This window comes from Microcaecilia unicolor, chromosome 7, assembly GCF_901765095.1.
Source record: "Microcaecilia unicolor chromosome 7, aMicUni1.1, whole genome shotgun sequence".
Classification (NCBI taxonomy): domain Eukaryota; kingdom Metazoa; phylum Chordata; class Amphibia; order Gymnophiona; family Siphonopidae; genus Microcaecilia; species Microcaecilia unicolor.
Window position 1 is genome coordinate 67,049,581 of NC_044037.1, and position 121,896 is coordinate 67,171,476.

At 44.1% G+C, this 121,896-nt stretch overlaps 1 protein-coding gene and 1 pseudogene across 2 annotated transcripts; both read right to left on the bottom strand.

Moving 5' to 3' along the window:
* Positions 1-5,832: 5,832 nt before the first annotated feature.
* MPP1 (membrane palmitoylated protein 1) lies at positions 5,833-115,900 on the bottom strand. Of its 2 annotated transcripts, XR_003942758.1 has the most exons (13): positions 115,500-115,900; positions 60,873-61,016; positions 56,031-56,109; positions 55,442-55,527; positions 50,988-51,056; positions 46,966-47,162; positions 37,421-37,527; positions 28,855-28,935; positions 23,660-23,740; positions 21,680-21,882; positions 18,551-18,625; positions 6,610-7,071; positions 5,833-6,196 (listed from the first exon to the last, which is right to left on the bottom strand). XR_003942758.1 is itself a non-coding variant. In XM_030208939.1 (12 exons), the coding sequence occupies exons 1-12, from the start codon at positions 115,617-115,619 to the stop codon at positions 6,895-6,897; spliced, it is 1,419 nt and encodes a 472-aa protein (XP_030064799.1). In that variant the 5' UTR covers positions 115,620-115,900; the 3' UTR covers positions 5,833-6,894. The 2 variants fall into 2 exon arrangements, 1 of the variants encoding a protein (XP_030064799.1); XM_030208939.1 differs by having other exon boundaries at positions 5,833-7,071.
* Positions 91,965-92,286, bottom strand: LOC115473790 (annotated as a pseudogene).
* Positions 115,901-121,896: the final 5,996 nt, after the last annotated feature.

The following is a 121,896-nucleotide window of genomic DNA, read 5'->3' on the forward strand; positions in this document are numbered from 1 at the left end:
AATAGATCAATTTTGTTATTTCAGCCACAAGATTTTGTAAATGCATTCAATGATAAGGTTTCTAATATTGTTAATTTTTTTTGTATTCCTTTACTTGAATAGAACAATTTTATTGGTACTGAATTTTCAGAGGAATTTGCCCTGGTTATCCTGAAACAAATATTAACTATGAGTAATCTGATTTTGAGTCCTTGCCCTCTAGTTTTCTCACCTTCACTGATAAAGATACTGAAACCAGAAATAATTGATGTCATCATTCTGGTTAATAAGTCTGTGACTGAAGCTTCAATTCTAACTAATTTAAAAAGGCAGCAGTACGGTCACTGCTAAAAATGAGTCTGGCCCCATCATCCGATATCACTTTGATTTCTCGCTAAAATCTTGGGAGAGGGTTGTCTTATCTCAAGTTCAAGGTTTCTTAGATCTATATAATGTGGTAGATAATTCTCAATTTTGGCTTTAGGCCAAAATGCTCAACTGCGACCCTTCTGATATCTGTTCTGGACTCTTATTAAAGCTGGTTTTCATAGAGAAACTGAGTATCTCGTGGCGACACTTGATATTTCTGCAGCATTCAATATGGTACACCATCAGATACTCTTGAATTGCCTAGAAGAAAGTTTCTTCAATGGTTTAAATCATTTCTATCACAGAGGCTGTTTTGTGTACAAGGTCATAGGTAATCAGAGTGGATACAGTTATCTTCAGATGTTCCTCAGGGCTTGGCCTTATCAGCCATCATGCTTAATATTTACATGAGACCTATTTGACTAGGTTTTCTGATGTCTAGATGTTCAAATCGGACTTTATGTAGATGTTCTGTAGTTCTTTTTTCCTGTCACTGATTCTGTTGAGAAGTTTGCAATTTTTGACTTCAATCAGGACTTGGATGAGTGCCAATCGTTTAAAAATGAATCCTCCCGATATTCAGCATTAACTAGTCAGAACGACTGCTGACCGGTTAAATAGCTCTTAACCGGCTATCTGACGATATTCAGTGGGGGATAGCTGGTTTTCCCCGCTGAATATCCCTGGTTAGCGGCTAGCTGGTTATATCTGATGATATAGTTCAGTACTATTCACCTCTAATGCTGGCATTAGGTTTCAAGCATCGGGAGCCTCAGTGCTGAACGATTCTTGTGGAGTAGCCTAGTGGTTAGTGCAGTGGACTTTGCTCCTGGGGAACTGAGTTCGATTCCCACTGCAGCTCCTTGTGACTCTGGGCAAGTCACGTAACCCTCCATTACCCCTGGTACAAAATAAGTACCTGACTATATGTAAACCACTTTGAATGTAGTTGCAAAAAATCTCAGAAAGCTGGTATATTAAGTCCCATTTCCCTTTCCATCACTGTTGGTACTATCAGATGATGGCTGATTTCATTGTGTTTGTTGACCGAGAATGACAGGTGCATAATATTGACCTGAAAGTGCCTCTCTCACCTTAACCACTGTTTCTGGCATAGCTTTGGCTGGCTGGGCTTGGGGCTGCTGCTCCTTCTGCTGACAGCTCTGTTGGTTGGCTACTGCTGGTGCCCCTCCCCCCACCAGGGATATCGTTTTGTCTGCCTGTCCACTGCTACTTCCTACCTGTGATGTCAGTGTTCCAGACAAACCAACCAAGAACATAAGACTTTTTATTATTATTTTATAAAATGCACTACAAATAACTGGATGTTGAGGCCTTCTCACAGTCTAAAGAGGATGGTTATGGTGGGGAACAGGTTTTCAGAATGAAAGGAATAAAAAAGAAAAATGTCACGCAAGTCTGCTTCAGATAGCAGCTTTCACACTGTTCATTCTCTTTTATACTTCCCATAGTGTTGGTGTTAGCAATAAAAATGTTACATAACAACCATTCCCTGCAGAAGGCTCAAAGGAAAAATTACACATACATGTTTTTGACATTCTTCAGCTTGAACAATTGTTCAGGAAAACAGCAGCTTGAAAAAAAAAAAAAGTCAGAACAAAATTGCCCCAGCAAACCCGATGTAATAATTGAGGAGGACCTTTTATTTTTCATGGTTGGGTACCTGTGTCTGTGCTGGATTGGCACTGGTAAATATGTCAGTCATCCTTATAGCCCCATCATGCTGGGGCTGGTAAGGGCACAAAAATTACGCTCTACTACATGTCCACAATATGATTGGGAGACTAAAGGCTACCTAGCAAACGAAAAAAGCAATATAAACACCATCCAAAGGCACATTTATTGTGCATGGCCTATTTTGTTAAATGCTGAACATAATGCTTTGCTTGGCATGCACATACTCCTGACTGAATGTGGGGGATACTACTAAAGTATGCAGTATGGATTGCTCTTTATTATATGTGTCATATTTCTTTTTTTATGTATGTTTCTCGCCCTGGATAACGGCGAGTTATAAATGAATAAACCTAAATCCTTTTCAAGAAAAAAAAAAAAACACCTAATCAAAATGCCTGATTGTCTGATCATGTCTTTCCCCCTGTGTGAATCCCTTTAGTGTGTTGAATAGAGAGGTACTGTGGTAACTTGCTGGATAAATGTGACCATCTGATCTGGGAGACCATCTGTACAGGGGTACTCTGGAGAGGCAGAAAACAGACTGCTGCTGTGGACTGCATGCATTAATACAGTATTTCCCAAGTCGGTCCTGGAGTACCCCCTTGCCAGTCAGGTTTTCAGCATATCCACAATGAATATGCATGAAAGAGATTTGCATACAATGGAGGCACTGTATACAAATTAATTTCATGCATATTTATTGTGGATATCCTGAAAACCTGACTGGCAAGGGGGTACTCCAGGACCGACCTGGGAAATACTGTTAGTAGAGACCGACTCCTACGGAAGGCGATAGATAATATGTACACATCTGCTATTGACTTACGGATAGGCATGGGGTAATGCATGCAATACTTGACTGGCATTCAATACGAAAGCGAGGACTGTAGAGGAGAGAAGGTGATCCACTCTCTCTCTCTACAGCCCCTGGGCATTTAGCTTTCCTATTTGCTTACAAGTTTTATATAAGAGAGAAAAGAAAGGAGGCGTTAATTTGAGCTGAAGAATATGACTTGTTCTGCCTGTGTCAGGCTCAGGCATATTGTGTAAAGGTTCAGAATGGATCTGACTTTTTATTTATTAGTTCTTCTAGAGTTTTTATACAAATCCAAGATCGATAACAGTGGTGCATCCTTGAAAGAAAATAAAACCTCACTGCTGTCCCTACCTCATATTACATCCTACTTGTTGTGATCTGATTACCCTGTTGGAATGATTCACTATTGCATCAGTGCTTACTCGTGACTTATGGTTTGACACAACGGTCTTTTTTAAGACCAACTTTATGTTGCTATTTCAAGCCTTCTGTTTTTCAACCTAAATGTAAAATTAGACCATCAGTCTTTCCTTAAGGCATAAGACTCCTGATGCAGGCCGCCAGACCGAAACACAACGTTGTGTCGAGTCATTTCTAAGGAAACATTACTAAACTGTGTTGATTTTATTATTATTTGTTTGGTCCCAGTTCTTTGGACAAGCCTGGTTTACTTTTCCTACTTTTATCTTGGAATGATTAAAGACAGCAGAGGGATGTTGGTGCATGACATGTTAGCCTGCTATAATCGCTAAAGAGTCTAGATTTTATTAGGACTATAAAACCTTGGAGAGTAGTTCTCACACTGGTGCTCCACTATCTCCCAGATTCTATATATTGTAACTTGAGTTGCGTGCTCAAATCCAGTCGTATTCTGGATTTCTGTATGCAACTTAATTAGCTTAACAAGCCAATCAGCACATAATTGACCTTAAGCAATTATTGATGCTAATTGGCATTAATTAGAATTTACAAACACAAATGTTTAAGCACATGCTATAAAGTGATGCGCTTAAATTCTAAGATGTAGATCTGAAAAGGTGATGTGGCCATGTGCAGGTCAGGGGCATTCTTAGAATTTACGCTCACTATTATAGAATATGCATGTTCCGTGCATAATTTAGGCATCGGCATTTACACCAGGCTTTCATTGGCATAAGTGGCCGTGACTAAATATAGCTGCAGAAAACAGGTGTTGGGCATTATGACTAGATTTAGGTGTATTTTTTTCAGCACCAATTTTTTAGCTGTTCTATATAGAATCTAGCCCTATACTTTAGCACGAATTAGGATGGGGATTTCCCTTTCATGCTATTGGGTAGAGTATGATATGGTTCTTTTTAACATGTTCCTTGATGTGGGGGGGGGGGGGCGTAGCCAGACTTCAGCGGGAGGGGGGGTCCAGAGCCCGAGGTGAGGGGGCACATTTTAGCCCCCCCCCCCGCTGCCACCACCACCAACTTTGACCCCCCTGCCGACGACCCTGCAGAGTCTCAACCCCCCCCCCCGCCAATGACCCTCCCCTGCCTACCTTTGCTGGTGGGGGACCCCAACCCCCGCCAGCCGAGGCCCTCTTCTTCCGGCGCAAGGCTTCATTCTGTTGTATACATGCAGGACGTCAGACTCACAGAAACAGTACGAAGCCTTGCGCCAGAAGAAGAGGACCTCAGCTGGCTCGTTGTGGTCCCCCGCCAGCAAAGGTAGCCAACGGCAATGGCAGGTTGGTGGCGGGAGGGGGGATCGAGAGGGTCATCGGCAGGGGGGTCCAGGGACAAATCTATGGGGGCCCAGGCCCTGTGGCCCCACGTAGCTACGCCACTGCTTGATGTTAAGCCAATTACTTGCACTACGCCTATACTGCAGGTGCTGCTCTCCATGTTACCATGTGTTCTCTGATGCTAGTGTGTCTAAGATTTAGAACAGGCATTTTAGAAAAGACATCCAACTCACAATATGGACGTCCATTTCTCTTGTATTTTAGAAGTGGATCTGCTGCCAATCTAGCATGAACATCCTATTTTGCAAACTGGAACATCCAAATTCTAAACAGTGTAAAACAAAGGACATGGCTGTCATTGTGGCAGCCTAATGGTTAGAGCAGTGGGCTGAGAACCAGGGGATTCAGATTCAAATCCTAGTTCAGCTATTTCTGATTTTTTTTTTTTTTTTGTGAGCCCTCCAAGGACAGAAAATACCTACTGTACCTGAATGTGAATGCTTCAATAGCCTTCAGGCTTGCAAGTTTCTTATATAACAACAAGGCTAACAATCTGCAAAATCCAATATGGAAAAAGAAGCCAGCAGATCTGCTGGCTTCTTTTTCCAGGTTTCTTATATAGTCAGTTATATTAGGTATTTTTCTGTCCCTGGAGAGCTCACAATTAAACAAACAAAAATTTATAGAGAGCTGAAGTGGGATTTGAATGTGGGTCCCTTGATTCACAGCCCACTGCACTAATCGTTAGGCTACTCTTCAACTCTGCAATGGAGGTCCATTAAGAAATGTAACTTTAAAAAATGATTTTAGTACCATGACCATTGATAGGTCCTGAAGCTGTCATAGAGCCCAGAATCCCTTGCTAGTTTCACATTCAAGGGAGGAAGGGGCACAGCAACCACTGGGAGATTAAAGAAGTGACTTACCTTAATCCCTCCTGTGGCAAGCTCCTCCATTAGAGCACCTTTCTGTAATCTGGATATGCTAAGTTACAAGTCTAAATACCATCCATCTTTTTGGACACAGACATCCCTTCCCCTTCTGAAATCGGAGTTGGCAGTCCATATTTTGGCCCCGCCCTAGTCCCACACAAAACATGCCCAGGCCACACCCCCTTGCCATATGGACATACTGCAGTTTTAGATGGCCATAGCCTGGCTTTACAAAATCAGGATTTGGATGTCCATGAAAAATGGATATCTAAATGCTAATTTTCAGACACCCAAAACATGAATAGTGATTCTCAAATAAGGGCCATAGTTAATGTACAACATGACTGTTGCCAAGTTGCAACTGCTTCCACCAATATACATTTATTGTTGAGTTGCCAAGCTCATGACTCCAACACCATCATATTACATACATTAACGGCCAGTTCTGGTTTATTTACCTTCATGTTTTTATTGTGGCTCCTAACCACAACAATGTAATACGATTAATTTGGATTTTCTAATGCTTTTCACTACATAGTCCTCAGATAACCAGGGGTCAAGAAAATTATGACAATGTAAGCTGAAAAACCTGGTCTATATCTCAAAATGTGAAGTAAGGTTGGTGTCTCTCATAAGGTATCACAATCTCCCAATTCTATGTATGAGTTCCATGGCTCATATATAAAACTTACAAACTAAAAAAGCAACACTGGGCCTTCAAGACTGAGACAACAGGAGTATTTTATTAACAGATGACCTGACACGTTTTATAAGTTGTTTTAATAAAAAAAGGATTTTATACGTTGTTTTCATAAAAGGAACGGCTAACACAGGAGTTTATTTCCTATATCGCGGCTGTCTTTTTCGACAGGAACGCTTGTCTTAAAAGGGTTTCTCCATTCATTTTCAGAGGCATTGGACATTTATACATCTTGCACACTTTACAACCAAACCCTGACCTCTGAGGCAGGCATTGTCTAACGCCGAAACACAGCCCGTGTTGGGTCATCTGTTAATAAAATACTCCCAGTGTTGCTTTTTTTGTTTGTATACTTTCTACGTATGCTGTATACCCTCTCTGTTTGTTTCATATATAAAACTTTACATCTCATTGTAGTAGGTCATAAGAATAGGTAACTTCTACCTTTCTTGGACTAGTTTACATTTGGAATTATACAGTCTTTTCTTCATATGTCTATCATGATATTTGCATTTGGCAAAACAAAAAACAACAAAAAGATTTCATTCACATAACCCTAGTAGAACATTTGAAATAGTATTTAGAAAAAACGCAGTGAGGTCTATCTAGTCAGGGGACTGTGTGTGCCAGGAACAGCAGCCATTTTCCCCCTGTTGCAGATGGGAGGTTCTTGAGAGTAAGAAATTTAGTAAACCCAGGAGACAGGAACCCACTGAGGGGTAGAGCATGCTCGATCAAAAGCTTCCTGGAGTACTCTGATACTCTCCTCCACGTCATTGTTCACCAGAGACAGGTCAAAGTACTGTGCATATCTGCTGCAGATAGCCTCGGACTCCTTCTGCAGCTGCTTTAAGGATTCAGACTGTAGGGAGAAATGACACATCATGAAATGCTTTGAACCATAGTGAATACAGTGTTCTGTAAATAAATTAGCAACTCTGCACACTGAATTATGACTGTTGAAGACAACTTTGTGCTCTATATGAGTTCAGAGAGGAGGTAAGAGTTCATCTGGCTTGGTTATTTATAGCTCAGGGAGCAACTGATTTCAGCCCACAGAATGTCACCAGCCAATATTCAGCAGTCACACATTCCCCATTCTTTCACACATCTGCTGATCGCAGCTTAATAAAAGGGCCCCTTAATTTGCTACAGCCCTAGAAAAATAAGGCAGGTGTTAAATAAATTGGTTAAAAAGCTTAAGATCCAATTGCCTAGCTTTCTTCAGTCTTTTTCCCACCAACCCTAGGCACATTCCTTAATTCATATAAAGTTATCTAAGGGGCCCTTTTACAAAGGCGCACTGAAAAATGGCCTACAGTAGTGTAGACGCATGTTTTCGGCATGCGAAGAATCATTTTTCAGCGCACCTGTAAAAAATGCCTTTTTAAAAATTTTTGCCAAAAATTGCCGTGTGTCCATTTTGGGTCTGAGACCTTATCGTCAGCCATTGACCTAGCAGTAAGGTCTCACGTGTTAACCGGGCGGTAATGGTCTACATGCGTAAAATACCAATTACTGCCCGATTACCACCTACGCACCAGAAGATAAAAATATTTTACGTGTCAAAAATTAAATAACCGCAAGGGCCACACGGTAGCCGGGCAGCTTAGTAAAAGGGCCCCTCAATCAAGAAGACAAGAAGAATACCTTGTAGTAACAAATTTACCTCATCACCACATAATTAACCCAAAACATCAGATTATCTGCAGTTTATTGAAAAACAAATGTAAAATCAAACATATAAACGGCGAGTGACCGAACTCACTCACAAATGCGCAGTAAAGACCCTCTCTGTCCCGCCCCTGCATCAATACATGATGACGGGGGCGGGACAGAGAGGGTCTCTACTGTGCAAGGGGAGGGACGAAATCGCCGTCGCTACCGCTTCCCTCCCCCCCCCCCAAGGTCGCCGCCGCCACCCACTCTTCACCCGGGGCCGGGCCGGGCATTTGCTCCGCTATAGAAAGAGCGCTGGAACAGAGCACACAGCTCAGCTGAGCTGCTGTCGGCCTTCCTTCACTGCCTGTGTCCCGCCCTCGCCCACGAGGGCGGGACACAGGCAGAGAAGAAGGACGGCAGCTCATCTGAGCTGTGTGCTGCTTCCCGCGCTGTTTCAATAGCGAAGCGAGGGCCCGGCCCGGGTGGAGGGGTGGCGGCGACTCCGGGGGGGGGGGGGCGTTGCTGTGACCTCGGAGGCGTTGCGGTGACCTCGGAGGGGCAGCGGCGAGCTCGGCAGGGTTGAAAGGCCCCCCCGTCCTATACTAGCCCGTTTTTACGGGCTCAACGGCTAGTAATATCATAAAATATACCAAATAATCTTAAGGGTCATTATAATAGTTTAGGTATCCCTATTCCCTTAGCAACTTTGTAGAGAACAGATAATCAAGAGACTTCAGACCGCCCAGAACACAGCAGCGAGGCTGATTTTTGGTAAATCAAAATTTGAATCTGCCATACCCCTTCATGAAAAACTACATTAGCTCCCCATTAAGGAATGTATTGCCTTCAAGGTCTGCACCTTGATTCACACGATTATTTATGGAGACGTTCCTGGATACATGCTAAATCTAATTGACTTACCACCCAGAAACAGTTTCAGTTTTTCCCAATCCTTCCTAAATTTACATTATCCAGACTGCAAAGGCCTCAAATACAAGTCTACGTACGCATCCAGCTTCTCCTTCATAGGAACGCAGCTATGGAATGCAGTACCCAAAATATTAAAATCAACTCAGAACCATCTAAATTTCAGGAAATTACTGAAGACTACCCTGTTCAAGAAGGCCTACCTTCCTGACTCAACCTAATTTACCTCTTCTTTGTCCTAGCAAAATCCATGGACCTTATCATTTTTTTTATTCCCTCTTATTATCTCTGTTTTTCTACAAGTTACCTATATGTTTACTATTTTACTATTACACTGTTTAATTGTATTTTACTGAACGGTAGTTTGCCCCACGGTCTTGTGTAAGCCACATTGAGCCTACTACTAGTGGGAAAATGTGGGGTATAAATGTGTTAAAAATAAAAATAATTAATTAAACAACTCTAATTCTAAGATTCAGAGTGGAGTAGCTTAATGGTTAAAGCAGCAGGCTGAGAACCAGGGAAGCCTGGTTCAAATCCCACTGCAGCTCCTTGTGATCTGGAGCAAGTCACCTTAGCCCTCAAGTGCAAACTTAGGGCCCTGTTTACTAAGGCGCGTTACCATTTTTAACGCGCCTACAATTAGAGCGCAAGCTGTGTAGACGCCTATACAGATATTGTAGGTGTGTACATGGTTAATGTGTGTACATGGTTAACGTGCGATAAAAATGGTAACACGCCTATAACGTAGCTTAGTAATCAGGTCCCTTAGATTGTGAGCCCTTCAGAAACAGAAACATACCTACTGTACCCGAATGTACACTGCTCCAATAGCTTTCGGGCTTGCTGCTGGTATATAAGGAAATACAATTAATAAATAAGATGCATCCAGCAACAAGATGGGTACCCAGGTCTTTTTCATTGAGTGCCACATCTATCTTCCATTTGCTGAGAGGTCATATGTGTGCACTCGGTGCAAAGAACTCCTGATTCTCAGAGAATGAGTCAAATCTCTGAAGGCTAGAATAGCAGACTTGGAGTAGCTGAGAAAGAGAGGTATAGAGGAGACCTACAGTGACATAGTCAAGAAATCCCAGCTTGACAGTTTCTGTGCCACCTTGGAAGAGAGGGTTCACCTACAAGGACAGCATCACCCTGGGGTGGAAGGAAGTGATCTTGTAGCCAGGACTTGCCTTCCAGGGGATACTATATCCTCTTGCATTGAGAATGTGTCTCCAGGGGCTTCTGCTCAGGAGGGAAGGATTACAGGATGGCCATTTTAGTTCATGACTCAATCACTAGATATGTAGATAGCTGGGTCGCTATTGGTAACTTGACTGCTTGGTGTGAAGGTGGTGTACCTCAAATGTCACCTATATAAAATTTCGATAGTACTGAGGAGCTGCCCCTACGTTGAGCAGCAGTGACAGTAATGCCTCACACTGCACAGGAGAAGGCAAAGGCAAACCAGTCCTATATCATGTAAAAAAAAAACTAAACAAACAAAACCATGAGGAAGGGGTTCTTCATTGTGTGGTCACCAAGGGTACAGCTGAATCTTGCATATGGATATCAAAGACATTAGCAAGTGTGTGGAGGTGCTTCTGGAAATCAAATTTAGGTACTTAGGTAGAAAGCTGAAAATCCAAAACCTCCAGTGTAGCATTCTCAGAAACTCCCTGTTCCACACACAGGTCCTAAGAGCCAGGCAGAGCTTTGGAGTTGCAATGCATAGAGGGAGGAGGGATTTAGATTTTTTTTAGGAACTGGGCAACATTCTGGGAAAAGATAGGTTCCACCTTAACTGAGGGGAACCAGGTTGCTGGTGCTAAACATTTAAAAGGGAAATACAGCAGCTTTTAAAATAGAACCAGTGGTGATGGTAGTGGGTGTGGAGGAGCTGATAGTCACTCAGGAGTGCATGGTTCGGAGAAAGGTCAAAACAGGGATGTTAGGGCATCCCAATAGAGAGGTTGTAATAAAGGTACAAGAGCTATTTTTAATGTAAGTGAAGAACAGACAAAAAGTTTAAAGACAGAAAATTATCCCAGTCAACTGATAAGCAGGCTGTATATACAAACAAAAAACACACTCTGAAATGTCTATATACAAATGCTAGAAGCCTAAAAAAAATAAGCTGAGATAGTTTGAGTATATAGCACAGAATGAAGAAGTAGATGCCATAGGTATCTTAAGATCTGGTGGAAGGAGGCTAACCAAACGGACACTGTGATACCAAGGTAAAAATTATATTGCAATGACTGAATGAATCAAATTGGTTGAGGGGTGGTTCTGTAGGAAGGGAGCATTGAGACAAACAGAATACAAGTTCTGCAGCAAACAGGATGCACTGCTGAATCTTTATGGCTAGAAGTATACTACCACCAACCTGGCCTGAATGAACACACCAATGATGAAATGTTAACAGAAATTAGAAAAGCTAACACATTTGGCAACTCATAGTAACATAGTAACATAGTAGATGACGGCAGAAAAAGACCTGCACGGTCCATCTAGTCTGCCCACGATAAACTCATGTGTATACCTTACCTTGATTTGTACCTGTCTTTTTCAGGGCACAGACCATATAAGTCTGTGCAGCAGTATTTCCTGCCTCCCAACCACCAGTCCCGCCTCTCATCACCGGCTCCGGCACAGACCCTGTATAAGTCTGCCCTCCCCCATCCTAGCCTCTCAACCACCAACCCCTCTTCCCCCCGCCACCCAATTTCAGCTAAGCTTCTGTGGATCCATTCCTTCTGCACAGGATTCCTTTATGCCTGTCCCACGCATGCTTGAATTCCGTTACCGTTTTCATCTCCACCACCTCCCGCGGGAGGGCATTCCAAGCGTTCACCACCCTCTCCGTGAAGAAATACTTCCTGACATCTTTCCTGAGTCTGCCCCCCTTCAATCTCATTTCATGTCCTCTCGTTCTACCGCCTTCCCCTCTCCGGAAAAGATTCGTTTGCGGATTAATACCTTTCAAATATTTGAACGTCTGTATCATATCACCCCTGTTCCTCCTTTCCTCCAGAGTATACATGTTCAGGTCAGCAAGTCTCTCTTCATATGTCTTGGAACGCAACTCCCATACCATCCTCGTAGCTTTTCTTTGTACCGCTTCCATTTTTTTAACATCCTTCGCAAGGTATGGCCTCCAAAACTGAACACAATACTCCAGGTGGGGCCTCACCAACGTCTTATACAGGGGCATTAAAACCTCCTTTTTTCTGCTGGTCACACCTCTCTCTATACAGCCTAGCAACCTTCTCGCTACGGCCACCGCCTTGTCGCACTGTTTCATAGCCTTTAGGTCCTCAGATACTATAACCCCAAGATCCCTCTCCCCGTCCGTGACTATCAGGCTCTCCCCACCTAACACATACGCCTCCCTTGGATTTCTACTCCCTAAGTGCATCACTTTGCATTTCTTTGCATTGAATTTTAATTGCCAAACGTTAGACCATTTTTCCAGCTTCTTCAGATCTTTTTTCATGTTTTCCACTCCCTCCGGGGTGTCCACTCTGTTGGAAATCTTGGTGTCATCCGCAAAAAGGCAAACTTTACCTTGTAACCCTTCGGCAATGTCACTCACAAATATATTGAACAGAATGGGCCCCAGCACCGATCCCTGAGGCACTCCACTACTCACCTTTCCCTCCTCCGAGCGAACTCCATTCACTACCACCCTCTGGCATCTGCCCGTCAACCAGTTCCTAATCCAGTTCACCACTTCGGGTCCTATCTTCAGCCCTTCTAGTTTATTCAAGAGCCTCCTGTGGGGAACCGTGTCAAAAGCCTTGCTGAAATCTAAGTAGATGACGTCCATAGCACGTCCTTGATTTAATTCTCCCGTCACCCAGTCAAAGAATTCAATGAGATTCGTTTGGCACGACTTCCCTTTGGTGAAACCATGTTGTCTCGGATCTTGCAACTTATTGGCTTCCAGGAAATTCACTATCCTTTCCTTCAGCATGGCTTCCATTACTTTTCCAATAACCGAAGTGAGGCTTACCGGCCTGTAGTTTCCAGCTTCTTCCCTATCCCCACTTTTGTGAAGAGGGACCACCTTCGCCATTCTCTAATCCCTCGGAACCTCTCCTGTCTCCAAGGATTTATTAAACAAATCTTTAAGAGGACCCGCCAGAACCTCTCTGAGCTCCCTCAGTATTCTGGGGTGGATCCCGTCCGGCCCCATGGCTTTGTCCACCTTTAGCTTTCCAAGTTGTTCATATACACTCTCTTCCGTGAACGGTGCTCTATCCACTTCGTTTTCAGGTGTACTTTTGCCAGTCCCTCTCGGTCCTTCCCCAGGATTTTCTTCAGTAAAAACAGAACAAAAGTATCTATTTAGCAAATTGGCTTTTTCTTCATCATTTTCTACATAGCGTTTTGCTGTATCTTTTAGTCTCACAATCCCCTTTTTAGTCTTTCTCCTTTCACTAATATACCTGAAGAAGTTTTTGTCTCCCCTCCGTACATTTCTAGCCATTTGTTCTTCCGCTTGCGCCTTCGCCAGACGTACCTCTCTCTTGGCTTCTTTCAGTTTCATCCGGTATTCCTCCCCGTGTTCCTCTACTTTAGATTTTTTGTATTTCTGGAACGCTAACTCTTTAGCCTTTATTTTCTCAGCCACTTGCTTTGAAAACCATATCGGTTTCCTTTTTCTCTTGCTTTTATTTACCCTCCTTACATAAAGGTCTGTGGCCCTGTTTATTACTTCTTTTAGCCTGGACCACTGTCCTTCCACTTCTCGTATGTCCTCCCAGCCCATCAGCTCCTTCCTCAGGTATTCTTCCATTTTGTTAAAGTCAGCTCGCTTGAAATCCAGGACTTTGAGTTTGGAGTGGCTGCCATCCACATGAGCTGTTACATCAAAACAAACCGTTTGATGGTCACTGTTTCCCAGGTGTGCAGCCACTCGGACATTTGACACACTATCCCCATTCGTGAGCACCAGATCCAACGTGGCTCCCTCCCTCGTGGGTTCGTTCACCATTTGTCTGAGCAGAGCACTTTGGAAAGCATCCACAATCTCTCTACTTCTTTCCGATTTTGCAGACGGAACCTTCCAATCTACATCCGGCAGATTAAAATCTCCCAACAGCAGCACCTCTCTTTTCTTCCCCAACTTTTGAATATCAGTGATCAGATCTTTATCTAGTTCTTCCAATTGTGTCGGGGGTCTATAGACAACACCCACGTGGACCAAGGTTCTATCCTCTCTTTTTAAGGTGATCCATATTGCTTCTTCCTTTCCCCACTTCCCTGTCATTTCAGTTGCTGCGATATCATCTCTCACATACAGAGCTACTCCTCCACCTTTACGTCCCTCTCTATCCTTCCTAAAAAGATTATATTGTCTTTGGGTACCTTCTCCTCTTTTTGTTCCCTCTTCTTTGCTTTTTCTTTTTTTTCTGCTTCAATTTTAGTTTCAGAAACATCACAGTGCTGTAGTGGAGCAAAAGAATTTTGTAGTGGCAACACTTGTGCGGGTGGATGCTTCTGTGTCACATGACGAATTCTGCCTGAGCCTACTGTGAGCCATCTGTTCCTTTGTGGTTTTATTCTCTGAGGCAGTGGTGAGAAGTTATGATTCTGCACAGTCCTATAAGTTGCTTTAATTGCATCTAATTCTTGCATTACTTTATATAGCTCTTGTTTTAAAGTAGATAGCTGAAGGCAGATAGGACAAGCTTTAAGTTTCCAGATGATTGGCCTTGAAACCAAAGCAGCACAATTATTGCAGAGAATAAAAGTCATCCTGATTGGTTGAAATGGGTATGAACAGGTGTACTATGTTGGAGTATCCGCCTGCAAGACTGCCTGTGTATGACTGTGGAGTAAAGTTAATAAGGTTTGGTTTGTCTATAAATGAGTGGACAACCCTGGGGTGGGTGGGTGGGATTATAAGTCCCAATGGGTCAGCTTAAGTGCTGCTATCAAGGGAATTCTCTAGTTGAATGGACCAAAATGGTAGTGTCTGATCCAGCACTTTACAATTTATTATACTTTTTAAAACTGCTCTAAGATATTAATAACTTTCCTTTTAAATAAATCTAGATATTGCCAATAATTATAGCAGTGTCAGCTATGTAAAAATGCCCCTCCCCTCTATCAGAGTTTGGCAGGAACAGAAAGAAAGAAAGACAGACAGACAGAGAGGTTTCCCAGTGCTAATTAAATTGATTAAGCAACAAGCCTTAAAAATTATAGACAATATCAGGTAGGTTTCTCACCTAATGCCAGTCAATTTGAGAAGAGTCTGGGATTTAGGGGTCAGAATAAACCTGTCCTTTTTGTAGGAGCTTGGTTCAGTCCCAGCACCTAATGCCAGTCAATTTGAGAACAGTCTGGGATTTAGGGGTCAGAATAAACCTGTCCTTTTTGTAGGAGCTTGGTTCAGTCCCAGCACCTAATGCCAGTCAATTTGAGAAGAGTCTGGGATTTAGGGGTCAGAATAAACCTGTCCTTTTTGTAGGAGCTTGGTTCAGTCCCAGCACCTGGAAGGTGGAAGTAACAATGTGTAATCTCACGTTACCTTCCTAGCACTTTCTAATGTGAATTTATCCACTCAGTATCTGGATAAAATTCCTAGAAGAACTACTTTACGGAGCAGCTGATTCAGGAAATAAGAGGGTGTTATTTTAGGTCTAGTTTTTAGTTGAATTCAGATTTGGTATGAAAGGTAAAGATGTTGAGGCCACTTGATAACTACATGATAAAATTTGAGCTAATAAACAGAAAATTTACTGCATTAGCATTTAACTTTCAAAAGCGCAACTATGATAAAATGAGGAAAATGGTTAAAAACATAACAACCCAAAAGGAGAAGTTTACATCAGGCATGGATGTTGTTTAAAAATACCATCTTGTATTAAAAAAGATGGAAGATGACCAAACGACAGCTGGCATGGTTAAAAGATGAGGTAACAAATTTGATTTCATTAACTTTATATCCTGCTTAGCACAGCCAAGGTTTAAAAATGGTTTACAATAAAAATAAAACAGTGAAAGAACTACTACTAATAGGTGATTTTAATATGCCAGATGTTGACTGGGGTATCTCTATTGTGGGGTCTTTTAGAAGCAGGGAGATCCTGTATTCTCAACAGGGGGATGGGATGACTTCCCTATGAGGAAAGGTTGAAATGGCTAGGGCTCTTCAGTTTGGAGAAAAGACGGCTGAGGGGAGATATGATATATAAAATAATGAGTGGAGTGGAACGGGTAGACGTGAATCGCTTGTTTACTCTTTCAAAAAATACTAGGACTAGGGGGCATGCAATGAAGTTACAAAGTAGTAAATTTAAAATGAATCGGAGAAAATATTTCTTCACTCAATGTGTAATTAAACTCTGGAATTCATTGCCAGAGAATTTGATAAAAGCAGTTAGCTTAGTGGGGTTTAAAAAAGGTTTGGCTAGCTTCCTAAAAGAAAAGTCCATAAGCCATTATTAAAAGGGACTTCGGAAAATCCACTGTTTATTTCTTGGATGAGCAGCAAAAAATGTATTGTACTATTCTGGGATCTCGCCAGGTACTTGTGACCTGGATTGGCCATGGTTGGAAACAGGATACTGGGCTAGATGGACCTTTAGTCTGTCCTATTATGGCAACAATTCCAGCAGTTGGTAATGAAACCCACGCGGAATGAGGCCATACTGGACTCAGTGCTTACTAATGGGGAAAGTGTTTCTGATGTTATAGTGGCTGATCATCTGTCATCCAGTGATCACTAGATGGTGTGGTTTAATACCAAGATAGGTTGGAGAGAGTTCATTCAAAAGTGAAAGTTCTAGACAGATGGGGGATTACCTCAAGGAATTGCTGTCTGGAATGGGAAGATCTGGAAGAAGTTAGAAAGCAGTAGGCAAAACTGAAAGGAGCTTTTGTAAGGGCAATAAACCTTTTTGTAAGGAAAGTAAATAAAAAGTAAGAAGAAAAGGAAGCCGCTTTGGTTCTCAAAAGTAGTAGCTGTACAGGTGAAAAAGAGGTTAGCTTTTAACAATAAAGGAACGAATTAACCTCAAAATCTGCTCCCTAGTCCACAAAATTCTTTATGGAGAAGCACCAGGATACATGAACACCCTAATCAATCTTCCAGCTAGGAATACATCAAGCACATCCCGTTCATTCCTAAATCTTCATTATCCTACCTGTAATGGCCTCAAATATAAATCCACTTACGCTTCGTCCTTTTCCTTTATCAGCACCCAATTATGGAATGCATTGCCAAAAGCTGTCAAAACTACTCAGAACCATCTCAACTTTAGGAAATTACTCAAGACCAGCCTATTCCGAAAGGCCTACCCCCAGGCTCCATCATAAAAACCAAAGTTCTTCAAAACAGCATATAAATGGACTATTTTGGATTCTCTTACCTTTACCCTTTTTCCCTTTATACCCTGTTCTTTCTATCCACTCTGACCACCACAATCTATTGTACTTGTATAACGACTGGACTGGCGATAGCCTTTTCGGTCTATTGTAAGCCACATTGAGCCTGCAAACATGTGGGAAAATGTGGGGTACAAATGTGATAAATAAACTACAAGAGATTGAAGAAACAGGAAGACATGCGACAATATTAAGAAAAGCTAAGAGAAGCTGGAAGCTAAGAGAATCTGGTAGAGTAGTCAAGAAAGCAAAGATGCAAATCGAAGAAAAAATATCCAATATGGTAAAATGGGGAGACGAGACATTTTTAGACAAGTTAGTGGACATGCAAAAGTGGCATTGTGAGACTCAAAGGTGAAGGGAAGGAAGCTGATAAAGATAAGGCAGAATTGCTTAACAGATATTTCTGTTCTGTGGACCACAGAAGACAAACCCAAATAAGAATGAAGGGATGGTAGTCCCTGAATGATTTTCAGAGGATTTCAGAGAAATTAAAAAAATGCGTGGAATAAACACAAAGGAATCCTCTTTAGAAGGAATGGATCCACAGAAGCATAGCAGAGATTGGGCAACAACTGTAATTGGAAGCAAAGCCAGTGCTTTGCAGACTTCTACGGTACATATTCTGTTTAAATTATTGGTCCTTACTTCAAATCCCACAGGATCGGCCTACCTTACTACCTTTCCTCCCTCACTATTCCATACTCACCAGTCTGCCTTCTCCGCTCAGTAAACAACCATCGTTTAGTTCTACCTGGTCCTAAACTTACTTATTTAGATTCTACTTAACACGCCGCTTTAAATTTTGTAGTTCCCTTCCTCTTTCTAATTTGTTTTGAACTATTGTAAACCGCCGAGAACTGCTAGTTAGTCATGGTGGTATAGCAAGTTATAATAAACTATAACTATAAACTTATCTGCCAACAATTACTATGTTACCAAGCAGAAAGGGAACTATGCTGGGCTTATACAGACATCATGGTGGCCTGTATGAATTGTTAAACTCAAATTCTGCAAATTAAATGTGCATACAGATTATATAGGTTTTATTTGTAGCTATATCTCTGTGCTCCACTGGTTGTCTTTTTATTGTCTGGCATGAACTGGAGTGGCAGATCTGCACTTTTTGGTGTTACTAGTACACCATAGATGTCCAAGTTTTAAATGCACTTATAAATCCTCATTGCTTTAGAATGCATAGGAGCCCTGTATAAAGTACAACTACTTCATGTCAGACCCTTTCAGTCTTTGGGGCTTTGTTACCAATTAGCAGAGAAAGGAGGCAGTTTGGGCCTTCAAGAATGGAGTCCTCAACTGCCAGCAGCCCCCGTTCAATTCCCAGTACCCACCTGTTCAGCCTTGTCTGTTGGAGCGATGAAGACAATAAACGGAGACAATTCTGCTGTCCGGATCATCTTCAGAGTCTAACATTTAAAAAACAAATGAACAGTTATGCAGATACCTCAGCAGAGGGCGTCAGGGGCTCCATAGCTGATATGGCCATTGGAATTTAACAGAGCATAGAAAAAGCAAGTGTTTTCTTTTCATATGGCAAAGAGGGAAGTGGTGATGAACACTCAGCAGCTTTTCAGCATCAGTGACATTGGGCTTTCCCAACTTGAGAAAAGAAGAACCATGTCATGTCCAGGGCCAGTTCCCAGACATGACAGGCTCCACCATCAGGGGAATAGCCACAGGTGGGCCTGGGCCCACCCAGTAGCGATGCACCTTGCAGTACCATGAGCCCAGTTGGCGCCGTCATCTCTTCCTAAAGCAAGTTGCTTCCACATGGGTTGCCAGCAACGGCAGCGATTCTCACACGCTACCTGCGGCTAACCCGGAAGCCTCTTCTCCACTGCAACTTCCAGTTTCTGCCCGGTCTCTGTCAGGATGCAGCAGAGAGGAAGCTTCAAGGTTAGCAGAAGGCAGCGTGTGAGAACTGCAGCCAATGACCTATGGAAGCGCAAGAGGGAGAGTTGTGAGTGGGGTGGGGTAGGGTAGGGAAGAGGAAGGAATGATCCCTGCATGGGGGAAGGGGGGCTAAAGATGCTGCACCAGGGTGAGGGAAGATAGGGAGAAAGATGCTACATGGGGGCAAGGGAAGATTGGGGGGGGGGGAAGATGCTGCAAAAGAGGGGTAAGATGCTGGGGGGGGGGGGGAATTGTTGTATATGGGGTGGAGGGGAGGAAGGGAGAGATGCAGCAAAGGGGTCGAGGGGGTGAGAAATCTTGCAAATGAGGTGGAGGAGAGGGAGAGATGCTGCATGGAGAGGGGATAGGGGTGAAAGAGGGAAAAATGTTGGACATAGGGGTGGAGAGGAGGGAGAAATGGTGCATGGGGAGGGAGGGAAAATGTTGGACATGGGGTGGAGGGGAGGGACAAATGTTGAACATGGTGGTAGAGGGGAGGAAGGGAGAGATGCTGCATGGAAGAGAGAGAGAGAGACAGTGGACCTGGACCACAAGGGAGGGGGGACATTGAGATGTGGACAGTGGGAGAGAGGCAGAATTGCTGGACATGGCAGTGGAAGGGAGGAAGGAAGAAGAATGCTGCATGGGGGAGGGGGAAGCAATGTTGGACTCAGGGCACAAGGGAGGGAGAGAGAGAGAGAGAGAGACATGGGGGTGAATGAGTTGCAGGGAGAGGTACATAGGAAGTGGAGAGGGGAGAAAGAGGGAGATCTTGGATCCAGGAGAGTGATGGAGAAATGCTAGACAATGGGAGTGAGGGAAGAGAGAGGGGAAAATGCTGGACCATGGGGGAGGGCAGGAGGGAAGAGAGAAGGGACAGTGAGATGTCAGGCTACCAGGGTGGGGTGTGGAGGGGAGGAAGAGGGATCACATGCTGGGCTAGAAGGGTGGAGGGAGGAAGACGATGGGAATGGTGGAACCCTGTGGGAGAGGCCAGGAGGGGGTGGCAATGAAATGAATGAGAGGATAGTGATTACAGAAGGTAAAAATATGGTAATGGGGAGTAGTATTCACTCTGCCTATCCCCAGTACCTCTCCACTCTCGTCTCTCCCTACGCCCCCTCTCAGGTACTCCGTTCTGTAGATAAATCTCTCTTATCCGTCCCCTTCTCCTCTACTGCTAATTCTAGACTCCGTTCCTTTTATCTTGCTGCACCTCATGCCTGGAATAGACTTCCTGAGCCTGTGCGTCTTGCCCTGTCTTTGGCCGTTTTCAAGTCCAAACTTAAAGCCCACCTCTTTACCACTGCTTTTGACTCCTAACCACTACTTACTTGCCCTGTCCTTTAACCTCACCTATTTATTCCCTTACCCTTAATTGTTCTGTTTGTCTTATCTAGATTGTAAGCTCTTTGAGCAGGGACTGTCTTTTTGTGTATGGTGTACAGCGCTGCGTATGCCTTGTAGCGCTATAGAAATGATAAATAGTAGTAGTAGTAGATTAAAGATGAAAGGGAATGTAAGGCTGGGAAAGGAGTAAGATGTGGAATGGGTGTGCTAGTGGGTAAAAGAAGAAGATGGAAATTTGCTATGTAGTTGAAAAGTACAAAAGGAAGAGAAGAAAGGTGAAAGAAAAAGAGCTGAAAAGGAATGATCAATATGTCAGAGGCAGGTGTAGTGAGGGAGAGAGGAGAAAAGACAAATGGACAACAGATGCTTGAAGAATTAGCATATAACAGACAGAAAAGCAGAAAAGAGAAATTAGAACCAGCAAGATGGAAAAATAAAATGTCCAGACAACTAAGGTAGAAACAAAGCATTTTATTCTGAATGGTTTAAATGGAATGTTAGCTTTTGGAAATGTGCATTGCAAATATCTTTGTACTGTGTCTTATGTCTCCAGTGTTGCAGTAATGCTAAGTTTAAGTTTTTGGGGTTCCCAGTTCAATTTTTGTCTAAATAGTTTTATTTCTAATTTCTGATCCCTTGTTCTGTATTTGGTGAGGGTCTGTTGGTGTGATAGTAATGGCAGGTGGGGAAATCGGAGGGGAGGAAGAGAGGAGAGGGAATCGGGGAGGGGGGTGCGCCTTTATTTTCTGACCTGGGCCCAAGCAGGTCCAACATCAGTCCTGACCCTTGCTGTATAGCTGGGTAGGGATCCCCAAGCATCCCCAGCTAAGGACATCCTCCAAAGATGGCCAGAACTCCCTTCTACTAAACTCTGTAGTCGGCAACAGCTCCTTGAGTCACCAACAACTAAGCATGCTTGGGGTGCCAGCATCAGCGGCTTAGGGGCATTGCTGCTACCTGCCAAGCTTGGTAAAAGAGAGTTCTGGCCACTTTAGGAGAAAGTCTTCAGCTGACAGAGCTTGAGGATCCTCCTTAGCTAAAGTATTTATATTTTGAGGTGGGGGTAGGGCAGGGCAAAGAAAATGTTGTGCCCACCCACTTTGGGCTCAGACTCACCCAAAACTGGCTGTCTGGCTATGCCACTATCCACCACCATTACCCCTCTCCACCCATCCTCCCTTCACCAAGTAGTCTGGCCTAATTCACTGTCCTCCTACCTGAGGTTCAATGTCCAGAATGGCAATTTTGCCCTGCTCATGGATTTTGTGCACTGTAGTAAATTTGGTGCCAAACATATCCCCCTGGTAGCTGCCAAACTCCAGGAAGTCATTGGTGGAGATGCCTTTGCTCATCTCCTCATTAGAGATGAAATGATATGCCTTTCCGTCCTCCTCACACTTCTTCTGTGGCCTTGTGGTGTCTGAAAGAAAAGAGGGACAACTGCAGTAGGAAACCTGTTTATCCTTAACAGCCTCTGCCAGTAGCATAGCTATGGGGGCCACAGGGGCCTGGGCCCATCCAAAATGGATTCAGGGTCCCTGGATTGGCTGGCGGGGTTCCTCGAATCCTGCCATCTGAAGCGTTTCTTCACCGCTGCTCTCCTTACATTGCCTGTCCTGCTTCCCTCTTGTTGTGTGCATGTTCAGTTTTAGTGAAACTGAGCATGTGCAACGTGAGGGGAAGCAGGGCAGGCAATGTAAGGAGAGCATCGCTACCAGGCAAGGTATGTGGTGGTGGGGGGGGGGGGGGGGGGGGGGGGAGCGGCAGGAAGGTGGGCCAAAATGTGCCCCCTCACTTTAGGCTCTGGACCCCCACTTCGAGTTCTGGCTATGCCCCTGGCCTCTGCTATGTTCATTTACCCTGATTTCATGTCTTTGCTTTTCTCAAATCAACCCACTTATGTTTTCCCTTGCTTGCTTGACATAACAAGCATGCACTTCCCTCTTTTCCTAAATCATGGACTATGCCAATCTTCAGTCTGGATGCTGAATGCTCTTCAGCTTGGAGAAAAGTTAGCTGAGGGGAGATATGATAAGAGGTCTATAAAATAATGAGTGGAGTGGAACGGGTAGACGTGAATCGCTTGTTTTCTCTTTCCAAAAATACTAGGACTAGGAGGCATGCAATGAAGCTAGAAAGTAGTAGATTTAAAATGAATTGGAGAAAATATTTCTTCACTCAACGTGTAATTAAACTCTGGAATTCGTTGCCAGACAATGTCGTAAAGGTGGTTAGCTTAGCGGGGTTTAAAAAAGGTTTGGATAGCTTCCTAAAAGGAAAAGTCCATAGACCATTATTAAAATGGACTTGGGAAAGTATTTCTAGAATACTTCATTTAATAGACCAACATTTTTTTTTCCCTGTGGGGACGTTATAATCAATATCAGGTATATTTTGTCCCAAACAACTATATGTATTTTCCTAATAGATCTATTTGAATTCTTTGAATAGCTCTATACTCATTGTTAATCTCTCACTAATCCTTCACACAAACCATAGTTTCATAACTTTAGGGTAAATTTAGTTTATACAATAATCACTTTGATTCATTGTTTTCATATAATGGGGATCTTCAGATATCCATGCTGCTTTCACCATATGAACATAATTCTCAATGTTCATCCAACATACTGGTTGAGTCGCAAATCCTCATTGATAAACCCAATTATATTGCAAAAAGTTTTAGATTTTTTAACATTTTTCACTTTTTCATGTAATTTTTAAAGAAAATATATCATAGCTGTAAATGCTTATAAGTCTGTGAAAGCAGCACTTATCTTTAGAAACGGCAACATTTAAATCAGGATTACATTACATTAGATAAATCACCATATCACAAATACCTTGGTAAACGATTGTTTTTGGAACCTGGGTGTCTGTGTGATTTGTTAAGCAGACATTGACAATGGCCTTGGGACTCTCAAATCCTACCCCCACCCCAGAAGAGCACAGGAGCCCCCTGGGGTCTCTGGCCTCACTGTTATTCCAGCATGTATGAGTCCAGAGTGCAATAAGGGTTACATGAACAAAAGCTCAGGTTAGACTGCTGGGCAATTCTGATGACTCTGGATGGCTGCACTGTCAATCCTTGGCAAACACTGGCATTTAGCTGCTCAAACTTGTTGATTATAGATCCCAGTCACAATCACTGAATGATGGATTCCCATTCTCTGTTCAGACGCGACAGGATTACTTACGGGGAGTTGGATAGGCAAACTTCTCTGGGTACTGGCTCAGCAGGGCACTTTTAATATGGCTCCGCCCAACACCACTTGCACCTGTGTAGAAAAAAAGGGATAAAAAGGAGGGCTGAATTTATATGGGAAGGTATTCTTTCCAAATAGCTTTCAGACTGAGAAGCAGAGGCTAAATAGGAGGGCTCAAAGTTCAGGATGGAAACAGACTGTGGTAAAACCCTTAAGCTTAGATTATACGTGTTCATCTTCTCCATATAAATCAAAAACTGGTCGAGGTCCTGCCTGATAACCCAGTGGCAGCTCAGTTCCTGAACCTCTTTAAACACTCCAGGGTTACAGAGGCCATGGAAGCAGCAGTGGCGTTCCTAGGGGCGCTGACACCCGGGGTGGATCGCCGATGCGCCCCCCCGGCGAAATAATGCCCCGGGTGCAGCGCGATCCCCCGGCAAAAGAACCCCCCCCCGGGTGCACGCCACTGGGGGGGGGGGGGGGAATGCTGCGCGCCTGTTGGCTCTTCGTTTCCATGCTCCCTCTGCCCCAGAACAGGAAGTAACCTGTTCTGGGGCAGAGGGAGCATGAAAACAAAGAGCCGACAGGCGTGCGGCATCCCCCCCAGCGGCGTGCACCCGGGGCGGATCGCCCCCCACCGCCCCCCCCTTGGTACGCCACTGAGAAGCAGCACTTCCATTCTCCAGGAGCCATCCCAGTCTCTACGCCACAGTTGCAACTACTGGCTGGCTTAAGGATGCACTTGCTTCAGGTTCCAAAGAGAACTGTGATAACTGGGAAGTGAAAATAAAATAGGAGGAAAGACGCTGGGAAGCTGTGCTTGACAGGCTGCAGTCCAGGCAGCAGCAAAAGTCTACCTAGCATTTAAAAATGAAATAACAGTCCAAGTAAGATGGCACAATGAAACTCTTAAAACGTTCTCTAAAAAACTAATGTTGACCAGTGAATATATTTAATGACATATCTGAAGGTTTTAAATTAAGAATTATTTAGGGATTTACTGTTGCTATGACGTAAAACGTGTTACGACTGACACCATCCCCATAAAAATGAAAGTTAATTCTGCACTCTGGTGAGCTACTGTCATTTGTCTTCTGTTCAGTGCAATAATAAGGTAACACCAGCATGACAGTCTACTGCAAAGCACGAAAGGAATTAGTGGGGGCTTCCATGAGCCTCTCTCTCTCTCTCAGGCAGTTTTCCAGCCCAAAAATATCCCAAAAAATAGCCCAATATTAATATAGTCAATATATTAATGTTGTAATCATCATCAGCATAATCATAATCAACATACTCTGATGAAACCAACACTTCCTCTGTGTATATCCATATGCTGTACAAGCCGAAAATGGCATGTGTGAAAATATTAGCAAGATCAAATAAAAATGCAACCAGCAATGAAGAATAGCTGGATGAATGGGGGCTGCACGCGCAGGAAAGGGAGAATAACCTGAACGTCACGTGTCTCGAGTTATCTCTTGCCCTCAACTTAACCGGTGGCGGCGGTGGCCCCCCCTCCTCCAGCATGGACCGACTGAGGGAGTCAGTGTTTACTGCAGGCACCCCCGGCCCCTCCCTAGGCTTGCAAGCATTTTTTTTACAGCTCCCCTGGTCCCTTCCCATTCTTCCATAGCCCGGCCCCTCCTCCTTTACAAGTCCGGTGGCTCCCTTGGTTGGTCTGTGCTCCCTCTGGCTCCTGCTAGCAGCTACTCAGGGCTGGCCCCCAGGCTCTGTCCACAGTCCGTCTCCTGCCGGGCGCTGGGCCGGCCAGCCACCATGAGGCCAGCTCAGGCCACCATACCATGTCCACCATGTGCTCTGCCTGCTCGCCGGCACGGTGCGCTCGTGCAGCCATTTAGGACCAGAATGGATCTCCCACCTCCCATGCAATCCTACTGGTTCAATTAGGACCAATGGAGGGTGGCCATGGTGGTAAAAAAGCACCGAACCTGCGGTCGTGCAGATTCAAAAAATGCCCCAAAATATGCAACCCATGGCTTTCAAAAGATCCTGTGGGGAGAAGCAGGAAACCACCCAATTCCGCAGTTTTACTGAGGAATTGGTAACTTTACTCTCCACACAAGACTGCAATTAACCTGTTTGAGTACATAAGTATTGCCATACTGGGACAGACCAAAGGTCCATCAAGCGCAGTATCCTGTTTTCAACAGTGGCCAATCCAGATTACAAGAACCTGGCAAGATCCCAAAACAGTACAATACATTTTATACTGCTTATCCCAGAAATAAGCAGTGGATGTTCCCCAACTCATTTTAATAATGGCTTATGGACTTTTCCTTTAGGAAGCTATCCAAATCTTTTTTAAACCCCACTAAGCTAACTGCTTTTACTACATTTCCTGGCAATGAATTCCAGAGTTCAATTACACATTGAGTGAAGAAATATTTTCTCTGATTCGTTTTAAATTTATTACTTTGTAGCTTCATTGCGTGCCTCCTAGACCTAGTATTTTTGCGCTTCACATCTACCCGCTCAACTCCACTCATTATTTTATAGACCTCTATCATATCTCCTCTCAGCCGCTTTTTCTCCAAGCTGAAGAGCCCTAGCCGCTTTAGCCTTTCCTCATAGGGAAGTCTTCCCATCCCCTTTATCATTTTTGTTGCCCTTTTTGTGCCTTTTCTAATTCCACTATATCTTTTTTGAGATGCGGTGACCAGAATTGCACATGGAGTGATACAAAGGCATTATAATGTCCTCATTTTTGTTTTCCATTCCTTTCCTAAAAATACCTAACATTCTATTTGCTTTCTTAGTGCCTGGGTTTCAACGTATCATTACGTAGCTATAGTTTTGGTTTCTCTTTCCCACATGCGTCACTTTGCACTTGCTCACGATAAACATCATCTGCCATTTGGATGTCCAGTCTCCCAGTCTCATAAGGTCCTCTTGTAATTTTTCACAATCCTCTTGCGATTTAACAACTTTGAATAACTTTGTGTCATCAGGAAATTTAATTAACTCACTGACTACTCCCATCTCTAGATCATTTATAAATGTGTTAGAAAGCAACGGTCCCAGCACAGACCCCTGTGGAACCCCATTATCTATCCTTCTCCATTGAGAATACTGACCATTTAACCCTACTCTATCTTTTAACCAGGTTTTAATCAACAATAGGACACTACCTCCTATCCCATGACTCTGGAGTCTTTCATGAGGTACCTAGTCAAACGCCTTCTGAAAATCCAGATACACAATATCAACCGGTTCACCTTTATCCACATGTTTGTTCACCCCTTCAAAGAAATGTAATAGATTGGTGAGGCAAGATTTCCCTTCACTAAATCCATGTTGGCTTTGTCTCATGAATCCATGCTTTGAATATGCTCTGTAACTTTGTTCTTTATAATAGCCTCTACCGTTTTGCCCGGAACCGATGTCAGGCTCACCAGTCTATAAAATTTCCCAGATCACCTTTGGAACCTTTTTAAAAAATCGGTGTTACATTGGTCACCCTCCAATCTTCCAGTACCATGCTTGATTTTAAAGATTACATATTACGAACAATAATTCTTAGGAGTAGGGTCATGCTTTGCAGGAGGGGAAAATGAAGAAATTCAGGGCAGCTGTCCAATGGCTGTACCCCAAAGTAGCTCCCTGCCCTGCACCTGACTGTGGAGCTCAAAAATAGCATGATCCTCTTTCCATCCCATCCTCCCTTCTGCCAGCAGGAGGCATAAGAGAGTAGTGCATGTACCTACAGATGTCTCCTCTGCCACCCTCATGAGAAAAGAATGGGGGGAAGAGAGGTCGAGAGACTCAGATTTGGGAAAATTTATTGCTGGGAAAAAAATTGTATGTGTGTTGTCAAAGTAATGATTAAAAAGAGAAAAAAAAATTTAAAAATCATAAGTGTTAATAGTAATTAAATTTACAGAGTACAAAATAGTTAATAGTATGGACAAGTGCCATGCTCTAGCGCTTCTGGAATGGTCCCTGATTACTATGTGCAATGGACAGAGACAAAGTACACAGCACAAGTAGTCCACTGCCCAGCTCATCCTGCCCCTCCCCTCCCCTCCCAGACAGCAGTCTGCAGACACAGGAGAGGAGGGGCTGAGATTGGAAAAGACAGACTAAGCAGAGAATTACTCTGCTCCCTAATCAAGCCCCTCCCTTTCCATAATTTTCTAGGGCACAGGAGCCAGCTCTGTGTCTGCTGAATACACCCAGTAGTGAGCAAACTCCTTCACAATGTCCAAAGAGGGGTAATTTGTATTGTCTGGCACCCTCAATCATTTGAAACATATATCCTAGTGACTGATGCAGAGAGAGAGAAAAAGAAAGATAGTACTAAGTACTGAAAGAAGAAGAAAAAGAAGAAAAAATACACCCTGGATGTTAGGAGCTGTATCCTCCATTCCACTGCTTGTATACCACTTAAATCGACCAAGGAATCAAAGCGGTTCACAAAAAATATATACAAATTAATAGAGAGTTATCTTATTACCTATCAAACAAATAGGACTTCAAAGCCTTCCTGAACTTTAAGTAATTTGGAATTCTTCAAATAAAGACGGGAATAATATTCCAAATCTTACAAGACTGATAAGCAAAAGAACTATCATTTATACTTTTATATCACACATTTTTAACCGATGGAAAACCCAATCTTAAAAAAGAGGTAGAACAAACTGTCATCCTCTTAGAAGTGTATGGGGGTCTTTTACTAAGTGGTAGTAAGCTCGACATGGGCTTACCACTCTCTAAACCGGAAATACCACCAGGCTACCGCAGCAGCCCAGTGGTAGTTCCCAACCCCAGTGCACGTGTTTACCTGGCAGTAATCGGGCAGTGCCGCTCGCTGCCCAGTTACCGGTAAGTTGCCACGGGAGCCCTTACCACCACCTCAACGGGTGGCGATAAGTGCTCCCCCCTGAAATGGCTGCACGGCAAAAAGCTTCACTTGCCGCACGCCCATTTCTTTAAAAACAAAGCCCAGCCTTCTACCCGCTGCGGTAAAAGGGAGCCTCAGCATGCATCAAAAACATTGCCAGAGCTTAGTAAAAGGACCCCTTAGTTAATAGATGATTGAGAAAGTGGGCAATCACAACACTCTTCTATAGACTTGAAGACATCCTTAAACTACTTAAGGTTCACTTTCTCCACTATCTGTACTTTTGACGTTTCTAATATAGGAACAACATAGATATGAGATTTACCTATGAGCACCAAGGTCTTCCTCTTGAAGGCTGGGAGAGGTACAACCTCTTCATATGAAACTACATCCAACTGGTCGAAAACTAGAGAAGATGGTAAAGAAGAATCAAATTCATCAGCACCAATCTGAAAGTAATACCTTCTACCTGCCACAGTATTCCCCATCTACTGAGCCATGCATCTAGACAGTACAGCCATGTCTGGAGGAGGTGCATTCTAATGGTTTTATTTATTTATAAAAGCTTATATACTTCCATCTTGCCCAAAATCATCAAAGGCGGTTGACAACCAGAGCTGGTGTAATGAGATGTAATGCTATAATGGAAAAAGTTTTGTAGTTATCTTGATTCCACACAATACACTTTAGTCCACTCTATCATCACCTCACGCCTTGATTACTGCAATATAATGTATGCCAGTATTAACTCCTTGGAGATTAAATAACTCCATGTTACCCAAAACACAGCCATATGTTTAGTGTGCTGGGCCCATAAATTTGATCTCCTTTATTTTTTTCAACTTCACTGGCTTCCCAGATAGGATAGGGGTTCAAGATCTTGGTTGATTTCACACACAGTCCTTCCTTCCTACCTGTCCTCCAGAATTATTCTGCATAGAGCTGCACATTCTCTTAGCTATCATTGACATGCTTTGCCAGCTGCTTCATATGTTTGACTGGAATTCACCAGACAAAGCGCTTTTTTCTTTACGGCACCTTTTCTGTGGAACTTGTTACCTCTTTGTTGTGGAGCTGAACTCTCCTACAAATGACGTACAGCAAGGCTAAAAACCCATCTTTTTTTCCTCTGCTTTTCCTAGCTAGCAGGTTACCTGCGGTCTGCAGACTCTTGGAGATTCTCCAGCTCTCTGTAGCACTCTCTCTTTTGCCTTCCTGTCGATTTTTAATGGCGTTCCTTTAGTTTTACTGATTTGATTGTAAAATACCTTGTTATTTTGTTCTGAAGGGCAGTATAACGCATAGAAATAAAGTTGTCTACTACGAGGGAAAGAGCTTTTAGCTATGGAATGCTTTACCATCTAATATTAGTGGCATGACTAGCTACCTTGGTTTCCACAAGGTGTTGAAAACAGAGTTTTGAAATCTGCTTTCATTAGGTTATGTAATCTGTTGTTAATTGTAACACTGTATCTAATTTTATTGTCATTTCATGTTATTGATATGGTCAGCTACCTTGGCTTTTGCAAGTTGCTACAAATTCAATTTTGAAATTTGTTTTTTGTTGGGTTATGGAATTGGTTGTTAATTTTAACATTGCATTAATTTTATTTTTATTGTATGATGTTGTTATCATTTGAATTATTTTATTGTACACTGCTTTAACACAATTATATTAAGTGGTATATCAAAAATCCAATTCAATTCAATTCAAACATAACCTTAAAGAGCCCCAGACTCTTAGAGGAATCCCTAACTATGATTTTCAGGACATTCATAATGCATATTCATGAGACAGATTTGCATGCAATGTCTCTGCTATATACTAACGTGATCATGCATATTTCATTGAGGTATTCTGAAAACCACAGTGTCTATGGGCTCCTTTAGGACCAGACTGAGGACTAACAACATCACTTCATTAACAGATTAACAGCCCATTGAATTATAATACTTAAAAACATTGTGTCTTGGGATTTGCGTTCCTGGCTCCCATGAGAACAGGTTTATTAGTCCCAACAGTGTGCCTAGCTCCCCTGAGAACAGGTTTATTAGTGATGGGATACAAGTTATACAGCTAGGACTGGCTCACGAACTGCCAGTCTCCTGCCAGTGCTGGTTCCAATCGCAAAATGGCTGCCAGGACCTCCCATGGCAGTTGTATGAGGTTGCTGTGGGAAGTCTTGGCAGCCACTGCAAATGGAGCAGTAGCATGGGGCAGCAATGAGTGGTGTTCGTTCCTGCTCCCAAAGACTCCACTAGACTACCAAGCCTTCCTAAGGTAATAATTTGTGTGTTCACTGATTACTGCATTTCATTACTACATTCTATGGCAATTTTGGTCATTATTACAAGTGAAAGTACCGATGCTAAACCATTTAACAGGAGAAAGTAAATGAACTCATTTTTGTCAAAAAAGAAGTCGTTAATGTGGGGGGTCTAAATATAAAGGAATTCAGACAGGGGAGGGTAAAGAAATACTAAATGCTGTGTTCTAAAACAAAACTGTGGAGGGAGAGAGGTCATGGAACAAGGAGTTCTAAACTCCATTGTTGTTCAAACTATCCAGAGTTCCATCAGCACAATGTAGTCTTTGCCACCAACCTAATAATACTCATCTTCATGGATCTACCTGATCTAAGGCATCTTTAGCGCTTGATACAATGCTTCCCTCATTCTTATGTGCAGACCCCAGAGGTTCCTCTAATGTATCTATCCAGCTCATTTTCGAAAAAGAAGGGCGCCCAAATCAGCATAATCGAAAGCCGATTTTGGCTGTCCTCAACTGCTTTTCATCGTAGGGATGGCCAAAGTTCAAGGAGGCGTGTCGTCAGTGTACTGAAGGCAGGCCGGGGGCGTGGTTAACAGATGGGAGTCCTCGGCCGATAATGGGAAAAAGAAGGGCGTCCCTGATGAGCATTTGGCTGACTTTACTTGGTCCCTTTTTGTTCACGACCAAGCCTCGAAAAGGTGCCCAAACTGACCAGTTGACCACTGGAGGGAATCGGGGATCACCTCCCCTTACTCCCCCAGTGGTCACAAACCCCCTCCCACCCAAAAAAAACTAATTAAAAAACATTTTTTCCCAGCCTGTATGCCAGCCTCAAATGTCATACCCAGCTCCATCACAGTGTATGCAGGTCCCTGGAGCAGTTTTTAGTGGGTACTGCAGTGCACTTCAGGCAGGTGGACCCAGGTCCATCCCCCCCACCTGTTACACTTGTGGTGGTAAATGGGAGCCCTTCAAAACCCACCCGAAACCCACTGTACCCACATCTAGGTGCCCCCCGTTACTCTTTAAGGGCTATGGAAGTGTTGTACAGTTGGGGGGCTCAGCACCCAAGGTAAGGGAGCTATGCACCTGGGATCAATTTGTGAAGTTCACTGCAGTGCACCCTAGGGTGCCCGGTTGGTGTTCTTGCATGTGAGACAGGACCAGTGCACTACGAATGCTGGCTCCTCCCATGACCAAATGGCTTGGATTTGGACGTTTTTAAGATTGCCGTCCTCGGTTTCCATTATAGGCAAAAACCGAGGTCGGCCATCTCTAAGGTCGACCTAAATGTTGAGATTTGGGCGTCCCCGACCGTATTATCGAAATGAAAGATGTCCGCCCACCTTGTTTCGATAATACGGGATGCCTTGCCCCTTCGCCGGGGCGCCCTTAAAGATGGGTGCCCAGTTTGATTATGCCCCTCCACGTGTTCTATATGCACGGAAGGGAGCACGAGAAGGTTCAGAGACAGTGAAGTAAGAAAGAGGAATGTGCTGCCCATTTTCAAGGGTGAGACATCAGTTTAGGTTGTAGACCAGAAAGGGAACAGTGGGAGCCAGAAAATGGTACTGTGTTCTCAAGGGGAAGGGAATACAGGAGGCTCTATATGTCTGCTTGGAGAGAGGGTGTCTCTTTACTTGCTTTCAGAAGTGAGCCATGAAAGAGACTCGGTGGAGCAGCATCTCAGAGGGTGAGGGTCCCTCCCAGAGTGATAGGAGTCTGGCCCATGGGTACTCTCTCTAAAAAGGTACTGAAGTGATCTTGCACTTGAAAAGGGATAAAAAGATTTTCTTCAGATTTCCTGAATTAAAGGATGAAAAAAAAAATCTAACCTGGATGAATGCGAGGTCCAGTAAGTGCTCAAATGGTTTGAAATTTGGCAAACAAATGAATATTGATATTAATATGTTTCCTAATTCAGTAGTGAATAATAGCTGCAAATTTCAACTGTGGAAATTGCTGACTTTGGTTTTGTCTCTCTGCCACTATCAATATTTTTTCCAGCTATGCTGCAAATTGATTTTAGTTTTAACAGTAAAACTTGTTTGGCTTACAACAAATGCCTGGAGAATGGGAACGAGTGAACCCCCTAGGCTTAAGGTCTCCAAGCTATTGCTGGTCCCATTCCAAGAACTTGCTTTGCTGTAGCCTCTGCAGCCATTACCTGGATAAATCCCAACTAAAAACGAGATTTAAAATCCCAAGAAGCTTTACTTCTGTGTGCTGCCTTCACTTTCTGACTAAGATCATTTAACATTTTCTGATCCTACTGCTTTGGAAAGTTATCTGGCTGCAACAGCAATACATTTGTGACGTGAAAAAAAAATGAAGCACCAAATTCCCTTCCTCTAGATCAGGGGGTGTCCAACCTCAGCTCGCGCCAGGTTGGGCTTTCAGGATTTCCACAATGAATATGCATGCGATCTATTTTCATAGAGTGAAGGCAGTGCAACTCCATATTCATTGGGAAAATCCTTAAAACCTGACCAGGGCCGGTCTTAGCAATTGCGAGCCATGTGCAGACCAGTCCAATGGGGCCCCCACCCCACGCGTCTGCCACCATAAGCCATAATTTATCAGATTTAAAAGAGGTTTAGAGCTCTCAGAACCCCACCTCACCCCGTACCTTGATATGCATCCACCACATTTCAGTAGAGAGCGTCAGACAGTGGCAGAAATGTTCATATCCTGTTAGCTGACGAGCCCAGAGCCTCCTTGCTGCTGCATCCCACCCTTGCAGAAGCAGGAAGTGACATCAAAAGGGGGCAGGACGCAGCAGCGAGGAGGCTCTGGGCTCGGCTGCTGACGAGATATGAACATCGCTGCCGCTGCCTGATGCTCTCTACTGAAATGTGGATGCACGTTAAGGTACAGAGCAGGGAAGTGTTCCGAGACAGGAGGACAAACGTGCCAGAGATGTGGGGCCCCCAGGAGCGCGGGGCCCTGTGTGACCGCCCCTGTTGCCCCTGCCTAAGACCAGCCCTGAACCTGACTAGACTATGGCCCTCGAGGACCGAGGCTGGATACCCCTGCTCTAGAGCAAATACACTCAATACACTCAATAAATTGTGGATCACACTGCAAGGAGTTACAAGGAAAATTATTATCTTCTAAGGTAAAAACCTGCTTTTTGGGAGCATCCTTCACCCAACCACATTATCCACCCTCAAGGTAATGAAATTTCCCCTCCAGCATTCCATTCTAGTCAATGTTAATGTGTTATTCTTCACTCAGCTCAAAAGTAGCAAATATTAATCTACTGACACTCACAGCTGTAGATAAAGCTCCCTTTGGTAATTCTGCCAAATTTTAAAGAGGTGGCATTCAAGCATGCCAAAATGATGTACATGTCAGCCTGCAGTGCGAAGTAAAACTTTAGGGCCCGGTATTCAAGGTATTTGAGTTAGGCTCATAAATTGCCCTGTTTGAAAATTTACTAGGGTTGGGTGCATAACCTTTTACTGATAATTTCGCTAAACTCTTAATTTAGGAGCATAAAAAGTAGGTGGTGGCAAGGGTGGATTTAGGGTGGGGAAAAGAAGTTAGGAGCTTAGCACTGATTTTCCAGGCCTACATTTATGCTCCTAAATTAAGATGAATTTTCAGCTAAAAAGTTATGCTAGTAAGCTTGGCTGAAAATAGGGTACAAATTTAGGAGCTTGGCATTTTCTGAATATTGGGCCCAAAATTTCACTGAACTCCTAAATTTAGGAGCATAAAAAGTGGGTGGCAACAGAAGCAGATTTGGGAGGGGGGAGGGAATTATGAGATTAGCACTGATTATCAGCACTAGGTTCATAAATTAGGCAAATATATGGCAGGCTTAAATTTATGGCCATAACTTTTAAGCTCCTAAATTAAGATGAAAATAAGGCACAAATTTAGGAGTTTAGCTTTTTTTGAATATTGGGCCCTTCCATTTTACTAAAAACAACCAAACTAATGCTTTTTTGGTCTGAAGGGTCAATGTCAGTACAATTTAATGTATAGCTTGATACCATTGGCCTTCTGGGGGAAGTAGGAAGTGCTATAAAGTCGATTCTTGCTACACAGAGAACACTGCAGAGTTCAGTCATAGAAGAATGTTCCCCCTGTGGCTCTTAGGAGAATTCAGGTGCATTTCTTTAAGGAAGACAAAAGGTAACATTTAAAATTGTTTGAGAATAATTTATGTATAAAATTCTCTTACTCATTTTCTCTTTCTTTTGGACATTTTGTTCAGGTCAGTGGGGGGAGAGATAAGGGTACTAAGGGAAAGGCTTTGAATCAGTTCCAGCTGCCCTTTAAGCTCCAAGACAGTGTCTGCTGTTGGGGTGGACTCTGTGGTAGGGAAAGTAGGCAACAGTTTAGGGGCAGCTGCTCTATCACAACACTACATACCTCCAAGCCTACCACAATTCCCAGTTTTGGAGGGTGACCCCCTCCCCAGAGGGCAGTTGACTGTCCCAGTACCTAAGGAGAGGCTAGAGAGATAAATCTGCCACTCTCTGTTGTTCACAGTCCTCTCACTTTTGTCATTTCTTGTATGTGACTGTCTACAGGTGACAAAGGGGCACTTTTACTAAGCCGCGTAAGTGCCCACGCACGCCCAACACACGCCAATTTGGAGCAACCACCCGGCTACCGCGTGGTCCAGGCAGTAATTTCATTTTGTACGTGTCCAAGTAGGCACGCCGGAAATTTTCCAGCACACAGCACTAGCCGGGTGGTGATCAGCATTGTACGTGTTCTGATGATTACCACCCAGTTAACACGTGAGACCTTACCGCTAAGTGAATGGGTGGCAGTAAGGTCTGAGGCCCAAAATAGAAGTGCACCAATTTTCATTTTGCTGCACGTCTATTTTCGGCCCACCAAGAAAAAAAAAAGGTCTTTTTTGCAGGCACGCTGAAAAATGGACCTGTGCGCATCCAATACACATGTCTACAACAGCGCAGGCCATTTTTCGGCGCACTTTAGTAAAAGGACCCCAAAGTTCTTAGGCTTTACTGAGTGACTGGGTCAGATTGCTTGTGTAGGAGAGAGTGTCCAAATTATTTGTCTGAAGCAGGACTGAAATGAAAATGGAGATGTTTCTCTAATGCTATCATTGAGTATAATCACACATAATTTGCACCTCCAACGTTCCATCGCTGTCTGGCTGCCTCGGTTCGTAACATCTCATGACGTCAGCCAGTCTCTAGCGTTCCATTCCCCCTCACTGCCCCGCCCTCACGTCAAAATGTAATGACGTCAGAGGGCGGAACAGTGAGAGGGAAGGGAACGCTGGAGGCAAGCTGACGTCAGGATGTTACCAACGGAAGGGAAGCCAGCTAGGCCAACCAGAAATCGATAAGGTACAAAGGAAGAGAGAATCACGGCACATCAAGGGGAGGGCAGGGCAGAGCACAGCACAGAAGAATCGATGGGCATGGATGGGATGGGATGGGAGGAGAGGACAGGAGAAGAGAATAGTGGGACACGGATGGGAGGGCAGGGAAGAGGAGAATCACAGGACATGGAAGGGAGGGGATGGGAGGGAAGGGAAGAATCGCTGGACATGGAGGAGAGGGGAGGGGAGGACAGGGGAGAGACAAAAAAATCGCTTACAAGAGAGCCTTTCTAGGGCCCATTTCATTGTTGAGGAAACGGGCTGGGTTCCACTAGTAATCACATAAGTCTGGTAAGAATATATCCAGGGGCCTGATGAGATAGGATAGTGGGGCGGACACAGCTGCCAGGCTTTAGCTCCCAGTCTAGAGCTGTAGGGCAGAAAGGCAGACTGAAAGATACCGATATCCTTTTGCAGACATTTTAAGAGAAAGGATTGCCTTCAATGCTATTGAAAGAGTTGGGATAATGACATCAGTGTAAATTTTTATGTATGCATACAAATTTCTATGCCACCAATTTGACCAGGATCATGAATTCAGCTATAAACCAAAATTTAAAAAAATAAGCACACAAACAGAAACGCATCCATTAACATTATCCTGTGAACAAGTGGGTAATAGTGGAGGATGGGGTTAGAGCAGGGGAGTGAGGGTTCAAATCCCACTGCAGTTCCTTGTAATCTTGGGCAAGTCATTAACTCTCCATTGCTTCAGGTACAGAGACAGATTGTGAACCTTCTAGGGATAGAAAAATACCTCCTGTACCCGAATGTACACCATTTCAATAGCTTTCGGCCTTGCAAGAAGTATATAAATTAAAAACAAAAACATCAATCAGAACTGTACTGAGTTATAAATGCACCCTGCGTGACTCACCCACTGGTGCCTCCCCCCACCCCAACCCACACACACTTTGCCATTGCTAATGAGAAGAAACAGTGCACTGGGAGCAATTTTTGTGTCCTGTGCAGACACAGCCCTTGGTAATGGTGCTGCACTGGGAAAAGAGAAATTTCTCAGCCCTGCCATTAACTCTTAAACTTTCCTGCAAGCCACTCGCCATGAGAAGTGTGGTAAGGAACACATGCACATCATCCACTACTGTTTCACCCACCTGAGATGAAGGTTACGAGCCTCCCTCCCCTCTTGGCAGAAGATAAGAGTGAGGTATTTCAGTGGTGCCCACTGGACAGGAAGTAGAGAGATGAAATGAGAGAGTTCAAGAAGGAGAAGTTGCTGCTTACTGGAGCTGTGCTTGGCCAGGTACTTGTCCTTACACTTCTTCTTCTTCCCAAAAGGGCCACAGCTTTGCGATCCGCTCTCATTGCTCTGAGTCAGGCTTGCCACTCGCCTGCAAGGGCCAAAGACAAGAAAAAAATCCAAGTCAGGGGACGGGCCAGCCTGCTACCATATCCTTGAAGTGGTGGAGTAGCCCCCAATGGGCACAACAGTGAGCTGAGACAAAGGGTTCACATTTTGCTTCTCCCACTGCAGCAACTTGTGATCTTGACTAAGTCGCTTCACCCTCCATTGCCTCAGGTACTATCTTAGAATGTGAACCTTCTTGAGCAACGAAATACCTACTGCACCTAAATTGTAACTTCCCTTACACTTGGCTTTGGAAGGTAAGTAATTTATGATGTGGCTTGTGCAGTACAAGTGCTTAGGATAGACAGCCATGCTCTGGGACTTACACCTGCCAGGTCTTCATTAATAGATACCATACTGCCTGATACTGAAAGCAATTTAAATGGCCTGGAGAAGAGGCTCCTGACCAATTAAATCACTTGTCCAAGGCTAACCATGAATATTCAGCAGTACTGGTTAGTGCCACTGAATATTCGCAATTAGGCCCTGAGCCAAAATCGGCTAACTTGTCGGTGTTCTAGGGGTATAACTGCAGGGCCACCAAGAGACAAAAGCAGGCCTGGAGCAAACACTCTTAGGGGATGTAGCCAGGAGCATGGGAGGATGGGACTCTGGGGCCAACCATTCCTTTTTGCTCTCTACATAAGTACATAAGTACATAAGTAGTGCCATACTGGGAAAGACCAAAGGTCCATCTAGCCCAGCATCCTGTCACCGACAGTGGCCAATCCAGGTCAAGGGCACCTGGCACGCTCCCCAAACGTAAAAACATTCCAGACAAGTTATACCTAAAAATGCGGAATTTTTCCAAGTCCATTTAATAGCGGTCTATGGACTTGTCCTTTAGGAATCTATCTAACCCCTTTTTAAACTCCGTCAAGCTAAACGCCCGTACCACGTTCTCTGGCAACGAATTCCAGAGTCTAATTACACGTTGGGTGAAGAAAAATTTTCTCCGATTCGTTTTAAATTTACCACACTGTAGCTTCAACTCATGCCCTCTAGTCCTAGTATTTTTGGATAGCGTGAACAGTCGCTTCACATCCACCCGATCCATTCCACTCATTATTTTATACACTTCTATCATATCTCCCCTCAGCCGTCTCTTCTCCAAGCTGAAAAGCCCTAGCCTTCTCAGCCTCTCTTCATAGGAAAGTCGTCCCATCCCCACTATCATTTTCGTCGCCCTTCGCTGTACCTTTTCCAATTCTACTATATCTTTTTTGAGATACGGAGACCAGTACTGAACACAATACTCCAGGTGCGGTCGCACCATGGAGCGATACAAAGGCATTATAACATCCGCACACCTGGACTCCATACCCTTCCTAATAACACCCAACATTCTATTCGCTTTCCTAGCCGCAGCAGCACACTGAGCAGAAGGTTTCAGCGTATCATCGACGACGACACCCAGATCCCTTTCTTGATCCGTAACTCCTAACGCGGAACCTTTCAAGACGTAGCTATAATTCGGGTTCCTCTTACCCACATGCATCACTTTGCACTTGTCAACATTGAACTTCATCTGCCACTTGCTCGCCCATTCTCCCAGTCTCGCAAGGTCCTCCTGTAATCGTTCACATTCCTCCTGCGACTTGACGACCCTGAATAATTTTGTGTCATCGGCGAATTTAATTACCTCACTAGTTATTCCCATCTCTAGGTCATTTATAAATACATTAAAAAGCAACGGACCCAGCACAGACCCCTGCGGGACCCCACTAACTACCCTCCTCCACTGAGAATACTGGCCACGCAATCCTACTCTCTGCTTCCTATCTTTCAACCAGTTCTTAATCCATAATAATACCCTACCTCCGATTCCATGACTCTGCAATTTCTTCAGGAGTCTTTCGTGCGGCACTTTGTCAAACGCCTTCTGAAAATCCAGATATACAATATCAACCGGCTCCCCATTGTCCACATGTTTGCTTACCCCCTCAAAAAAATGCATTAGATTGGTGAGGCAAGACTTCCCTTCACTAAATCCGTGCTGACTTTGTCTCATCAGTCCATGTTTTTGTATATGCTCTGCAATTTTATTCTTAATAATAGCCTCCACCATCTTGCCCGGCACCGACGTCAGACTCACCGGTCTATAATTTCCCGGATCTCCTCTGGAACCCTTCTTAAAAATCGGAGTAACATTGGCTACCCTCCAGTCTTCCGGTACTACACTCGATTTTAGGGACAGATTGCATATTTCTAACAGTAGCTCCGCAAGTTCATTTTTTAGTTCTATTAATACTCTGGGATGAATACCATCAGGTCCCGGTGATTTACTACTCTTCAGCTTGCTGAACTGACCCATTACATCCTCCAAGGTTACAGAGAATTTGTTTAGTTTCTCCGACTCCCCCGCTTCAAATATTCTTTCCGGCACCGGTGTCCCCCCCAAATCCTCCTCGGTGAAGACCGAAGCAAAGAATTCATTTAATTTCTCCTCCTTGATCGCCCCTTTAACACCATTTTCGTCCAGCGGCCCAACCGACTCTTTGGCCGGTTTCCTGCTTTTAATGTATCTAAAAAAAGTTTTACTATGTATTTTTGCTTCCAACGCTAATTTCTTCTCAAAGTCCTTTTTTGCCCTCCTTATCTCCGCTTTGCATTTGGCTTGGCATTCCTTATGATCTATCCTGTTACTTTCAGTTGGTTCTCTTCTCCACTTTCTGAAGGATTGTTTTTTGGCTCTAATGATTTCCTTTATCTTACTGTTTAGCCACGCCGGCTGACGTTTAGTCTTTTTTCCCTTTTTTCTAATACGTGGAATATATTTGTCCTGAACCTCCAGGATGGTGTTTTTAAACAGCATCCACGCCTGATGCAAGTTTTTTACTCTGCGAGCTGCTCCTTTCAGTCTTTTTTTCACCATTTTTCTCATTTTGTCGTAATCACCTTTTCTATAGTTAAACGCTAGCGTACTTGATTTCCTAGTTTCACTTCCTTCAATGCCAATATCAAAACCGATCATATTATGATCACTGTTATCAAGCGGCCCTCGTATCGTTACCCCCTGCACTAGATCATGAGCACCACTAAGGACTAAGTCTAGTATTTTTCCTTCTCTTGTCGGCTCCTGAACTAGCTGTTCCATGAAGCTGTCCTTGATTTCATCAAGAAATCTTATGTCCCTTGCGTGTACAGATGTTACATTAACCCAGTCTATATGCGGGTAATTGAAATCCCCCATTATTATTGTGTTGCCCAGTTTGTTTGCGTCCCTGATTTCCTTTAACATTTCCGCATCCGTCTGTTCGTCCTGGCCAGGCGGACGGTAGTACACTCCTATCACTATCCTTTTCCCCTTTGTACATGGAATTTCAATCCACAGTGATTCCAAGGAGTGTTTTGTTTCCTGCAGAATTTTCAATCTATTTGATTCAAGGCTCTCGTTAATATACAATGCTACCCCTCCACCAATCTGATTCACCCTATCACTACGATATAATTTGTACCCCGGTATGACAGTGTCCCACTGGTTATCCTCCTTCCACCAGGTCTCAGAGATGCCTATTATATCTAATTTTTCATTTAGTGCAATATATTCCAACTCCCCCATCTTATTTCTTAGGCTCCTGGCATTCGCATATAGACATTTCAAACTATGTTTGTTGTTCCTAAGTACATCATGCTTAGTACTTGACAGTATTAATTGGCAATCTTTTGTCTGATTTTTATTGTTATTTAAAGATACCCGATCTACTACAATCTCTTTTGCAACCTCACTATCAGGATACTCTATCTTCCCTGTTATGGTGATATCTTTGAAAGATACCTTATCCCGAACCATGCTCTTTTGAGCGACTGTCGGCCTTCCCCCCATTTCTAGTTTAAAAGCTGCTCTATCTCCTTCTTAAACGCCGATGCCAGCAGCCTGGTCCCACTCTGGTTAAGATGGAGCCCATCCTTTCGGAATAGGCTCCCCCTTCCCCAGAATGTTGCCCAGTTCCTAACAAATCTAAAGCCCTCCTCCCTGCACCATCGTCTCATCCACGCATTGAGACTCTGGAGCTCTGCCTGTCTCTTGGGCCCTGCGAGTGGCACAGGTAGCATTTCAGAAAATGCTACCCTGGAGGATCTGGATTTCAGCTTTCTACCTAAGAGCCTAAATTTTGCTTCCAGAACCTCTCTCCCACATTTTCCTATGTCATTAGTACCCACATGTACCAAGACAGCCGTCTCCTCCCCAGCACTATATAAAATCCTATCTAGGTGACGCGTGAGGTCCGCCACCTTCGCACCAGGCAGGCAAGTCACCAGGCGATCCTCACGTCCACCAGCCACCCAGCTATCTATATGCCTAATGATCGAATCACCAAGTACAACAGCTGTCCTAACCTTTCCCTCCCGGGCAACATTTGGAGATATATCCTCGGTGCGAAAGGATAATACATCCCCTGGTGGGCAGGTCCTGGCTACAGGAGTACTTCCTACTTCACCAGGGTGATGCTCTCCTTCTAGGAGACCTCCCTCCTCCAAGGTAGCACAGGGGCTACCTGACTGGAGGTGGGACTTCTCTACAACATCCCTGTAGGTCTCCTCTATGTACCTCTCTGTCTCCCTCAGCTCCATCAAGTCTGCTACTCTAGCCTCTAGAGAACGGACACGTTCTCTGAGAGCTAGGAGCTCTTTGCATCGGGCACACACATATGACACCTCACCAATTGGGAGATAATCATACATGTGACACTCAATGCAAAAGACTGGATAGCACCCCTCTCGCTCCATTCCCTCTCCTCCTTTAAAATTGTTATCATTGCTCATGGGGATGCCCAAGCCCCGCCAGCCAAATAGCTCCATGGCCTGAACCTCCCCTGGTGTAAGGAAGTCGGCAGCATGCTTTCTAACCACTGATGCTGGCACTCCTCACACATACTCAGTTCATGTGCGTAGTGCCAGCAGTGGCTGCTAGAAAGCATGCTGCCAACTTCCTTACACTGGGGAGGTTCGGGCTTTGGAGCTATTTGGCTGGTGGGGCTTGGGTATCCCCACCAGCCATTCAAGGTACGGCAGTTGGGCAGGCAAGAGCCAGGCCCCTCATGCCACTGAGTCAGTCAGGCTCCCCTTCCAGGCCAGCGTACCTTTAGTGTATACTTTAGTGGATCCTCTTCTACTTCTATCCCACTGTCAGTTGGTGTACCTCAGGGATCTGTCCTGGGACCTCTTCTCTTCTCCATCTATACTTCTTCCCTTGGTACTCTGATCTCATCCCATGGTTTTCAGTATCATCTTTTCGCTGATGACTCCCAGATCTACCTCTCCACACCAGAAATCTCAGCCGAAATCCAGGCCAAAGTATCAGCCTGCCTGTCTGACATTGCTGCCTGGATGTCTCAGCGCCATCTGAAACTAAACATGACCCAAGACTGAGCTTCTTATCTTTCCCCCTAAACCAACCTCTCCTCCTCCCCCATTCTCTATTTCTGTGGATAACACTCTCATCCTTCCTGTCTCATCAGCTCGTAACCTTGGGGTCATCTTCCACTCCTCCCTCTCCTAGCTGTCATTTCTTTCTCTATAATATCAGCAAAATTCGCCCTTTCGTTTCTGAGCACACTACCAGAACCGTAATCCACACTCTTATCACCCATCGCTTAGACTATTGCAACTTGCTTCTCACAGGTCTCCCAATTAGCCATCTCTCTCCTCTTCAATCTGTTCAAAATTCTGCTGCACGAATAATATTCCGCCAGGGTCGTTATGCTCATATTAGCCCTCTCCTCAAGTCACTTCACTGGCTTCCTATCCGTTTCCACATACAGTTCAAACTCCTCTTATTGACCTATAAGTGCATTCACTCTGCAGCTCCTCAGTACCTCTCCACTCTCTTCTCTCCCTACATTCCTCCCCAGGAACTCCGTTCACTGGGTAAATCTCTCTTATCTGCACCCTTCTCCTCCACCGCTAACTCCAGACTCCGTTCCTTTTATCTTGCTGCACCATATGCCTGGAATAGACTTCCTGAGCCGGTACGTCAAGTTCCATCTCTGGCCGTCTTCAAATCTAAGCTAAAAGCCCACCTTTTTGATGCTGCTTTTAACTAACCCTTATTCACTTGTTCAGAACCCTTATTTGTCCTCACCTTAATATTCCCTTATCTCTTGTTTGTCCTGTTTGTCTGTCCTAATTAGATTGTAAGCTCTGTCAAGCAGAGACTGTCTCTTCATGTTCAAGTGTACAGCGCTGCGTACGTCTAGTAGCGCTATAGAAATGATAAGTAGTAGTAGTAGGCCCGGGGAATCTTGACCCCCCCCCCCCCACCTTCCCCCTCTCGGCGGGCCTGCACAATTAGTACTTATGCAGTTAAGAGCCAACATTCAGTCCTTAACCACATAAACTGGGCCGCATAAATAGCAGTCCTATATTCTGCAGTTCATCTTATGTGGTTAAGGGCTGAATATTGCACTTAACTGCGTAGGTTTTAGCAGCCAACATACAACCAGATATTGAATGCCAGTGTCCAAACATGGCACCTGGCATTGACTATCCAAGAATACAGCTGGCAGCGGACATAAAAACGCTGACCGCCTCTGGCTGAATATTGGCCAAATAGGAACTAAGGGGTTAATATTCAAAGCGATTTCACTGGCCAGAGACGGCTTCTGGCCTATTAAATTGCTTGTGGGGACTATTTGTTGATATTCAACAGTACAAACCACCGAACACAAAACTAATTATGTTGTGGGTGTTCTGGGGCGGAGCCAGAACTTATGTGGTTAAGTGCTGAATATTGCACTTAACCACATAAGTTGTAGCAGGCCACGTACAACTGGATATTCAAACATGGCCCGGCATTGAATATCCTGGAATAAAGCTGGCAGCAGTCAGCAAAATGCAGACTGCCGTCAGGTAAATATCGACCCCTAAAGGAGAACTGCTCTACTACACAGCCTCCTGCCACTCATATTAAAAGCCTCTTTGTATGGGGAGGGGGCAGGTGTTCTCCACTCTTTCAGTACATCAGCACTTCATTTTCTAGGAAAACACATGTTGGTAACGTCCCATGCAATTAGCGGTATGGGGGAGCAGTGCAACCACCTAGGACCCCCCAATTCACATGGTACTCCTACCCCTTGCAGCCAGCTACAGGCAGCATGGCACATCAGTCCCTAGAAAACAACTCTCAGTGGGTAAACAGGCAAGCCAGATTGCTAAAGATACCTACACAGAAATTAAAATACTAGCAGAATTCCTCACGTTGGTCATACACACAGAATGCAGAGTCTCACCAACTACAGAATAAGGAACTGCAAAATCAGAATGAGAATCACACAGACAAAAACTGAATTGGAAACGCCAAGCCAGACATGCATTTTCTCCTGCAAAATACAGAGATCATATATATCTCACATTCAAATCCCCAAACCTGACATTCAGATCACTACACCAAAAATGAAAAGAAGGGCCACAGGGACAGGCACAAATTGCTGCACATGCTCAATATACACTGTGGCTTACACTGCTTCTCTTTACATAGCACTGGCAGGCAGACAGGCAGGACTGTCCTTGGGGTGTGGGTTAGGTTACAATACGATATGATTACTTCAGTCCCTGTGCCAATGTGGTAATCTTGCCCCATTACATCATTTCCTGACCATTGCGCTGCTCTACTTACATTGAGGTCTGACAGGGCAATGAAAGCAGATGGCTGAGAAGATGCCAGTATTTAGTATTGGCATGTACCACCCAAGAAAAAGACCTGCAATATGTCTTTGGAAAACATTTCCAAGGTTTAAGTTAAACCATCTGCACAGTTGGCAGTCATATGTCAAGGCTTTTCACTAACAGAAATCTGGCAGGAGTAGCTGAATTACACATTATTCAGACCAGCAGTTTCTTCCTGCTCCTTAGGGCTTGTAGCTCAACTGGAACTGCACCTATTGGGCTATGGTACTATGAACCTAGTTTTGTAACTACTTGCAGTGATGTCTTAGGGCCACAGACTGCGGCTTCCTATAGAGTCTTATATACATGTCCCTTGAGTCTGGTCACTTGGTGTCATCACTGCAGAATGGTTGAGACTCTCTCCCAAAAAGAAGCCAAGCTTGAAAGATTAACCTTGTCTTCCACAAAGGACTATCACTAAGCCACCACACTGCCCTAAATAATATCCTCTGGGCCTAATTCAGTAAGACTTTTCTCTGAGTCTGTCTATGTGACAAATCTTAGTGAATCAGATTCTTCCTGGTAAATCTAAAAATGGCAATAACCTAAGTGATTTCTACCTCCTTGGGCTCTCTCCCAGGCCTCTCTCAGAATCATCTAGATATTGTGACTTGAGAGGAATCCTGGGACAAGAATTTTAGTTCATCTTGTACTGGTGTCTCTCTCTTTTAATAGTCTGAGCACCAGAAATGTGCTGGCAGGTCAGGCCAGAAGTGACTGACATGTTTCTGAAATACCGTATCATTCCGCACATTGGGATTTCTGAAATGCAAGTCATTGCTAGTGGAGGAGGCCAAAAAAGCAAACAGGATGCTAGGAATTATTACAAAAGGGATGGTAATTAAGACCAAGAATACTATAATGCCTCTGTATCGCTCCATGGTGCAACCTCACCTTGAGAACTGTGTCCAGTTTTGGTCACCGAATCTCAAAAAAGATCTAGTGGAATTAGAATAGGTTCAAAAAAGAGCGACCAAAATGATAAAGGGGATGGAACTCCTCTCATATGAGGAAAGGCTAAAGAGGTTAGGGCTCTTCAGCTTAGATAAAAGATGGCTGAGGGGAGATATGATTGAGGTCTATAAAATCATGAGTGGTATAGAATGAATAGAAGTGAATTGATTTTTTACAAAGACTACGAGACACTCAATGAAGTTACATGGAAATACTTTTAAAACAAACAGGAGGAAACATTTTTTCACTCAATGAACAGTTAAGCTCTGGAACTTGTTGCCAGATGATGTGGTAACAACAGTCAATGTATCTGGGTTTAAAAAAGGTTTGGACAAATTCCTGGAGGAAAAGTTTATAGTCAGCTATAGAGACAGACAATGGGACTGGTAGCATAGAATGTTGCTATTATTTGGGTTTCTGTCAGGTAGTTGTGCCCTGGTCTGGCCACTGTTGGAAACAGGATACTGGGCCAGATGGACCAGTGGTCTGACCCAGTATGGCTATTCTTATGTTCTTACGTAATATAAAACAATTAAGAACATAAAATATGCCACACTGGGTTGCCCAGCAACCTGTCTCTTGACAGCGGCCAACTTAGATCACAAGTACTTGATGGAATTAGTTCTCCAGAAATTAGCTTGCAAGGAAGAGACAGCACATTTTCTAGCCTTCCTCTAAAATAAGGATGCTACAAATCTTCTGCTTTATAGGAAGCAGAATCTCCCATTCTCTCCCCTTCATTTTGGGGAGATGCAGTAAAAAGCAGACTAATGCTCAGTGGGGAAATCTAGGAACATACCATTCTTGCAGCTCAGGAGAGGGAAGCAGCCCTGCTGAGCCCAGGGGAGAACCTTCCAACTTCCCCTGCCACCAGTTGCTGTCATCTTTGTTGATTATTTGGATGATGTCACCTGTTTTGAACTTCAGTCCTGCTTCCTTGCAGGGAATGAGGTTGTCTTTTCTGGGGTCATAATCAAACTGAGCCCTCATGTATATCTGAAAAAGAGACATAAAATAAGCTCACTTGGCCAATGCCTTGTGTTTAAGCTTCATAAGGTAACCTCTTCACTTACAATATGGTACCTCACGTTATCCTATCTAGAAGTTACCATACCTGATGTAAAGAAATATGCCTTTTAAAATGCCACAACTGCAACTGTCTTCCTCCCCCCACCCTTTTCAATAATTTTCCCTGTGATAACGTAAATTACCTTTAAACAGTGATTTTTATGAGCCATCTACAAACCTGTCAGCAGGAAAGCTCCACTATTCAGTATGGATTTATTGACAATAAATGTCTATGGGCAAGGTTTCTCAACCCAATCCTTGGGACACACTGAGCCAGTCAGGTTTTCAGGATCCCCACAACGAATATGCATGATAATAATTTGCATGCACTACTTCCACTGTGTGCAGCCTTATTTCATGCATACTCAACTTGGCTATCCTGAAAACCTGACTGACTGGGTTGTGTCCCAAGGACTGGGTTGAGAACCACCAGCCTAAGGTGATGTTTGCAGTCCTCTGACAAAGAAAATATTTTTCTGAAATGTTATGATGTTCCAGTTTAGATACACAATTCCCTTTCAGCTAAGTTTCTAAAACTTAGTTGCCATGGATCTGATCATTCTTTGCACTGGTTTGCACTGGTGATTTCTTTAACGATTTTTATTCAGGATCAAACAAATCCAACATCTAATAACTAAACAACAAATCTAGACAAAAGCATCAATCGATAAAAAACAGCAATCAAACAGAACAGAATAATAAGCAAAAACATCATACAACAAAAAGTTGGATAACACATGATCCCAGTTTTGTTTTGTGAGAAAACTCCCGAATCTTCCCCTCTCATTACCCTAGTTTCCTTTCAAATTTAATGGTTGTTTGCAAGATCACCCCTCCCCCCAACCCTACTTTAACCCATATCTTATTGCATTGGTGATTTCTTTAATGCTATGCAATTGCTAATACCCAAAATGCAGCTGCACATCTATTTACTGATACAAGTATATGTGGTCATATCATCCCAATTTTGAGGTTATTGTACTACTTCCAATCACCATGCACATAAAATTTAAAGTATTGGTGATGATGCCCAAGTCAATAGATTCTGCAATCTTTTTCTGTTCATTCAAACCATTGCTTTTGTATCATCCTCAGCGAACACTTTGCTCACTGTTCTCCCCTGACTTTAGCATGCAAAGCCTGTATTTGGAGTCAAGCTTTTTTGATTGCCAGCCCTGGAATGTGGAATACATTATCCTCGGCAATATGACTTGAAATGAATCTGAAGATTTTTTTTGTAAGAAATGATTGCTGGATCTGTATGAGGCCTCTTATGTTTTAGTCATGTTATATGGCATATCCCAAGCATTCTATCTATCTATCTATCTATCTATCTATCTAGATATAGGAAAAAGAAAGAGAAGAATGGATCTGATACTGCTCTCACAAGCAACTGCCTCTACAGGCTGCTTATCCTGGAAACTAAACATGAGCAGAGGGGAAGGAAAGTCAAGTCCCAAATGCTTTTTGAAAGAAATATGTCTTTAGAGCAATCTTTAATTTCTGGTGAGACATCTCAAGATGCAGAGATGGAGGAAGCTTATTCTAAAATGTGGGGAATATTACAGTAACCACAGAAATCCAAAATGTGTCCAGGAAGACTTGTTGAAATAATGGAATAAATAGGAAATTTTGTTGGAATGAACAAAGAGTGCATGAAGCAGAACATGGGATTAGGTGACATGATAGAAATAGTGGTAGTTTGTTGGATATTGTGGAATAAATATGAGAATTCTGTACATCAAATAAAATTGGATGGGTAGCCAGTGTTCTGCTTTCAAAAGTGGACTAACATGATCAAATTTTTTTGCACCACTGAGCAAGCATCTAATCTCCTTCACGATGATACCTATGAACAAGGCATTACAATAGTCTAGATGTGTTAGAATTAGTGAATGGATTGAGAATATGCAAGGCCTTTATGAACAGAGTGTGGTACATTTTGAAGAAACTCTTCCTAATCATAGAAGAGATATGTGGACGAAAGGTCAAGTCAGAATCAGTGATGACGCCCGGAATTTGTGGTCTTGCTAATGGTGATAATGGTATCTACAAGGCTGATAGAATCCAGCAACGGCTTATTCTGGCTCTTAGTAAACAAAAGTGCCTTTGTTTTCTTTAAGTTCAGTTGCATCTGATTGTCCTTTAACCAGTTTGCAATGAGAGTCAGTTTGGAATATAAAGTGACAAGATCATGAGTTACAGGGGTCTATATTTGCTAAGATTTGAACATCATCCGCATAAATATATGGAGTTAGTCCCAGAGTCTGTATTAAGTGGTGAGGGGAGCCATGAAAGTATTAAACAAAATTGGAGCCTGCAGTGGCATCCTACAGTCTACAGAAAAGTGGTAAAAGGTTGCATCCTGTTATGAGATAAACTTACATTCTGCTGATCAGAACATATTGGAATAAATGAAATGCCCTCTCAGAATCCTCCATTTTTGGCTACACTGAGCAATGTTACCCCTCTCTAAGGGTTCTGAGCTTCATTGTAGTTTCTGCATTTAACTTCTAAACTCAGATGTTTCTTTTGGTACAATGCTGTTTCTACAAACTTCGTATGATCCGTTTGATTCGATTCCTTTTTCAACCATCTGCCCTCCGTACATTAGTTCACTCTTTGGTACTAAACCAGGTCAACTACTGTAATTCACTATACAAAGGTTTAAGGCAGAAAGACCTTTAGCGGCAACAACTGATTCAAAATACATCTATCAAGTTGATTACAGGTTCAATGAAATTTAATCATGTTACCCCTCTCCTTAGGGATGTGCACTGGCTCCCTATAAATATCCAGATTACCTACAAAATTCTTCTTCTCATCTTCAAGATTAGGTCCACTGGCCTTCCAGCTTTTTTAGTTAGCCTTCTACTGCCCTATTCCCCTTCCTAGGCCCTTGGTTCTTCTCAGGAAAATCTTCCTTGTAGTTCCTCCCTTTAAGCAGATAACTCATGCTTCTACACGTAACTCCATATTCTCTGTTGTCGGCCCGGCTCTTTGGAATATGCTCCCTTCATATCTCCATCACTTTCACTCTCAATAGCCCTTTAAGTCTCAACTTAAAGTACATCTCTGATGCCTTTGCCTAGACTGTGAAGACTGCTCCCTAGGGGAGACCTCTGAACCCAACTTCTGCCCTTCTTCCCTCTTCTGACTTGCTGGCTTTTATGCCCCTTTCCTATCATAACTGCAGTTTTTTATACCATGTCCCTCCCTTCTCTATCTTCCCATTTTCCTTGTCATGTCTGGTATTTACAGTCCTCTGTACACTTTCTCTCTTTTTCTTCTATTTTTAGTATTGTACACCGCATAGGTGGCTTTCTGATTTGTGGTATAGCAAGCTCTGAATAAACTTAAAACAAGTGGAATGCAATTCTATAACGGGGCATATAGAGAGTGCCTACATGGAACTTGTTCTATAAAGGAAAGTGGATGCTTACTTTCCTTTACAGAGTAGTAAAACCGAATACCATGTAGCCAGATTACTGGCATTTACATGTGTGCGCGCGCACATACACCCATGAATATGCCTGGACTTTTAGACGCATCCTTGGCACCTTAATGTTGGCGCCCACTTTACATAATGACCTTATATGAGCTTTTAAAGTCATATCCAAGTTCCAAGTTTATTAAAATCTTAATATACCACCTAATAAGAAAGCTTTCAAGGCGGTTTACAACAGCGCATAAAATTTAGTAAAAACAAAGAGAGCGAAGTATGTTAAAGTATCCAATATATAGGGATCAAACCTGTAAAGGAGGCAGGCGGTTTTGTTGGTTTGGGACAACCTTTAAGGAGACAGTTCCTTTGGTTTCTTTCTGCAAGAGCATTCAAAACAAAAATAGACATCTGAGACTTTGAAACAATTCAGGAAATACATTTTCATGCAATATAGAAGCATAGAAAATGATGACAGATGAAGACCACATGGCCTATCCAGTCTATCCATTCATGCCATCTACTATCCTTTCCTTTCCTTTAGAGATCATATGTGCTTGTCCCACGCTTTCTTGAATTCAGATACAGTTTTTGTCTCCACCACCTCCACTGGGAGGCCATTCCACAAAATCATCACCCTTCCGTGAAGAAGTATTTCCTCAGGATACTTCTGGGTCCATCTCCTTTCACCTTCATCCTATGACCCCTCATTCTAGAGCTTTCTTTCAATTGAAAGAGTTCTGGAGCAAGGGGACTAGAGAGAAAAAAGAAGAGTGGTGGGTAGATTCCAATCTAGCACAGTACAAGGGTGGGATAGAGAGGTAATTATCAAATGAGGAATGAAGTGTACGTATTAGATGATAAGGAGTAATGAGAGTGGTCAGGTAAGGAGAGCCAGAATAAGGGGCATTGTTAGCAACAGTGAGAGTCTTGTGTTGAATGTGGAACAGAATAGGAAGCCAATGGTATTGCTTCAGTAAGAGGGAGTGACATGATCAAAACGATGGGCATGGGCCAGAATACAGACAGAGGTGTTCAAATAATACAGAAATCTCTTCAACGCAATGGCTGGAAGCCCAGGATAAATGATGTTACAGTATTTTAGCTTTGTGGCAACCAGCACATAAAGTAGGAGTAGCACAACTCACATTGTCCAAATAAGGGTGGATAGAGCGGATAAGACGCAGGGAGCAGAAACAGAAATGACAACCAAAGAGATCTGTGCCTGAAAAGAAAGTGTGGAGTCGAAGACTACGCTCAAATATTTAAAAGGGTCAACAAGTGTGATGGGGGAACCACACAAGAAAGGGTCAATATGATGGCCAAACAGGTGGCCTGTTACCCACAGGGCAATAGTCTTTTGCACGTTAAGAGACATGTGATGTTGAGAAAGCTATCAATCTTCTCAAGGCAAGCCTGAAGAGGAGAAAATTTTGGATTATATGGATCATGGGAGGAAACTAGGAGAATATCATCAGCGTAAATATTGCACTGAAAACAAGATTCTTGGATCAAAGTTGCCGAGGGGCTGAGAAAGATATTAAACAGCAAAGGTGAAAACACAGAACCCTGAGGAACACCACATGGAAGGGGAGTGGGAAAAGAGCTAGATGATGCTAAAGAAACCTGAAAGAATCTATCAGCGAGAAAGAAGAGAACCAGCTCAAACATGTACCAGCAAGATCAACAGAGGAAAGCCTGGGAAGAAGAAGATGACTCACTAGATCACAAGCTGCTGAGAGATTCAGAGGCACAAGAAGAGCTTGACCACAATCTAAGGAGGAGTGACAGACATCGAGTAAAGACGTGATCACAGTCTCTGTAGAATGGTTTTTCCAAAAACCTGCCTAATAGGGGTGGAGGACATTAGAAGCTTCAACATGGTGGTGGAGCTGAAGAAAAACACATCACTCAACAAGTTTGGCGAGAAAAGGAAGACTGGACACTGGATGACAGAGACTAAGGAGGGATCTAATGAAGATTTCTTAAGTATAGGGCGAACAACTGCCCATTTCCAGCAAGGGTACATAACTCCTGAACTGAGACTGTTAACAATCATAGTACGGGCAAGAGGGGTAAGGCCATGGGATGGGAGCAATAACCATCCTGAAGGAATAGGATCGCGAGAACAAGTTGTTTTCTTGGCCACATTCAGGATTTTGTCAAAGCCAATAGGTGAGGGGAGTATGAATTGAGACCAAGTAAAAGAAAGCATTCCAGAGGGAACTGGGTGAACTGGGGGGGGGGGGGGTGGAAGAGTGATAGAAAGAGAAGAATCCGCGGGTGCAAGAAAAAGGGAAGGAGGTGCGTAGGCCAGAGATCTTAGAGGCAAATTTTTTTTTTTTTTTACAAACGCTGTAAAATCATTGGCAGTCAAAGTTGGAGGAAAAGAGGAGAGCAGGGTCATTGCTGAAAGTTTAAAGACTAAAGAAAAAAGACCCTGGGGCGATAATCAACCTCATCAACAAGTTTGGTGTAAAAGGATTGTCGGGAATCCTTAAGCTTTGACCGATAACGAGTCAAGAGAGACCGATAAGAGCAGAGGTCAGACAGAGATTTAGATTTACGCCACAAATGTTCAACTTTCTGAAGCTGCCTTCGTAGGCCAGAAAGATCACCCCTAAACCAGGGCTGCAGATGTCCCTGAGAGGACACCAAGCGAGATGGGACAGACTGAGAGACCACATCCCAAAGGGTGGTGTCGCACAACAATGCTTGAGAAGAAAGGGGGGAAAGAGAAAATCATTAGGAAAGTGAGTAAAAGGGGTCAGGCAGGAGGAGAGAAGAGGGAAAAGAAATCCCTTGAGAGATTGGCAAACGGGTTGTCTGGACTTGAGAAGAAAGAGAGTAGAGTACGAACAGACCAAAGCAGAAGGTATAGGAAAGATAAGAAAACTGCATAGAATCAGGGTGGCGAGAGAGTACAAGGTCAAGGGTATGCCCTGCAGAATGGGTGGGAAAAGAAATGTGTTGGACAAAAAACAAATCACGTAAAAGATTACAGACGCCTATTATAGGGGCGAAGAGAATTATCAAAGTGGAAACTGAAATCACCCAACAGAACAAGATAAGAAAATCGCATACAGATATCAGAAAAGAAGGAAATAAAGGTATCTTGGCCAGAGGTAGTGAGAAATGGGGGAAGATAGACAAGGAGGGGCCAATATTGAGCCTCTCCTGACTGCTTAAATCGCTTTCTGCCACCGAATATTTGGTGGGGATATTCAGCGGCACTTAACCGGAGAGTACCAATGAATATCTCCTCAGACCGCCCAACTAAAAAGTGGGCAGGTCAGGGGTGGCACTAGGGAGGAGCCCCATGTTATATGGGTGTCAGCAATCTTCAGTGCTGGCACCCACATATCGGGCCAGCACCCACCTAACTTTTCTTTTTCCTTAAAATAAAAAACCAAGCCCCCTCTTGTCCCCCCCAATGTCCTCCTCTTTCCTTCTCCCCTCCCCGCATCAAGACCCCCCCGAAGGTCCCCGCCCCCCCAGGCATGCAAGTAGGCCCCCTCCCCCCGCGACTACCTGTCTCCCTACCTGGTGGTCCAGTGGGGTTGTTGGGGGCAGAAGCACAGCTCCCTGGGTCCTGCCCTTTGCAGCACCAGTCTAAAATGGCTGCCGCAACCTCTCGTGGTACTACACAAAGTACTGCAAACTGGTGTGAGGTTGTGGCAGCCATTTTAGAAAGGCGCAGCAAGAGGCAGGAGTGAGGGGGCTGCATTCCTTCTCCCAACAACCTCGTAGGACCACCAGGAATACAGGTAGGGTCTACTTGCATGGCTGGGGGGTGTGGGTCTTCCGGAGGGGTCTTGACATGAGCTGGGGGGAGGGGGAAAGGAAAGGGGAGGACATTGGCGGGGGTTGAAAGGGGGCTTGGGGGCTTTTTTTTTTTAAAGGAAAAAAAAAAGTTATGTGGGCTCGGCCCAATATTTCAGCCGGGGCCGCTTAACTCTTATACAAACCCAGCTGAATATTAACCAGGCCCGCATAAGTGCCGGTGCCCAGCCAGCCAAAAATTATCCCTCGATATTCAGTGCTGGTACCTGGACATGGCCCAGCATTAAGTATTGGGGATATTTTAGCTAGCGACAATTAGCGCTGAAAAAACACTGACTGCCGCCAGCTGAATATCAAGGGGGAAGCTGTAGATTGAGGGAGGGGGAAGACAAATTCACAATAACAAAGTTTCAGCACTAGTAGAAGAGTCATAGGTGACTAAAGAGAAAGGAACAGAGGATGGGAAAAGAACAGCAATGCTCCCACCCCTTTTTCAAGATGGTCGCAGGACACAGTGAGCTGAATAGTGGGATGAAAGGCATTGGGCAAGGATAGTGTCCTCCCCCTCCTGCAGCCAGGTCTCTGTAAGAAAGAGAGCACTGTTGGGGTGAGATGAAAGACACCATGTATCTGATCAGTTTTAGGGGGAAGAGATCTAGAATTAAGTAGATGAAAAGTGCAAGAGTAGAGCCAAAGGAGAAGAAACATCTAATACTCTCCCTGCAATCAGCTACTCCCTTAGAGCACTTGGGCATGCCGTTAATTGTCAAAATGTCTAGGACTATAGGGGAATAGTTAAAAGGGGAGGGGGGGGGTATCTGAAACCCTGATGCACTGCTGTGTCTTACAATACCTGCACACTTTCATATAGACTATATGCACCAGCAGGAAGCATTAGGGAAGACTTTAACTTAAATTTCCAGCTAAACAGACAGAACAGCAGGTTCTCTTGTGTACATATTGGTTTTATAAAGGCACTTACCATCATCTTTTGGAGCTGGTCTACTGTATGGCTGGCAACGTTTGTACCATTGATTTCCAGTATTTCATCTCCTACATGGAGGGAGCCTGTCAAAGAGATGTAAGTTGTCTTGTCAACTTAGTGCTCTAGGTGGTATACAAGATCTATTCATATATCCAACATTAATAAATCTTGTACTGCACTCTTCAACTGAAGCAAAGTAAATGCCTAGTTATATCTTTTTTTTTAAAATAAAGACAAGAACCAAACTCCAATGTATATCTTTAGGTGTGATGCTGCTCCAGCTAGGCATATCCTGGTTTTTAGCAGGTACTGACTTTTCATTAAACTGCTGTTTTAATCTACTGTGCACTAGTGTGCCTTCAGTTCCTATAAGACACAACAGCGTGTGATGCAATGCAGTTCCACACATCTAGATACCTTATGAGGCAGAGTGCTTCAAGCTAGCCAATGTGGACAACACTTAAAAGTAGGTTCTGGAGTCTCCTTTTTCCACTATAAGATGGATAAGCAAACAGGGAGAAGTCAGACCCTAAGAGGGGGGGGGGGGGGGGGGGGGGACACAGTCCATCTATTCCCTCATAATTACCTTGTCTATGAATCATGCCACCGTGAAGAATCCTACCCACAATGCAACTCTGCTTCTCATTCAGCTTCAGCGTGATTCCCTAGAAGAGAAAACTGGTGCATGTATATTTAAATCTGCTACATTCTGGTGTATGCTCTCTGTGTGAAAAGTCACCGCCTGATATTCAAAGCAATTTAACCAGTTAAATTACCTACAGTATCTGCAGTGCTGCTGAATATCAGCTCTAACCAGCTGCAGTCTGGTTAGTGTTGGGATGATCTGTGGGCAGAGCCAGTACTTAACAGGTTAGCAGAAATAGTCACACTGTTAACCGGTTAAGTGGCTAAAGTTAGGACAGCAAAAAGGCAGTCCTAACTGTATCCGCAGAGCTATCCGAGCACCAGTCTAGGCTAATATTCAGTTAACGTCCAGTAGCGGCCTAGGTGATTCTTGTGACCACCCCCCTTTACCCCGATCATGATCTACCTCCCTCTCCCCTGAAGTCAGTAAACCGGAGACTAGGCCCTTCCATTCCCTCCCACCCCTTAAGGTCCCCCAGGCCTACCTTTTCATTCTCTGGTGGTCTACCGGGGTCCTACAGGCAGGAGCGATGCCTACTCAGTCCTGCGCATCATGACTCCTTCCTCACAATGACTGTCGTGACCCCTAGTACCACGAGGCTGCACTTAAAGGTCGTGGGCAACCATTCTTAGAAAGGAGATGTGACATCAGGAGTGGTGAGTGGGCATCACTCCTACCCATAGGACCTCGCTAAACCACATTCAGTTCTCTATGTAAGTTTGAGCCACGCAGAACAGGAAGCTCTGGTGTCTCCTGGGACTTGAAACTGCAAGACCAGCCCCAATTACCTGTACCGTGCAGTTCAAATTTACACAAGAGCTGAATTGCAGCAGGGGCTAGGAAGCTTGCTGTTTCCTCTGCAAAGGCAGCTTGAGAGGTGAGGGGTGTATGTGTGAGTGAGAGACTGGGTGAAGTCTATGGAGAGGGGGGCATGTGTGAAGAACAGAGGCCCAGATGCATCAACCAAACGTAAAAAAATCTAAAACGTAAAAGTCCTTAACGAAGTTGAAAAAACAAAGAATGCACCAAAAAAACAAGTCGCACATTTTCGGTGCGGTATTGTAAAGTACAATGCATTAAACTGGTGTAATCCCCGTCGGTAATCGGCCCCTAAAGCATGCACAGAGCAGCCAAGCATTATGCTAGCTGCTCTGCGCATGCCACAAACGTCAAAACAACAACAACAAAAAAACCCGAAAACTCAAACACGTTGCAGGAGCGTCCTGTATGGACGGCCTTGCCCCCCCCCCCGCCGCAGTCCCCGCTGCTCCCCGCTTCCCCCTGCATGCAAAATCAAAATTTTAGCAGCCCCAACCCCCCTCCCTTCCTCTCTACTCTTTCTCCCACAGCTCCGCCTTCCGCCATCCTCCGCCCCGTGCCCCGCCGCCCCCCCTGAGGTCGTCGCCGCCGCTTCCCCCCTCCACCGGGCCCCCCTCCGCCTCTCACCTCTGTGTGAAGGTGCTGCACGGGCAAGAACATCTGATCGCTGCCGAGTCTTCAGGATGTCTCTCCTTTCCTGACCAGGGCCCGCCCCCGTCTGATGTAAGTAACCTACGTACAACCTCTCGTTAGCTTTCCGGTGGTTTTCCAGCGTTAGGGCAAGTGGTAAACTTTGATGCATCTCATTTCAATAGGGTTTCTACACAATTTGCTCATCTGCATTCCGTTTTCGTTTGCTGCTACCGTCCTCGGAAAAAGGCCTTTAATGCATGTCACGGTTTAAAACTTGTTCGTTAAAGTTTAGTGCATCTGGCCCAGAGAGACTAGTGGAGACCCAGGTTTTGTTGACATGTGAAACAGAGGCAATTGCCTCTTTGTTTCACCTATCTATGCTGACAGCATGCTTTAGAAAGGGAGACTACTGGCTTTTGCCAGTGATTTGCAGAGGCACTGTAATAAACTGATTTACTAGAATTTCTTTGCCCACAGACACAAAATAGGAAAAGAGCCCTTAATAAGCTAGTTTCTAAAAGAGCTATTGCTGATCTGGAAAGGGTTCCCCTTCAATCCCCTCTTCCTCCCCCCCCCCAACTTCACTGGAAACAATGTGGGAAGAATGGAGAGGGAGAAGCAAGAGAGGTGTCCGCTGCTGGTTCCTAAATTTTGGGGATGGATCCTAGATTTTGTGAAAAATTGTCAAGGCCTTGGTTATCATGTGTTTAAAAAATGTACCATGTGAAAAATTGATTTAACAGTTTTAAAAAAAAGTGTGTCAAACTAGCAAAAAAACATTTTTTTCACAAAAATCAAGAAATAGCCCCCAAAATTTGAAAACAAGTGAAACTTTTTTTTTTGCTTGTACACATCTCTCCAGATCCAAATGTGTCTTGGTGACCACACAATGAGGGGTGCCCTCTTGTGGTTTTCTTGGAATGATACAGGACAGGTTTGCCATTGCCTCCTCCTGAGGAATGGAGGGTTTAGGTGCCCTTTTACAAAGTGGCGGTAGAGCTATCGCTGCTTTGTTGCATGTCAATGCAGTGTGCCAGAAATTATTATTTAATTTTTACTTAAGGGGCCTACCCGGCGGTAATCACTGCCTGGTTACTGTTGGGTTAGTGCAGGAGCCCCCAGGAAATGGCTGCGCGGCAAGTATATACTTCCCGCACAACCATTTACTTTTTTTCACAAAAACCCCGCTGCGGTAAATGGGGCCTCAGTGCGCTGCAAATCTACGTGTTCAGGACACCACTGGGCCCCTTTTACCGTAGGGCCCCTAACCTGCTTATTTTTGAAGGAGAAGGGCGGCCATCTTCCGACACAAATCGGGAGATGGCCGGCCTTCTCCTAAGGCCGGCCAAATCGGTATAATCAAAAGCTGATTTTGGCCGGCTTCAACTGCTTTCCGTCGCAGGGCCGGCCAAAGTTCAAGGGGGCGTGTTGGCAGTGTACCGAAGGCGGGACAGGGGCGTGGTTAAGAGATGGCCAGCTTCGGCCGATAATGGAAAAAAGAAGGCCATCCCTGACGAGCATTTGGCCGACTTTACTTGGTCCCTTTTTGTTCACGACCAAGCCTCGAAAAGGTGCCCAAACTGACCAGATGACCACTGGAGGGAATTGGGGATCACCTCCCTTTATTCCCCCAGTGGTCACCAACCCCCTCCCACCCAAAAACAAATTAATAAACATTTTTTTGCCAGCCTCTATGCCAGCTTCAAATGTCATACCCAGCTCCATCACAGCACTATGCAGGTCCCTGGAGCAGTTTTTAGTGGGTACTGCAGTGCACTTCAGGCAGGCGGACCCAGGCCCCCCCCCCCCACCTGCTACACTTGTGGTGGTAAATGTGAGCCCTCCAAAACCCACAGTACCCACATCTAGGTGCCCCCCGTTACCCTTTAAGGGCTATGGTAGTGTTGTACAGTTGTGGGTAGTGGGTTTTGGGGGGTTCAGCACCCAAGATAAGGGAGCTATGCACCTGGGAGCAATTTGTGAAGTCCACTGCAGTGCCCTCTAGGGTGCCCGGTTGGTATGCCCGGTTGGTATCCTGGCATGTGAGGAGGACCAGTGCACTACAAATGCTGGCTCCTCCCATGACCAAATGGCTTGGATTTGGCCAGGTTTGAGATGGCTGCCATTAGTTTCCATTATCGGCGAAAACCAATGGCAGCCATCTCTAACGCTGGCCCAAATGTTGAGATTTGGCTGGCCCCGACCATATTATCGAAACGAAAGATGGCCGGCCATCTTGTTTCGATAATACAGTTGGGTATGCCGCTTAACGGGGCCATCATTAGCGATGGCCGCCCTTATAGATGGCCGTCCCCATTCGATTATTCCCCTCCATGTGACTTGCCCAAAATCACAAAGTGTCATTATGGGATTTGAACTTGGGCCCTTTTGATTCCCAGTCTGCTGCTCTAACTGTTAGGCTACTCCTCCACTCTTATGCATATCTTTACCCCTAACCAAAACAAAAAAATTGTACACGGCCTTCGGTGAATCTCTTTATAAAGGCAGTTAACAAATTCCAATACATAAATAAAAAACACAGAATGTCAGAACTTCCCATATATGCACAAACCACCAGGGTCTCTCTTCCTGTCTATACTTTCTCTTTGGTAAGAATCTTTATTAAAGAGGACACAGCAGCCTCTTTGCTTAGGCTGAAAGAATACTAGAGGCTCCTTGACTTCAGCTTTTTCCCATTTCCTAACAGCTACTGTCATGTAGAAATAATGTACTATTATTAAACCCAAACCTACTTATTAACTGATAATAGTCTGATGCATTCCTGTCCTGTCTGGTGATTCCTGGATACTTAAACATTACCAGAAAAGATCTTTTTCTGAAGGGGGGAGGGGCAGAAGGCTCATGAGAAAGGAAGGAAATAATGCTGCATCCTCCCATACACGTTAGGGAAAACATCACAAATCCTATCAACCTCTACATGCACATATATCCATATTCATGAACCTTCCCAATCTCCTTGCTTTAAGTATGCCGATTCCTTGTGCCTCATCCATTCACTGATGCTGATGAGTTCACGGGCATTGCCTTACCAATTAATTGTCATGGCTTTCAGTGACACCTACAGGCTAGTGGGAAGGAGCAAGAGAGGGGCTTACAGTGATATAGTAGGGCACCAAAAACACACATTTTACATAGATCATTGACCATGATGCGCTACATCAGTCCCTAAAAATTCACAGTCGCATGATTTAAATGGAAAGTAATACACTGGGGTTAAACGGCTCAAACAGTATCGATCACATTATCACAGCGCTCCCAGCATCCCGCCATTAGCATTCACAGGAAATCTACAAATTCTCTGCAGCTCACCATTGGTTCTTCTGTGACTCTCTCAAACTGGACAAATCGCATCTTGCGGATGTCTCTGCCATTCGTGTAGTTAGGACTGCCTGACGTGGCAGATCCATTGCTGTAAAAGTCCTCTTTCACAGTAGCTGGTGAAGGTGTAATAACCTGTCAGATTAACATGGAAGAAGATGAGGAACAACAAGATGGACATTTTTTTAGAATGTACAGCAATTTTTTAAATTAAATAACTGTCACCAAGCAACCACACTAGGAAGCACCCAGATTCAAGAAACTTTATTGGCATAACAACTTGTACATGTGTTGCCATTGTAATACCCAATTTCTGCCCCAGCAATGTCTATATTTGTTCCACATAAACATGCATACAAGCACACATGTACTGACAGTCAATTTTATAGATGCCTACTTCTGCAGGTAAAACGGAATTGCTTACCCATAATCGGGGTTTTTCGTAGACATCAGGGGACTGCAGCCACAATACACTGGCTCTGTCAGATGATGTCATCAAGTAGTATGCCTACATTTCCCCTGCTTGTCTGCAGTGATAATGTTGTTTTACCCATAGAAAAGCTACACAAAATTGACCCAGAATTAATTTTTAACCCCCCCCCCCCACCAAAAAAAACCACAGGTTATGTATAATACTAATAAGAGTAAATGGAAAGTCCTGGATATCTATCAGCTAATATCATAATCTAGGATGCCAGATACCATAGGGGCTCATTTTCAAAGCACTATGTAACTTTGTAAGTCTAAGTTTCCAGCCAGACCCCAGAGAACTCAACAGATAACTCAGTCCAGACAATGCTGACAGTCCCCTGGAGCCCAGAACTAGTACCAGATGATAAATCAGAATTATACGGGTAACACTAGCTATGGGTCAGACCCCAAAGAACTCAGCAACCACATGGCATGAGTACAATACAGCATATACAATAACATGGCAAATGGCAGCAGATAAAGACCAAACAGGCCATCTAGTCTGTCCAGTAGATATTCAGCCAATTTAGGTACATACACACACAGAATCCTTTATGTAGCCCAACACCAAACTCCCCCATCTGCCCCAATTCTTCTACATATATTCAAAAGTGAGTGCTTTGTATGAAATCCTCAGTTTCACTGACCAAGCAACAATCATTAACATTAGACGTTTAGGTAGTTATGAAGAGGATGGAAAATGGAAAAGAGCAAGACTACGTGAGATAGGGTAGAACATTATTCTTGTATATTGGACAATGGTACATTTCAAAAGATGCTTCCCATCCTACCACTGAGCTGGGGTAAGGAAAGCAAACAAGTCCAGCTGCTCTTGGTTAAGTATTAGCCTAACTGTGCCATTAGCTCCTGATCACTGAGTAGAAGGGTCAGTGAACATTCTTCATTCATTGTTTTCTTGTTTAATTAATTACTTCATAATCAGTAAGTGCAAAGCAAGGTCAGTTTGCAAGATAGGAAACCAACACAATCCTTTCTATCTATCTGTTGTCTAGCAACCTTTTGTGGGCTCTCTTATCACATCATGCAATTTAAATTGGAAATGTCAATTCTAAGATCAACTTATGTCAGAACAATTATCCTTGTTTTTTTCTTATTGATTTTGGATGTAGCTCACATCTTTGCAGTTGTACCTCAAGGTGAGTTTAATTTGGGTAGAGTATTTCTCTGTCCCTAGAGGGCTTACAATAAGTTTGTACCTGAGATAATGTGTGCACTACCAAATTATAAGTAAACTCACTTCTTCCGGAGCAACCCCATATTAGGATGTATCACACCTTTTTGGAGTATTGCTCTTCTTTCGATATTACAATAGCTATCAGGGTACAGTTAATGGGTCCTGAAGCTACTTTCCTTCTGAGCTTGCTGACAATAAAGCATGGGTCAATAATTTAGCAAGATGGCAACTGCATAAAGGTATACTCAAAATACAGAGATAACTTATGTGTATCTTAAGCCAAGATACCTATATAAGTGAGACCACCAATTATGCAGTCCTAACTGTATACAGATAAGTTATCTGTATAAGGTTAGGATTGCTATTTCTGCGTTCACATTCAGATAGATAGCAGCAATATTCAGTTTCTATTTAACTTTTGGTCCATCTCCAGGCTGTGTCTGCTTCTAATCCTGCCTCGGTTTATCTGCATTATTTTGGTCATACAATAGAGTCTCGGTTATCTGAAGTAACCGGGACTGGTCCACTGTCGCATAAGTGAAAAGTCAGGTAATATGGAAAACAATTGGAACCCTCTCAAACAATGCATAAACTAAGACACAGAGTTCCTGATTTTCAAAAATTCTTTATTAAAAGCACTATAGCACATTCTTCAGCATGATTGGAGTGCTAAAATATACTGTAATCACTGTACCATATTGTAAAATAAGACCAATACAGATCTGTAAAAAACAGAATCAGAAAGAGTATGTACTGTATATCTAGTAGCAATGCAATTGGTAAACATAAATTATAAAATTGTTTTGTAAAATTTGAAATTAATGTTCATTTTCCCATTTTACTTCTCTTCCTTGCTGCAAGGTCACGCCAGCATCTCAATAACGTTACATCAGTAGCTGTCATTTCCTCTTGTTGTTCCACATGTGCCAGCACAACCTCAATTGCCTTGACGCCTTCACTAAGACTGACTTTTACAATTCTAGGTTCAGCCTCACTCAAGGTGTCTTCATCACAATCATCTCCACTCCCATTCACCAGAGTAATCACATCAATGCCAGTTAGCTCTTCTTGCTCGTCTGCCTGCATCCATTCTTGTACATTATGCTCTCAAGCATTCTCACAGCCCGGTATTTCCTGTAACAAAGGAAGGAGATCTTCCTTGGATGCTCCATGTTCAGTGTCCTGTCCTTGTTCACTTTCATTCTCAGGAATTAACTTTCTCCATGATTTTTCTAGGGTTGGAGGATCGATTTTATCCCATGACTGAGTGATCCGGTAGATAACATCTTGGATGTTCACTTTCTTTAAAACTTCAATCACTCCTTTCCCTTCATCCCGTGCACAAACAAGCATTGTAAGAAGCTTTCAGCAATATTTTTTCTTTAATCTTTGCAATATCTTGGTCCATTGGCTGACACAATGATGTGACAATGGGAGGCAGCAAAAGAACTCTAATGTCAGCACTTCTCAGTTCCTCCTCGTCAGGATGAGATGGTGCATTATTCAAGAGAAGGATTGCTTTCCTACGCAGGTTGATCATTTTCAAGAAGTTTTCTACTGATGGAACAAATTTCTTGAAAAATCAGTTTCGGAAAATGTTTTTGTCCATCCAGTCATTCCTCTGATTCCTACAGGTCACTGGAAGTGCAGCAGGAGCCGTGTTTTTAAAGGCCCTAGGATTTTTTTTACTTTCCGAGAATACTGACTTTAAATGAACATTCTTCAGGTTTGGATATTGTAACAAAGTGTTCTTAGAAACCCCAGAACTACCAGCTGTTGGAAATCCTATTAAGTCCAACATATAACGTGGAGCATTACTGTATAAAAATTTACAGATTGTCACACAAAGTTTAAATTCAATATGGGCCTCCACTGGTAGCCAATGTAAATCTATTAATAAAGGAGAAACCCTCTCACTGTCATGTGCTGAAAATATTAATCTAGCAGCAACATTCTGAATTGTCTGCAGTTTTCTAAGAAGAAATTTCAGGGCAACCTAAATAAATAATGTTACAATAATAAAGTTGCCCTAGAATTAAACTTTGGACCACCAACTTAAGAGTTTGATGTGTCAGCATATTTCTAATTTTCCACAATTTCTTCATAAGAAAGGTTTTCTTAATCAGTGCATTAATGCGTAACTCTGGAGATAAAGAACTAGACATTGTAACTCCTAGTATCTTTAGACTTGTTTCAAATTTAAGTGGAAATATATTTTCTCCTATTCGTTTTATGTTTCAATAAAATTTTATTAAGGATCATATCCACAATGATAAAGCAAGCAAACAGAACATCCTAAGACCGTGAATGTTCATAGATACCCCAGTAAGAATCACATACAGAACTGGTCATCAAACCTTTTTTACAATGCCAACCTCCCCTCCCCACCCCATGCTACCTTAGGAAAAGGTTTATGGATGACACATTATAAGAACACATCCCCAGTCAGGAAAAAAAAAAAGTAATGAATATTAGTCAAAATTAACTCCCTCCTCCACATCCTAACCACCCCCCAGAGGCTTGCCATATGAGAACTAGTATGAAAGAGAGCCCAGTAATCAAACAATACACTAAAAAGACTAATGAACAAACCAAAAGCCCTAAGCCACTGCCTAGGTAAGAACCACAGGCACTAGGCCTTAAGCTACCAACAAAGAAGAGGAGAAAAAAAAGGGCAAAAGACCTGTTTTCTTATAGCCCCTTGCCCCAAAAGGTAGTAAAAAAAAAAATGGAAACTGGAAACTATCCCAGTCTCCTATTTGTTTTAAAAGTATTTCCATGTAACATCACTGAGTGTCCCCCTAGTCTTTGTACTTTTTGGAAGAGTAAAAAAAAAAAAATCGATTCACTTTTATTGATTTTGTAGACCTCTTCTGAAACATCATGCTTTGGAGAGATTAAGTGATAGGGACCTTGTCTGGCTTAGAAAATCCGAGCAATGCACTTTACAGAGTGAGAAAATATGGGTGGCCATTATGACTTTGAATTTGCTTTGGCCAGCAAACCCTTGATAATCTGATAACAATAATAAAGCTCTGCTGTTTAGAAGTTTTCATGCAGTACGTCTAGAGGCTATCTAGCCAGAGACAGCTGCTTTTGTGTCTCTGAGGTGTTAACACATGCAGTGCTCTGGAATCATGAATTTAATACGTCGGATAATTCATAATGATCTTTGTTTTTATTATTAGGAAAAAAGGAAAGAAGACTGGACTTTCAGTAGGGCCTGTGGTGACACTTCTTGGAAGAAGCAATTAGACTGGGAGAGTTAAAACCTCTTTATCTGCTGACAGCTATACAGTATTAGTATATATGTAGATAAAAATGTGCAGCCCCATTTAAGATAGAATGTAGAAATCTGAATTTATATTCCCAGGTTAGGAGGTGTACAATTCTGCTGACACAGAGCCTTTTCTAAGTTGACTACACTGGAATGTGGGGTTAGAAAATGTAGAAATAACAGTACAAAAGTTGCATTTGGCAATTTGCAAGAGTATGAATCAATTACAAATATGAATCAGTCCTTTTCAACTGATTGAACTGCAGTCTAGGCCAAATTGAACCAAGGTCCACGGGGAGTCTGAAAAGAACGAACCATGAAACCCACCAGAGGCAGTGACGTAGCTAGGTGGGGCATAAGGGGAGTGACCACTCTCCCAAATGGACTTTCGATGGCGCTAGTACCCATTTTTCACACGGTCCATCACAACTACGCAGTCCGCTCTCCCTGATGTCACAACCTGGCTACGCTTCTGACCAGAGGTGCATAGGGAAAGAGTGCCATGAGATCCAAAGAGTGGAGGTGTGAAAGAAGGTGCCATGATATCCACAGAGCACAGGTCAGTAGGGAGAGTAAGCCATAAAGTCCAAGGAAGTGGGAAAGTGGTAGGAGGGAGCCATAAGGATTATGGAAGTGGGAGAGTAAGGTGATTTATATACCATCTTTCTGTGGTACAAACTGAGGGAGCCTTTTACCAAGCTGCGGCAAAAGGGGGCCTGTGCTTTTGATGCAACTGTCTACATATAGGAAGCATAAGGTACCACACTTGTACTCCTTATGTGGTTTCTTAGGTACAATCTTTTCTACTGAACCAGTTTTTAGTATCCTTCACTTCCAGTTCTTCTCTTGGCTCAGTACCAGAGGGAAAACTCCTCTGTCAGCACCCCTCTCTTTTCTATATGCATGGTGGACTCTTTGATCCTCTACTCACAGAATCCTTGGTAGATAGATAGCCATTAGCTCTCTCTTGGAATGCAGCTCTGAGTTTTCAGGGTAAAACAAATAAGCTGGTTGAGACTTGATCTTGTTTTGTCTTCTTCCTCCTTCTCCTTGTAGGACTGGGGGAGGGGTGGGGGGGGGGGGTGGAAAGCTGGGTTCCCTATTCCAACATTCTCCATCAAGTGCAGGAGCTTTGCACAGCTGGAGCAAGGGTAGTAAAAATCTTCAGTCTTAACCCACCCCCATCCATTAACCTTCAGGCCTCTAGCCTACAGCTCCAAGAGATTTTGAGAATTTAACTTAGTCAAGATCTTCACACAAAAATCCTATAACAATGCAGGTTTAAAATATGGCTGATGGTTGTATGAGTTTGTCTGGCTGTCGGGTCCTATTTGCATTTGATTGCACCTGCTCTTTGCTGAATCTAAAAAGCTGCCCCTAGGTGACTGCCTAGTCTTGCTTTATGATTGGATTTATTTATTTAGATTTGCTCACACCTTTTCCAGTAGTAGCTCAAGGTGAGTTACAGGTAGGCTGGGTATTTTGATCCTGTTGTGTTCTCTTTCCTTTCTCCAGGTGTGCTGGTATGGATGGCCACAGGGACCCTCTCTGTGTCTGATGCACTTTGAAGTAAGAGCCAAGCTTGGTCCCCCCCCCCCCCAACAGTATCCTGGTACAATGGGAGGAAACTGAAGACAAAGACCCTCCCCTGGACTGTGTATTTATGAGATCCAACTTTTCCTGCCACAGGCAGGATCCTCCTACCAGTCAAGCTGCAGCCCCTGTTCTGGAAGTTGCATGGGTTATTCAAAGGTCAAAACTGCTTTTCTTCTGGTAAGAATGCTGAGGGGGTCTGATAATGCTGCACAGGCAGAACTTTAGCCATCTCTACAGAAGTATGTTAAAAAAATCCACACCCTCTTTTCAAACTACTTTGCTAAGCAGGGGGCATTCTACACAAGATGAGCACTTGGGCTAATCTGGGTTGGTCTGGTCCAGAGGTTTATATAAAGGACCTGGCTCTCATTATTAATTTGCAATGTCATATCTATGAAAATTATGTATGTAAATGTTATCCTCCTTTCTTGGAGGTGAGAATCTTCTCTGGGTCGGCCTCTTAACCAGCTCAAACCAGCTCTCATTCCATACTTTGTCTGTCTCCTGCTGTACTCTAACTGGAATATTCTGAGGATTCTGAGGGTAATTCTGTTTAGGTCACTTAAAATTAGGCGTCTACAGTATGTGCACTAAGCATGAATTCTGTAACACAGAACTGTATTGAGAACCCCTTGGGACATACCAAGCCAGTCAGGTTTTCAGGATATCCACAATGAATATGCATGAGAGAGATTTGCATAAAATGGAGCTGCTGCATGCATTGGCTCCACTGGTTACCAGTTTCTGCTCGGATAGATTTTAAGAGTGCCTGTATTGTACTTAGTATATTATTTATTTATTACATTTGTACCCCACATTTTCCCACCTATTTGCAGGCTCAATGTGGCTTACATAGTGCCGGAGAAGTGTTTGTAGACTCCGGCGTGAACAAATACAAGGTTATGTTGTGGTAGGATAAGGTTCATGTGGTAGGACCACATGACGGATCATGTGGTAGAACCACATAAAGGAAAACAAGAACGGAAGAGTTGTTTGATGACCATTACGAACTGTAGTGTTGTAGTGTCGCAGAGTTCAGGCATTTATGTTGGGTCGGGGGGTATGCCTTTTTAAACAGGTGAGTTTTTATTTTTTTCCTGAAGTGTAGGTGATCATACGTAGTTTTCAAGGCTTTTGGTAGTGAGTTCCACAGTTGTGTGCTGATGTAGGAAAAACTGGATGCGTAAGTTGATTTGTATTTAGTCCTTTGCAGCTTGGGTAGTGCAGATTTAGGTAATTTCGTGTTGATGCAGATGTGTTTCTGGTTGGTAGGTCGATCAAGTCTGTCATGTATCCCGGTGCTTCGCCGTAGATGATTTTGTATTACAGGGGAATTGTTCTTTTCTCCTTCCGCAGTTGATAGCTTATCCAGCGCTTTGAGAACATTCTATTCTACTCTGTTGTTGGGGTTTCCATCTGTTAGGAAAGTTTGTTACAAGAGAGTTCATGAGGGGTCTTTTTCTTTTCAGGCCAGTAAATTGTGGAACTCTATACCTACACAAGTTCATGTGATTTCTACAATTTCGTAAAGGATTGAAATCATATCTTTTTAGTAAACATCTGAATGATTAATTTTGTAAGCCTTCCTAACTTTTCAGTATATGTTTTGAACTTGTAACCTGTCTAGACTCATTATTGATATTAGCGGGATATAAATACCCTGAATAGAATAGGATACAATAGAATCTCTCTCATGCATATTCATTGCAGATATCCTGAAAACCCTGACAGGCTTGGTGTGTCTCCAGGACTGGTTTGAGAACCCTTGCTGTAAGTAATTATGTGCATAATTGCTGTTAAAGAATACTGGCGCAAGTCCACATTTATGTGCTTAACTTTAAGCATGACAAAGGCTGGTGTAAATGCCTACATGTACCTGACAGTATTCTATAGAATATATATATATTATATACAGAATCTAGCCCTATATGCATTAAGAACAACATTGACTGTGATGTTTGAATATTGATCCAGATGTTTTTCTCCCCCTTTCCTTTATCCTTCCTATATCCACATCCCCCAACAGTTGCAGGTTAAAGGCAAAGAGAAAGGAAATGGGCCTTGATATACCACCTTTCTGTGGTTTTTGCAACTACATTCAAAGCAGTTTACATAGTATATGCAGGTACTTATTTATACCTGGGGCAATGGAGAGTTAAGTGACTTGCCCAGAGTCACAAGGAACTGCAGTAGGAATTGAACTCAGTTTCCCAGGATCAAAGTCCACTGCACTAACCACTAGGCTACTCCTCCTCCACTCAAAGGACTCAAACACTAAGCCTATAAAATTACAATTAAGTACAGTTGCATGTGTAACTGCAAATTAGTGCCACTTTGTACCAACTCCAATTACAGCCAATTATTGGCAGTTAATTGATAAACTAACAATAACTTACGTATGTAACTGGTACTAGTCTATAGCCTGTACACCTGAGTTTAAAGAATGAGGGGGGGAGTCAGTGACGAGTACCCTTGGATATTCCATCGTGGTCATTCCTGAGGCAGGAGGGGGAGTACCAAAATGGATCAGTCTATGCTATTCTCACAGCCTCTATAAGTCCTTCACCTGGAAGAGCACAAACCTCAGTGAAAGGGTCCAAAGGCCCCTTTACTTGCACAATGATATATATATATATATATATATATATATACATATATATATATATATATATATATACATATATCAGACTCACTGAGGATTGAAATATTAGATAATATAATCATAAACTAATACATCCAGTGACTAATGTGCATATTACCTGGTTAAAGTTCATATAGGCAGCCTCATTCCACACTTTGCCTGTCACATACACAGACTGTCTCTTTAAATGTACTTTTGTGACCATTTTTCCCCAAGTGAGTTGGGCTCTCTCTACTTTAAGTAGTATTTCATTTGCATGTTCTTTTGGGAGTGAACAGAATCCTCTCAAATAAGATTAACAGAAAGCCCTGGCTGTAGCCTTTCTTGCTGGGCAGTGGCTGTTTTGAATCAATATTAAAGGCCCTGTTTTGCCTTTATCGTCCCTGTGCCCTGGCTACTCCAACTCAATCAGCCCTCTGCTAATGCCAAAAGGTATTTTGTGGACTGTGTAACCTGAACTTCTACCCTGTGAGTAAACAAAATTCCTGGCCCCAGCTCATAAAAACAGGCAAGAAGGAACCTTTGAAGGCTGAGCTCTCCTCCCCCCACCCCCTCTTTTCACTGCTCAGTGGCCTCCCTGTGGCATGTGTGTGCAATCTTATGTATCACTCCTTGCACCCATCTTCTAACACAAGTTCCCACCTAACCTCATGTTCACTTCTGTGTTGTGTTGCAATATATATATAAAACTCACCTCTTCAATGCTGCCTTCGGCGCCTAACCGCTTGATAAATATAGAATGCCCCAATCTATCCACCCTATCAGATTAACTGTTCACTCGTCCTCTAGATTGTACACTTGTCTTTAGATTGTTCTCCTGTCTTTTAGATTGTAAGCTCTTTGAGCAGGGACTGTCCTTCTATGTTTAAATTGTACAGCGCTGTGTAACCCTAGTAGCGCTTTAGAAATGTTAGTTAGTTAGTTAGTAGTATATAGAATCCAGGGGATTGGGGGTAATTCTCAAAAGATCGCCTAGTATGTGCACCCTAAGCACAAATTCTGTAATGATAATTACGTATATATTTGCCCTTGCAGAATGCTAACTTCAAGTAAGAGCAGTTACACTAGCTCAATGGCTAGTATACATGCTCGCACCTAACTGCTGTCACACCCAGGATCTGCCCATGCCCCTCCCATATCCACACCCCTTAGCAATTGCCACAAAATAAATTATTTGCTAAGATTATAGAATACTAAGTACAGTTATGTGTGTAATTGCAACTTAGTGCCAAATAGCATCAATTATAGCCAATTACTGTTAATGCCAATTAGTGTCTATTTTAACGATTAAAGTTACATGCAACTGGCAGTATTCTAGAATCTGCGTGTGCAATTTTGCACGTTAAGCGTGCAATTTTTTTTAGCTGCAAGTAACAGACGCCGCCAATATGTGCTTTTTTTTTTTAAAGCATGGCCACTTTAAATTTAAACGCAGGACAAGAACGCCAATATGTGCTTCACATTCTGGTCTGCCGTTTCTCACAACCAGTATTCGAGGGCTTGCACAGGCCTCCTTCTGCTTCCAAAAGCAATCAAAATTGGAAGATTTTCCAAAAAGAATCATGAGAAAAGCATGAGAATCATGGGAAATCTTCGCTTCCAACACCTTAATGCCTGCTCAGACCTGGCGTTGTTTTGGGCGCTCTTTTCTGATCATTGGGGAGGAATACAAAATTACCTCATTTAAATTAGTTTGACTACATTTGCATGCTATCTGTGCTAAGGCCTGGTGCGCTCGCTGTTTGCTGTGCTAGATCCCTCTGATCATTCTACGCTGGTAAATGCATTTACAGGGCCTGAGTGAGGCAAGACTATTCAGTTTAGGGAGGGTGGGGGAAGGACCTATCTTCTATCCATGGTAAAGGTAGGGTACCAGTTCTGGATATATTTATATAATGGGCCAATAAGTACCATCACAACCTGAAAAGAATCCATTTCTCCTAGGAATATTATATAACCCTTTACTGGTGGTGGTGGTGGTGGAAGCTAATTCAGTTTTTCCAGCAATCGACTTAACAGCTTTTCTTCCTTGGGTGCTCTACATGGCAACTAGGGTTCTGTCCTGCTTCAGAACAATCCTCAATTCAGGTCACTGGGGGGAGAGGGGGGCTGATGCAGAAAGCTAGCACAGATGGAAGTGGGGGGTTAGCGTAGTGTCTGCGCACAAGTTTCTGGGGACAGGACACAAAAAAGGGTTTTGTGCAGAAGCTAGACATCAACACACCTCATATTAAAATCAATGATAATAAAGTTGTTAGCTATTCCACCCAGATGCAGAGAAATGCACAGAAGACTTTAAAGGCGAGCACAACACAGGAACTTGGATTCCACATCTGAAAGGTGTAGAAGGGTTACCTCATTCTTCTGTAATAGCGTCTCTGAGGATTTAATGCCCGTTTCTTTTTTGTTGTAAGCATAACAGTATCCGCAACTTTTTAAGACAGAACGAGAAGTGATGGTTCTGTGTACAGGTCTGAGCAGGAAAAAAATTATATCTGCAAATGTGCTGGAATGTAGCTCTGTGCATAAAATAAGTTTTGCTAAAATTTTCCGCAAAGACATTTTTGTGATCTCTTTATGTATAAGCAGCAGACTAACATTCCAGTACACGAGTAAATGTGTTCCAGTACTTTTTTTTTCTTTTTTGCTCAGATATGCTCACTACTAGCTGCCCTTAGTGCAGGACCTTGTGCATATGCATTCATGTACGTTCCCTAATTAGTGCACAAGTTCTGCAAATATCAAGTTTGCATATAATTAGCTTACTGCATCTGTGAACAAAAACTGGGCCTTATATTTGCATTAGAAGCCGTGTGCTCAGTCACCAGTGTACATCTCTAATACAAGCTTACTATATTGGTCCCCGAGTGCTTTTCAAACCCTATAACATAGGGGTTCTCAAACCAGTTCTTGGGACACACCAAGCCGGTCTGGTTTTCAAGATATCCACAATGAATATGCATGAGAAAAATTAGCACACACTGCCTTCACTGTATGCAAATCTATCTCATGCATATTCATTGTGGGTATCCTGAAAACCTGACTGGCTGGCTGTGTCCCCAGGACTAGACTGAAAACCCTCTAAACAATGGCTGTTTTTAAATCAGCTTATTTGAGCAGCCCCACTCTTCTCAACACACGCAAATACACTGAGTCTTAGGAGATTACTTGGCTGACTACAAGTGTTGAAACTTGTCTGGGCTCTAGGAAGTAAATACAGCATCAGCTGTGCGTGACTTCCTTCTGCTCAGAAACAAGAATCAGCATACAATTACTGTCAACATCAGCGCTTCAAATTTCTTATGCTCGCACTGCTATTTCTTCGCCTGCCCAGGCTGCTTATTTGTATTCTGGAAGAAACCTCCTGAAATTTCAGCCGGGGGGGGGGGGGGGGGGGGGACCTTAGGGATGCAGGAAGGAAAGTTCAAATGAAGTATAAGAAAATATTTCTGTACTGAGAGGATTGAAATAATCTACCAGAAGAGACTGTGGAAACCCGTAATCAGGGAACAATTTACATTTTGGGTTGCCATGGACAATAGGGATAGGGGTGAGATCTAGAAGTCATTAAATGTGCCACACCACCACCCCCACACCTCTTATCTTGCTTGCTCAGATCCTCCTTTCTCCGTGTGCTTACTCAACTTATCTTATAGTCCTTCCTTGCACCACTTGTCTTGGTGAGCTGTCCCATGCCAGCAGCTTTGGTAGAAAAATTCAGTGTGGGGCCCAAAAACCATCTTGCCACAACAGGCTCTACAGTTCCCTGCCCTCCTCCTCCAAATGGATTCCTGTCACTATATAAATCCTGTGTGGAGCAGGTCACCAGAGGCCTGTCAGTGCGTGAGGACTCACGGCACTGTGCTGTATTCTCACCAAAGTTGCTGATGATGATTTCTTGGGGAGGGACACTTCCTTCACATCAACTCCTGCCCCAGTGATCTGTGAAGTAATCAATCTCTCATTCTTTGATAAAGTTTGGTGAGGGTTATGGAGGGGGCTCCCCTCCCTCTCCCCTCCCCATACTGTCTATGGGTACCTAAGGGCTGACATTCAGACAGTGAGAGGCAGCCTGGCTAACTCCTACTGTCCGGTGAACCCAGAAATTCAGTGCCAGACTGTATCCGGCGGCCGGCATCAACTTTCCAGGTGTTTTTTTTTTGGCCGCTAATAGCCAGTTCAACTGTTATAGTGGCCAAAGATAGACCTGCTATTTATGAGGATCTATCGGGACACTAAAGTTATTGGCTTTAACCAGCTATGTCGTGCGACATAGCTGGTGACCGGGCTAGCCGGATATCTTGCACTGAATATCAGCACTTAGGCGGCTTAAGGCTATTTAACTGTTCTGGGTGTGAATTTTGAGTTTTTCCTTGTCAATGTGTTTTGTTATTTTGAGTGTAAAAGCTATTTCTTTATAGATCCTAAATCACTCCTCGATTTTATTTTGGCAAAAGAAGAGGGCAAAGGTTTAATTTCTACTGTTGAGGGCTGGTTTGTGGGTTCTAGTGGAGGATGTGCTCTTACTTAGTTTAAAATTTTATTTTTTTAATTTATTCTGAGTAGTTTATATTTCCTTTGCTTGGCTCCCTTATTTCCTTTATTGTGGGCTAATTGGAAGATTGAATTATGTCTTATTTTCTTAGGAATGTAAAAATTACAGGGTTTGTTTCCTGTGATTGATAACTGAAAATTAAAATAAATAAATAAATAAGACTATTTAACCGGCCAGAAGCCATTCCTGACCGGTTAAATAGCGCTGAATATCGGACAGCTAGAGTTTAAATCAGAACCTGTAATAAAAACTGAACTTTAATTAGGTGTCATCCTACAATGACTCAAGCTTCAATGGCCAGTAGCTGGGGTATGCTCAGGAACCTTGAAATACAGCTAGATTCAACACTTACTCTAATCCCCCAAATCCAAGAAACAATCAAGAGCTGCTTCATTACATTAAGAAGGCAAGTCTTGTCTCAGTTGTGCATGCTATGATAACATTAAGAATGGATTACTGTAATGCACTCAACAATGGACTGACTACAAAGGTGTCTGCAGCAGCCCTAATTGATTCAGAATGCTGCAGCAAGACTAACAGAAGGTTGTAAGCGACGTGACCACATCACACCGTTTTTGCAAAAACTTCACTGGCTAACAGTACAATACAGGGCTAAATTGAAAACTATGTCTAACCTTCAAGGCCCTTAAGGGAAATGTCCCAGAACACTTGAACAAGATCTCCCTCTACATACCTCCAAGGTCACTAAGGTCCTCCCAAGGAGTATCCCTAACTCCTACACCCTCTCCAAAGGGCATTACACGATGTGATACCCACCAGAGAGCCTTCTCCAAAGTAGCCCCCACATTCTGGAATGCACTCCCTGAAAGGCTTAAGACAAGACTGTCTCTACTTCAGGAAGCTGGTGAAAGCTTGGCTCTTCAACCAGGCCTTTAACTGAAGAAGTAACTAACTTGCTACTCACACAGGAGTGACACCGGCTGCAAATACTATAGCAGGACATGTTTATCCACTCTTACCCTAGCTAAGATCATTTTCTAGCAGCTTTCTGACCTCATGTGCAAGTTTCTTTAAATTAGTCCCCTTATTTTCTTACTCCTACTACTACTACTACTATTTAGCATTTCTATAGCGCTACAAGGCATACGCAGCGCTGCACAAACATAGAAGAAAGACAGTCCCTGCTCAAAGAGTAACTCCTGTCACTCTATCTACATGTTCCATCTTTGCTTACATCTTATTGCTTATGTTTGACTTATTCACGCTGTACATCACCTTGAGTGAATTCCTTCAAAAAAAGGTGGTAAATAAATCCTAATATTTAATTGCATTTGTATCCCACATTTTCCCACCTATTTGCGGGCTCAGTGTGGCTTACAATACATTGTAAATAATGGAAATACAATTTGTTACAATTCAGTTATGGATTAGATTAAGAGAAGTTATGAGAAGACAGAGTCAAGGTATCGTTATATAAAAACTGTGGACTTTGAGTCACCGGGCAGAATGGATGTGCCAATCATAACACATCAGAAGCATCTACCATGCCCTACACATGCAGGGCAATCCTATAAAGTAGGTGCAAACGGTTACACGCTGTTTATGTGTGTATGTTATTAGAATAATGGCATGTACACATGTATGTGCACACATACATGCCAAATTCCACCTAAGCACTATTCTGTAAATATCTGCATTTCTTACAGGTAGGAACACACATAGGCAGAGTCTGGGCAGCACTTGAATTTACGATCTCTGGCATTTAGGTATGAACACGTATGCCAGCTCTATGGCTGGTGTAAGTACTCACACCTAAACTATAGATGCACATGTTCGATATTACACTAGTATTCTACAAAGAAAATACGTACCTACGTTCCTTTATCGAACAGGCTCCTAGCAGATGCCCAGTTATAGAATTGTCCCCTTTATGGCTGAGATGCTGTACTGCTACTGGACTTTGGGAGGGCCTAGACCCATCCACTTTTACGTCAGGCCCTTCCAGCAGCAGCAGGTGTAGCTAGTAGGGATCCCCAAGCTCTGCCTGCTGAAGACATCCACAGCCCACTGAGGTTCCAAACCTCCATCAGAAAAGCACAGTCAGCATCCCCCCGGGCGGGGGGGGGGGGGGGGGTAAATGTGTGCCCACCTATCCTACTCATTGGCCCACCCAAAAATTGCCTTCTAGTTACACCACTGCTTTCTAGTACACATTCAGGTTTGCCTGACAGTAATTCCACAGTTTGCTATAAATGTATTTAGCTTTACACCAGAGGATTACTAAAAAAACTGCTGCCTCATGTGTGTTCTGTGTCATGTAGCTGGATATTGGAAAGATGACCAATAAGAGAAAACAAATGCAAAATTTCACAAATGATTGTTTGCAGTTCTTTTGGCTTTTGGATACTCTGTATTCATTGGAATTTGTTTTGCACATTTGTTTAATTATATGTCAGCTCCTAAGCAGGGAGGTTTAAATTGTTATCAGCTGTGAGCAGACATGAAGAAGAAAGAAAACAGCAGGTGGAAAGAGGTGTTTCCAGGAGTAAGAAAATCAGCCAAAAAGTTAGGAATAATGATGAGCAGAGGGACTGAAATGTGAACAGTGAAATAGGATGGCCCCACTAACATCACTCTGCTTTAGCTCCCCTGGGACTGTGTGCTGAAGTTAGCTTTGGGGCTGCAACTTTACTTGAGAAACCCTAAGAATCAGAAAGTTACAGGAGTGTAAAAAGCAGGGGATATTTTGTTCCATATTTTTAAACATATTTTCAGGTTTCCAGTGTCCTAGAAGGCGAGACAGTGGGAATATTTATGACAAGGATATATGAGACCAGTTCAAACTTTTTTTTTCTTGACAAATTGTGATAGTGTGACTTGCAGTTGGCAGATTGCAGTGTAAAGTCAAAGGAAAAGCTTTGTTGCTGAACAAGCAATCAAGCAATATAATCTGTTCCTCTTTCACAGACGTAAAGCTCCTGAAATACCCAAAAAAGACAGACTGAGTTTGCAAAGATTCAAACTAAGTTGGATACTTTGAGTCAATCTTGTCTTTTATTGTCCAATAAGGATTCTGCCCATTTCAAGAGATGGCCCCACATGCCTCTGTTGAGAGATACCCCAGAGGTGGGTACATAATAAATAATGCCTATGGCCAAAATTACTCTAGAATCCTCTCTATACAGCACTCAGACTATAAAGAATCCCTTGAGAATGAGCTAAAATACTTTATGGTTAAAGACATTGAGGCACTTTAGCTGCAGAAGACAGAAAAGAAGGACTGCAGACCGTTCGTAGGTTATCATAAAACTCCTCTTTAATGGGCACTCCAGTAATGTACAAATACATACAAAAGAAGAAAAAGAATAAGATTGTCCTTAAAATTAAGGTGAGGTAGTTGCAAAAAAGAAAAAAAAAATCAAATACTTTCATCAGCGTAGCAGCTCTGGGTCTCCTGTGAACAGCAGGGTCCACTTCAAACTCTAGCATCATTCACATCTCTTCAGAGAGTTGTAAAAAGCTCCTAACTCCCACTTATGTATTTTTTCACGGAGAGAGTGGTAGATACTTGGAATGCCCTCCCGCAGGAGGTGGTGGAGATGAAAACGGTAGCGGAATTCAAGCATGTGTGGGATAAACATAAAGGAATCCTGTACAGAAGGAATGGATCCTCAGAAGCTTAGCCGAGATTGGGAGGCGGGGCTAGTGCTGGGCAAGACTACTACGGTCTGTGCCCTGAAAATGGCAGATACAAATCAAGGTAAGGTATACACAAGAAGTAGCACATTATGAGTTTATCTTGTTGGGCAGACTAGATGGACCGTGCAGGTCTTTTTCTGCCGTCATCTACTATGTTACATATGTTACTATGTTATGGTACCTTTTCTCCTCCTGGATGTTAATCAGTAGTCCTCTATCTCCTGTAACAGTTAGTGTAATCTTTATGCCAACAGCTGTCCTATGCTCTAATTTCCTTGGCATTCACCCTGTCACTTCTTTGTGATCCCATAGTTCCCAGGTTTTGCTTTCCTTGTTGAACAGGTTGGTGTATAAAACCCTAGGTGAAAGGTAGTGGCATTCACCATCTCCACTGCTTCCAGCTCTCTACATCTCTTCCTGAATAGGGACTGTCTTTCGGAGACAGCTTTGCTGCTTCCAGCTCTCCAGATTCTTTCCCCAGTAGGAACTGTCTTTTGGCAGCAGCTACACTCACTTTTGCTCTCTACCTCTGACACAGGAGAAAGATCATGAGTGTTCTATACGGTTTGTGCCAGAGCCGGTGGTGGGAGGCGGGGATAGTGCTGGGCAGACTTATACGGTCTGTGCCAGAGCCGGTGGTGAGAGGCAGGACTGGTGGTTGGGAGGCGGGGATAGTGCTGGGCAGACTTACACGGTCTGTGACCTGAAGAGGACAGGTACAAATCAAGGTGTAGGGTATACACAAAAAGTAGCACATATGAGTTTATCTTGTTGGGCAGACTGGATGGACTGTGCAGGTCTTTTTCTGCCGTCATCTACTATGTTACTATGTTACCTCAGGGCACAGCTGTGGACCAGACTGGCAACCCCTGTGCTTGTTTCTTTTTCTCTTTTAGCCTCTTGAGCAGAGAGCTAAGAGTGGGGAAACCCAGGGCTTTTTTTGAAGGGGTACTGAGTACTGGCACCTTTCCCCCAAGTTTTAATGAAAGAGCTCAGGCTCTACACACCAATTCTGTCTTGTCATAGATTCTGTGAATGGTTGCAGGGGGCCTGGCTATTGTGGGATGAGTCCCTCAGTGATCACCCCACCCCTGAAGGGTGGCCTAGCGTTGAGTACCGGCACCTTTTTTGCTAGAAAAAAAAAACGCACTGGGGAAACCCATGTGCTCTACTTATAAATGCTCCTTACTAGGCCCCTCTAGGGGAAGAAAGACCAGGCTCCTCCTTTAATTCAGAATTTTATACTTCCCCCTCTCCCCCCAAAAAAAGTTCAAGCTTCATTTCTATTGGGCCACTTTCTCAGAATAGACCACCTCCTGTTCAGATTTCATTGGCAAAGGAAATCATATTTTGGTAGCCTGCTACACTTGTTAAAAAGGGGAAAAAAATAGGACCAAAGTTTTCCCTGTAAAAATATTTCACTTACTCTGATGCACTTCAATGATCGCAATAAGTGCCCTCTTCCATACCAGTGCTTCTTAAAATGTGAGCAGCAAATCAAACTGGCGTCATAAAATCCCACATCGGACGTCTGTGAAGGGATACTATAACTAGGCCTGCGTGGGCTCAAGAGGAGGCAGAGCATTGCAGTAGCGTCATAGAAGATGCTACACAATGGCCTGGAACACTGGAACAGGAAACAAGTAGAGCTGGGGGTCACAGGCTTGTCTTTTGGCATTAAAATGCGGTCATACCCACAAAGTTTGGCAAGCAATGTGCTCTTAGCTCTTTCCTTGGCCCATGTTTTCAGTGCTTGCCAATTCTCTGATGTGAAGGCCCCACACCACTCTTTGTTTTTTTTTCTCTCGTCTTCTGTTATGCCCTCAAATACTAAAGTAGCAATTTCACAACTGAAACGTCTGAGCTCATGACCAGCAAATCTCATTTTTCCTTTCATCAGATCTTCTGTCAGGATGCTCCACTCTTGCCACATGTCTCCTAAAACAGCCTTTAAATCAGTTTCTGAAAACCGGCCTTACTGCATAGCTTAGAGGTTACTGTAGACTTGCATGCTGTTTACATCTAGGGACCACCAGACAGATCCACCCCTCCCCCCCACCTCATTTAACCAGTCAGAAATAGACATTGACTGATTAAATTGCATTTTTGTGGCTAACTGCAAATATAAAACAGAAAATAACCGAATACTGGACGTTATCCTTTCAAAGATGACCTGGGGTCATAAGAGTCCAGACGCTGGGTCATCTCAGTATATGTTTACGTTATGGGTAAAGTAGGGTTGGGGGGAGGGGGGTGATCTTACATACAACCATTAAATTTGAAAGGAAACTAGGGTAATGAGGGGGGAGGGTGCGGGAGTCTTCTCACAAAACAAAAATGGGATCATGCGTGTTAACCAGCTTTTTGGAAGTTTTTTTTTGCTTATCATTCTGTTATGCTTGATTGCTGTCATGTCATAGCTTGATGTTTTTGTCTAGCCTTGTTGTTTACATGTGTGAGTTCACACTAGTATTCTATAATGGAATTTGGGCGCTGAGATGTCATTATAGAATAGGTGCTCTCCTGAATGGAGGTGCCCTGTTATTGAACCACTCCCTTTGTGTTTTAACCCCCTCTTTCAACCCTTTAATTTATGACTTCCATGGTTTCTATTAGTTGTTGGTCACTGCTGATATGATGAAAGATAACCCTAACAATGAGCTCCAGCAGGTGAAGTCACAATGGATACTAGTAAGAACTGCCATGCACTGTAAATCAGGGGCCACATTTAACTCAGCAGAAGAAAACCCAATCTACAGTAAAGGTATCAGAAAGAAAGAGATGGAGAGAAGGAAAAAATAATTTGTGTGCAAAGAACTCTAACAGAGACCTTACAGAGAAGGGCGACAAAAATGATAATAGGGATGGGATGGCTTCCTTATGAGGAAAGGCTAAAGCGGCTAGGGCTCTTCAGCTTTGAGAAAAGACGGCTGAGGGATGATATAAAATAATGAGTGGAGTAGAACAGATAGACGTGAATCACTTGTTTACTCTTTCCAAAAATACTAGGACTAGGGGGCGCACAATGAAGCTATGAAGTAGTAAATTTAAAACAAATTGGAGAAAATATTTCTTCACTCAACGTATAATTAAACTCTGGAATTTGTTGCCAAAGAATGTGGTAAAAGCAGTTAGCTTAGCAGGGTTTAAAAAAAAGGTTTGGCTAGCTTCTTAAAAGAAAGTTCATAAGCCATTATTAAGATGGACTTGGGGAAAATCCACTGCTTATTTCTAGGATAAGCAACATAAAATGTACTGTACTGTTTTGGGATCTTGCCAGGTACTTGTAACCTGGATTGGCCACTGTTGGAAACAGGATGCTGGGCTTGATGGACCTTCAGTCTGTCCCAGTACGGCAACACTTATGTTCTTATATGTTTGGGGGAACAGTGAGGCCTTTCAAGACTAAGGTCTTGCACTGGATATCCACAGAGGGCCTGCAGCCTTGGTAGGATGAGAAAATCCAAGATAAGCCTGTTCAGTGCTCAGGAGATCAAAGTACATTCACGAGAAGGGGAGAGAGCTGAGTCGGCAGCCCTTCCACTTATCTCCCTTACTTATTCCTGCAAATGTTAATAACTCACGTCACCCACTGAATGAAGGAATCAGCAAAGATTAGCACTCTACCACAATCTCATTCTATGAGATGAAATGATTTGGGCTCAAGGCTTTGTCCTTATTAAGCATTTTATTTCGACTACCTTTCTCTTGGGAGAAAAGGGTTTTCTGGCCTTGCTGTGAAAGATGGAAAAATAGTCCTCCCACTGTAAAAATCACTTTGCACTTCAAAGTAGTAGTGTCTGTCAATCTAGTCCTTGACTGCAGAGAGTGGAGTCTCAAGTCACTCCCTCACCCACCCACTCCACCCAATGAGTTGATATCAAATCAACCGTCTCACTGTCAGGAAAATCTGTGTCCTCTACCTAAAATCTCTCTTCTCTGATTTTTGTTTTTGACCTGACAGTTTCCTCCTATCATGGAGCCGTCATTCACACTAAGCTGAGGAGTTTCCCCCCTGTGTTAAATTGCTTTGCAACTTACTTTTTGGTCCCTCCAGTGCTCAGACCAAGACTCTCTGGAACCCTGCTTTTACAAGTGGTAAATCCAACTATCAGGCATTGCCATTATGCAATGATTAAAACCCAATCTCTCCCTCCACCTGAGCTATGAGACCTTCTTCTGCAGCATCCACAGTTCTGGCCAACCAATAGTGGTGGTGGTGGGGGGGGGGGGGGGGAACAGAATAACTGAACCCCAGTCCCTCTGCATGGCAGTGCTTGAGCCAGCCTCTATTTGCAGAATTTGATTTGAACTGTCCCATAGGCAGCCCGAGAGCATTTGTTTAAGTATAAAGTTCTCACACTGATGATCTCCATACATACAACACTCTGGATGCTCTGGTTAATCAGAAATGCTTTGGAGCAGAAGGTATACTTGCTCTGTCCAGATTGACCAGAGATGTATGAAAACAAGGTTTATGAAATAAATTTGACAGAACCTCTTTTCCAGAAAATGTCCATTGGAGGCTGATCCACTGGAAATCCTCTGTGACTTTCATGAACTATCCAAAATGAATGGTAATTTCAGGAGATTGAATCTCAGAGAAGCTTGGCCAGAGGGAAAAGCAGGTTGGATTTTCCTACTGGATTTCACAGACATCTACATTTTCCTTCTTATTTGAAGGCTGAAAGTGGCTGGTCTGAGTTTGACATCAAAACTCCTAACTCTTACTCACTTGTTCAGTACCCATGTTTTTATCATTCCCACCTTAGTAATTCCCTTATCCCTTATTTGTCCTGTTTGTCTGTCCTAATTAGATTGTAAGCTCTGTCAAGCAGGGACTGCCTCTTCATGTCCAATGTACAGCGCTGCGTATGTCTAGTAGTGCTATAGAAATGATAAGCAGTAGAAGTAGTAGTAGCATGAACATTCAAAGGGATGGCTAGGATATATAGACCTGTATCAGGCCCGTTCTTCACAAGTGAGCCAAAACTACACCCCGTCCGTTTCCTTATTAGAGTCATGATACACACAGACCCAGGACAGGCAGAACAGATTAAAGCAAGGCACTATTAACAACTTCTCTGTCCAAGGCCCTGAACTATGGAATAAAATATCACAAGCCCTTTGCAACCACACTCAACTTTCTACATTTAAGGTAAGGGAAAGGGGACTTGATATACCACCTTTCTGAGGTTTTTGCAACTACAGTCAAAGCAGTTTACATATATTCAGGTACTTATTTTGTACTAGGGGCAATGGAGAGTTAAGTGACTTGCCCAGAGTCACAAGGAGCTGCAGTGGGAATTGAACTCAGTTCCCCAGGATCACAGTCCACTGCACTAACCGCTAGGCTACTCCTCCTTAAGGCTGTTCTTTTCAAAGATGCTTATTCCTAATCTCTCCCTTTTTGATTTCCAATGGTGGTACTGGCCTGACTGCACAGTATTGACATACCTCCCACCCCTTTTTCCCTCCCCACTTCTCTGTCTACATTGTAGTTCTGCCCCCCCACCCTTCTCTATTAGTCAATGTCTGTATTTGAATGTATGTAAACCTCTATAATTTATGCATTTTTTGTATGTAAGCCACTCAGATATCTCCTTGATGAGCAGGATAGGAAATCGTCAATAAACTTGAACTTTGAAACTTAACCCTTTAGTGAGCGTTACGCAAACAAGCACATTGGGCTGTCCACTGCAATGCAAACACAATTCAAACCTGCCACAAATGGAGCCTATGTAGTTCCAACCGCAGAGGAAAACCATAGGAGGATGCAACAGGTAAGAAGTGCTGCTCATCAACTCTTCCTGCTGACTGGAGGACAGTGCACAGGAGGTGGAGAAAACAGACAGACCTCTGCAGGCAGCAGTGGCTCTGGACTCCCCCTCCTCCACTCTTTTTTCTGCCAGCAGCTGACTTGCCAAGGGGAAATCTGATTTTGTGGTCACTGAAGAGTACATAAAAGGCCCCTCCTAAACATTTGGGTTCAGGCATGTGCCTAGTTTGTCTATGCCTTAATCCTGCCGTGTATGTGAGCCATATTCCAAAAAAGCTCTGGATCTTTAATCGGAAAATGCAGGCTAGGCAATTCTTCTATGTTACACAATGAGAGTTTACAGAAATATTTTCGTGTTTTGTTGACTAGAATGCCTCAGTTGGTTTTGAATTCAAAGAAAGTAACTCTATAAAGGAACTACTCAGCTGCCTGATGGACTAAGCTACAGAGTGATAAATAATCTGAGCCCTGCTTTGTCCACAGCCTTTGAAGGCACCTCATAATCAGCTCTATTTTCTACCTCTGTATCATTCTCGCTTTCAGTAAACAGCCTGTCACATGCCAACATTTGCAGCCTATGCCAAACTTGGCTTAAAGGGACTGCCAAAATCCCTTTTAGAATAGTTTGAGGAATCAGCTGCAGGAGGGGATCCCAAGCACAGGGCTGTATTTCAAAGATGATTAAGAGAGGCTGGAAGCTGCCTCAGCAGGTTCTAGCCAGCTGTGAACAAAGGGGATGTCATTAAAGAGTGAAACCCTGAGGAAAGCACAAATGGAAGCCAACACTATCCAGTCTGCTTCAATGCTACTTATTTGACTTTCTCAGAAATATTACTGCTTCTTAAAGAGAGCTCTTTGTGGCTTTCCAGGACTGGAGCTTTGGATCTCTCTCCTCCTGACACTGGGGTGTTTCAGATCAGATGTGAGGTGCTCCACCATTTCTCTCTCTCTCTCTCTGTGATATTCTAATATCTCAGAGACAGATGGTGGGTGGGCTTTCTTGCACATAGAACACCTCAAATCTGACCTGTAACACCTTAGTCTGGGAAAGAGAAGGGGCCACAGCTCCAGTCCTGGAGGGCCACAAATAGTTCTAATTTCAAAATAATCAACCTATGTGAGCGAGTCTATTTCTTAAGCTAATCATTTCCCTCAGGGCCATACTTAGCTATAGTTGTGCCCTGTGTAATTTGTCCACTGGCACCCCACCCCACCCCACCCCACCTGCTCTACCACTACCAAGAGGAGATGGTGGGCTGAGAGTTTTTGTGCTCTCTATATTTGCACCCTGTGTGCCACACCATTCACACAGCCCTTAGTATGGGGCAGATTACTGTCACAGTTCATGCACTGGCGTGCTTCACAAGGCAGGACATGTGTCCTGTGTCTGCCTGTGTGTTTTGCCTCCATTAACAACAACAGTACTGTGAATCACTACTTTCCTAACTGCAGCTGCCCTGCTTTGTTTTTTGCTCTGCTTTTTCCCTTTAACAAATTTATTCTCCAGTCTACTTCAAACTCCATTGCAGATCCCGCCAAAAAATCCCGACCACTGATCTCAGTTATACTTTACATAGAGGAACTATGCTTGCGGGCTGTTCACCTCAGCTAGAGGCAAAGGGTTCTACCCACGTCCCCTCCCTGGACCCACCCTAGGGTTACCATATGGCTCCGGAAAAAGGAGGACACATTGATCCAGTCTGGGTTTTGCTTCCATTGAAAGCAATGGAAGTAAAACCCAGACTGGCTCAATCTTTCCTTCTTTTTTTCTGGAGCCATATGGTAACCCTAACCCACCCCCATTCTTTTGACAATTTCTCCCCCAGATTTCAGATATGAAGAAAAGCAACCTTGACCAGGACAAACTTGAAAATTACAGGCCAGTATCCAACATCCCGTTTCTCGGGAAACTCATAGAACAAATAGTCTGTGTTCAACTTAATGACTGGTTAGAAAAGAGAAACTGGTTAGATCCATGTCAATCTGGATTCAGTCCCGGTTATGGTACAGAAACGGTCCTTGTATCTCTACTAGATGGATCTTCACAGAAACCGAGAAAAAGGAATTTGCCTTGATGTTAGTGAGGCAGCCATGGCATAATTATATATATAAGAAATCATATGAAGGGTTAATTCTGTTAAAAGCTTGGTATTTGAATTGAATTCTTATTTCAAATTTCAACTTTTACTTTGTAAGTGAAGTGAAGGTATGCCAGATGGTTCAGATTATATTGAACTCTAGCTTGGCCGAGCTAAGGTTAGGAAAGGTCAGTGAGAAATGAAACTCTGTCCCTTGTGAATTGCCAATGCTAGCTGGCACAGCTGTAAACTATTATGAATGAATAAAGGAATGAGCCAGACATATGATTAATTGTAGTTTAAAATGCTTAGATAGAAAATACTATTTAGAGAGAGAGAGGCAATAGATTAGTATTTACAAGTTTTTGATATTTAGAATATGTGTTATAAGGATGCTTACTTTAGAATATGTTGTATTCTGTGTAAATTAATAAGGTTTGTGTCTGTGTAGAATATCTGTTAAATTCTGTATTACTCTTTGTCTGCTGTTTAAGAGGTCAAGCAAGGACTGCATTGAGGAGATCAACATGTGGTTTGACTTAGCCATAGTTCTGGCTGGTTCAATGTATAAGCTGATAGGTGAAGAGGTCAGAACTAGTCAGCTCTCTTCTCCTTGATTAATTATAGCTAAGTGTAGGACTGGCCTCCTGGAAGTAATAACCTGATATGTATGCTATTAAGTAAGATTGACTTTTGACCTCTTTAATGAATGCCAGAGTTTAGTTAGCAGTTAGTACTAGGAATATGAGAAATCAATCATAATAACATGTAAGAGACTGGAGACCAAATGTCTGGCTTAAGGGGCCCCAGGTCAGAGGTCAGTTTAGGATGTCTGGAACCTATGTAACTGATATTTTTAAAGTAATGATTGGTTGAGGCAAAGTGACCAATCTATTCCTTAACCAATTGGAGAGTAAGGGGGCTGGGCTAGGCTAGGCTGGATAGAACAGTATTTAAGTAGGAGCAGAAGCAGTTTACGTCAGAAGGAGCTCAGAAGAAAGAGAAGGACAGAAGGAACAGACAGAAGAAGGAGAAGACAGCATAAGAAGAGAAGAGAGCTGAGACAAAGACACAGAGAGCTGAGAGAAAGAGAAGAGAGCTAGAACTGATGTCTTGCTTTGTTTGCTGGCAAATAAAGAAGATTTTTCTCTCATACTGGTGTGTGCTGTCTGACTCCTGAAGCATCACAAATTCATGCATCCATTCCTGCAACATTAGTATTGCTTGATCTTGACACCGTGGATCATGATATCTTGCTAGCACGACTGACAGAAACAGGTATCAATGGAACAGTACTTGCCTGGTTCAGAGCCTACCTATCAGACAGGCAACAATCCATAATGTTTGGCAGCAACTCATCACCACCATGGATACTGACCTGGGGGGGGGTACCACAAGGATCGATACTGTCACCTATTCTGTTCAATATCTACCTCAAACCACTAGCTGAACTGATTTGGTCAATGGACACTCAGTTCTACATCTATGCGGATGATGTGCAACTACTCATACCCATTGAACCTGACTTACCTACAGCCTTGAATAAACGGATTACCTGTCTGACAAGCAAATCCAAATCCAAGCAACCTTCAAGAGCTGCTTCTACTATTTGTGACAGCTAAGCTGCCTCTCTCCTTACATCGAGAAGGTAAATCATATCCCAGTTGTACATGCCATGATAACATCAAGACTGGATTGCTGCAATGCTCTGTACAATGGTCTGACTACAAAGGGCCTGCACCAGCTCCAGTTGATTCAGAATGCAGCAGCAAGACTCATAGAAGGTTGCAAGCGACGTGACCATATCACACCATTTTTGCAAAAGCTCATTGGCTACCAGTACAATACAGGGCTAAATTTAAAAATCTATGTCTGATCTTCAAGGCCCTGAAGGGAAATGACCCTGAGAACCTGAAAAGATAACATTTAACCATTTTTCTGACCTCACGTGCAACTTTCTTTAAATCAATCACCTTACTTTCTAACTCTTCCTACTTTCTTATCCTTCTATATGTTACATCTTTGCTTTACCCTATAATGTTCTATTACATATTGTGTTGACATTGTCAATAGTATACCATGCCATACTTTGTATTGTTTTTGAATATTTTTACTGCTGTAATTGTCTATTGCTCATGTTTGATCTATTCTTACTGTACACCGCCTTGAGTGAATTCCTTCAAAAGGCAGTAAATAAATCCTAATACATACATAAATAAATAAATAAAATATAAATAAACAAACAAAGATCCCTAATCCACTAAAGCAGTTCTTTTCTTCAGTCTCCATCTGCCTTTGGACTAGATTGTAAGTTCTACAGAGCAAAATCTCTCTTTCTCTCTCTCTGTCTTTCTAGTGCTGTGTACACCTTGTAGCACTATATAAATGTTTAGTACAGTAACAGTAGTAATGTTTCATTAATGTTCTTGATGATGCTGAAAACCAGACCTGTTTGCAGGACCTTCAGGACTGGAGTAATGCAGCCCTACCCTAGTTAATCCAATCTAGTGGCAGCAACCCATTTTAAATAAACAAATACTGTAAATAAAGATGGAGATCAGTCTACACAGCAGGGGGACAGGGTATTTCCTCCAGGGAGCACAAGTCTGCTGCTCTATTTTACAGCACAATATTCTCATGCTTTGCACTAGAACTTCAAACTCAAGTAATCTCAATGTATAAATCACCACACAGGAAACAGGATCACATTCACTGGAAAAATGAAGCACGGACTCGCTCTCACCGATTAGCTTTGTAAATGAACACTTAATGAGGTTGGGGGGGGGGGGGGGATGTTGGCTGTGGAAACTACAGGCATTTTATGTTGCTAATGCATCATTTGCTACTCATTTTCTCAAAAGGTTGCTGGCTGATGATATCCCTGCAGAGTCACTACCTTTGATATGCTAATTCTCTCATATCTCTCTATATAAAAGGCAACACCAACGTTCTATGAAGCCTCCAGCCGGAAGTGTGAAGGGGGCGAGATATCCGGTTTCCCTAAGAGTGTCTGCCCCGCCCTCTCTGTAACACAGTCAGTGAAGGAAAACAGCAGAGCACGAAATCAAATCGCTGCCTCTGTAACAGTGAAGGACTCAGAGCGGGGAGGGGAGAGAGGCCAGAGGGCAGGGACACACACACTCCCACATGCACACAGAAGAAAACATTGCTAGCCCCCGTTTCATTTGCATCAGAAACGGGCTTTTTTACTAGTCCTTCACTAAAACTGTGGGAAGGCTGTTCAGAGTTCAGCACTCCTTGAGGAGTCTGAAAAGGGACAGCAGTAGGTGGGGGGAGGGAGGGGACAGTAAAATTAGGAACAAGCATTGTCCTTAGGATTCATTTTTTAATCATCCTGTTGTGGCAATAGTTATTAGTCACTTTTAGTTCTTGTAGTCCACAATTTTGTTTTTCATTTCTCCTGTCATTTATAGGAGTTTTCATTTTGCCCCCCCCCCCCCCACCCTTATCTTATTTTTTTTTTTGTTACAATGGAGAAGGGTAGATAGTGGGGTTCCCCATGGTTCTGTGCTTTTTAACATATTTACAAATGATCTAGAGATGGGAGTTACTAGTGAGGTAATTAAATTTGCTGATGACACAAAGTTATTAAATCGCAAGAGGATTGTGAAAAATTACAAGAGGACCTTACAAGACTGGGCATCCAAATGGCAGATGACATTTAATGTGAGCAAGTGCAAAGTGATGCATGTGGGAAAGAGGAACCTGAGCTATAGATACGTGATGTAAGGTTCCAAATTAGGAGGCACCGGCTAGGAAAAGGATCTAGGTATCATCACTGATACATTGAAACCCTCTGCTCAGTGTGCAGTAGTGGCTAAAAAAGCAAATAGAATGTTAGGTATTATTAAGAAAGGAATGGAAAACAAAAATGAGGACATTATAATGCTTTTGTATCGCTCCAGGGTGCGACCACACCTCAAATATTGTGTGCAATTCTGGTCACCGCATCATCAAGATACAGTGGAATTAGAAAAGGTACAGAGAAGGGTGACAAAAATGAAAAAGGGGATGGGATGACTTCCCTATGAGGAAAGGCTAAAGCAGGTAGGGCTCTTCAACTTGGAGAAAAGATGGCTGAGGGGAGACATTACAGAGGTCTAATAAAATGAGTGGAGTGGAATGGGTAGACATGAATCTCTTGTTTACATTTTCCAAAAGTACTAGGACTAGGGTGCATGAAATGAAGCTACAAAGTAGTAAATTTAAAACAAATTAGAGAAAATATTTCTTCACTCAACATGTAATTAAACTCTTGAATTTGTTGCCAGAGAGATTGGTACAAGCAGTTAGCTTAGCAGAGTTTAAAAAAGGTTTGAATAACTTTCTAAAAGAAAAGTCCACAAACCAATATTAAGATGGACTTGGGGAAAATCTACTGCTTATTTTTTGCATAAGCAGCATAAAATGTATTGTACTGTTTTGGGACTTTGCCAAGTACTTGTAATCTGGATTGGCCACTGTGGGAAACAAGATGCTGGTCTTGATGGATCTTTGGTCTGTCCCAATATAGCAATGCTTATGTTCTTAGGAGCAACATCCTTAGTACTGCATACTGTTTTCCGATGGTGAGAGCATGCACACTCAATTGGGAATGAGGGCTCACTCTGTCAGAGTGATTAACAACAGATTTTAAAAAACCTGAAAAGTCAGGTTTTTTTAATGCTGTTTTGGGCAACAACATAAAAAAAAGGCATGAAATCACATGTTGACATTTTCCATGTTTCAAACGAATGCCCATCCCTAACAGTCATAACATCATCATATCCCCTACAGGAGCAAGTGGTGGGATGCCATTCCAGCCCTCCCCCCAGTCCACATTGTAGAAATTCTAAATCTCAGCCAACAGATCAATTCCTGTATACCGCTAATATCCCCCTTCCAGGGTTCAGTGTGGTTTACATTCTAGGTGAGACAAAAGCAAATAGTGTTATTGTGAGGTTTGAGAAACAGAGACCATTGGATTAATGCATGAGACTAAAAACATTAAGGAGGAAAGGATAATGGATGGTACCAGGAGATAAAAGTCATGATGGATTGTTATAAAGAAATACAATAAGAAACAAGCATAGCTAATGCTACGCCCCCTGGATTTTCCTTCCTAAAAACTGCCCCAGCACATACCCCTCAGAAGCAAACATCTGAATTTCATTTGGCAAACCCAATTTTGAAGGGGGTTACTTGGTGAAGTCGGTATTGCTGTAAATATTAAGCCCTTTGTGTTAAATGTGGCCATTCCTAGCCCTTTCAGCTTTTATCTGCTCAGTATTCAACTGAACTGTCAATTCCTGTATAAGAGAACTCGGGCTGTGTTCTCTCCAAAGCTGGAAATCAAAAAATTAGCCAACAGTCACGAGCCTCTGGCTTTACTATTGCCTAATGCAGTAGCCTAGTAAACAAAGTATTCAGTTTTATGCTTGCTTTTTACATCAAAATAATTGTTTTTCAAAAGTGATTATGTTAATAAAGTCACACTTGGGGTACTTTTCCAAAAAGACTTTTTACTCGTCAAGAACATTAAATCCATCTTTCCACCCCATCTCTGCTAAAGAGACACCGTGGCTCTCCCCAGAAAGCCTGCCATAAAACAGGTGAATATGTGCAGTGCAAACAACATTTGCCAGAGGTGGTCTCCAGCCTTGCTCAGTGATTGCTTAGCCAAAAAATGATACTTCTTGTCTCACTATGGTCTGAATGGGCCATTAAAAATGTCAGCCCTATAAATTCAGAATAATATCCAAACTGTGGTCCCCTCTCTTCCCACTCTATTTTCTAGCCCTGAGACAGAGACCTACACCTGGGTTCTCGGATCAGAGTTCGCTGCAAGACGACCTTGCTACCATCACACGCTTGCACAGTTGTGAACAGAACACACCTAGTTTGTGGTCACTGTTGTTTCACTGACTTCATACTTTTCTCTGCTCGGGGCAACATCTTTGTGCCTGCCTGCTGCTGCCCGGGAATAGGCCTCGCTGTACTCTATCTTTGCTCCCTGAATGTCTGTTTTAAATTGGGTGAAGAACACGTAAGGATTCTCCTGTGGCCTCCTGAGCAGGAGAACACATGTTTATCTTCACTTATCCCTGTGCGCATCTGCCATTGCTCACTGGTGCCTTCTTGAGCCCTATACATAAATTCCTGGGGAACTGAGGAACTGAGTTCGATTCCCACTTCAGGCACAGGCAGCTCCTTGTGACTCTGGGCAAGTCACTTAACCCTCCATTGCCCCAGGTACAAATAAGTACCTGTATATAATATGCAAGCCGCATTGTGCCTGCCATGAGTGGGAAAGTGCGGGGTACAAAAAAAATATATATGCAGGTGTAACCACCCTACTCTGAGAGAAGGAGTGCACTGCCCCTCCCGGTGCTCGTGCCCTCCAGAGCAGCAATGAAGGGAAGAGCCAGGACACTGACTAAGAACGATAACTCCAGCGCCACCATCGTTCCACCAGCATTCATTTTTCAATTACAAATGAAGAAGCGGGAGAACGTTCCCTACGGGCAACCACATTAAAACTGGCACAAAAGATTGTCTTCAACTCAGACCTCACAACCTATGCTTGGCTCAGAAATTCATTTCAAGGGGCAGAGCAAGCAAAAAAGTGCCATTTCTTCACCACTGAGCCTCTCAGCTTGTAGTGCTGCTTTTCCTGGAGAATTCAGGAGCCCAATTCCACAGATATGGTCTAACATAGCTCCTATTGGCCAGGTCCGTAACACCCACATTCCTTCAACCTTGTTGTTTGCATTTACAAATAAAAATAAATTAAACATTAATTTTCTGGACTATTTGAAGATAGAGATAGATATTTTATTTCTGGTACGAAGGTCATGCTTGTCCTAGAATTTCAATGCAGACTATAGTACTCTCTCTTTGGTTTCAGTACCACTCCCCCAAATATGACTCTCACTAACAGCGTAACACAGGCTAAGGACTGAAGAAAAGAGCACACTCGCTCAGAGCATCTGTCCTGGGTCACAGGCATTATTGCCTATAATAATAATTAAATAACAAGGAGTATAACATATTAGAGGGGAAGTTGAAATCTAATGAAAAACACTTCCTAGTCAAAGCTGGTGCAAGGGTATTTGGTGCCCTAGGCAAACCTTCAACTTATGCCCCCCCCCCCCCCCCACTAACTTTCAAGCCCTTAATTTGTCCCCCTCCAGACACCATGTAATTATTATACTTCATTGGATGCATATTTATCACACATAAACAATGGGCCAGATGGGAAAATTAGGTTCTTACCTTGGTAATTTTCTTTCCTTTAGTCATAGCAGATGAAGCCATTACATATGGATTGTGTCCATCAACCAGCAGGGGGAGATAGAAAGCACTCAACTTTTCACAGTGCCTCATGGCCAGCTAGCTCCACTGCCTCTTCAGTATTTGAAGCTTCCAAAGCAGTATGGCAAACCGCAATGGGAATAACATGAACTTTCCTCACAGCGAACGATGGCCCCTTAACAAGGGCATGAACTCAAAAGGAGGGAATGAACACATCCTCCTGGAGGGAATAAACTCATCCTCCTTATTGTATAACTGGAGGGGATACACGCAACCTCCTGGAGGGAATAAACTCATCCTCCCAAAACATAAACTGGAGGGAATGGACTCATCCTCCTATAAGTGAACATGAATCCTGAAGACTGTTTTCCAACTTTCTCCCAAGAAAGGAACTTCAGGAAACAAGAACAGAACCTGAAACAGATTCACAGCATACAGACAATCATACAGGGAGGGCTCATGGCTTCATCTGCTATGACTAAAGGAAAGAAAATTACCAAGGTAAGAACCTAATTTTCCCTTCCTTGTCATCAAGCAGATGAAGCCATTATGTATGGGATGTAACAAAGCAATCCCTATATAGGGTGGGAACAGCACTTGTGCTCCAAAACGCGCATCTCTCCTAGCAGCCACATCCAGCCTGTAATGTCGGGCAAAAGAGCGCTTAGAAGCCCATGTTGCTGCACTGCATATCTCTTGACAAGAGAGTCTCCAGAGTGCTCCAGTTTCAGCCCAAGAGGAAGAAATCGCTCTGGTAGAATGTGCCTTAAAGGCTACAGGCGGAGACCGGCCGGCAAGCAGATAAGCTGACAAGATAGTTTCTTTGAGCCAGCGGGCAATAGTGGCTTTAGACGCTGGAGACCCTCTGCGAGGACCTGATAGCAAAACAAACAGATGATCATAGATCCTGAAAGAGATAGTAACTCGCAGATACTGCAGCAGAGTCCTGCGCACATCCAACAGGTGCAACTGCCCAAAAGATTCTGGAAACTCCTCCTTATCAAAGGAGGGCAAGAAAATAGGCTGGTTTAGGTGAAACGCTGAAACCACCTTAGGCATGAAGGAAGGCATGGACCGAACCATGACCCCGGACTCTGAGAATTGCAGAAATGGGTCTCTACAGGACAGCACCTGGAGCTCTGACACCCGTCTCGCCGAAGTAATGGCCACAAGAAAAACGGCCTTTAGTGTCAAATCTTTCTCCGATGCTCGCCGAAGCGGCTCAAAAGGAGAAGCCTGCAGGGCCTTCAAAACAAGCCCCAGGTTCCAAGCTGGACAGGGTGCTCGCACGGAAGGCCGGAGCACCCCATTAAGAAACCGTGCCACATCTGGATGAGCAGCTAAAGACACGCCTTCAACCTTACTACGAAGGGAGGCAAAGGCTGCCACTTGCACCCGCAGGGAATTACAGACCAAGCCTATTTGTACACCATCCTGCAAAAAGTCCAGAATCGGTGAGACAGGAGCCCGCATGGGTGTGATTGCTTTTGAAGCACACCAAGTCTCAAACTGGCGCCAAATCCTGGCATAAGCCACGGAAGTGGAACGCTTGCGGGCCTGCAGGAGAGTGGAAATGACTGTGTTTGAACAGCCTTTGTCCCTCAATTGCGCCCTCTTAATTGCCATGCCATAAGACCAAAGCGGCAGGCGTCCTCCATGGCTACCGGGCCCTGTGACAACAGGTTCGGTACCAGAGGTAAAGGAAGGGGAGCCTCCACTAGCATCTGTCAGAGGTCCGCATACCAAGGCCTCCTGGGCCAATCCGGGCGATGAGGACCACTTCTCCTGGGTGCAGCCGAATCTGCAGGAGCACGCGCCCTATCAAGGGCCACGGAGGGAACACATATAGTAGGCCCGGAGGCCAGGGCTGATTCAAGGCATCCAACCCTGCCAAGCGAGGATCTCTCCGTCTGCTGAAGAAGCACGGGACTTTGGCATTTGAACTTGTCGCCATAAGATCCATCACAGGCTTGCCCCATTTGGCACATATCTGCAGGAATACTTCGTCTGCTAGTTCCCATTCTGCTGGATCGATCTGATGCCTGCTTAGATAATCGGCTTGAACGTTGCTCTGACCTGCAATGTGAGCCTCCGACAGAAACTGAAGATGCAGCTCGGCCCAGTGGCAAATCTGTTCGGCCTGCGCGGCCAGTGCTCTGCACTGAGTGCCGCTTTGTCGATTTAAGTAGGCCACTGCTGTCGTGTTGTCCGACAGCCAATCCTTCCAGGGTCACTTGAAAGGCCAGAAGCGCCTGAAACACCGCTTTCAACTCCAGGCGGTTGATGGAATCCGACTCCTCGGGTGTCCATAGACCCTGGGCATGCTTCCCCTTGCAATGCGCGCCCCAGCCCTTCAGGCTGGCATCTGTCACTACTAGACACCAATTGGGGAGCACCAGCGGCATTCCTCGCCGCAGCATGCTGTCTGAGAGCCACCACTCCTTAGCTCGGGCAGGTATACATAGCCCGAGTCTGTGTCCAACCTGGCCCCCAAATATTCTAGAGATTGCGAGGGGGTCAGGTGACTTTTGGCCATATTGACGACCCAGCCTAGAGATTGAAGTACTGAGACCACTCTGGCTGTAGCTTGATAGCTCTCTGTTACAGAGTCTGCTCTGATGAGCCAATCGTCAAGGTACGGGTGAACCTTGATACCTTCTCGCCTGAGCAAAGCAGCTACTACCACCATTACCTTCGAAAAGGTTCAGGGAGCTGTGGCGAGGCCAAAAGGCAAGGCCCGGAACTGGAAATGTTTTCCCAACACCGCAAACCTCAGAAACTTCTGGTGCGGAGGCCAAATTGGTATGTGCAAGTAAGCTTCTTTCAGGTCTAGAGACGTGAGAAACTCTCCTGGCTGTACCGCAGCAATGACAGAGCGCAGGGTTTCCATGTGGAAATGCCGCACTCTCAGGGACTTGTTTAATTCTTTTAAGTCCAGAATAGGGCGAAAAGACCCACCTTTTCGCGGCACCACAAAGTAGATGGAGTATCGGCTGTAGCCGTGTTCGGCGGGAGGTACCGGGGACACGGCCCCTAACTGAATCAGACCTTGCAAGGTCTCCTCTACCGCCGCCCGTTTGGCGGCAGAACCGCAACGGGACTCCACAAACACGTCTCTTACAGGGGCGTAGAATTCTATTCTGTAGCCATCTCTGATCAGGTCCAGAACCCACTGATCTGAGGAAATATTGGCCCACTCCTCGGCAAAGTTGTCCTCCAATGACAGGAAGCGAGGAGGGGGCATGCGCACCATCATTGAGAGGGTCGCCCATGAACTCCAGGCCTAGAGCCGGTGGCTGCGGAACGCTTGTCCGAGCGAAAGGAGTTCCTCTGCTGAAAAATGGGCACGAGAAGTGAACCCAGCAGAACACCCCGGGCGGTACCTTCTAGCTTCACGGAAGCGAGGTCTATAAGAGGAGTGGACCGCCTGGCCCTTGGAGGAAGGCCTCGGCCTATCTTCGGGCAAGCGCTGGGGTTTAGGATCTCCCAGGCCTTTAACAATTTTTTTTTCCAACTCCTCACCAAATAGGAGAAGGCCTTGAAAGGGCAACTTCACCAACCTTTGCTTAGAGGCCATGTCCACTGCCCAATGTCATAGCCAAATAAGACGGTGAGCCGCCACTGCTACTGCCATTTGTTTAGCCGAAGCTCTGACAATATCATAGAGGGCATCAACCAGTGGCGTAGCTACGTGGGGCCTGAGGGGGCCGGGGCCCCCGCATTCACCCCAGGACCCCCCTCCCGGTGAACCCGCCCCCGCCGCCGCCTACCTTTACTTTTGCTGGCGGGGGATCCCACTCCCCGCCAGCCGACGTCTTCTCAGTCCTTCCTGCTCTTCAATTTGTTTGCTGACGTCCTGCACGTAATTGTACGTACAGGACGTCAGACTCAGAGAACAGTTCTGTTCTCTGAGTCTGACGTCCTGCACGACGTTAGCAAACAAATTGAAGAGCAGGAAGCGACTGAGAAGAAGACGTCGGCTGGCGGGGAGTGGGATCCCCCGCCAGCAAAAGTAAAGGTAGGCGGCAGCGGCGGCGGGTTCGCGGCGGGAGGGGGGGGCGGCAATGTCGGCGGTGGGGGGGCGGCGCCAGGGGGAGGGCTAAAATGTGCCCCCTCCCCCGGGCTCTGGACCCCTCCCCCACGGAAGGCTGGCTACGCCCCTGGCATCAACCAAAAAGGACAAGGCCGACTCCAGCCGCGGAGCCACATCCGAGGAGGGCTCCGCTCCATCTCCGGGCTGTTCCACTGCCTGTTGCAACCACGCCAGGCAGGCTCTAGCAGCATAACAACTGCATGTAGACGCCCAAACAGTAAGACCTGCAATTTCAAAGGACCGTTTAAGTGCTGCTTCCAGCCTACGGTCTTGTATATCCTTCAGGGCAACTCCTCCTTCCACAGGGAGGGTAGTTCTCTTTGTCACCGAAGTGACTAGGGCATCTACTTTAGGCATTGCAAAGTGAGCCAAATGCTCCTCACGCAGAGGGTATAATTGCCCCATAGCCCTGGAAACTTTCAAAGGTCCCTCGGGGTCAGCCCACTGAGCGGAAATAAGCTCTTGGATGGAGTCATGCAAAGGAAAGGCTCAAGCAGGCTTTTTGGTACTAGCCATCCTAGGATTCACAGAGGAGGCCGTGCCACTGTCAGGCTCTTCAATAGAAAGGACCTGTAGGGCATCTGAAATAAGCGCTGGCAGCTCATCACGGTGGAAAATCCTCACCGCGGAGGGATCATCCAGATCCTGTGGTAATTCTGCACCTGACTCTGGCTCCTCAGACCACGAAGGCCTGCCAGAACTCTCCGAATCCTCACAGCCCGACCACGGGGGGGGGGGGGGGGGGGGGAGGAGGTGCACCACAATCTGAAGGGGAATTAGCCCTTCTACGCTTTTCTTTATGCCAATTATCAGGGAAAATAGCCTCAGCGGGCAGTCCCAGGCCAGAATCCAACAGGGGGGACAATAGAAGGGGCCTCAGACGACCCTTGAGGGAGAGCTCTTTTCAGCATGTATGCTTTATGCAAAAATAACACAAAATCAGGGGAGAAAAACTTGCCCTGGGCACCCAGATCCCATCCGGGGCTAGCCGCTCCCTGAATAGCCTCAATTCGAGGTCCCCCCCCCCCCCCCGGCTCAGGGCTCTCCGTCTCTACGGAGGCCGCACCATGCAGAGAATTCAAAATGGCGTCCGCTGCCAGCTCTGAGCGGGAAGAATCATCGCTCGCCATGCTCGGGCCGACTCTTACACCTGTACAGCACGATTTACAGAGCCCCGCTGCTGATTTGTGCTTGCCACACCGGGAACAGCGCTTTACATTCTCTGCAGCCATCGCCGAAAATGGCGGGAAAATTCAAAATGGTGGTTTCACGCAAACAACGCCCCGATCGTGGGCCCACCCCGGAGGAGTTGGAAAACACTCTTACCTCACCGGACCGAGTATCACAGCTCCGGTCCCATAGAAGAATCAAAGGAAAACCTCTGTTCCATTTTTTTTTTTTTTAACGCTGTGAGGAAAGCAGAGGTAATAAGAACTCCGGAGGCTAGGATGAGTGGGAAAGGCAGGGAAAGGCGAACCAATGTGCCTGCATCCACTGAGTGGGAAAGGACAGGGAAAAGCAAGCTAATATGGCCACATCCACGGGGGCATGGGTAAGGCAGGGAAAGGGCTAACCTATGTGCCATCAAAGTGAAGCTGCTATAGCCTCTAACACCCCGGCTAACAACTGGCAAGCCAGGAGCCACCCCCAGGCAGATTTTTGATGGAACTCGAAGAAGCTGCAGCCACCCTGCTTGGGGAGATAGAGAATACTGAAGAGGCAGTGGAGCTGGCTGGCCATGAGGCACTGTGAAAAGTTGAGTGCTCTCTATCTCCCCCTGCTGGTTGATGGACACAACCCATACGTAATGGCTTCATCTGCTTGATGACAAGGAATCTATATTTGGTACCGAGAAAATTGGCACCAATGGAAAACGTGTCTAAGCGTATTCTATAAACTGAGACTAATTAGGTGTGGTTTATAGAATACATCAGGGCGTAGCCAGACTTCAGCGGGAGGGGGGGGGTCCAGAGCCCGAGGTGAGGGGGCACATTTTAGCCCCCCCCCCCTCTGCACCGCCGACCCCCACCCCCGCCGCCAACTTTGACATCCCCCTGCTGACAACCCTCTCGACCCCCCATCCCGCCGCCAACCCTTCCCCGCCGTCGCCTACCTTTGCTGGTGGGGGACCCCAACCCCCGCCAGCCGAGGTCCTCTTCTTCCTTCATTCTGTTTCTGAGTCTGAAGACGTCAGACTCAGAAAAAGAACGAAAGAAGGAAGAGGACTTCGGCTGGCAGGGGTTGGGGTCCCCCGCCAGCAAAGGTAGGCAACAGCGGGTTGACGGCGGGGGAGGGGGGTCGAGAGGGTCGTCGGCAGGGGGTCCAGGGCCAAGCCTACATGACTGAAATTTAGGCACAGATATTTATACCAATGAAACTCTGGTGTAAATGCCCACACATAACTTTAGGCATGGAACAGGTTATTCTGTAACACTGCACGTAAATGTTTAGAAATGCCCACAACCCACCCGTGCTCCTCCCATATCATGCCCACTTTTGAGATCCATGCACTAGAAGTTACGCAGACTACTTTATATAATACTAGTAAAAAAAAGACCTGTTTCTTAACACAATGAAACGGGCGCTAGCAATGTAATGAGTTCCTGCCATTAATGTTTCCACAGTTGTATTCTGAATATAATTGTTGTTTACATGTATAAGATTTCTTTAGATACAATATTTTTGGGGGTAAACTGTGCTACAATTTGGTAAAAGTTTTCCTTGTTCAGGCCCTTCAATTAGTTTAACAATCACATCAGAAGAGCACCTTACTCGTGAGAATGCAACATAAAGTTGCCCATGTGAGAGACTGAGAGTGTGTGTGTGTAATGTCTGTGTGTGTGTGTATGTGTTTCAGTGACAAGTGTGATTAAATGTTTGTCTTCCCTTCCATTCTGTGCACTTGCCTCCACTGATGTTCGTACCTCCCTGTATATGATTGTTTGTTAGAGATTCAATCCACTCCACTTCCCTCCTCCAAGTTCCGTTCTGTCTGATTGGTTCTTCGTTCCTGTGACATCGCATTTGTTTGCTTGGCAACTATGCAGCGTTCCGTTTCCTCGAGGTGAGGGCGGGGACAGTGAGAGCCAATGAAATGCTGAACTACAGACTTACACTGCCACAGTGCCACAGAGTCAGCTTCAGAATGTTGGAGGTGCTTTTTATTATATAGGATGCTTAGTGAGTAGTGCATGTAAATTCAAATTAGTGCCAATAACTGCTTGTTAACATGCAATGATCAGCACTGATTGGCTTGCTACCCAATTGAGTTGCATGCACAAATCAGATTACACCCAGATTTGCGTGCTCAACACTAGTCGCACTACATAGAATTAGCAGGAATAAGGGCAATTTCAATAAGTCATTCACCCTAGTAAATGTTCTATTTGAAATTGCCCACCCCTTCCTGCAAGTAATAGTATGCATTAACAGTTCTTTGAGTTTGTGTGGCTGTCAGATCTATTGTTTTGCTTTGACTACAGCTGCCCCCCCCCCCCCCCCCCCCGAGAAGCTGTTGCCCTAGGTGATGGCCTAGTCTTACCTAATGCTTGGGCCAGTCTAAATTACGAGAATCCTGATAAGAAAACTGCACCTCTGGATTATTAAGAAAAGAGGAGTGCTCCTGTAACAGGATTTCTAGTTAGACATACACTTGCAATATGCTTCCTTTCAAGCAGAGTGCCCAAAACAGGAATTCCTCCAAACAGAATAATCTTCTTTTAAGGGCCCTTTGTCTTACCAAAGGATAAACACATTCTTTAATACAGAATGCTACATTCCTGTATACTCTTTTGAGTGCGAGACAGGAAGTGTCTGCCAATAGAGGGTACATAGACTTCTCAAGGAAAAGTACCAGTCTGACCCTCTCTCTGGCCCAGATGCTCAAAACTCCGGCGCTGTTCTGAATAGCGCTGTAAAAATACCACTGTAACAGCGCAGAAAAATACACCCTAATGTTCAACGCTAATGAGATGCAAATATAGGCACGCTCATTGCGTTGAGCATTAGGGAGTTCGGCAGGAGGATTGTGCTTGGCGCATGCGCAGAAGAGTTCCGTGGTAAGCTTGGCTCCTGTGCGCATGCGCCTGGTAAAACCTGAATGTGAAGCAAGACGCAGTGTGCTTTCGCTTGTGTCTGCTGTTTCTCACAACCAGTGCTTAAGGGCTTGCACGGGCTTCCTTCTACTTCCAAAAGCAATCAAAACTGGCAGATTTTGCAGAAAGAATCATAGGAAATCCTCTCTTCAAGCACCCAAATGCCTGCTCCGAACTGGCGTTATTATTTTTGCAGCAGTAAGGCAGTTTTGTTTGAGGAGCTCTTTTCTGAGCATTGGGGAGGAATACAAAATTACCACATTTACATGAGCTCGACTTCATTTGCATGCTTTCTGGGGTAAAGCCTGGTGCGTTCGTTGTTTGCCGCGTTAGACCCCTCTGAACAGTCTGGTAAATGTCTGTTCTAGTACAGCACTAATTGCCTCTAGCGCCTATGTTTACTTTTGAGCATTAGGGTCTCTGAAAGGTTAGGAGGTGCTGTTATTTGCGAGGAAATGTCATTTGCTGATAATAATGCGCTGCACACTCTTCCCAATGTGTACATATGTGTGAACCATCAGGTATGCAAGTATTTAGCAGGATGAGAGTGTGTACTTTTTAAGAAGAGTGCGTGCTCTTTCACATACTGTGCGCTCCATTGCAAAGAGTGCACATTCGATGACATTCATTCATAACAAAATGGGGGGGAAAAATGACATGAAAATTTTTTGGCTGCCCATTCCTACCGAGAGGCGCACAGTCTCCCCACCCCCCCATGCTCTCCCAAAGACTGAGGAGGAGGAAAGCAGTTCAGCTCTGTGTTCGCATGTCTGAAGGTGTCAGATGTTCCATGTATTCAAGACTGAGCTCAATAAATGCCTTGATCAGTCCAGGAGTGGAGGAGTGGCCTAGTGGTTAGGGTGGTGGACTTTGGTCCCTGGGAACTGAGGAACTGAGTTCAATTCCCACTTCAGGCACAGGCAGCTCCTTGTGACTCTGGGCAAGTCACTTAACCCTCCATTGGCCCATGTAAGCCGCATTGAGCCTGCCATGAGTGGGAAAGCGCGGGGTACAAATGCAACAAAAAAAAAAAAAAAAAAGTACAGGACCTGGCAGTAAACCAAATCCCCTGGAACCCAGTGTTCAGGTTCAACTGGGACGGGAGTAAAGACCTCAGAATATTGCAGTGACTGGTAGAGGACAATATTCTACTGGATGGGGAAGTCTGTGGAGACTATGGGGCCCTTTTACTAAAGTGCATTAAGCAGTTAATGTGTGAATTAGCACTGCAATTGTTACCAGACAAGCACGATAACTGCTACCGCAATGGCATGACAGTTGTGCATTGCCTGTATGTTGAGTTAGGGGTCAATACTAGATGGGTCATGGGCGGAGAATGGGTGTGGACTGCATAATGCAGTTAGCACCAGGTATATACCACTCACTAACTGGCATTTCTGCAGTTAATGCGGCTTCATTTATCGACTCCTCGAGAGGAGGAGCTAGATGCAAGAGGAGGTGCTAGATGCATCCATGTTAAGGCAACCAGGTTTAATGACTGCTAATGAATATTTCCATGCAATAACTGAGTATGCCTCCAATAATTACCACACCCTTCTCACATGTTAATTATTGCTGTTAAGGCGAGGTAAATGCAAAAAAATTAACACACATTAGTAAAACGGCCCCTATGTTGGAGAAAGAGGATTTTCTTTGGATTCGGTTTTAGCTTGAGTTATTCACGTTTCCAGATCCAAGCTCAAGTACAAAAGGTATAGTCTCTCTCCCTCAGAGTGTCTTAGGGCTAGAATTACTAGATTTAATGAGAACAAGTACACAGTGATGCATCTATGGTAAAATAATCCCAACTACATGAACTAAAGACTGGGTTATCAGTTAGGAGCAACCACCCAAGAAAAAGGTCTTGGAGTCACTGTGGACAGTACATTGAAATCTTTAGCCCAGTGGTTGCCAAAAAAGCGAACAGAATATTAGGGATTACTTGGAAAAAGAATGGAGAACAAGACTGAGAATATCATTATGCCTCTGTATAAATCCCTGATGCTTCTGTGCTTTTGAATATCGTGTGCAGTTCTGGTTGCCCCCATCTCAAAAGAGATATGGGACAACTAAAAAAAGATTGGACAAGGGCCATAAACTTGATCAAAGGGATGAAGCACCTCCCTTATAAAGAGAGGACCCCTCAGCTTGGAGGAAAGACGACTGAGGGGATATGGTAGACGTTTATAAAATTATGAGTGGGGTGGAACCATTAGATACGGAATGACTGTTTAACCTTTCAAACAGTATAAAATAAGGGGACACTCTGTGAAACTAATAATTAACAGACTGAAAACAAAATCATAGAAAGTTAATTGTTCATGCAGTGCATAAATAAGTTGTGGAATTTGGTTGCCGGAGGATGTGGCTAAAGCTACTAACAGCGGGATTCAAAAGAGGTTTAGACAAGATCCTGGAGGAAAAGTCTATAAAAAAATTATTAACCAGGTAGACTTCGGAGAGTTAGTGCTCAATCTTGGAAAAGATATGGGAAATAAGGGGGGGGGGGGGTGGATTCATCAAGCAGCTTAGGGCCTTCATGTAGGCACTGGGGCCTTAACATGCACTAAATGCTAAGAAATCTATAGGTATAAAAAGAGCTTCTTAGCATTTGGTGTGCATTAATTCCTTTAATGCACATTAAGGTCCTAAAGCCTGTGCGAAGGCCCTAATGCAGCTTGAATTCCCCTCTAAATCTTTTGGGATCTGCCAGGTACTTGTGGCTGCTGTCAGAGACATGATGCTCAGCTCAGTGGATCTTGATCTGACTCAGCATGACTTTTCTTATGTTTTTACGTACCAGAAGGCACACTCTAACATATGTTGTTTACCATCAGGTGAATTTTCGAAAGAGAAGGGCGCCCATCTTCTGACACAAATCGGTAGACGGGCGTCCTTCTTGCAAGGTCGCCCAAATCGGCATAATCAAAAGCTGATTTTTGGCACCCTCAACTGCTTTCCATCGCGGGGACGACCAAAGTTCACGGGGGGGGGGGGGGGGGGTGTCGGCAGTGTAGCAAAGGCGGGACTGGGGCATGCTTAGGAGATGGGTGTCCTCGGCCAATAATGAAAAAAAAGGGCATCCCTGTCAAACACTTGGGCGACTTTACTTGGTCCATTTTTTTTCATGACCAAGCATCAAAAAGGTGCCCAAACTCACCAGATGACCACTGGAGGGAATCAGGGATCACCTTCCCTTACTCCCCCAGTGGTCACTAACCCCCTCCCACCCTAAAAAAAATCTTTAAAAATACTTTTTGCCAGCCTCTATGCCAGCCTAAAATGCCATACTCAGGTCCATCGCAGCAGTACGCAGGCACCTGGAGCAGTTGTAGTGGGTGTAGTGTACTTCAGGCAGGCGGACCCAGGCCCATCCCCCCTATCTGTTACACTTGTGGTGGTAAATGTGAGCCATACAAAACCCACCACAAACCCACTGTACCCACATGTAGGTGCCCCCCTTCATCCCTAAGGGCTATGGTAGTGGTGTACAGTTGGGGTTTTTTTTTTGGGGGGGGGGGGGTTGGGGGGCTCAGCACCCAAGGTAAGGGAACTATGCACCTGGGACCTTTTTCTGAAGTCCACTGCAGTGCCCCCTAGGTTGCCCGGTTGGTGTCCTGGCACGTCAGGGGGACCAGTGCACTACGAATGCTGGCTCCTCCCATGACCAAATGACTTGGATTTGGTCGTTTTTGAGATGGGCGTCCTCGGTTTCCATTATCACCGAAAACCGGAGATGACCATTTGAAAAACGACCTAAGGACGACCATCTCTAAGGTCGACCTAAATTTCATGATTTGGGCGTCCCCGACCATATTATCGAAATGAAAGATGGATGCCCATCTTGTTTCAATAATACGGGTTGCCCCGCCCCTTTACGGGGCCGTCCTGTGAGGACACCCTCATGAAAACTTGGGTGCCCCGTTCGATTATGCCCCTCCATAAGACCTATTACTAATAGCACATATTAAAAAGCATAACTTGTATGTTTTGTTGTAAATATTTTTCAACCACGTATATGCCTTTATGCCGGAGCTTCCCAAACTGTGGGTTGGGATCCCAAACAGGGTCAGAAAACCAGAGTTTGGGGTCGTGACCTGGGTGAACTCTCCATTGCTGCATCATTATTCTGCATCTCTGGGAAGTCACACAATTTTATTTGGCCACAATCACAAAAAGATTATAAGTACTGCTCTATCCACAATTAAAAATCTTTGGGAACATCAATCCAACGTACTCAGTTTTTATCTGTAACATTTATTGGAGTTAAACACAGTAACAATAAATGACAGCAGATAAAGACCTGAACAGTCCGTTCAGTCTGCTCAACAGTCACACTCATTATCAATTCATGATTAATCAACAATGAATGTGACATTATATACTTTATCACAAGTCTTTCTCTGGGGTTTTTGGGACATAGACTGTAGAAGTCTCCCTGGCTCTGTTCTTAGGTTCCATCTACTGGAGTTGCCATCAAAGCTCACTCTAGCCTATCAAATCCGACTTGTCAAGACCGTAAAAGTCTGCCCAGCACTGTCTCGGTTACAGCTACTGAAGTTGCCTTTGAAGCCCTTTCCAGCCTATCCTACACTGGATTGCCATATACAGACACAGACCTACAAAGTGCTTAGGTAATCTGTTGAACAAGGTTATAAAATCTTTAAAAAAAAAAGAGAGAGACAAAAGGAAGATCAGCACAGAAGCTCGATCTTAGATTGAAGCTTGTGAACAAGGCTTTGTAATTTTCTCACTTAAGAAAGCAGAAACTGTGGTGAAGTCATTGTAGTTGTGAGGCAAGGGCCGTTCTGATGGAATATCAGGCTCAAAGTAGGGGAGAAGGCCTGAGACTTCCTCAGGTGAGGATCCTTTTTGCAGTTGGGTTGGTTTTGTTAGAAAATCTGATTCCCTTTGTCTTATGATCTGGCCCTGGAATTCTTGGTTGAGGTTATGACTCTTGCACAGGTGCAAAAGAGGTCTACTTCCTTTGCGTTTGCCAGAGTTTTGAGGGTGTTCAAAGCATGGTATGGGGAATGGTGGAGTCTCCCTGTCTCAGGCTTTTGTTACCTATGCGCTGATGTCCTTGCGGAAGCACCTAACACAGGGCTTGGCCATGGTTTTGTTAAGGGTATAGGTCACACAGTTGGCATGTTAGTGGGGTTGTCTTAAGTGTGTCTTGTTTAATGGTACAACCTGATGTATGTGTTGAAAGGGGTGCTGGAATCTTCACTCTCCGTTGTAGATGCAGGTTCCTGCATGGGATCTTTACCTGGTCCTCTCGGTGTATTTTCTGTGCCTCCCTTTGAGCCACTGGGTGTCTCTGAAAGAGAATACTGTTTTGTTCAACAAGATGGATTCTGGAACATGGGCTCCCCTGTAGGGAGCCCTTTCTTCATTTTACAGAAGTGGAGATTTTGGCAACAAACTATTTTGTTCTTCTTGTCTAAGATGGTGTTGTGTTTGACAGGTTAGTCAAGTAGTCTTTCTGTCTTTCCAGAGGATTATGGGGAGTTTTAGGAATATGACAGGTATTCCGATGCAGTATTTGGAGAGGACAATTTCTGGCGGTCCGACTACTTGTTCTCTTTAAGAAGATTTGCCATACTGGGTCAGGGTAAAGATCCAAGTGTTTCCAGCACTGGCAATTAAGGTCATAAGTACCTGGCAGGATCCCAAGAGATTCCCTGCAAGGTTAGGCAGTGGATTTCTCCATCTGCTGGTAGGTGGGGCAAAACTAATATGTTTATATAAATCTACTCTATCTTTAGATCAGTGTTCAGCTAATATGAATTTTTTAAATATTGTATTTTTGTATTAATATTGTCTTGTAATGCTTCTTCTTAATTTGCTATATAAGCCGCATTGAACCTGAGCTTTCGTGGGAAAATATGGGGTACAAATGTCATCATAAACAAATAAATAAGGTCTGCCTGGCACTGGCCTTAGTTCTTCACTAAAGAAGATTATAAAGGAGATTACTTTCCAAGCCGTACCTCACCGAGGAAGAACCCCAGGCCAAGGCTACATTACAAAAGTTGCTCTTATAAGCAGAATATTTTTGCTTCAGTTTTTCTAAGCAGAATGTTCTCATCACATTATTACACAGCAATGTTTCCACATCCCATATCTGAGCCAGGCGTGGATGGTAAGGCTTGAAATGCGATTCAGCAGCTGAATCAATTCATGTGACAGTTCCAGTTCAGACCAGCCAGGGTTCAGAGTTAAGACACAGGAAAAAGAAATTCTGCAAGATGCTGAATGGTTTCTAGGAAGCACAGCACAGCTGCATCCTTAGCCACAGTGGCAGAAAATCCAAGTCACCTAATTATTACATGTACACCCTCTCACACCCCAAATAGCATGAAGCTCAGAATCAGGGAACAAGACGCAGTGGCTTCCAGTCAAGCACACATCACTTCTGCTTTGCAATCTATGACTGAAAATACCCTGACATAAGAACTGTGCACACGTGATAAACTGTCCATTCACCTACATCCCTGCTGCAGAACAAGTCTGTGCTCTACATTTTATTTATTTGGATTTATTAATTGCCTTTATGAAGAGATTCACCCAAGGCAGTAGGTACAGTTTAACATCAAGCACAACAATAGTAAAATATACAAGTATAAACATAAGTACAGTAAATACTGCAAAATGAAACCTAATAATAGGACTGCCATGAAACAGGATCAAAAATATACATATTTTTGTATATGACTTCCTTGTCCAGTGTATTTAGATAAATAACCATTTTTCACCTATTCTTTTCTGCTGCAGAATCGACCCAGGTACAGACAGTCACACAATGATCTTTCTCCTTACTCCCAAGCAAGAGAACATGAGATTATGGTATCATTGAGGCAGAAGGCGATATTCATTGCTTTCTACAGAATCTACGATGATGAAACATTACAGGACACCATGGCAGTAACAAACTCACAGTCTGATACGCACTGGCTGACTTATTTACTAATCAGACACTGTCCCCTGGATTCTATAAAGGTCGCCCAAATTTGGGCATGATTCAGAGATGCGCACGCAATGCAATTGGTTAACAAGCCATTAGCACTCCATAATTGGGCACTAACAACCAATTATTGATATGCGTGCAAATCCTAATTGGTGCCAATTAAGGGAAAATCAGGTTCTTACCTTGGTAATTTTCTTTCCTTTAGTCAAAGCAGATGACTCCATTACGAATGGGTTGTGTCCACCTACCAGCAGGGGGAGATAGAGAACACTGAAAACCATAGTGCCTCTTAGGACGGCTAGCTCCATCTGCCTCTCAGTAGTTGAAGATTCCAAAGCAGTGTTACACCACATAGTATCATAACATGAACTTTCCTCACAGCGAACGAACGCCCCAGAACAGGCGCCATAATTCAAAGGAGGGACAAACTCAACCTCCTGTAGTAGAACAGAAATCCTGAAGACTGTTTTCCAACTTCTCCCAATGAGGGAACATGTCTGCAGGAAAAAACTGAACATAAATCAATCAACCAATCAATCAGACAGGAAGGGATCATGGATTCATCTGCTTTGACTAAAGGAAAGAAAATTACCAAGGTTAAGAACCTAATTTTCCCTTCCTTGTCATCAAGCAGATGAATCCATTACGAATGGGATGTATCAAAGCAATCCCTATGTAGGGCGGGAACAAGCCACACCACGCGCAAACACTTGTGCACCAAAAAGCGCGTCCCTCCTGGCGGCCACATCCAGCCTGTAATGTCGGGCAAAAGTGAGCTTAGACGCCCAAGTAGCTGCACTACAAATCTCTTGAAGAGAGAGTGCTCCAGTTTCAGCCCAAGAGGAAGAAATCGCTCTTGTAGAATGTGCCTTAAAGGTGTAAGGCGGAGGCTGGCCAGACAGCAGATATGCTGAAAAAATGGCTTCCTTAAGCCAACGAGCTATAGAGGCTTTAGACGCTGGAGACCCTCTGCGAGGACCTGACAACAAAACAAAAAGGTGATCAGAGGTCCTGAAAGCATTTGTCATTTGCAGATACTACAACAGAGCCCTGCGCACATCTAGAAGGTGCAACTGCCCAAAGCATTCTGGAAACTCCTCCCTAGAAAAGGAGGGCAGAAAAATAGGCTGGTTTAGGTGAAACGCTGAAACCACCTTAGGCAGGAAGGAAGGCACTGTACGTACTGAAACTCCGGACTCTAAGAACTGCAGAAATGGGTCTCGACAGGACAGCGCCTGGAGATCAGACACCCATCTCGCTGATGTAATGGCCACCAAAAAGACTGTTTTTAGAGTCACATCCTTCTCCGAAGCTCGCCTCAGCGGCTTGAAGGGCGAACACTTAAGAGCCTTCAATATTAGCCCCAGGTTCCAGGCCGGACAGGGTGCCTTGAGCCAGGCGCTGCGAAGCGTTTGTCTGAGCGAAAGGAGTTCCTCTGCTGAAAACGGGCACGTTGAGTAAACCCGGCAGAGTATCCCAGGCAGTACCTTCTAGCTTCATGGAAGCGAGGTCTGGAAGAGGCCGCAGCCTATCCTCGGGTAGCCACTGGGGTTTAGCATCCCCCAGGTCTTTAACAATTTTCTCCAACTTCTTACCAAACAGAAGGCACCGGAAGGGCAACTTCACCAACCTTTGCTTAGAGGCCATGTCAGCCGTCCAATGCCGTAGCCATAAAAGGCGGCGAGCGGACACCGCCACAGACATCTGTTTAGCCGAAGCTCTGACCAGATCATACAGGGCGTCAGCCAGAAATGACAAGGCCGACTCCATCCATGGTGCCACCTCAGAAAGGGGTTCCGCACCATCCCCGGGCTGTTCCACTGCCTGTTGTAACCAAGCAAGGCAGGCTCTAGCAGCTTAGCAACTGCACGCAGATGCCCGTAAGGTTAGGCCTGAAATCTCAAAGGACCGTTTTATTGCTGATTCCAGTCTCCGGTCCTGCATGTCCTTCAGGGCGACCTCACCCTCTACAGGGAGGGTGGTCTTCTTTGTCATAGCCGTGACCAAGTCATCCACTTTAGGCAAGGCCAAGCGTGCCAAGTGCTCCTCACTCAGAGGGTACAATTGTGCCATCGCCCTGGCAACTTTCAAAGGCCCCTCGGGGTCATTCCATTGAGCTGAAATAAGCTCTTGGATGGAGTCATGCAAAGGAATGGCTCGAGCAGGCTTCTTAGTACTTGCCATCCTCGGATTACTAGAGGAGACCTCGCCAGTCACAGGATCATCAATAGAGAGGGCCTGCAAGGCATCAGAGATAAGCGCTGGCAGCTCATCACGGTGGAAAATCCGAACCGTGGAGGTATCATCTAGATCCAGTGGCAATCCTGCACCTTCCTCTGGCTCTTCCAACCACAAAGCCTACCAGAACCCTCAGAATCTCCACAGCCCGACCACGTGGGGGGGGGGGGGGGGGGGGAAGGGCGATGTGCCACTCTCAGAGGGGGAATTTACCCTTCTGTGCTTTGCCTGCGGCTAATCTGGGGACCGTACACCTGACAGCAGTCCCTGGCCCGCATCCATCGGAGGGGAACCAGGTAGCAACGCAATGTCAGACATCTGCGGCAGAGCTCTCTTTAACATGAACGCTTTATGTAAAAGCAACACGAATTCAAGGGAGAAAGGCTCACCCTGGCCTCCCGGTTCCAGTCCGGGGCAATTAGCTCCTCTGGTGGCCTCTAAATGAGACTCCCCTCCGGCCTCCAACACCTCCGCCCCTGTGGGAGTCGGGCCCTGCGGCGCATCCAAAATGGCGCCCACTGCCAGCTCCAGTGAGTGGGAAGAAACATCGTTCGCCATGCATGTGCCGGCTCTGACGTCTGAAGAGCACAATTTACAGAGCCCCGCTGCTGATCTGCGCTTGCCACAACGGGAACAGCGCTTTACAACTTCCGCAGCCATCGCCAAAAACGGCAGAAAAAATTCAAAATTGCGGTTCGCGCCAAAAATCACCCCGATCACGGGCCCTCCCCAGAGGAGCTACAAAGTGCTCTTACCTCTCCGGACCAAGTCTCCGAGCTCCGGTCCCGCTGTACAAACGGAAGATAGCCTCCAGAGGCAGCCCTCATGCATTGTTTGCTTTCTTATCTTTCGGCAACAGCAACATACAGAGAGGCTAAAATATTTTTGCTTTCGATTTAAATCACATCTGTAAAAAGGAACCTACATGGTATCACAAAGTTCATGTATACTGGAGGGTCCTAGCGCTGCCAATAAAAAGCATCAAAACCTTGGAAGAAACCAGTTTTACACAGGATCAATACAACCCAAATTATTTCAAAGCAGCAATACCAAAGCCTCCCAAGGTTCTGCCATGCCTGCTGATGCTGACACCAGAAGACCTTAGGTTCCTTACCGCAATAGAGCCAGTGTCTCTGTTGATACTGTAAAAAGCCATTTTACAATAAGATCAGTGGCAATGCATTTTCTTATTTCAGTTCTTCCTTTGATCTTCTTTTTCTAGCATGAGAGGGACCAGGGCCAGGATTCTGGTGCAAAGAACCCCCACTCACAATCACCTTGGGTTTTTTCCCTTTTTTTTTTTTTTTTTTTTAGCAGACCCACCCTGGGCTCTGCAGCAACAGTCCATGAACTAAGGCTCTCACTAGAACTCTGCATCAAAGGCTCCAAATCCAGCCATCAGATTTTTGCTCTCACTGATAACCATGACTGTCTCCTTTCCACGGACTGTGAACATTGGTTTCTCAGGACTCCTGGGTCCAGTCAATGCAAGCTACACCAGGGGCGTAGCTAGGTGGGGCCAAGGGGGCATGGGCCCCCACAGATTTAACCCTGGATTCCTCTACTTTTGCCCCTCCCCCGCCACTTTCGACCCCCCCTCCCGCCACCGCCAGGTACCTTTGCTGGAGGGGTCCCCAACCCCCGCCAGCTGAAGTCTTCTTCAGCGCCAGTCTCTGGCGCATTCGCTGATCTGTTTCTGTAAGTCCTGACTCCTGACGTCCTGTGTGCACAGGTGCAGGACGTCAGGAGTCAGTACTCACAGAAACAGATCAGTGAACGTGCCAGAGACCGGCGCTGAAGAAGACTTCAGCTGGCGGGGGTTGGGGACCCCCGCCAGCAAAGGTACCTGGCAGCAGCAATGGGGGAGGATCAGCGGCGGGAGTGGGGGGGGTGGTCAAAAGTGGTGGGGGAGGGTCGGCGGCAGGCTAAACTGTACCCCCCCCACCTCGGGCTCTGGACCCCCCTCCCGCCGAGGTCTGGCTACGCACCTGGGCTACACAAGACCCAAATCTGGGAATCCAACCAGTGACCCTCAGCATAGGGGTGCACAGAACTGCTATTGAGCCACCAGCAGCGTGCCTATGTAAGCCACATTGAGCCTGCAAATAGATGGGATAATGTGGGATACAAATGCAATAAATAAAATAAATAAATAATTCATTTCTAGTATCTAAGGTACACTGAGGCCCCCGATGCTCAAAATTTGCCATTAAATACCAACTGTGTCTATTTCTGCAGTTGAAATTGCCAATTTTGAAACCGCAATTTGATGCTCAAAGGAAATTGCATGCAAATGAGATGCGTGGAAATTCTGCACACGGCTCTGTAGGGAAAGCGCCTAGCACATGTGCAGGACTGTTTTGTGGTAAGCATTGATGTTCTATGCATGCCCAGGGAAAAAACAGTGACAATTACGTCATAGGGGTGCATCCAGTGATGTCACATGGAGTTCCCTTTTTTGTCCACAACAACTTTTTAACACTACTGTTAGTTGTGGGACACATGCACATAATACACGCACATGGCACATTTTACATACATCTGCAGATATCTTGCTGCACCATATGCCTGGAATAGACTTCCTGAGCCGGTACGTCAAGCTCCATCTCTGGCCGTCTTCAAATCTAAGCTAAAAGCCCACCTTTTTGATGCTGCTTTTAACTCCTAACCCTTATTCACTTGTTCAGAACCCTTATTTTATCATCCTCACTTTAATATTCCCTTATCTCTTGTTTGTCTGTCTTAATTTGATTGTAAGCTCTGTCAAGCAGGGACTGTCTCTTCAAGTTCAAGTGTACAGCGCTGCGTACGTCTAGTAACACTTTAGAAATGATAAGTAATAGTAGTAGTAGATACTAGTAAAAAATGCAAGCAGACTGCTCTACCAAGAAGTAACTCTCATGCAATGACAAGTCCAGACCTGCTGGAACACTTTGAACGTTAAAGGTAGGTGCTCCTTTCTGTGCATTGAACGGAAACATCTGTGCATTGCATGGAATGCTCATTTAAATACTAATGAGTTTGTTGTAATACATTTGCATAGGATTATCAGTAGCTGTTACTGCGAACGGTAAAAGCAGTGCAGAACCCTTTTGTGCATTAGACTCTACAACCAGACTAAATCAAATGTTGCAAGCACGGAAAGCTTTGAGCATTGGGGCCTGAGTAGCTGCTACCTAGGACTATGCAAGGACAATCAGAAAAAAACAACAACAATGTATCTAATGTTTTGTTCATAGTTGCAATTAAGAAGGAAGGAAGGAGGGGACACTCCATGACATTACACGGAAATACTTAGAGCTCTAGAACTCGTTGCTGGAGGATTTGGCAACAACGGTTAGCGTATCTGGGTTTAAAAAATGGACAAGTTCCTGGTGGAAAAGTCTGTAGCCTGCTATTGAGATAGACATGGGGAAAGCCACTGTTTGCCCTGGGATTGGTAGCATGGAATGTTGCTTCTATTTGGGTTTCTAACAGGTACTTGTGATCTGGATTGGCCATTGCTGGAAGCAATGGTCTGACCCAGTATGGCTATTCCTACCTTAATCAATCAGGGATATAGTGTGAGTAATTAGAAAATTCCTAAGGAAGAATGGGCTGAAATAATGATGATGTGGAGCTGGGCAACAACATGCCACCACAAGGAACACAAAACTCCATGGTCAGCTACACCTATCCACCTACAAAATGGTTAAACTTCTAAGTGATTTTCTTCTGCGGCATGTTTCTGAACCTCTTTGGAGTCTACAGTAAAATATCTGAAGGGCAACTGGATTAGTGGCATAATCATTATGGAGCAATGATGAAATCTGCTGGGCATATCATTTAAAAACTTGTTCTTATATGCCAAATAAGCCTAGGAGAGATTGCAGGGTGATATTTGGGTGCAGCTGCTGCTTTATGAAAGACTATTATTTGTGAAACATTCAGAAGCAAAATATAATTTAAAAAAATGAGAGCTCTTCATTCTGCTGGTGTTTCTGAACAAAATTCGTCATTAGCAATAATGTGTTTGCCTATTCTGCACAAGTTCATTTCAGTTCAGTTCATAAATACATGCAGTTTGTCAGCCTACCTCACCACCACAGCGGTTGGAAAGCGCTCAGTGAAGTGTTTCACTATAACGTTTTTTTAGCCATATTTTTTTTTCTGTAGGGATGCAATCTTGTTTATGTCAATTCGGGCACTGCCAGGACTTTAGCCCTCTCTTTTCCCCAACCTATGCAATAAACATTTTGGATCACTACAATCTAGATAATACTGCACGAAGAGCTTGATTTCATTAGTGCTTAGGTATTTATTTGTGTTTGCCTGTGCAAGGCACTGAGCTAAAGTCGTCCATAATAAGGAATGCTCAAATTCAAAAAATCATCCCGCGACTTTGGCTCCATATTCAGCTGCTTATAGAGAGACCGATAGCATATTGGAACGAGGGGGAATGATGTAAATTCCAAGGTGTTCAAGTCCGTTACCAGAGGATGGGTCATGCCTTAGTCATGGAACTCCATATATATGCATGACTGATAACATAATATGTAGGTAATTACATGTGCCATTTATATAACTTCCTTTTCTCTGATTAGTGGAATAAGACATGCTGTATAATGTGAAAATAAATAGAAAGGCGCAAAAAAAAAAAAGGAAGGTTTGCTTTTACCTCGGGTTTGGTTCTGTTCTGCAGCAGCTGCTCCAAGTAGAGGTCGGACAGTGCAGTCCGCATGCTGTTCATGCTTTCAAAGGCTGCCGCTGGCTCGTTCTTGTTGGACTTCAGCGTCATCGTGACCCTCTGCAATGGTTCTGAATATGCCACCTTAATGACTTGCTTTTTCCCGAGCTTCTTGCTTCCCTCGCAGCAGCCGGTTGCCTACTTCTGCTGCTTCCTCTGCACCCGAAAGGAAAGGAGACCAGGAAGCGAGCGTGCGAAAGATATACAACTGCCCTCTGCCCTCCGAATGACCGGGGTGGGGGTGGGGGGTAAAGTCCACAGCATGCAAACAAAAGGATCTTAAAAGAAGACACGGAAGTGACTCCTTGTGTGGCGGACCCGGGCGACTGAGCTCGTGCTGCAGAGGGCTCAGGATTCTACCAACTGTGTGCAGGGATGGGTGACTCCCCTTCCCCTCCAGCGACAAGAGACGCGAGACAGCAGCCTGGCACTTAACCCCCTCCTCCTCAGACACCGTGGGAAGGCTTCTGGGCGAAATAACCGTGGTTAGGGGAAGGGGGGGGGGGAGTGCTTTCCTGGTTTATTTTTCTTGTCTGCACCTATTTTGACAGTCATGGCTCCTGTTTGCTCTCATTCTTCTCTTTTCTTGGTTTAATGTAACAGATTTTATCCACTCACTTGCTCCCGAAGCAAAGATAATATATCCCAAGAGTACTGTACTAGTTGGGGTGTTAGTCAGTAACCAAGCAGTATAGAAGAACTTTTAAAAAACAACTGAAAATATTTTTTTGCTGTTGTTGCTAAGTGCTTAAAACGTAGTTAAACTACTGGGCAATTACCAACTATTTTTTATGCGTTATATTATACTTTTTACATTGGTATGTAGGAGTGCTACAGAAAGGATATTCACATATTCTAACAAGAAGGAGTAAAGGACACAAGGAAGATAAACACTGTTTGCTTACTGCCTCTACCAAAGTGACTGCCTCTGTTAATTACCAAAAAAAGACTTTAAGTAAACTGAACACCATTACCTGAGTGGCCTGAATTATTGATTGTGTGAAGACTATAGTGTGCCACATCTGGGCATACACTGGGACCCCCAAACCCCTTACACTCCTTACCACTCAGGAAGTAGCTTCACTCTCCATGTGCCTCAGGTACAAATATGAAAGGCATTTCTATATTGGACGCTTGCAAGGTGTATGTAATGCCCCAATTAGCACCACTTATGTGCCAAAATTCACTACATGCTATTGTGTAAGGTAGTGTGTAAGTGCAGGGGTGTGTGGAGGTGGGTGAAGCATAAGAGGGCCATGGGTGTGTCACCAACTTACGCATATAACTTGTAGAATATTATAAGTTATGTACTGCATGGCACACTTAGGCAAGTCAACTTACACCAGCCATAGAGTGGATGCATTTAAATGTAGGCATGTTGATGCCAACTTGTGCTAGCAGTGGCGTAGCCACAGGTGGGCCTGGGCCCACCCACTTAGGGCTCAGGCCCACCCAACAGCAGCACATGTTTAGTGGTAGCTGGTGGGGATCCCAAGCTCCAACTACTGAAGACTTCCCCCTGATGGTAACAAAAACGCTACTCTACATGATACTGGCACCTGCACATTCTCAGTTTTTACAGCATGCTTGCTACAGACTGCCAAGGTGGAAAGAAATGTTAGCCCACCAGCTGAGATATTTTTTTTTGTGGGGGGGAGGGGGGAGAACACTTGGTGCCCACCCACTTCTTGCCTAGGCCCACCCAAAATCTGTTGTCTGGCTACGCCCCTGTGTGCTAGTATTCTATAGTGGAATCTCTGTGCCAAGATGCCATTATAAAATTGGTGCCCAGTGAATGGCATTGAGGCATCTACCTTGAGGTGCCAAGTTATAGAATTGCCCTGTAAGACCGCAAGTCTTGTGTGGACAGGAGGAGTAGCCTAGTGGTTAGTGCAGTGGACTTTGATCCTGGAGAACTGGGTTTGATTCCCACTGTAGCTACTTGTGATTCTGGGCAAGTCATTAACCCTCCATTTCCCCTGGTACAAATAAGTATCTGTATATAAAACTGCTTTGGATGTAGTTGCAAGAACCACAGAAAGGTGGTATATTAAGTTTCTTTAGTAAGTGACATTATTTTGCTCTGTACTTGGTAACTTAAATATTAGGTTTAAAAGAAGAATTGTAGGATATTGATAAACACAGAATTAAAAAAAAAAAAAAAGCAAACTTTATTAGCTAGTCTCCATACCATTTTCCCCATAGTTTTAAAAACTTGAATTTTCTGCCACATCATTAACAGAGGTAGTCTCTAGAAGGCACATTAGGGCCTAGTTCAAGCCTCATTCCCACCCACCTTTCCCAACTCCCACCCACCCCTAGCTCAACTCTTCACTTATAATCAATTATTCTAATTATGACAACAAGAAGAGAGTTTTCAACAGAGTTTTAATTACATTAATTAGTTTCTGAGAAGCAAACACTAAATAAATTACAAATTATACTATATAATCTTATGGCTCTTTATATTCATCTGATATCCCCAGGGCTTTTTTGAGGGAGTACTTGGGGGTACTGAGTACTGGCACCTTTTCCATTGTCTGCTAAAATTGACCCATGGAAGCTCAGGCTCTACACACCAATTCTGTCTTGTCATAGATTCTGTGACTGGTTGCAGGGAGCCTAGCTATTATGGGGTGGGTGGGTCCACTCCACTCCTGAAGGGTAGCCTAGCATTTGAGTACTGGCACCTTTTTTGCTAGAAAAAAATGCACTGGATATCTCTAGTACCTTAAGAAGTTTTAATTAAACAACTCTATAATACTAAGATGCAGACAGCAGTCCTGCAATGAGAGGGGTGCTATCCAGTCTTTTTCATTGAGTGTCACATGTATGATTATCTCTCAGTTGAGATAACATGATAATATGAAAGATGATATATGTGTGCTCAATGCAAGGAGCTCCTAGCTCTCAGAGGACGAGTCTGTTCTCTTGAGGCCAGAGTAGCAGACTTGAGGAGCTGAGGGAGACAGAGAGGTAGATAGAGGAGGCCTGCAGAGACGTTTTAGAGAAGTCCCACCTCCAATCTGGCAGCCCCTGTGTTGCCTTGGAGGTCTTCTAAAAGGAGAGCATCACCCTGGTGCAGCTGGAAGTAATCTTGTAGCCAGGGCCAGCACACTAGGGGATGCAATATCCTCTTGCACCAAGGATGTGTCTCCAGGAGCTTGTGGTCAGGAGGGAAGGGTTAGGATGGCTGTTGTAATTGGTGATTCAATTAATAGGCATGTAGATAGCTGGGTGGTGCTGGACGTGAGGATCGCCTAGTTACTTGCCTGCCTGGTGCGAAGGTGGCGGACCTCACACTTCACCTAGATAGGATTTTAGATAGTGCTGGGGAGGAGCCGGCTGTCTTAGTACATGTGGGTTTCAATGACATAGGAAAATGTGGGAGAGAGGTTCTGGAAGCCAAATTTAGGCTCTTAGGTAGAAAGCTCAAATCCAGAACCTGTAGGTTAGCATTTTCTGAAGTGCTGCCTGTTCCACTCGCAGGGCCCAAGAGACAGGCAGAGCTCCAGAGTCTCAATGCGTGGATGAGGCGATGGTGCAGGGAGAAGGTCTGTCATGAAATGTCTAGCCACCTGCCTGGGGTTACCCCGCGGCCACTTGGTCTTTCCCCAGCACAGCTCAGTTCTGCCTGCACCTGCAGCTTGTGCGCTACACTAGCACCCTCCTCCCACCGACTGGGTCACAACCGCCTCTGGGCAAGTCTCCTGCTCCCAAATTAACCCCAGCGATTTGTAGGATACTGGAGGTCACACTCCCAGTGGTCCCTCAGTTCCAAGAAAACACTCAAACCACCAGGATTCTTTATCAGTCTAGACCAGTGATGGGCAACCTTTTGAGCTTGCTTGGTGTGTCAAAATTCGCCAAAAAACCGAGCATAACTCGGGTGGTGTGTCACTTCGAGAAAAAAAAACATAATTTCGCGATATTTATAGTTTAAATAACAAAAATGTATAATTGTAATATATAACTGTATTTAATAAACCAAAAACTAATTATTTAACTTACCTGCTTAGTGACTTCTTTGTTCATCTGTCAGTCGGTTTCTTTTGTTGGTCTTGATATTATTTAACTTGTGTGGGGTGCCGTGAACTAAGATAAGTGAGGGGGAGGGGGAATTCTTTAACTAATCTGCCTATTAGTGACTTTTTTGTTGCTGAATTTCATTGGCTAAATCTTCAATTGATATTTCTACTGAGTGGTAACTCAGATATTCTCTTAATAATTGCATCTTTATTCTGCATATCGTGAAATAGAACTGGTGCACATCTTAGGAGAGTTTCTTTAATAAATTCTCCCTCACTGAGTGCTTTTCCATGCTGAGCTATGGAGTGAGCAATGCTCAAACTTGCAGATGTTAAATTTGTAGAACCTTTTACAAATTTAAGGATGGAATTAGATTGGCTCTTATAAAAGTGTAGCTGCCTGGAAATGTATTCCTTCCTTTCATCCTCACTTTTTTTCAAGAGCTGGGAATGATTAGTTTCAAAATGTCTATTTATATTCCACGTTCTGCTTACTACCGTTTCAGTACATAGAACGCAAAATGATCTGCCATTTTTTTCTATAATGCCATACATCTCGGTCCATGTCTCTTGAAAGGGTCGGCTACTGCTACTACCACTTCCTTTACTTAACCTTGGTTTTTTATTTTTTGGGTTCTCCATCAGGGGGGCAGTGACAGAAGATAGAATTATAGATAGCCTGTTAGCCCTGCAGGCAATTAGGGGTTAACTAGCCTAACTGACCACCTTATGTAAATTAAGATGGCTGCCGCTATTTCTAATGGCGGGAAATGGCACCCATAGCACATGCCCTCGCCTCTCCCAGCCTCCCCCTCACCTATCTCAGTAATGATGGTCAATTAGAAATCCACGACACCCCAGAACAGTAGATTGGATGATGGTTGCTGTGGTTATGTGGTAATGGCGATCACAGGGCCCCCAGAGATGCGTCCCCCACGGCATTCCACTGCTCTCTGCTCCGCCGGCCGGAAGTGAGGTCAAAGATCCCCTAACGGCCGTGCAGGAGCCGGGGCAGAGGGAGCAGCAGGGAGGGAACAAGCGGAGGACTCGGAGGGAGCCAATAGGAGCGCACATGGCACCCCCCCCCCCAGCGGGTAAACATGCACCGGGGGGGGTCGCGCTGCACCTGGGGGGTCGCATCGGCGATCCGCCCCGGGGAACGCCGCTGCTTCTCTGTATGCGGCCACATGCGGCCGCGTCACAGAAAATGGCTACGCGTGTCAGTACTGGCATGCGTGTCATAGGTTCGCCATCAGGGGTCTAGACAGAGGCAATAAACTAAATATTGTTTATTGAATTTTTTAAAAAATCAAACAGTGGAACAAAATAGCGCAATTAGCAAACAATAATAGATAACTGAGATATGGATAAATTATAACACTAACTAAACATTTGCATATTTCCTAGAAAGTACCTGGGGAGATCAGAACATATATAGCTGTTCACCAGTTATCAAATATAACTGTTGTTTTACAGGGCTTCAGCAAATAGCTCTCTTCTCCCGGGCTGAAACTGAAGCAATAGCCAGAAACAACTGCTGGGTAATTTCAAACTCCAGGCCAATCAGAGCCCAGTCAACAAGTTTTAAAAGTGTACTGTTCACAATACTGTAGATTCACTTCTTCACTAAGTGAAACTAAAAGAGGGCATGCACTTTTCCATAACAGCTTTAACATAAAACATACACGATTATCTTGGAAAGTATGGATATCTTGAGAGAACACATATTCCCCTGAAGCAACCCAAGGTGGTGAAATAGGGAACTCTTTTCGGGATTGATTAAAATTTCCCAAGATAAGTGTTACTCATTTAAGGAGAAATTTTGTTGAAGATTCACAGCTAATATAAGCTTTCCAAGTGAATAGATTATTCTGTATCTCGAAAAGTTTTTCTGGTCATTTGCATTACAGAAGTAATAATCTGGTGGAGTTTTCTTATGACTAATGATTGGGGAGAGCCACCCACGGATATGAAGGTTTACCTTACACGTGGATGGGAATCTTATGGTGTCTGAAGTCTTTTTTTTCTCCACCGTTTGGATAAGCTGCTGATATTATCTTATATGACCCTTCTGGAGATACAGAATAAAACAGTGGAGATTTGTTTGTAAATTGTGATTTCAATTACCCCAATATTGACTGGGTAAATGTAACATCAGGGCATGCTAGGGAGGTACAATTCCTTGACGAAATCTAGGACTGCTTTATGGAGCAGTTGGTACGGGAGCCAACAAGAGGAGGAAAAATTCTAGACCTAGTCCTTAGTGGAGTGCATGGTGCTGGGGCCGCTTGATAACAGTG

Bases quoted from the DNA above. Each gene is read 5' to 3' on its own strand.
- MPP1 (XM_030208939.1), bottom strand. From the start codon at position 115,619: ATGACGCTGAAGTCCAACAAGAACGAGCCAGCGGCAGCCTTTGAAAGC. The intron at 55,528-56,030 runs GTAATTATGAGG...TCTCTTTGACAG, and splicing joins TGGCATGATTCATAGACAAG to GCTCCCTCCATGTAGGAGAT. The intron at 47,163-50,987 runs GTTTGATCCCTA...TCTCTTTTTCAG, and splicing joins ACCGCCTGCCTCCTTTACAG to ATATACATGAGGGCTCAGTT.